Raw genomic sequence first — 118,637 nt, 5'->3', positions numbered from 1 at the left:
ATGTTTTAGTTGCTTTAAGTGGCCTCTTTATTGGATACGCATGTTCATTAATGCAAATAACTAATCAGCCAATCATGTGGCAGCGACGCAGTGCATAAAAGCACTCCGACATGGTCAAGAGATTCAGTTGTTGTTCAGACCAAACATCAGAATGGAGAAGAAATGTGATCTAAGTGACTTTGACTGTGGAATGATTGTTGGTGCCAGCCCGTATCTCAGAAACTGCTGATCTCCTGGGATTTTCAAGCATAACAATATCTAGAGTTTACAGGGAATGGTGAGAAATTACCACCAGGCAGTAGCACTTACATCCACAGTAATGAACTTTTTGAGGGGATAATGATGAAACATGTGAGAAGCGACTAGGTTCTGCTGAAATTTGCCAACCGGCACAACAGGTCCACAGCAGATGTCATCTCATTGGCTCTTCACTCAGTTGTGGAACATCTGGTAGCAAACAGACATCAGAATGCCTTTTATTAACCACAGCTCAGTATTCAATACCATCATCCCCTCAAAATTAATCAATAAGTTTCAAGACCTTGGCGTCAATTGTGCAATTAGACCTTGTGCAATTAGATCCTCAATTTCTTCACTTGCAGACCCCTGACAGTTCGAAATGGCAACAACATCCCCTCCACAATCTCCATCAGCACAAATATACCACAGGGCTGTGTGCTTAGCCCCCTGCTCTATTCGCTTTACGCTTACAACTGTGTGGCTAAGCACAGCTCCAATGCCATATTCGAGTTTGTTGCTGACATCACTGTTGCAGGCCGAATCAAAGGTGGTGATGAAGCAGCACATAGGAGGGAAATAGAAAATCTGGCAGAGTGGTGCCACAACAACAACCTCTTACTCAATGTCAGCAAGACCAAGGAGCTGATTATTGTCTTCAGGAAGAAGAAACCAGAGGTCCATTAGCCAGTCCTCATTGGAGGACCAGAGGTGGAGAGGGTCAGCAACTTTAAATTCCTCAGTGTTATCATTTCAGAGGACCTGTCCTGAGCCCATCACATAAATACAGTTGTGAGGAAAGCATGGCAGTGCCTCTATTTTCTCAGGAGTTTACAAAGATTTGACATGGCATCTAAAACTTTGACAAACTTCTATTGATGTGTGGTGGACAGTATATTGACTGGCTGCATCACGGCCTGGAATGGTAACACCAATGCCTTTGAACAGAAAATTCTACAAAAAGTGGTGGATACACCCAGTCCATCATGGGTAAGGCCCTCCCCACCATTGAGCGCATCTACACAGAACATTGTCACAGGGAAGCAGCATCTATCATCAGGAACCCCCACCACCCAGATCATGCTATCTTTTCAGTGCCACCATCAGGAAGAAGGTATAGCAGCCTTAGGACTCACATCACCATGTTTAGGAACAGTTGTTACCCCTCAACCATCAGACTGTTCAACTTCATTCAGCTTCACCTGCCCCAACACTGAAATGTACCCATGATCTATGAACTCACTTTCTAGGATGTTTCATCTCATGTTCCTAATATTTATTGTTTATTTATTTAGTATTATTATTTCTTTCTTTTTGTACTTGCACAATTTGTTGTCTTTTGCAGACTAGTTGGACGCCCAAGTCGGTGTGGTTTTTGATTGATTCTATTATGGTTATTGCTCAATTGTGGAATTATTGAGTATGCCTGCAAGAAAATGAATCTCAGGGTTTTATATGGTGACATACATGTATTTTGAATATAAATTTTCCTTGAACGTTTGAACTTTGGAAAAACAAAAAAAAAAATCTAGCGAGCAGCAGTTCTGTGGGTGAAAAAGCCCAATTAATGAGAGGTCAGAGGAGAATGGCGAGACTGGTTCAAGCTAACAGGAAGGCTGAAGTAACTCAGGTAACCACGTGTTACAATAATGGTGTGTAGAAGAGCATCTCTGAACACACGAGATAATGAACCTTGCACTGCATGGGCTACAGCAGCAGAAGACCACAGGAACATACAGAAATATACTCAATGGCACCTTTATTAGGTAACTTCTGTACCTAATAAAGTGGCCAGTGAGAGTATACTTTAAACTCTCTCTCCCTCTATGGCTTAGCACAATTTTTTTTCCCTATGAGTTTGAGACATTGGGAAGAACTTTTGAAACCACTTGTCTATTTAACTGGTCTCTGACATTATTAAAATAGAGTTTCAAACTGTTTCTTAATGCAGCATGCATAATGTCTGTGCTGTGAAATTATCACCTGGAGGGAACAGCTAACTGCCAAGAATATCCAGACCACACAGTGTTAGAACTAGACGAAAGATGGGAAATTTTATTTTATTTAAATACCAGGGGATTTCATTTTCTCCGTGACTACTTTTAGCACAATGGTTAAATCATTCCTAATAAATCCTGAGCCTGCACAATTGTAATTTAGACTTTATCCTATGCAAAATAATGAGATAATTACTGCATTAATTTAACTAAAACATATTAACTGAAATGAGTACACAGAGGAAATTAGGTGCTTTGGTGTCATTTGAGGCCCAGCTTTATTTTGTGTCATCAGACTTAATAATGTGTGAGGCCCATGCAGTTAAAGATCCAAGAACAATTATTTGACCAATTACAGTGATTATTCACAATGTTTTGGCCAATTTCCTTTCCTCTGTAATACAATCCCAGCAAGTGCCTGGATTGGAAAGCAACAATGTGGAACATGAGACTTGGACTGGAAGGTTAAACTGTAATGGTTTTCTCTCACTGTTGGGGAAGGTTAAGTGTACATTTAATAGAGCTACTTAAAATTGTGAGTGGCTTTGACAGAATGGATGAGGAGATTTTTTCTTCACTGCTTGGAGGGCACTGATTTACACACCAGTTGCCACTTTATTAGGCAGAGGAGTGAAACCTCGTGTGGCATTCTGCTGCTGTAGCCCATCCACCTCAAGGCTCAATGTGCTGTGTCTTCAGAGATGTTTGTCTGCTCACTGCTGTTGTCGTCATTCTTTTCCATGCCTTGTGGCACATCGGGCAGTGACTTTGCTGCTTTTATCAGGCCAATTTGCTAGCTTAATGCTCAACCCAGCACAAACATGCAAGAAGCCAGTCAGATTTGAACTCGGGACTACTCATCTTAAAGTCCACCTCACTACTAGCCAGCATATCACTGTTGTAACATGTGGCCATTTGAGTTACTGTTGCCTTCCTGTCAGTTTGGCCATTCTCCTCTGATCTCTCTCATTAACAAGGCACTTTTGCCCACAGAACTTCCAATCACTTGATGTGCACCACTCTCTGTAAACTCCAGAGCAGGGGTTCCCAATCTTTTTTATGCTATGGAACCTTGCCACTAACTGAGGGGTCCTTAGACCCCAGACTGGGTACCCTGCTCTAGAGACTACTAATCTGGAAAATCCCAAGAGATCAGCAGTTTCTGAGATACTCAAACCACCCCGTCTGTCACCAACAATCATTCCACATTGAAAGTCAGTTAGACCGCATTTCTTCCCAATTCTGATGTTTGATTTGAACAGCAACTGAACCTTCTGACCATGTCTGCATGCTTTTATGCAATGAGTTGCACCACATGATTGGCTGATTAAATATTTGCATTAATGAGCACAGCTAATTGGCTGTTCTATGTAAAGTACAATTTTAACCCGAGGGCTTTATACCAGAACTTCACTTCCCACGCATTCAATCTCCACTTTACAGTTATGAGCACAGCATTAATAAAAGCGTACCTTGGGTTATGAGCTTCTTTAAGAAACTGTGCTTTCCGTAGCCACTAATACAATGGAGATTACTTTCCTTACAATGGAGATTGTTCACCCTGTGACAGTTTAGAAAGCTTAACATCTCGGGGCTGATGAATTTTAATCAGTCATCATTCAGAGGGTTATGACCACCTCTTTCACCGCTTGGCTTCCCGCAGCCTCGTCCCTCTCCAATCCGGGTTGCAGCAATGCTCCACTCAGCGGAGAAGATCATTGTCTGTCAGCTATCAACATTAAAATATCTTGCTTGTCACCAGAACAAAGAAAAGAGCTGGAAAAATTAATGCTGATTCCACCTGCCTGAACAGTCTCTTATTCACCAATTTAGCATCAGTCCTTCACCACCAGGGCTACACGTCATCTCTGAAGCTTCTTTTCTGGAGTTATACAACTTTTCAACAAAACTCACTCAAGTGTGACACCCTTGCTGTCCCTGCACAACATCCATAAACGGTCTTTTCTGTTCTCCTTGTTCTGTTGATAATTATTGAGTCTGTTCCTATATTCACATTTATTTAAGTTCGATTATTGACGTGAGCATGTGACCATTCTGCTAATTGTTGATTGCTTATTGCATTTTGCACTATTGGCTTGTAAATTGTTGTTTGTTGCAGTATTGCCTGTTATGGTATTGTCTTGTATTTTATAGTTGGCACCGAACCACAATCAATTCTGGTCTGTTTCACATACTGGCAATACAATGATTCTGATTCCGAATCGTTGCATCCAATAAACTGATTTTTTAATTCCTCAGGCAGAATTTGATCCAGGCTTCTCCATCAGCCTGGCGACTACAATTACCCCCAGTGTAGGTATGTGGCAAAAAAAAATCTGTCACAGGGTAGTTGAAAATCCAAAGGGCTGCAGATGCTGGAAATCCGAAATAAAAACAAGAGCTGCAGAAGCATGCAGCAAGTCAGGCAGCATCTGTGGAGCAAGACAAAGAGCTCATCTTTCAACTCCAAGCCTTTCATCCTACTAGTCTCACATAGGGTCTCTCAAAAAATAAAAGTATATTCCAGTTAAAAGCAAAGACATTAAGGGTGGCGAGAGCCAGCTTTGCATAACTAAGGAAATAAAAGAAGGCATCAAACTAAAAGCTGGTGCGTATAAAGTTGCCAAGAGTAATGAGAAACAAAGCAACAAAGAACCACTAAGCAAGCAATAAAGAAAGGGAAGATAGATTATTAAAATAAACTAGCACGAAATATAAAAACAGATAGTAATTAATTATATAAAGCGGAAAGGGGTGGCTAAAGTGAACGCAGGTCCTTTGAAGGACGAGAGGGGGGGAATTGATATTGGGTAACGAGGAAATGGCCAAGGCTTTGAATGACTATTTTGCATCAGTCCATGGTGGAGGACATGTCCAACATGCCAAAGAGAAATATTATGGATGCGATGGGAAGTGAGGATCTCGATATAGTATCTATCACTAAAGAGATAGTGCTGAGCAAACTTATGGGCCTGAAGATAGATAAAAGCCCTGTCCTGATGGAATTCATCCCAGGGTACTGAAAAAAAATAGCATAAGTTATAGTAGAGGCTTTGGTGGTATTTACCAAAATTCTCTAGACACTGGGCAGGTCCCAGCAGAATGGAAGACAGTGAATGTCACACCAGTGTTCAAAAAAGGATGTAGGCAAAAGGCAGGTAACTATAAGCCAGTTAGTTTAACATCTGTAGTTGGGAAAATGCTTGAAGCTATCAGTAAAGAAGAAATAGGAAGGTATCTGGAAGGAAATGGATCCATCAGGCAGATCCTGTTTGAAAAACTTACCGGAGCTCTTTGAGGATATAATGAGCGCAATGGATAGAGGGGAACAGATGAATGTTATTTATTTGGATTTCCAGAAGACATTCGATAAGGTGCCACATAAAAGACTTATCCATAAGATAAGGATGCATAGAGTTGGTGGTGATTATTAGCATGGATAGAGGATTGATTAACCAATAGAAAGCAGAGATTTGGTATCCATGGGTGTTTCTCTGGTTGGCAATCAGTGGTGAGCGGTGTGCCACAGGGGTCGGTGCTGGGCCCACAACTGTTCAAGATATACATTAATGATCTGGAAGAGGAAACTGAGTGTAGTGTATGTAAGTTTGCTGATGACACTAAATTGAGTGGAAAAGCAAATTGTGCAGAAGATTCAGAGAGATGTAGATAGGTTAAGTGAGTGGGCAAGGGTCTGGCAGATAGAATACAATGTTTGTAAAAGTGAGGTCATCCACTTTGGAAGGAAAAATGGAAGAGCAGATTATTATTTAAACAGTAAAAAATTGCGGCATGCTGCTGTGCAGAGGGACTTAGGAGTGCTTGTGCATGAAGCACATAAGTTTGGTTTGCAAGTGCAGCAGGCGATCAAGAAGTCAAACGGAATGTTGGCCTTCTTCGCTAGAGGAATTGAAATTAAGAGCAGGGAGGTTATGCTGCAACTGTATAGGGTACTGGTGAGGCTGCACCTGGAGTACTGTGTGCAGTTCTGGTCTCCTTACTCGAGGAAGGATATACTGGCTTTGGAGGCAGTGCAGAGGAGGTTCACCAGGTTAATTCCAGAGATAATGGAGTTAGACTATGAGGAGAGACTGAGTTGCCTGGGAATGTACTCGCTGGAATTCAGAAGAATAAGAGGAGATGTTATAGAAACATATAAAATTATGAAAGGGAAAGATAAGATAGAGGCAGGAAAGTTGTTTCCGCTGATAGCTGAGATTAGAACTAGGGGACATAGTCTCAAGATTTGGGGGAGTAGATTTGGATGGAGATGAAGAGGAACTGCTTTTCCCAGAGAGTGGTGAATCTGTGGAATTCTCTGTCCAATGAAGCAGACGAGACTACCTCAGTAAATTTAAGACAAAGCTGGTTAGACTTTTGCATTGTTGGGGAATTAAGGATTATGGGAAAAAGGTAGGTAGGTGGAGATGAGTCCATGGCCAGTGCAGCCATAAACTTATTAAATAGCAGAGCAGGCTCAATAGGCCATATAGCCTACTCCTGCTCCTATTTCTTCTGTTCTTATATTCTCTGGCCCACAATGTTAAATGTGCTTCTTGTTCCACAGACATTGATTGTACCTGTCTGAGTGGTAATAAAGTGTGTGTGAGAGAGACCGGGTTATAAAGAGCAGCAGGTGGGAAATGGGACCAATGGATTGTTCTGTTGGAAACTGCAAAGACACAATGGACCAAATACTCTTGTACAACACACACAAAACGCTGGAGGAACTCAGCAGGCCAGGCAGCATCGATGGAAGTGAATAAACGGTTAATGTTTCAGGCCAAGACCTTTCTTCAGGACTGAAAAGAAAGGAGGAAGACTCCAGAATAAAAGGATGGGGTGGGGGAAGGGGAAGGAGGATAGCTAGAAGTTGATAGGTGAAGCCAGGAGGGTGGGAAAGGTAAAGAGCTGGAGATGAAGGAATCTGATAGGAGAGGAGAGTGGACTATGGGAGAAAGGGGAGCAGGAGGGGACATAGGGGGAGGTGATAGGCAGGTGAGAAGTGGTAAAAGCCCCAGAGTAGGGAAAAGAAGAAAACAGGAAAAATTACCAGAAAGAGAAATTGATGTTCATGCCATCATGTTGGAGGCTACCCAGTCAGAATATAAGGTGTTGTTCCTCCAACCTGAGGGTGGCCTCTTCTTGGCACAAGGGGAGGTGATGGACCGACATGTCGGAACAGGAATGGGAATAGGATTTAAAATGTTTAGCCGCTGGGAAGTTCTGCTTCTAGCGGATGAAGAGGAGGTGCTCGACAAGAATAATCTCCTGTGACATAATAAGTCAATTAAATTAATTAAGTCAATTAAGTTATTATAGCTGCTGCCTGACCTGCTGAGTTCATCCAACCTTTTGTGTTTGTTGCTCTGGATTTCCAGCATTTGCAGATTCTTTTGCGTTTAGCATCTCTGAAACCCACAACCACAAACATCTGGAAAGGTAAAGGGCAGCATTGGCACATGAACAAACACATGTTTTCCTCCAAGCTTTTTCCAAATGCAACCTGGAAATATAATGCTTCCTTCATTGTCGGAATCAGTAATTGGAGGTGGTTGTCCGTCGTACCGATGATGACGGTTCGACTTGTGCAGTTCTGTTGTGCGTTCGCAGCTGGCTACTGAGTCCAAGTTGTGAGCGACACAGACATCCACAATAAAGAGGTGAAAACTGTGCTGGATCAGAAGTGGAAACGCTGTTATTCCTTTCCTTCTCTGTCAAGCAGTGATTAGGACTGCTCGGCATCTCGCCCCCAGGTTAGTACTGCGGACGTACTAGTCACTGCCCGCCACAGCAGGAGAGCAATAGCCGTGACTGCGCTTTACTATTGTCACATTTACCAAGACACAGTGGAAAGTTGCAGTTTATCAAACCATCCAGACAGCTCATTCCATATATACATACATCAAAGCAACACCAAAAAGGAAATCAGAATGCAGAATAGAATGAAGACATGGGAGACTGCAGTTACTGGGATCAGGAGCAACAAACAATCTGCTGGAAGAACTGAACGTGTGGAGCTGCATCTGTGGAAGGAAAGAGAATAAAGAGTTATGGGGGAAAGGCATGTGGCTGGGCAGAATTGAACTGAATTGACTTTATTACTTACATCTTTCATATGCATGAGGAGTAAAAATCTTTACGTTATGTCTCCGTCTAAATGTGCAATGTGCAATTTATAGTCATTTATAATAAATAGTATGTACAACAGGACAGTCAATATAACATAGAAATACAATTGTATCAACATGAATTAATCAGTCTGATAACCTGGTGAAAGCAGCTGTCCCAGAGCCTGTTGGTCCTGGCTTTTATGCTGCGGTACTGTTTCCCAGGTGATAGCAGATGGAACAGTTTGTGGCTCGGGTGACTCAGGTCTCCAATGATCCTTCGGGCCCATTTTACTGCAAATGTCCTGAGTAGTGGGAAGTTCACATCTATAGATGTGCTGGGCTGTCCTCACCACTTTCTGCAGAGTCATGCAATTGAGGGAAGTACATCTCTCATACAGTACCAGGCAGTGATGCAACCAGTCAAGATGCTCTCAATTGTGCCCATATAGAAACTTCTTCAACTGTCTGAGGTGAAAGAGATGCTGTTGTGCTTTTTCCACCACACAGCCAGTATGTTCAGACCACATGAGATCCTCAGTGATGTGTATGCAGAGAAACTTAAAGCTGTACACCCTCTGTACCCCAGATCCATTGATGAACTGAGCCCATGGACAGATCAGCCACGATCATACTAAATGATGGAGCAAGCTCAACAGCCCAGGCTCCTGCTCCCATTTCTTTTATTCTTACTTGAATGTCAATGGGTGGCAGGGCCTCGGGCACTGAGCCTGACCCTGTGGTGCAGAAGGGTGGGACAGAGAAGAGGAGAGGTGTCGTTATTGGGGACTCTATAGTCAGGGGAGCAGACAGGAGATCTTGTGGACGTGAGAAGGACACCCGCATGGTTTGTTGCCTCCCGGGTGCCAGGGTCCGGGATGTCTCTGACCGGGTGCACGACATCCTGGTACGAGAGGGAAAGCAACCAGAAGTCATGATACATGTTGGTACCAATGACATAGGCAGGAAGAGGGATGAGGTCCTGAAGTGTGAGTTTTGGGAACGAGACAGAAGGCTGAAGAACAGGACCTGAAGGGTAGTGTTCTCAGGATTGCTGCCAGTGCTACGTGATAGTGATGGTAAGAATCGGAGGAGATGGCAGTTGAATGCGTGGCTGAGGAGTTGGTGCAGGGGGCAGGGTTTTAGATTTTTGGATCTTTGGGATCTCTTCTGGGGAAGGTGGGACCTGTACAGATTTGATGGTTTGCACCTGAACTCGAGGGGGAGCAGTATCCTTGCTGGTAGGTTTGCTAGCATGGTTCGGGAGGGTTTAAACTAATTTGCAAGGGAGATGGGACTCGGAGCGATAGAGCAGTGAAAGAAGTGCATGGAGTAAAGCCAGATCTAACATATAGAGAGGCTTTGAGGAAAGAGAAGCAGAATAAAGGGTATAAAGGTAGTAAGGTAGAAGGGCTAAAGTGTGTGTACTTCAATGCAAGAAGCATCAGGAACAAAGGTGATGAACTGAGAGCTTGGATACATTCTTAGAATTATGATGTAGTGGCCATTACGGAGACTTGGCTGGCACTAGGGCGGGAATGGATTCTCAATATTCCTGGATTTCAGAGCTTTAAAAGGGATAGAGAGGGGGAAAAAAGGGAGGAGGGATGGCATTACTGGTCAGGGATACTATTACAGCTACAGAAAGGGTGGGTAATGTAGCAGGATCCTCTTTTGAGTCAGTAAGGGTGAAAGTCAGGAAGGAAGCAGTTATTCTACTGGGGGTATTCTATAGGCCCCCTGGTGGCAGCAGAAATACGAAGGAACAGATTGGGAGGCAGATTTTGGAAAGGTGCAAAAATAGCAGGGTTGTTATCATGGGTGACTTTAACTTCCCTAATATTGATTGGCACCTGATTAGTTTCAAGGGTTTGGATGGGGCAGAGTTTGTTAAGTGTGTCCAGGATGGATTCCTGTCACAGTATGTTGACAGGCCGACTAGGGGGAATGCCATACTAGATCTAGTATTAGGTAAAGAACCGGGTCAGGTCACAGATCTCTCAGTGGGTGAGCATCTGGGGGACAGTGACCACTGCTCTCTGGCCTTTAGTATTATCATGGAAAATGGTAGAATCAGAGAGGACTGGAAAATTTTTAATTGGGGAAGGGCAAATATTGAGGCTATCAGGCTAGAACTTGCGGGTGTGAATTGGGATGATGTTTTTGCAGGGAAATGTACTATGAACATTTGGTTGATGCTTAAGGATCTCTTGCAGGATGTTAGGGATAAGTTTGTCCCGGTGAGGAAAATAAAGGATGGTAGGGTGAAGGAACCATGGGTGGCAAGTGAGGTGGAAAATCTAGTCAGGTGGAAGAAAGGCAGCATAAATGAGGTTTAGGAAACAAGGATCAGATGGGTCTATTGAGGAATATAGGGTAGCAAGAAAGGAGCTTAAGAAGGGGCTGAGAAGAGCAAGAAGGGGGCATGAGAAGGCCTTGGTGAGTAGAGTACAGGAAAACACCAAGGCATTCTTCAGTTATGTGAAGAACAAAAGGATGACAGGAGTGAATGTAGGACCAATTAGAGATAAAGGTGGGAAGATGTGCCTGGAGGCTGTGGAAGTGAGCGAAGTCCTCAATGAATACTTCTCTTTGGTATTCACCAATAAGAGGGAACTTGATGACGGTGAGGACAATATGAGTGAGGTTGATGTTCTGGAGCATGTTGATATTATGGGAGAGGAGGTGTTGGAGTTGTTAAAATACATTAGAATGGATAAGTCCCCGGGGCCTGATGGAATATTCCCTAGGCTGCTCCATGAGGTGAGAGAAGAGATTGCTGAGCCTCTGGCTAGGATCTTTATGTCCTCGTTGTCCACGGGAATGGTACTGGAGGATTGGAGGGAGGCGAATGTTGTACCCTTGTTCAAAAAAGGTAGTAGGGATAGTCCAGGTAATTATAGACCAGTGAGCCTTACGTCTGTGGTGGGAAAGCTGTTGGAAAAGATTCTTAGAGATAGGATCTATGGGCATTTAGAGAAAAATGGTCTGATCAGGGACAGTCAGCATGGTTTTGTGAAGGGCAGATTGTGTCTAACAAGCCTGATAGAGTTCTTTGAGGAGTTGACCAGGCATATAGATGAGGGTAGTGCAGTGGATGTGATCTACATGGATTTTAGTAAGGCATTTGACAGGATGCTGCCTGGTTTAGAGAGTATGGATTATGATCAGAGATTAAGGGAGCTAGGGCTTTACTCTTTGGAGAGAAGGAGGATGAGAGGAGACATGATAGAGGTGTACAAGATATTAAGAGGAATAGATAGAATACATAGCCAGCACCTCTTCCCCAGGGCACCACTGCTCAATACAATAGGACGTGGCTTTAAGGTAAGGGGAGGGAAGTTCAAGGGGGATATTAGAGGAAGGTTTTTTACTCAGAGAGTGGTTGGTGCGTGGAATGCACTACCTGAGTGAGATACACTAGTGGAGGCAGATACACTAGTGAAGTTTAAGGGTTTGAGGGTCTGCATGACATTGTGGGCCAAAGGGCCTGTAATGTGCTTTACTATTCTATGTTCAACATTTCTGATCAAAATCCTGCATCGACATCAGAATGTAGTGTTATATTTACAGAGAATATGCAGTGCAAGTTGACAAATAAAGCACAGAGCCATGAAGACTTCATCTTCAGTGCATAGGGCCTGATAACTGTCGGATAGACACTGTCCTTGAGCCTGATGGTACACGTTCTCAGGATTTTGTATCTTCTGCCTAATGGGAGAGAGAATGACCGGGGTGTGAGGGGTCCTTGATTACGTAGCCTGCTTTTCCGAGACAATGGGAAGTGTCGATACTTAATAGTGATAGAGTTCCTCTTGTCCTTACCTACCACCCCATCAGACTCTGCAATTTCTACCATCTCCAAAGGGATCCTACTGCTAAACATATCTTTATCTTCCCCCGCCCCTCTCCACTTACCATGAGGATCACTCCCACTGTGATTGCCTTATTGTTTCATCTTTCCCTGTGAATCTCCCTACCTACAGGCGGTCTGGGTGCTACACCTGCTCATACATCTCCTCCCTCATCTCCAGTCAGGGCCCTAAACAGTCCTTCCAGATGAGGCAACATTTCACCTGCCAATCTGCTGCCGTCGTCTATTGTGTCTGGTGCTCCCAGTGTGGCCTCCTCTACACCGGTGAGACCCATCGGAAATTGAGAGACTGCTTCATTGAGCACCCCCACACCATCCACCACAAGCGGGACTTCCAGGTGGCCACACATTTTTATTCCGATTCTCGTTCTTGTTCTGACATGAGCCAAGATGAGGCCACCCTCAGGTTGGAGGACCATTCTGCCTGAGTACCCTCCAACCTGATGTCACGAATATCGATTTCTCCTTCTGGTAAACAAATTCCACACCACCCCCTTTAGTCCTCACTCTGATTTGCACCTGTCTATTATTTACTCCAGGGTCCCCTCCTCCTCCCTTTTCTCCTATAGTCCACTCTCCTCTCCTATCAGATTCCTTCTTCTCCAGCCCTTGACTTGGTTTCACCTATCATCTTCCAGCTATCTTCCTTCCACTCTCCCCCTTCCTTCTCAATCCTGAAGAAGGGTCTTGGCCCGAAACGTCAACTATCTGTTCATTTCCATCCATGCTGTTTGACCTGCTGAGTTCCTCCAGCATTTTGTGCATGTTGCTTTGGATTTCTAGCATCTGCACATTTTCTCATGTTTACAATGGAGGGGAGGCTAATTTTCATGCAGAAATGGGTTTTTCATGTTGTAACTACAACTCTCTGCAGTTTCTAGAGCTTACTAACTCATGACACTGTTGAAGCAACTTCTACAGTGGGTGGAGATGTTGCATCAGGAGAAAATGCTGGTTTTCCCAGCAGCAGACACATCCAAAAAGCGAATAAGAATGAACCATCATTTCCTGTCTGCTTAAAAATATTAAATACTTAGGAAATGTGTAAATACAGACATTTTATTCCCTTTTCCCTTGAGCTAAAATGAGCAATTATAATGTAAGGAAGCCAGGTAAGCTTTATGTGAAAACGTTCCAGCTGAACTAACAAACTAATTAAAATACAATTGTGACTGTTCTTGAGTTCAGTCTTGTAGAATAGGCTGGATCACTGAGAGGAAACTGTAGTCCGTGGAGGTAAAACGCTGACGAAATATTTTGTTCTCACAATGTGGTCAGACAAATAAATAAAATATAAGTTCAAGATAAATATTCGAGGTTCTCAGGTTTCATTCTGAGCTTGTACAACTGTAAAGTCTTATCACATTTGATCTCATCCTTTCATAAAGCTATTCTTGTCATTTTTCCATTACACTTCTTAATTGAGTCCAGGCTTGGGGAAGTGTTCCAGCTGTTAACAGTCTTCAGTGTGAAGGAGCACTCCTGATGTTAATCTTGCCAATCACATCCTTGGGTCTGTTCCCACTTGTCCTGTCCTCATGTATCAGCTCCCCCTCCCTCTCATCTCTTGAGCAACGGATGTATCTTTTACCAGGCTTACCCTGAAGAAACAGCCAACTTTAGGTCATAGAGTCATAGGGCTCAAAAACAGGTCCTTCAGCCACCCCATCCCTGTTGACCTTCTTGCCTATTGATACCAATCCCACTTGCCCTAATTAGGGCATTTGCCATTGACTTGTCTATTAAAGTGTTTGCCTATGTGCCTCATAAACATAGTGATTGTATTTTATTTTGTTTCCATTGGCATGAAAATTGGGTTTGATGTTTGATGTTTTTCTTTGGGCTGGTTGGTTCTACAGTTCTTGTTTTGAAATTGCCTGTGGGGAAGATGAATTTCAGGGTAGTGTGCTGCATACATACTTTGATAAATAAATGTACTTTGAACTTTAAGTGTGCTTTCTGTTTAATCTCGCCAAGTTTATTTTGACTGTTAAGGGTTTACCGTGTATTCTGGTTATTTAAAGGGACTCGCAATTAACACTTCTTGCGGGGCCTTGTGTTTTAGAATGATTCGTCTCATGCTGTCACTCGGTCAAGCCACTGACGCTCTGTTAGAATTCCTATGAATGAACTTTTGTTTCTCTCTCTACATGGGAGTCTGTTGTTCCTCCACACCTGTGTTCAGTCCTCTGTCAGTACACACTGTGACGATTTCTGCCTGTTCATCAATTTGACTCAGTATTTCTTGTTCTATTTCTATGGAATGTCCGTATATATTGATAAAAAAAAAGTGTAAAGAGAGCAAAATAGTGAAGTCGTGTTCACGGGTTCATGGACCTTTCAGAAATTTGATGTTAGATGAGAAGAACCTGTTCTTAAAACATTGGGTTGTTGTATTTTGTTGTTTCTTTTCCTCTCTGCACTTTGAGTGTTTGAAAGTCTTTTTTTATGGATGTATTTGGGTTTCTTTGTTTTGTGGCTGCCTGTAAGGAGAAGAATCTCAAGGATGTACAATATATCTGTACTTTGATAATGAATGTACTTTGAACTTTGAGTCTTCAGGCTCCTGTACCTCCATCCTGATGGTAGAAATGAGAAGATTGCATGCCCTGCATGGCAATTAATCCTGTTTGCCCACATTGGGGCTAAACCATTCCAAACAAGAAACAAAAATTATTCAAGCAAGATACAATGGAGACACAAGGATAAATGAATACCCGCTTCCAGTTAAACAAAAAGAGGAATATTTCAAAACACTGCAGCATTGTTTGTCCCTCAAAGATATGTATATTATTTTATTCAGATGTAGAATCACAATTCTCATTTTTGTAGCACCCAATTACCTTGTCCACTACTTCTAATCACTGTCTACTGTAACAGAGATAATATATAATTATATCTGTGTGTTGACTGAACCTACATGTCTGTGATTCTGCTGCGAGCAGATTATTCATTGCACTGTACCTCGCTATATTTGTGCATGTGACAATAAACTCAACTTGATTTGACTGAGTTCTAGACGTGCACTATTTGCCTGCCATGGAGTCATACAGAACAGGAACAGGCCCTTTGGCCCATCAAGACTTCACCAATTATCAGTCGTGATTCTGTGATGGAGAGTGCACAGTGAATGCACTCCTTGCACATGTGCATTTACACAAGCACACAGATGAACATCCCCTTGTCATTCTGCATTCGTTGTCCAAGGTGTGCACGCTTCCAATGTCTCCCCTCCCCCCAGTATATTCTAATAATGGATCCTAAAGGTTCCGTTTTAGGTGCTTTTCCTGTCATACACAGTGGAATATTCAGTTTGTTTCGTGATGGGAGTGTGTGTGTGTGTGTGTGTACTGCATTTAAGGTAGATGCTTCTGGTTATTTTGTAACATGATATAACTTCATTGTGTGGTGCATTCATGTGTGTTCTTAAGTTAACTTTGTGGGTAATTAAAGGTGGTAGGTCCTGGTGCCTCAAGAGACAAGACTCATCTCTTTCAGTAGGAGAGAGAGAGATCAGGACTGTCAGGTGTTCACACTGAACAAAATAGTATGGAGCTATTATTGTACATTCTGATAGATATTTTTTTTGTAAATATTGGCAGTTTTCTTTCTTGCTATTTTCATAAGTTTGATTTTCGACACACCCAATAAACATCCTTGAACGAAAGTGCTAAGCGACTCCAGTCATTTTTCCCTCTGGGCATAGTAATGATCTAACTCACTCATCCATTTTAGGCCATTTACCATACATTACAGCAGCACAATGAGGCCACTGGAGGAAGTGAATTTGAGATAGCCATTTCTTTTCTTCTTTCTCTCCTTCCTCCTCTCTTTCTTTCCTACACTCCTTCCTTCCATCCATTAATGAGAACTCTGCCTGTGATGGTCATTGGCCATACAAATGCTCCAAGGGCAGGTGTTACCAACATTTTCTGGAGTCATAGAGTTATTGAACACTACAGTACAAAACAGGCCCTTCAGCGCATCTAGGCCATGCTGAATTTTATCCTCCTCAGTCCCATTGACCACCCTGGACTATAGCTGTCCAGGCCCTTCCCTTCCATGCATGTAATCCATACCTCTCCAAACTATTGTAATTGAACTCACATCCACAACTTCTTCCAGAAGCATGTTCCAATAAGATTTACTCTCCTCTTTGTAGTTCAGTCAATATTGTGAGCAGAGAATACATTGAAAGAAGCTCAAGTAATTACTGATTGATGCAGAACATGCCTGGGAAAAGAGAGTTTGGGGCAAGTGCATTTGTATAAGAAGATGCTGCGGGCTGGGGCTGTTTATTTCAGCTGAATATAAAACCATAAGACCATAAGCCATTGGCCCATTGAGTCAACCTACCCTCATAATATTATAAACCAGTCTGGTCAGCTGTACAGCGCATAGTACAAGCGAGCTATTGGGAGATCAGTGGGGTGGATTTGATGGCTGCTGTGTGGCTGCTGGCATCTTAAAAACAATAAGACCATGAAACATACAGTACTGTGCAAAAGTCTTAGGCACATATATATATATAGCTAGGGTGCCTTGACTTTTGCACAGTATTGTATTTATCAACACAGAGCGCACAGCGAGTTGGTAGATCTAGCGGGAGCAAAGGATGTTGGGAATGGTTAGGGTGGAGGCACAAGTGCAGATGCACCCAGCCCTGAGACACCAGTCAAGGTCATTTGAATCCAAACAATTGGTTTATTGATCATTACAGAATGTCTCTCTGGCACTTCCTGCTCCCCCCACTTTTCCTTTCCACTTGTCCCAGCCATGATTCCCCTCTTCTTATCCCTTCCCACTCTCAGTCCACAATAGAGACCCATATCAGAATCAGGTTTATCGTCACTCACATAGGCCATGAAATTTGATTTTTGTGTGGCGGCAGTAGCACAAGGCAGTAAATAAAATTATTAAAGTGCTTTGCAAAAGTCTTACGTACCCTGGTTATATATATGTGCCTCAGACTTTTGCACGGTACTGCAGGAGCAGAATTAGGCCATTCAGCCCATCGAGCCTACTCCACCATTTCATCATGGCTGATTTGAGAGGTCAAGAGTCCTCTCAACCCCCTTCTCCTGCTTTCTTGCCTTAATCTTGGACTCCCTTACTAATCAATAACCTATCAACCTCCGCTTTAAACATACACAATGACCTGGCCTCCACAGCAACCTGTGGCGATGAATTCTACAGATTCACCACTGCAAGCTTCAGGTGCATCAAATTAGAATATCAAACATGAAGGACCTCACTGACAAACTGGTTATAATCTTGAGGAAAGAAAGAATTTCGTCTTCCGTGTGATGAGAAATAGTTTGTTAGACTCAGCTATCTCAGCAGGAAAGCACACATCTTTGGAAGGAAATCTGGGAAACTGCAGATGCTAGAAATCTGAAGTAAAAATCAGAAAATGTTGGAAATACTAGGTAGGTCATGTAGCATCTGTGGAGAGAGAAACAGTTAATGCTTCAGGTCAGGAGTCCTCTGTCAGATCTGGGAATAGAGAGTAAAACAAGTTAGTTTTCAGTAACAGAGAAGATAGGGGAGTGACAGGTAGGACAAGGGTGGTTTAGTGACATCAGCACTGGGCCCTGAAACAGAAGACCTTGAGTTTGAATCCAGCTGGGTCCCAACCTGGGCAGCGGTAGTATCTGCATGGAAGAAAGGCCTGGCAATCTACTTCCGTATCTTGCCACGTAAACCCAAGTACACTGTCCATAGGATTGCCATGACTCAATGGCACTCAACAACAACAAGTAGAACAAAGGACTATTTCTGATAAGTTGAGACCAGCTGGGTTAATGGGGTCAGTTAAAAGTACATTACACTCCTTGTGGTGACAATAGCAAGGCAGTAGGGCACACCCAGTGAGACAATCAGAGGGGTCTAGGGGTCCGAGTTCATAGGACACTCTAAGCTGCTGCGCAGGTTGACTGTATGGTTAAGAAGGTGTACGGTGTATTGGCCTTCATCAACCGTGGGATTGAGTTCAAGAGCTAAGAAGTAATGCTAGAGATCTATAGGACCCTGGTCAGACCCACTTGGAGTACTGTGCTCAGTTCTGGTCACCTCACTACAGAAAGGATGTGGAAAACATAGAAAGGGTGCAGAGGAGATTTACAAGGATGTTCCCTGGATTGGGGAGCATGCCTTATGAGAATAGGTTGAGTGAATTTGGGCTTTTCTCCTTGAAGCGACAGAGGATGAGAAGTGACCTAACAGAGGTGTATAATATGATGAGAGGCATTGATCGTGTAGATAATCAGAGGCTTCTTCCCTTGGGCTAAAATGGCTAGCACAAGTGGACACAGTTTTAAGGTGCTTGGAAGAAGGTACAGAAGAGATGCCAGGGGTAAATTTTTTTACGCAGAGAGTGGTGAGTGTGTGGAATGGGCTGCTGGCGATGGTGGTGGAGGTGGATATGATAGGGTCTTTTAAGGGACTCATGGATAGGTACATCAAGCTTAGAAAAATAGAGGGCTATGGGTAACCTGAGGTAATTTCTAAATTAAGTACATATTCAGAACAGTATTGTGGGCCAAAGGGCCTGTATTGTGCTGTAGGTGTTCTATGTTCTGTGTTCTAAACCAGAACTGGAACGAGCACACTTGGTAATTTTCCTTCAGCTCCTCATTCACTCCCACACAGGGAATGCGTTGAGATGATTACAGTGTCTAATTATTGGCTCATACATCCATAATGCTTGCACATCCCTTAATACAGAAACAGAGAGACTTGGTTCTTGTCAGGTCTCTCCCGCGTTACTTATAGCAGCAAGTCCCATTTCTAAAGGCTGACATGGGCTGTACAGTCGTGTAGCAGTAAGCATGGTACTTTACAGAACCAGCTGTAAGATCGGGGTTCAATTCCTGCCGCTGTCTGTAAGGAGTTTGTACGTTCACCCCATGACTGCATGGGTTTCCTCTGGCTGCTCGGGTTTCCTCTGACATTCCACAAGCTGATAGGTTAGGGTTAGTAAGTTGTGGTCATACTATGTTGTTGCTGGAAGTGTGACGGCACCTACGGACTGCCCCAGCACAATCCCAGGCTATGTTGGTCGTTGACACAAACGACATGTTTCATTGTATGCTGTAATGCTTCGGTGAATATGTGACAAATAAAGCCAATCTTTATGGTATATAAACATGGACTCCAGCCTTCCACTATTCCTGCAATTTTTTTACCCTCAACTGTGGTGATCCTCAATTGACCACAATGGCCAGTGGCTCATCATGAACCAGGGCAGAAGTGTTTCAGATAGTTAAAAGACCATAAGAAATAGGAGCACAATTAGGCTATTTGTCCCCCACTAATTAAGAACCTATCAACCTGCACTTTAAATATACCCAATGACTTGGTCTCCATAGCCATCACCCTCTGGCTAAAGAAATTCCTTCTCATCTTTAGCCAGACAGTAGTTTGTCTGTGGAGGTGCTAGGGTAAGGTAGAAAGGAACTATTTCAGAGTCTCTGTCTCATTAGATGTGATATTTGTTGATTTACAGCAGCCGTACAGTGCCCAAAGTTCCCCACCTCCCAAACCCTCCCCCACCACTTTTACTGGAACCTGGGGCAAAGAGATCCCGGCTCTTCAAGTTCAATGTTGAGGGAGTAGGGTGCTGGAAGTCTGGAACACACTCCCTTAGGAAACAGTTAAGGATGAAGGAATGCAGGGTGGAATGTTGGGCAATAGGAGAAAAGGGACGAGAGGGTGGTAGATTGGAGGTTGCTGGATGGTGCTGGAATTGGAATCGATTTATTATTGTCACATGTACCAAGATACAGTGAAAAGCTGGTCTTGCAAACTATTCATACAGATCAGATCATTACACAGTACATTGAGGTAGAACAAGGCAAAACAATAACAATACAGAATAAAGTGCAAAAGGTACTAAAAGAGTGCACATATACAATAAGGTGCAAGATCATAACGAGACAGATAATCAAGCCGAGAATCTTTCTTACTATACAAGAGGTCCATTCAAGGGTCTGATAATAGTAGGATAGAGGTTGTCCTTGAGCCTGGTTGTATGTAGCTATCAGGCTTTTGTATCTTCGGCCTGATGGGAGAAGAGAGAACGTCCGGTGGTGGGGGTGGGGGGTGGGTCTTTGACTATGCTGGCTGCTTTGCTGAGCAGAGGATAGGAGGTTCGAGGATGGTAGGTAAGCGGAGAATGTGGTGGGGAGATAGGGATGGGGATGAGGGGTGGGGAAAGGGAAGTTGAATGCACAGCGAATAGCATGTTAGCATCAACACTTTACAGTACCAGCGACCCGGGTTCAATTCCTGCCACCGTCTGTGAGGAGTTTGCTCATTTTCCCTGTGACTGCGTGGGTTTCCTCTGGGTGCTCTGGTTTCCTCCCACATTCCAAAGACCCACTAGTTGGTAGGTTAATTGGTCATTGTAAATTGTCCTGTGATTAGGTTAGGATTAAATCGGGAATTGCTGGGCAGCACAGCCCAAAGGGCTGGAAGGGTCTGCTCCACACTGTATCTCTAATAAAAATTAAAAATAAAATCTTTGTTTGCTGTTCTTCAGTTGGCTTGAATCAATAAAGATCCATTCCCCCCATGCAGGGTGTAGGAATGTTGGAGACATGACAACCCCCATTAACAACATTCCAATCCTCCAGCGCTCATTTCCTGATGTTCTCTCTTACTTGACCACAACTACATAAAGGGATGAAGTATTCTGGGACTTTGCTTTTAAGTTGATTTGCCACATTATTGGAAACCTGAAATACAACAGTTCAAAATTACTTAATTGACTTTTAAGTGTTTTGGTATGTCTTGGGAACGTATAGGGGACAATAAAAATGCTTGGCTTTTTCTTTTTATTTAAGAGTATAGAAAATCAGAAGCAGGAATAGACTGATCTTTTACCTCGTGTGTCACTTTGAGTCACAGAGCTATACACTAAACCTTGGCCCAACTCATCCATGCCTGCCGAGTTGTCTACCTGAGCCTCTCCCCTTTGCCTGCATTTGGCCCAGATCCCACCAAAGCTCTCCTATCCATGTACCTGTCCAAGTGACTTTTAAATGTTGTGATTGTACCCATCCATGGCACTTGTTCCACATGGCAGCTCTGTACCCATTGTACCCATCTCTGCCACCTTGTTCCCTATACCCACTACTCAATATTTGAAAGAGTTTCCCCCTCAGGTTTCCCTTAAGCCTTGTCTTTCACACCTTAAATCTATGTCCTCTAGCTTTAGACCCCCTACCCTGTGACTATTCATCTTAGCCATGCCCCTCGTGATTTTATATACCTCTATAAGGTCATCATTCAACCTTCTACATTCCAGGGAGGAAAAAGCCACAGGCTATCCAGTATCTGCTGATAACTCGAGACGGCCAGTCCTGGCAACATCTTTGTGAACCTATTCTGCACCATTTCCAGCTTGATGGCATCCTTCCTGCAACCTGAACTCCCCACAACACTTCAATTATGATTTTACCCACATCTTGCATGTCATAACATGATATCATATCAGCACACACACACACATTGCCAGAGGAACTCAGCAGGTCAGGCAACATCTACAAAAGTGAATAAACACTCGACATTTTGGGCGGAGACTAACTTCAGGACCGTGAAGGAAGGGGGAAGAGTCCAGAATAAAAAGGTGGGGGAGAGGAAGGAGGACAAGCCTAGGAGGTGATAGGTGAAGCCTCAAACATGAGAAAATCTGTAGATGCTGGAAACCCAAAGCAACCCACACAAAATTCTGGAGGAACTCTGCAGGCCAGGCAGCCTCTTTGGAAAAGAGTGAACGGTTGACATTTCCAGCCTTCATCAGATGAAGGGACTTGGCTGGAAACATCGACTGTTTGCTTTTTTCCAAAGAGGCTGCCTGGCCTGCTGAGCTCCTCCAGCATTCGTATGTGTTGTTTAGGTGAAGCCAGGTGTGTGGAAGTTAAGGGCTGAAGAAGAGGCAATCTGATAGGAAAGGCGAGTGGACCTTGGGAGAAAGGGAAGAAGGAAGGAAAAACAATTACCAGAATGAGAAATTAATGTTCACAGCATCAGGTTGGAGGCTACCTAGACAGAATATGAGGTGTTACTCCTCCATCTTGAGGGTGGCCTCATCTTGGCGAAATTGGAGGCCACAGATTGACATATCGGAATGGGAATGGGGAGAGGATTTTAAATGGCTGGCTACCAGGAAATTCCATTTTTTTTGGAGTGGAGTTGCTCGACAAAGCAATGATGCCCTAACTCTTTAACTCAGTGCCCTGACTGACGAAGGCAAGCATGGGAACTGCAGTCTTCACCACTCTGTGTTGCCAATTTCATGGAGCTACCCCTCTCTACCATAGGTCTGTACAGCTCTGTACTCTCTACTAGGCCTCACGGTTCCACAACAATCCTTCAGATTCACTGTGTAAGTTCTTCCCCAGTTTAACTTCACAAAATGCATCACATTGGACTTCTCAACACATACAAACACACTGGATGAACTCAGCAGGTCGGGCAGCATCCGTTGAAAGGAGCAGTCAACGTTTCAGGCCGAGACCCTTTGTCAGGACTTTTCACTTGCCATTCGTCCATCAATTTCCCCATTATCTAAACGTCATTGTAATTTTAGATAACTTTCTTCGCAGTCTACCACATCACCAAATTTGATGTCCTTCACAAACCCACTAACCATGCCAGCTCATTCTAATGACAAACAACAGTGGACCCAGCAGCAACCCTAGTGGCACACCGCTAATCACAGGCTTCCAATCCAAAAAAACAACACTGAACAATTACCCACCAAGCCAATTTTGTATCTATTTATCTAGCTCACTCTGGAACCCATGTGATCTCACCTTCTGGGCCAGCCTACTGTGTGGAACCTTGTCAAAGGCCTTGCTAAACTCCATGTAGACAACATCTACTACCATGTCCTCATCACTCTTCAATAAACTTAATCAAATTCATGAAACTTAATTTTCCACACACAAAACTACACTGATTATCCTTCATCAGTCCTTGCCTTACCAAATGCAAGTAAATCCTATCTCTCAGAATCCCTCCAGTAACTTTCCCACCACTGATGTCAAGCTCATCAGCCTGTCGTTCACTTACTTACCCTTGCAGCTCTTTTTAAGTTTCTTCCCTACCTTCCCATAATATCCTTGGTCAGGCCATGGGGATTTAAGTGCTTTTGGGGATTTATTGCTTTAAGAATACCTGCTTCTCCTCCTTTGTAAAATGGAATGTTTCCAGACATTACCGTTCTCTTCCCTGAATTCCCTAGCTTCAATGACCTCCACATTAAACAAAGATAAGAAATATTTATTTAAGAGCTCACCTGGCTCTGTGGCAGCCACAGTGATCCTTAAGGGACTCTCATCTCTCCTAGAATCACTTTCCTGGCTAACTCCATGTCCTTTGTTTCTAACATCTATCAAATTCTATCCTGACCACCATCACGAAGGAGGTACAAGAGCCTTAGATCCCACACCCCCCGGCTGAAGAATATTTATTAACATTCATCAGGCTCCTGAACCAGCATGGATAACTTCACTTACCTCAACTCTGAACTGATTCCACAACCTATGGACTCATTTTCAGGGACTCTGCAACTTCTGTTATCAGTATTGTTTATTTATTTTTATTATTATGGGTTTTGCTTGTATTTGTATAGTTCACCTTATTTTGCATATTGGTTGCCTGTCAGACTTTGTGTGTAGTTTTTCATTGATTCTATTATATTTCTTTTTTTCTATTGTGAAACCCTGGAAGAAAATGAATCTCAGGGTAGTATATGGTGACACTTACATAATTAGGTAATACATTTACTTTGAACTCTGAACTTTGAATACATGCAGTGACCAAGTCTGCACATCCCTCTCTGGCAGTGAATTTCAGAGATTTACTACCTTTGGGTGAGGAAATTTCTTCTCACTCACTTTCAATGGTTGGACTTTGGAGACTGTGACCCAGCCAGTGTGGCTTTACTTATTGCTTATTGTTAAGTTCATTGTCAAATACACAGACACGCATGGATGGCTCGCAATACAAACCTTTTCACTGTATCTTGGTATAGGTGACAATAATAAACCAATTTATGTCTAAACTGCAATTCCCATAAGAATTTTGTGTGTTGCAACAGGATCATTATTCTTAACTTGAGAGGTATCAAAGGTAGTCTGTTTAATCTCTCCTCAGCTCACAAGCCAACTATTCCAGGAATCAATCTGATGAACCTTCACCATCTCCCACTTTTGTAAGGACATCTTTCCTCAGGTCTGTACACAATATTCCAGATGTGATCTCACCAGGACCCCGTAAAGAACAGTAAGCCATGATGGAGCACTACAGCACAGAAATGGGCCCTTTGGTGCATCTAGTTGTGTAATGAACTGGACCTGTCTTTCAATCACAAGTACAGAATGATCTTTTGTGCTGTCCAGCAATCCCCTAATTTAGTCTAAGCCTAATTGCGGACAATTTACAATGACCAATTTACTTACCAACTGGCATGGCTTTGGACAATGGGAGGAAACCAGAGCACCTGGAGGAAATCCATGCGGTTACAGGGAGAGCGTACAAACTCATTACAAACAGTGGCGGAAATTGAACGCAGGTCGCTTGTAGGGATTTTCATCATCCGGTGTTTCTTTTTATTCTCTCCCTTTCAGATGAGATTCTTTTTAAAATGAATTTCAAACCAACCACAATCAGAAATCATAAATACAAGAGATTCTGCAGATGTAGGAAATCTAGGGCAACACACACAAAATGTTGGAGGAACTCGGGAGGTTAGGCAGCATCTATAGATATGAATAAACAGCCGATATTTTGGGCCAAGACCTTTCTTCAGGACTGGTAAGTCTGCAGATACTGGAAATCCAAGGCAACGCACCCAAAATGCTGCAGGAACTCAGCAGATCAGGCAGCATCTATGGAAATGAATACAGTTGATGTTTTGGGCCGAGTCATGAGGAACACTCTTTATTCATTTTTATAGACACTGCCTGACCTGCTGAGTTCCTCCAGCATTTTGCGTGTGTTGCTATGAAAAGGTATTCTGCTGCCTGACCTGCTGAGTTCCTCCAGCATTTTGTATGTGTTGCTCTCCAATCAGGAATTATTCAAAAATCATGTAATATTTTGACAGCAGTATGAGGGTATACCTCAAAACAACACTTTAAACATCTTGACATTCCCAGGATATGGATTTAATCTCTCCATCCCAAATGAGCACCAGATGTAATGGCCGCAAATCTACAGTCCTGGAATCACACACGAGCCAAGCTGGAGAAGAGCAGCAGATTCCTTTCCCGAAAGGAAGGAAGTCAGCAAACCAAAGATACCGACAGAAAAATGCTAGAAACGTTCTTCTGGTCAGCAGTTTCTTTTCATATGACAATCTAGCAGATGCACAACCATTACTGACACTGCCTTTTGATTCCTGATTTTTTTCCCCAATATTTTATTTAATCATTCAAATTAACCTTCCCAGCTGCCATGGTGGAACTCAGCTCTGAGGTTAATAGCCAGAGCACACCAAACACTGGCCAATAACTGAGCCACTCTACTACTACAGTACCGTACCCCTACATCATTAGTACTCATGGCTTTCTGGAAATACAATCCACCGGCAACACATTTGTTGGCAAGTCGATAAAAATCATCATAATGAGCACAAAAGAACAACAAGGATTAATAAATAGTCTACCGCACTGATCCTTTGCCAACACTTGCAATAAGACATAATAAAATTTAAGGGGATTAACACCACTGATTGAGTTTTCCGTAAATAGTTAGCAAATCTTGACCCTGTGAGATTACAGGATGTGCTCTGATTGGTGGAGAAGGTTTGGAGCCATTATCTTATTGTCAGGCGGCTATTATTTCTTCTCACTGCTTGCGAATGATTTGTCAGCAGTCACAAATCACAAATAAAATGATTTATAGCTTGGCAAAAGAAAAGGTATGAGGCAGGAAGCAGAGGAATTAAACAATAAAAGACAAACACAATCTCGATGTTCTTGTGTTCCTCTTAGGTGCTTTACTCTCCCTCTGGGATTCAGGTCACCGGTCGTTGGGAAACCCTGGTGCCTCATGCTTGTGCTCTTTTGTACAGATGAAAGGCTTTCAACTATCTGATTACAACCACCTTGTGCTGGCTGGGGGAGGGTATCCGGGTGCAGGATAGTGAGGGGTGTTAATAAAGGGAGAGAGACTCTTCATGGATGTGTAGGAGTGAGCACTGGGGGTGGTGAGGGGTGTGTTTACCTGAAGATGGTAAACTCAGTGTCCCTAACACTTGGTATAGCTTACACAGGTATTATACTTCTAGGACATGCATTTAAAGTGGGATAGGGTAATTTCAAAGGAGATGAGCAGGGCAAAGTTTTATCATGAGAGTGGTGGGTGCCTGAAATGCACTGCCAGGTGTGGTGGTGGGTGTCAAATATGATAGGGATATTCAAGAGACTCTTAGGTTCCTGAAATGGAAAGATGTGGATGTTGCGTTTGCAGATGCGATTAGTTTAGTTTAGTTGCGCATTTGATTACTAACTTAATTATTACAGCATAACACTGAGGGCTGTGCTGTTTTGTTATACTGTATGTTCTATGCGCCAGTTGGCGTTTGGCCTCCCCAGCAGTGGAGAAGGCCGAGGTCTGACAGTCCGTGTAGAAAGAGGAAAGGGTTTTGAAATGATGTTAGACTAGGAGCTCAGGATTGCAATTGTAGACAAGAGCACAGATATTCTGCAAAACTGTCATCCAGTCTACACTTGGTCTTTCCAGTACAGAGGGACTTTCAGGACTTTTTGCTGGGCTGTAATTAAGCTGATCTCATACCAGATGGTATGTTGGCTCCCAGGTGCCAGGGTGAAAGATGTTGCAGATCAGGTCCAACGGCATTCTAAAGAGGGAAGGTGAGCAGCCAGAAGTTGTGGTATACATTGGTATCAATGACCTAGGTAGGAAAAGAGAGGTGGTCCTGAAGAGAGAAAAGAAGGGAGTTAGAAGAAAGCCGAAAAGCAGGACCTGCAGGGTAATAATTTCTGGATTGATGCATGGATCAACTATCAGTGTGGGTAAGAATAAGATAATTTGGCAGATGAATACATGGCTGAGGAATTGGGGCAGGGGGTGGGGTACCAGATTTCTAGATCAATGGGATCTCTTCTGGGGAAAGTATGACCTTTACAAAAAGGATAGGTTACACGTGAACCTGTGGGCAGGTTTGAGAAGCTCTCGGAGAGGATTTAAACTAATTTGGTAGGGGGATGGGAACTGGAGTAATAGGGCTGAGGATGGGGTAGTTGGTATACTGTACAAGTGGATGCAGTAGGTAACAAGATTGTAAAGAAGTTTAGACAGATGGTAGTCAGTGGGATTAATTAACATGGGGGCAAAATCAAAAACGGTGATGAATATGGATAGTAGAGTTCCTATGAGATGGCTTTTTCAAGCAGCTTCTGGTTAAGCCCACTAGGGGAAAAGCAATACTGCATTTGGTGTTGTGTAATAAACCAGATTTGACAAGGGAGCTTAAGGTAAAGGAACCCTTCAGAGTCAGTGATCATAATATGATAGAATTCCCCCTGCATTTTGAGAGGGAGAAATTAAAATCAAATGTATCAACTACTCGGACTTCAACTACTGCACAGAGTCTTGCCATCTTCAGAAGTTTTCTGATGACTCTGCCATAGTTGGATGCATCAGCAAGGGAGATGAGGCTGAGTACAGGGCTATGGTGGGAAACTTTGTCACATGGTGCGAGCAGAATCATCTGCAGCTTAATGTGAAAAAGATTAAGGAGCTGGTGGTGGACCTGAGGAGGGCTAAGGCACTGGTGACCACTGTTTCCATCCACGGGGTCAGTGTGGACATGGTGGAGGATTACAAATACCTGGGGATATGAATTGACAATAAACTGGACTGGTCAAAGAACACTGAGGCCATCTACAAGAAGGGTCAGAGGCATCTCTATTTCCTGGTGCTTGGGAAGCTGAAAAGTCAGAAGGTAGATAAGTTACCTGAACTAGATGGACAACACCCCAGTTTTCTGAAAGAGGTGGCTGAAGAGATTGTAAGCCATTAGTAATGAACTTTCAATAATCACCAGATTATGGAATGGCTCCAGCAGACTGGCAAATTGCAAATGTCACTCCACTTTTTAAAAAAGGGAGAGGAAGAAAGGAAATTATAAGCTAGTCAGCCTCACTTCAGTGGTTGGGAAGATAGTGAAGATTGTTCCTAAGGATGAGGTTTCAGGGTATTTGGAGGCACATGCGATGGATTTGTGTAAGTGGGTGGTTGCTGGGCTGTAAGAACTCAATGGGCTATGGGCTTATCTATGACAGAGGTGCCATTGCATTGACTTTAGGTCACTATGGCTCCAGATCTAGTTACTTAACTGTACCTTTCAGAATGAACCTAATGAAGGGTCATAGCCAAAAAGGTCAACTCTTTATTCATCTTCATAGATACTGTCCGCATTTTGTGTGTGTTGAGGATGTACACTCAGTGCTCACTTTAGTAGTTGGCAACTGAGTGTATATTCATGGTCTTATGCTGCCATAGTCCATCCACTGCAAGATTCAACATATTTTGCACTTAGAGATGCTCTTCTGCACACCACTATTGTAATGTGTGTTTGTTTGAGGTACTGTCAACTTCCTGTCAGCTTGAACCAGTCTGACAATTCTCTTCAGACCTCTCTGATTAACAAGGCATTTTTGCACACAGAACTGCTGCTCACTGGATGTTTTCTTTTTTGTTTCTTGCACCATTCCCTGTAAACTCTCGAGACTGTTGTGCATGAAAAATCCCTGGAGATCAGCAGTTTGAGATATTAAAACCACATCATCTGGAACCAACGATCATTCCGCGGTCAAAGTCACTTAGATCAGATTTCTTCCCATTTTGATGTTTGGATTGAACAACAAATGAACCTCTTGACTGTGTCAGCATGCTTTTATACATTGAGATGCTGCCACATGATTGGCTGATTAGATATTTGTGTTCATGAGCAAATGTACAGGTGTACCTAATTAAGTGGCCGCTGGGTGTATATCATTGACCAAGAATAGAATATGTCTGCTTCACATGGTCCCCTGCTATCTCAGCATGGAAACCATGATAACGTGTGCAGTTCTTTTTCTATAACTGTGATGGACCCTTGCTGAGATGCAGGCAGGGACAGGATTACTGGGAATGAGCAACATAGACAAGGTCATTTAGTCTGACTGTGGTACACTCTTGTTTAGGTTCAACATCAAGTCACTTTCCCCATTTAACCCTATCAACAAATCCTTTGCACATTTCTGCTTCACATTTAAGCTTCCTATTATGCTGGGCTGAGACATTTCTATCATACCATCAACGATCACGATCCCTAAAGAGAATCAATAAAGAATGCCCTACTTATTTACTGCCAGTCATGCCGCTGGTGTTTAGAACAGCAGTGAAGGTCCTCCATCTCTGTCTGCCTTGGCTATCTTCTCTATTGTGCCCTGTGTGGTTCAGGGTTCTCATTTTTGCCTCTACACTACAGCAAGTTATCTTTGGTTACCAACATTTCAGGGGTCCAGTGGAATGCTGTCTTGATGATGGAGTTGGCCTCTCTTCTCATCACGTGTCCAATTGATCACCAATGCTTCCTTGTGATGATTGTGGCCATGTCCTCTTAATGACACTGAATGAGTAGGGCATGGTTGGAGATCTTTCTTGGCCAGATACGAAGGATCTTCCAAAGGCTCCAGGCGTGAAATGATGACAGCTTGGTAAGGTTGCTCTCTGTCATAGTCATAGAGCAGTACAGCATAGAAACAAGCCCTTCAGCCCATCTAGCCAATGCCAATGCCAAAACCATTTAAGCTGCCCAAGACCATGTCCCTCCATACCCCTACTATCCACATACCTATCAAAACTTCTCTTAAACATTGACATTGAGCTTACATGCACCACTTATGCTGGCAGGTCATTTCACACTCCCACAACCCTCTGAATGAAGAAATTTCCCCTTATGTTCCCCTTAAACTTCTCACCTTTTGCCCTTAACCTATGACCTCCAGTTGTAGTCCCACCTAACACCAGTGGAAAAAGCCTGTGTGCACTTACCCTATCTATACCTCTAATAATTTTGTATACTTCTATACAATCCTATCTACCTGTGATGATACTTTCATTGGATTATGGACCTGTATTCCCTGATTCCTTTGTTCTACCACACTCCTCAGTGCTCTACTGTGTAAGACCTACCCTGGTTGGTCCTACCGAAGTGCAAACCCTTGCACTGGTCTACACTAAATTCTATCTGCCATTTTTCAGTCCATTTTTCCATCTGATTCAGATCCCTCTGCAAGCCCATGATAGCCTTCCTCATGGTCCACCATACCCCTAATCTTGGTGTCATTGGCAAATTTGCTGATCCAGTTAGCCACATTATCATCCAGATCATTGATATAGATGACAGAGTACAAAGGACCTTGCACCGATCCCTGTGGCACACCACTGGTCACAGGTCTTCAGTCAGAGAGGCAACCCTCTACTACCACTCTCTGGCTTCTCCCACAAAGTCTAATCCAATTTCCTACTTCATCCTGAATGCTGAGTGACTGAACCTTCTTGACCAGCCTCCCATGTGGGACCTTCTCAAATGCCTTACTAAAGTCCATGTAGATATCACTTACTGCCTTGTCTTCATCCACTTTCCCATCATCTGACCTCATTCCAAGCTGTACAAGAATGTGGACTGGACATGGCTCTAGTACAGCTTCACCTTGGTGTAGATGCTGTTCTTGGTCAATCTTCATATGTTGCACATTGATCTGAAGACATATATAGCTTAGCTAAGTCTGCATTGGATGTCGTCCTTGGTCTCACCATCCTGCTGAATGATGCCGTCCAGGTAGGTGAACGTGCCGGTGTCAGGTAAGTGGCGCAGGTACTTGACTTCAGGAGGAGACTCTACAGTGAGGGATATCTTTCTTTGGCTGACTCTGTCCACCTGTCCACCAAAGGTACACAGGCACTGAGATTTCCCTTCCATGTGCTGGTGTGTATGTGATAGTAATGTGAGGCCATCGGAAAGTCAAGGTCGTCCAGAGAAGAGAACAGAGTCTACCGAATGCCTTTCTGTTTATCTTTCATTGTTTGCCTCATTACACAGTTAATCACTAGGTTAAAAAGTATCGCCAACATCACACAGCCTTGCCTGTCTCCTGTCCTGACTTGAAAGTTCAAATTGCAGTCCCCAACTGTGCAGGTAAAATTAGCATAAAAACGCTGGATAAGCTGGACAATTGTGGAAGGGATCCCATATGATCTGGGAATTTGCCAGAGGCTCTCCCTGCGGATGCCCTTTCAAAGTTCACAAAATTTACATACAGTTGTCTCTGCCACTCTGTGTGCTGCTCTATGATGTTACACAGCGTGAAGATCTGATCGACACAGCCTCTGTTCTTCTTGAAGCTGGTTTGCTCCCTCCTCAGGCACCAATTGATGACATTTGGACAATGTCTTTGGTGAGAATCTTGCTGGGCACTGACAAAACTGTGATGTCACACCAGTTGATGCAATCACTTAGCGCTTCTTTCTTGGGATCATAACAATGACTCCCTTTGTCCCATTCCCAGATTATAGTGAACAGTGGCTGCAGGATGGCTGCTACAGCTTCTGGTTCAGCTTTGAACAGTTCGGCATTCAAATTGTCATGTCCTGGAGCTTTGCTATTCTTTAATAGATAGATAGATAATTTAATGATCCCAAAGGAAATTACAGTGTCTCAGTAGCATTACATGTACACTGATATACAAATATTAGAAGAGAAGTAAAAAAGAATTTTAAAAAATTACCTTAAAAATAAGATCAAAAAGATTTATAAATCAAAGATTACAAGGTTTACAAGATTTACAAGTTCACACTGATAACATCGTAATGCAAGAACTACCGTAATATTTTTCAGTAATGGGTGCACATTCACAGCATCCAGATAAGAAATGATAGTAGTATTGCATAGTATTGCACAGGGTGGCTGTGATAGCAGGGCTAAACGGAGCTTAAACAGAGCTCTGGCAAACGGGCAAATAACAGTTGAACAGGAACAGGTATCACTTCCCTGGCTATAGGTTGGCTCATGGCCGAGGGTAAGAATGACCTCATATAGCTATCTTTGGAGCAGCACAGTTGTCTTACTCTATTACTGAAAGTACTCCTCTGTTCTGCCAAGGTGGCACGCAGAGGGTCAGAAACATTGTCCAGAATTTCCAGGATTTTCTGTAGGGTCCTTTGTTCTACCACAGCCTCTAGTGTGTCCAGTCTGAGTCCTATAACAGAGACAGCCTCTATAATCAGTTTCTTGATAGAAGATCGTACTGGCACCAAGAGACTACTAGAACATGTGAAGGTGAGGCCTGCATATGCCAAAGGTCCTAAGCCATCTCAGGCCTTTCTTGTGTACAGCCTCTGTGTTGGTGTTCCACTCAAGACTGTCATCCAGGTGCACACCCAAGTATTTGTAGGGCTTCACCATCAATAGAAACATCAATAGGCTTGGTCTTCCAAAAGTCCAACACCATCTCCTTCGTCTTACTGATGCTGAGCTGCAGATGATGCAGCTTGCACCATTCGACAATGTCCTCTGCCAGGGTATTCACCCTCCCGTCTTCACTTTATACACCCAACTATTGCTGAGTTATCAGAGAATTTCTGCAGATGACCTGACTCAGTGTTGTATCTAAAGACTGAGTTCACCTGCAATGAGGGCTGTATGATACTGAAGGCACTTGATAAATCAAAAACCATGATCCTCACGGTGCTGCCTTGCTTATCCAAATGGGAGCAGGTTCTGTTCAGCAGGTAGATGACAGCATCGTCAACTCCAATGTGCTCCTGGTAGGCAAACTGCTGGGGATCGAGGGCTAATCAGACTAGGGGTCAGAGGTGAGCCAGGACCAACCTCTCTAGGGTCTTCATGATGTGTGAGGTTAGGGCCACTGGACAGTAGTCATTCAGGGCTTTTGGTTGGCTCTTCTTGTGTACTGGGACCACACGTGATATTTTCCACACAGCTAGGACCCTTTCCAGGCTGAGACTCTGAGTGAAAATGTGCTGGAGAACTCCACACAGCTGCTCAGCACACTCCTTCAGGATCATAGTGTACACACCATCCAGTCCTGATGCTTTGTTGTGTCTGAATTTCCCCAGATCCCTTCTCACCTGCTCAGTAGTGATGACTGGGGAGTTGGTGGAAGGTGAGGGCTGGGGGAAGTGAAGATCAGGACAATAGCAGTAGATATGTGGAGGTGATGGTAGTGGGTGCAGTGGAAGGAGGGGTGTAGTCAGTGGTAGCTTGTATTGTTCATCGACGTGTTGAATTGGAGGGGAGGTATTGGTGCTGAGGGGGCATTGAGTGCCTCAGCACCTGGGCTGGTGTGAACAGGAGAGCTATTGTCAAACCTATTCGTTTAACTCATTCATGGCTGCATTCCAAGGCTCTACATCTTGGCCGATTGAAGCCAGTGATATTCTTCATGCCTCTCCTCTTCTCCTGTGTGCTACTCTGCCCAAGCTTGCTCTCCAGCTCTCTCCTATATTCCTCTTTAGCCACCTCGATCTTCTCCTTTTGCTCCCTATGCACATGTTTCATTTCCTTCCTGTCTCCTGATCTAAAGGCTCTCTTTTGCGATTGAGAAGAGCCTACAGATCAAAGCAACAGTCTCTTCTTTCTTGGGTGGATCTGTGTTGATACTGATTCCCTCTGCTGCCTCTTGTGTGTCAGTTCCTTTATTTAATGGTGGTCTAGTCAGTAATTCTCCAAACCATTCTGTCCTTTGTCCTTTCCTTCAATGTCACTATTGTTAGTTGGAGCACAGCACTGGATTACAATCACGTTCACTTGCTTCCCTTTCAGCCTGACTCTCAACAGCAAGCCCTTCTTAATGCCGTTCCTCAAAATGACAGCTACACCATCTTCCCTTTTTTGAGTGTAAAACTGTTTCACCAGTTGCTGCCTTTAGTCTGCCAAACCCAGTCCATCTGCTTTCACTAAGTATACGTAGATTATAACACATTTCTGCAGTTATTTGTCCTAGCTTGCCAGTGTAGGGCATGGTTTGTACATTCCAGAAACTAACTTTGGTCGTGGTCTTGGTGGTGTTCAGGGCTTTCTTCATCATGCCAGTAGCTTCCTGTCAGTTTTCACTATTGTCAGCCATGCAGGTCCTGGGAGGAAACGCAGATGTAGAAGGATTCTTCGTTGCTGTTTCTGTAACAGTTTTGGTTGTTAGCCCTGAGCTAAACCTCTGAACCTGGTGGACCAGTGGACCACTCTTAGTCTTGTGTCTACCCTTTGACCTGTTTCGCATGGGTGACCCTACCAAGAGTCAAAGCAGAAAGACCTGGCTCCAGCCAACGTAGCTCTCCAGGTCATTGAGGCATGCAAGCCTCCAAAACCACAAGATTGTGGTCTTCTTGGAGGAAAAGAATGCCCTGCCGTGCATTATCCTTTGTGTGTGTTTTAGTACAAACTCACATTCTTGGATGGCATGCAGACTGCATGACATTACAGTTGGCTGATTCCTTTTGTTTTTGTTTTCCACTAGAATGAAAGTAAGCTGTTAAACTCTACAGTCAGATGAGTTGGAGTGCTGTTGGAAATCTTTTAGAAGTTAATCCAAACCGATTCAAGAGCTCAAAGCCTTGCAAAAGCATCTTTGTGCTCTTTAGTGATTATTCAGTTCAAAAAATTCTGCACGGTGCTCGGTGACATTAAAAAGAACCCCGATTACATTGAAAAATAGAATTGAAATAGATATAATGGAGTAATATGCTGTGACAGCACATAAATCACTTAGAAAGGGTGTAAATCCTATCAAGTGTTCCGCTCTTCCTGTGTAGCATCAGCCAAACTGAACTTGGGGAATGATGCAGTGCCTTCGGATATCGTTATTTCACTTCTGGGACCTGGGATGAATCCAGAGAGCATGAATGGTGCAAATATCTCCTCAGACAGACGGTCCCGAGGCACCAATTTGAATCAGAATCAGGTTTAATATCACTGACATATATCATGAAATTTGTTGCTTTGCAGCAGCAGTACAGTGCAATACATACAAAAACTATAAATTACAATCAGAAATATACGTATATACTTAAATAAAATTAAATAAGTCACGCAAAAAGAGGGCAGGAATAGTGAAGTAGTGTTTGTGGGTTCATTATCTGTTCAGGAATCTGATGACAAAGGGGAAGAAGCTGTTCCTAAAATGGTGGTGTTTTCCTTCAGGCTCCTGTACCTCCTCTGTGATGGTAGTGATAGAAGAGGGCATGTCCTAGGTGATGGGAGTCTTTAATGATGGACGCTGCCTTTTCGAGGCAATATGAGTAAACCATCTTCTCCGTCTTAAAAGATCTCTGCCTTCATTTGTAGTCAGACTGTGAATGGAGAGGTCAGAAGGCTGCTGTTATGGAATAACAGGATGAGGAATTGGAGGAGTATTGACGAGGGAGGAAATTAGATATATTAGCAAGAAAGGGATTGCAGGTACAATGGAACATGTGGGCTCTGTGCTTTCCTAACACTGAACACGACCAGCTGCAGAGTGTGCAGCTATGGACATAATTCACATGGAGTTCACAACTGTTTTACTCAGGGTTCCTGACAGACCACTCTCTGGAACTTTCTAGAAACAGTGTAGCATCACCAACAGTAATCACAAGATGCAGTTATTAACCGATAAGGTATTGAACAAGGCCCTTCAGCCCACCAAACCCATGCTAACCACCTCCAGCCACCCAGAGTGAGGGGACGAAGCAGTTGTGCTTCACGGGGGGCGGTGTGGTGTGGTGACCAGAATGGAGTCAGAGCTGCCTCCCCTCAGGGTTTTACCAGAAGAAAACCTCTGTTGTGGCCAACTGCAGATCTTTTAGCGGCACTCAATGAACTCGGGCCTCAAGCTGGGTCACTGGCTTTTCAGCAGCCGAAGGTGAGATGTCAGAGCCATTGTACTCTACCGGGGGTGGCATAGCGCAGTTGTTACGAATGAAGATTTAAAATGCACTGAAGGGGTCTGGACTATATATGTATATATTTATCTGGTTGTTTTTTCTTCTAATCTTGTGTTTGTATATGTGAGGACTGAGCTTCACCTAGCAGGCATTGGGTCCAGTCTACAGATGATATCGGTGAGCTGGGCAAGTCTGGACTATATATATACACATGCTTATTCTGCATTGTATTCTTACTGATATTCCATATGGGTTTGTTGACTTGTAAGTGCGTGGAGTGGACATCATGCCATGGTGCAATGAGGGTGGTGGGGGAGAGAGGTGGGCCTCAGGATTCTTGTGTGTACTTACTGTGCTTCTGCTGGTAATATGTCTTTGCACCTTGACCCTGTAGTAACACCGTCCCGTTTGGCTGTATTCATGGGTTGCATTTGGCTATATATGGTTCAATAAAATTGAATTGAATTAAATTGAATACTACACATCCACACTAATCCAATATGAAACATTTTTTAAATTCTCCCTGCTTTCCCATTAACTCACCTACACATGGAGGGTGGGGAGGGGGGGATTGACAGCGGCTAATTAACCTACCAACCCGCATGCCTTTGGAATGTTAGAGGAAAATGGAACAGCCGGGGCCTGTTGGTACGTGCTTTCGAGCTTTTGCATCTTCTGCCCAAAAGAAGAAGGGAAAAGAGGGAATCTCTGGGGTAAGAGGAATCCATGATTATCTTCCCAAGGCAGCAGGAAATGTAGTCAGAGTCAGTGGAAAGGAGGCTTGTTTTCATCATGGACTAGTCTGTGTCACCAACTCTACAGATCCTCACAGTCTGTGTAAACATATACTTTCTGAGTTGAGTCAACCAAGACTGGTCACAGTATTCAAGTGAAACCTCACCACACACCTGAAATTGGACCTTTTTTTATGCTCTTTCAAATCCTCTCATGTTAAAGACTACATAGCATTTGCATTTCTAATTGCTTGTTGTACAGCAGGTCAGCTTTGACCACTCCAATTTTTCTACCAGCACAACAGATCCACAAGCAGATACCATCTTATTGTCTCTTCACTCAACCCTGGACATCAAAGGTAGATATATAAGACATTGGAGCAGAATTAGGTCATTTGGCCCATTGAGTCTGCTCCACCATTTCATTGTGGCTGATCCATTTTTCCTCTTAGCACCAGTCTCCTGCCTTCTTCCTGTATCCCTTCATGCCCTGACTAATCAAAAATCTATCAATCTCTGCCTCTGTAGCTGCCTGTGGCAACAAATTCCACAGTGTCACCATTCTGTGGTTAAAGAACTTCCTTCTCATCTCCATTCTAAAGGGATGTCCCTCTAGTCTGAGGCTATGTCCTCTATTCTGAGGAGAGTCTTAGACTCTCCTACCACAGGAAACATCCTCTTCACATCCACTCTATCAAGGCCTTACACCATTCAGTAGGTTTCAATGAGGTCACCCTTCATTCTTCTGAACTCCAGTGAATACAGGCCCAGAGCTATCAACGCTCTTCAGATGACATGCCTTTCATACCCGGAATCTTTTCCATAAACTTCCTTGGAACCCTCTCTAGAATTGTCAAGATTTTCTGTAGGGTCCTTTGTTCTACCACAGCTTCCAGTGCGTCCAGTTTGACTCCTATAACAGAACCAGCCCTTCTAATCAGTTTATAGAACCTGCTGGCATTACCTGTGTTAATGCCATAGCCCCAGCACACCGCCACATAGAAGACTGCACTGGTGACAATAGACTGGTAGAACATGTAAAAGAGAGGCCTGGATACTCCATAGGCCCTCAATCTCCTCAGGAAGTACAGACTTCTTGTACAGAGCTCCTGTGTTGGTGCTTCACTTGTCATGCAGGTGCACACCAGGTACTTGTAGGTCCTCACCACATCCATGTCCTCACCATCAACAGTAACATCAATAGGCATGGTCTTTCTAAAGTCCTTCATCATCTCCTTTGTCTTACTGATGTTGAGTTGCAGATGATTCAGCTTGCACCATTTGACAAAGTCCTCCACCAGGGCCCTGAATTCAACCTTCCGTCCTCCCTTTATATTTCAACAATTGCTGAGTCATCAGATAATTTCTGCAGCTGCCATGACTCAGTGTTGGATCTGAAGTCTGAGGTTTGCAGTCTAAACAGGAAGGGTGCCAATACAGTTTCCTGTGGGGTCCCAGTGCTGCTAATAGCCATGTCTGACACACAGCTCTGAAGCCGCACAAACTCCGGTCTGCCAGTCAGGTAGTCCATTATCCAAGATACAATGTAAGTGCCAAACTGCAGTGAGTGTAGCTTTTCCCCCCAGCAATGGGGGCTGTATGGTATTGAAGGCATTTAAGAAATCAAAAAACAAAACACATTCAATTTCATACATTAAAACAAAAGGGAGAAGGAAGGAGGGATAACTATATCTAAAGAAGAATGGACAATAATATGGAGATATCAATGGAAGAGTACTAGTTCATAGTAATGGAGGGAGTTTGGGTGGAAAAACCTGATAAGATATTTTATTACACCCTCTCAGAAATCCCATTATGATAGTAACCTCCCTGTTTGCTGGAGAAATTGTGGAAATCAAAATGCAAACTATTACCATATTTTCTTGGATTGCCCCGTTATCAAAGACTATTGGAGTGGGATACACAATGCCCTACAAGACATTTTTAAATGTGAAATAGCCTTAGAAAGTAAGACCATATATTTTGGGTATATACCTCAAGAATAGTTGAAAAGGGATAAATATTTAATGAATATACTGCTGGTGGCAGGTAAAAAGACTCTTACCAGCAAGTGGTTAGCACAGGAGAGCCCAACCTTAAACAGATGGATGGAAACTACAATGGACATTTACAAAATAGAGAGGGTAACAGTATCTGTTAATCATCAATTGGAACAAATTGATTCATACCAGGAAAAATGGTTTAAGTACATAACACCCCATAGGCCTGATTTTATTCTCACAAATCAATGATTATATTGTAAAAAAAAAATCACTCCCTACTTGCACATAGTTTTTCTTTTGTTTGCTCTTTCTTTTCTATAAGTGTATACCTCAGATAAATACTTTGTGGAGATTTGTGCCAAATGTAAATATATGATATATACATACAGTATCTGAAATACACCTTATGGAAATGTTTGTATGATGCTGAATTTCAATAAAAAATAGATTTAAAAAAGAAATCAAAAACCATGATCCTCACGATGCTGCCCTGCTTATCCAAATGGGAGCAGGTTCTGTTCAGCAGGTAGATGACAGCACCGTCAACTCTAATGAGCTCCTGGTAGGCAAACTGCTGAGGATCGAGGGCTGATCAGACCAGGGGCCAGAGGTGAGCCAGGACCAGCCTCTCTAGGATCATGATGTGTGAGGTCAGGGCCACTGGAAGGTAGTCACTCAAGACTTTTGATTGGTCCTTCTTGGGTACTGGGACCACACATGATGTTTTTCCACATAGCTGAGTCCTTTTCCAGGCTGAGACTCAGACTGAAAATGCTGGAGTACTCTACACAGCTACTCAGCACACTCCCTCCAGACCTTGGGGTTCACTCCATTCAGTCCCAATGCTTTGCCATGTCTAAATGTCCCCAGAGCTCTTCTCACCTGCTCACTACTGAAGGTGAGTCCACAATGACTGGGGAGTTGGTGGAAGGTGGGGTCTGGGGGAGGTGAAGATTGGGGTGGTAGCAGTTGGTATGTGGAGGTGTGGATGGTAGGTGAAGGGCAAGGAGGGGATGTAGACAGTGGTAGACTGTGTGTTCATCTACATGTTGAACTAGAAGGGGGAGGAGGGGAGGCATTGGTGCTGAGGGAGCATTGGATGCCCCAGTACCTGGATGGTGTGCTGAGGGGATTGTGAACAGAAGGCCAGTTGTCAAACCTATTGAAGAATTGATTTTACTCATTCATGGCTGCATTCCACGGCTCTACAGCTAGGCTGACTGAAGCCAGTGATGTTCTTCATGCCTCTCCACACTCCTGTGTGCTACTCTGTCCAAGCTTGTTCTCCAGCTCTCTCCTGTATTCCTCTTTATCCACTTTCTCCTTTAGCTCCCTCTTCACATGTTTCAAATCCTCACCATCTCCTGATCTAAAGGCTCTTTTCTGTGGTTGAGAAGAGCGTTTAGATCATCGGTGACCCATGGTTTGTTGTTGGTGAAGCAGCAAACAGTCCTTGATGGTATTACAGTGTTCTCACAGAAGTTGGTGTAGCCAAAGATGCTATCAGTAAGTCTGTTAATGTCCTCCCCATATGGTTCACAAAGCACATTCAAGGCCTCTGGTGACCATTCCTTTACTATCTTGGTGGTAGCCAGCTGTTCCTGCACTTTGGGCTGATACAAGGGCATGAGGTGAACCAGGTTATGATCTGATCTTCCAAGTGGAGGGAGAGCTGTGGAGCCGTATGCATTTTTAACATTTGTGTACAGCAAATCTGATGTTTTATTTTCTCTTCTATGACACTTGTCAAACTGATCAAAGGTGGGTAGAGAGGGAAACATAGTTGAAGTCTACCGATACTGCAATGAACACCTTAGGGTGTTAAGTCTGGAGTCTCAGGATGGTAGTATGTATGACGTCACACACAGCATTGGGACTGCATCAGGAAGGTGGAATGTAGACAATGAGTGATACAGTGTGGCTGAACTCACGCAGCAGATAAAAAAGACACAAACTCACAGCAAGCAACTCGATGTCTGGACTGCAGATTTGTTCTTTCACAGAAATGTGACTGCAATTACTCCATCTATTGTTCACAAGCACAGCAAGCCCACCTCCATTCCTCTTACCCCACTGTAGATCAACTCTGTCTGTTTATATTGTTGAAAACCCATTCACAGTAGTGTTGGAATCCAGGATTTGCTCATGTAACCGTATCTTGGTGAAACACATAACACTGCATTCTCAATATTCATTCTGTGTCCTCATGAGTACTGCTAGCTCCTCCTCCATTTTATTTGCCAATGACCTTATGTTCCCCATAATGATAGACAGGAGATAGGGTGCATATCTCCATCTCTTGTTGCACCTCTTTTTACCCATTCTGCAGCCTCTGTATCTCCTTCTCACCTCGTCCAGGATATTGAGCTTCTGCTGGGCAAACAAAGGCTGCTTCCCAACTGCTAGTATCTGCTCCCTCGTATATACAAGCAGTGTGGTGGTAACTTCACACACTTCCTAATTTGTGAAACACGGAACTTCCACCATGCAGCCTGTGCCTCCCACAGTAGGACTGATGCAAAATACTTATTCAGTTCATCTGCCACTTCCTTGTCCCCATTACTACCTCTCCAGCTTCATTTTCCAGCAGTCCTATATCCACTCTCACTTCTCTTTTACACTTTATGTACCTGAAGAAACTTCCGCTATCCTCTTTAATATCAGCTTACTAATTAGCTAGCTTACTTTTGTATTCCATCTTTACCTTCTTAATGACTTTCTTGTTGTGTTCTGTTGGTTTTTAAAAGCTTCCAAATCCTTTAACTTCCCACTAATTTTTGCTCTGTTCTCTGCCCTTCCTTTGGCTTTTATGTGGGCTTTGACTTCTCTTGTTAGTCACTGTTGTGTCATCTTACCTTTAGAATAATTCTTCCTCTTTTGGATGTACAATGTTGCGGGCATCACCAAGTCATGGCTGAATGAATGAACGTTATAGCTGGGAACTTAACATTCAAAGAATGTTGGTGCATGGCCTAGTGGATAAGGCATCAGTCTAGTGATCTGAAGGTCACTGGTTCGAGCCTCAGTTAAGGCAGCGTGTTGTGTCCTTGAGCAAGACACTTAACAACACATTGCTCTGCGACAACACCGGCAGCCAAGCTGCTTGGGTCCTAGTGCCCTTTCCTTGGACAACATCGGTGGCATGGAGAGGGGAAGGCTTGCAGCTTGGGCATTTGCCAGTCTCCCATACAACCCTGCCTAGGCCTGCGCCCTGGAAACCTTCCAAGGCACAAATCCATGGTATCACGAGACTAACGGATGCCTATATAAATGTTCAAAGATACACATTGCATTGAAAGGACAGGCAGAAAAGCAGAGGGGAAGGTGTTGCTCTGTTGGTCAAAAAAATGAAATCAAGAGGTGAAATGGGGTCAGAATGTGTTGAATCATTGTGGATACAGCTAAGAAACTGCAAGGGTAAAGAGACCCTGATAGGAGCTGTATATAAGCCCCCAAACAGTAGTAAGGATGTGCTCAATAAATCACAACAGGAAGACAGAAAATGTATGCCAAAAGGGCAATGTTACAATAGTCATGGTAGATTTCAATATGCAGGTGCTGGATTCCAGGAGGGGGAGTTTCTCGAGTGCCTATGGGATGGCTTTTTAGAGCAGTGCACGGTTGAGCCCACTAGAGGACCAGCTCTTCTGGATTGTTGTTGTGCAATCTTCCAGAATTGATTAGAAAGCGTAAGATAAAAGAACCCTCAAGAGAAAAGGATCATATTATGATTGAATTCACTCTGAAATTTGAGAAGGAGAAACTCAAGTCAGATGTATCAGTATTACAGTGGAGTAAAAGGAATTACAGAGGCATGAGAGAGGAATTGGCCAGAATTCAATGGAAAAGAACACTGGCAGAGATGATGGCAGAGCAGCATGGCTGGAATTTCTGGAAACAATTCAGAAGGCACAGGAAATATACATCCCAAGGAGGAAGAATTATTCTAAAGATGACACAACTGTGGCTAACAAGAGAAGTCAAAGCCTACATAAAAGCCAAAGGAAGGGCATAGAATAGAGCAAAAATTAATGGGAAGTTAAAGGATTTGAAAGCTTTTAACAACCAACAAAATACAATAAAAAAAATCATTAAGAAGGTAAAGATGGAATACAAAAGTAAGCTAGTTAATTAGTAAGCTGATATTAAAAAGGAAAGCAAAAGTTTCTTCAGGTACATAAAGTGTAAAAGAGAGATGAGAGTGGATATCAGACCCCTGAAAAATGAAGCTAGAAAGGTAGAATTGGGGGACAAATGATAGATAATAGCAACAAAATGACAACAAAGTAAGTATTTTGTATCAGTCTTCACTGTGGAAGACACCAGCAGCATGGTGGAAGTTTCAGGTTTCATGGATTAGAAAGTGTGTGAAGTTACCATTACTGGAGAGAAGGTTCTTGGGAAACTGAAAGTCTGAAGGTTGGTAAGTCACCTGGACCAGATGGTGTACACTCAGGGTTCTAAAGAGGTGGCTGAAGAGATTGTGGAGGCATTAGTAACGATCACTCAAGAATCACTCAGTTCTGGGATGGTTCAGGAAGACAGAAAAATTGTAAACGTCACTCCACTCTTCAAGAAAGGAGAAAAGCAGAAGAAAGGAAACTATATGCCAGTTAGTTTTTACCTGACAAATCAGTTGGAATTCCTGGAAGAAATAACAAGCAGGATAGACTAAGGGGAATTGATTGATGTGGTGTACTTGGATTTTCAGAAGGTCTTTGACAAAGAAGTGGCTGATTGGCAGGCGGCAAAGTGTGGGAATAAAGGGAGCATTTTCTAGATGGCTGCCAATAACTAGTGGTGTTCTATAGGGGTCTACAGGGACCGATTCTTTTTACATTATTTGTCAATGACTTGGATGATAGAATTGATAGCTTTGTTGCAAAGTTTGCAGGCAAAATGAAGATAGGTGGAGGACCAGGTCATTTTGAGGATGCAGAGAAGTTACAGAAGGATCTAGACAGATTAGTGGAATGAGCAAAGAAATGGTAGGTGGAATACAGAGTCAGGAAAGTGTATGGTCATGCATTTTCATAGAAAAAATGAAAGGGCTGACAATTTTCTAAATGGGGAGAAAATACAAAAAAACTGAGATGCAAGGGGACTTGGGAGTTTTTGTGCAGGATTCTCTAAAGGTTAATTTTCAGGTTGAGTCAGTGGCGAAGAAGGCAAATACATTGTTGGCATTCATTTCAAGAGGACTGAAATATATGTAAATGCAAGGACATAATGTTGGAACTTTATAAAGCATTGGTGAGACCTCACTTAAAAAATTGTGAGCAGTTTTGGGCGCCTTATCTTAGAAAGTATGTGTTGAAATTGGAGAGGGTTCAAAGGAGGTTCACTAAAATGATTCCAGGATTGAAAGGCTTGCTATTTGAAGAGCATTTGATGGCTCTGGATCTGTATTCATCAGAATTCAGAAGAATGAGGGATGACCTAATTGAAACCTATCAAACTGCGAAAGGCTTTGATTGAGTAGATGTGGAGAGGTTGTTTCCTCTGGTGGAAGAGTCTAAGACCCAAGAATTAGAGGGGTGTTCCTTTAGAATGGAGATCAGGAGGAATTTCTTTGGCCAGAGAGGCAGTTGTGGAGGCCAATTATGTATATTGAAAGCAGAGGTTGATAGATTCTTGATAGATCAGGGCCTGAAGGGATATGGGGAGAAGGCAGGATATTGGGGCTGAGAGGGAAATTAGATCAGCCATGAAGAAATTACGGAGCAGACAAAGGGCCAAATGGCCTAATTCTGCTCCTATATCTTATGATCTTATTACTTTCCCCTGGGTCCCCTCCTCTTTCCTTTACTCCTAATGTCCATTCTCTTCTCTTATCAGATTCTTTCCTCTCCAGCTCTTAACCTTTCCCACTCACATGGCTTCACATATCACCTTCCAGTTAACCTCCTTCCCCTCCCTCCACATATTTATTCTGTGGCCATGTCGATATTCAAGTCCGAAGTTCAAGGTGCAAAGTACATTTATTATCAAAGCATATATACTATATACATCCTTGAAATTTATCATCTTACAGGTAGCCACAAAAACAAAGAGACTCAATAGAACCCATTACACCATTAAACACCCAATGTGCTTTACAAAATGAACAAATCACGCAAATAATAAAAAGTAAACAAATAACACTCAGAACTAAAGTTCACAAATGTGAGTCCACAGCTACGAAGCTAGACACAGCCGATCCAAGAGCCTGCTCATTACAGGCCACAGCTTCAATTCAGTGCAGAGACGTGATTAAAGTCATGAGTTTGACCCTTTCTTTTAAATTCAAGATTGTTTATTGTCATTTCCAGTACGCAAGTATAAAGGAGAACAAGATAATTGTTACTCTTGATATGATGTAGCCCCAAAAAATACACAATAAGATAAAGTACACAAAATAGATAGAATAAATACATTCAATAGCTAAATACATAGATTGATTGAATGTCCATAAAGTGACGCTAGGCACAGGAGTGTCTGTACATAAGGTGACTGACAGGAAACAATCAAGCAGTGGTGGTTGGGGGCACGGAGGGGTGGGTTAAGTGGATAGAGGTGTTGACCACCCCTACTTCTGAGTTTTTAACTTCTGTTATCACCACAGAAATGTTTAGGGCTCCTGAAATGACTTCCTTGCAATGGTCATTGTTGTGTAAACTTGCTTGCTGTGGTTTAATACTATAATTGCTTCCCTTCCATTGGGACTTTGCTTAACTGCCACTATTCTGTTTTGCTGTGCTCCATCGAGACCTTGGATATATAGGCTACGTAACTTTGCTGGCATCAATTAAAGGGTTTTGCAGTCCTAAACCGATCGGGCTTGAGCTGAGCAGTTACTATGGCAATGAGGCAGTTTCCTATCATTGCTGGCTTTTGCCCAGCTTATGTTCAAGAGATGTAGTCTCATTATTGGAACTCATGCCATTTTCCTGCCATTTTTAATAGACAATAGGCAATAGACAGTAGGTGCAGGAGTAGGCCATTCAGCCCTTCTAGCCAGCACCACCAATCACTGTAATCATGGCTGATCATCCACAATCAGTACCCCGTTCCTGCCCTCTCCCCATATCCCTTGACCCCACTATCTATAAGAGCTCTATCTAACTCTCTCTTGAATGCATCCAGAGACTTGGCCTCCACTGCCTTCTGGGGCAGAGCATTCCACATATCCACCACTCTCTGGGTGAAAAAGTTTTTCCGCATCTCTGTTCTAAATGGCCTACCCCTTATTCTTAAACTGTGGCCTCTAGTTCTGAACTTACCCATCAGCGGGAACATGCTTCCTGCCTCCAGCATGTCCAATCCCTTATTAATCTTGTATGTTTCAATCAGATCCCCTCTCGTCCTTCTAAATTCCAGTGTATACAAGCCCAGTCACTCCAATCTTTCAATATATGACAGTCCCACCATTCCGGAAATTAACCTTGTGAACCTACGCTGCACTCCCTCAATAGCAAGAATGTCCTTCCTCAAATTTGGAGACCAAAACTGCACACAATACTCCAGGTGTGGTCTCACCAGGGCCCTGTACAGCTGCAGAAGGACCTCTTTACTTCTATACTCAATTCCTCTTGTTATAAAAGCCAGCATGCCATTAGCTTTCTTCACTGCCTGCTGTACCTGCATGCTTGCTTTCATTGACTGATGTACAAGAACACCTAGATCTTGTTGTACTTCCCCTTTTCCTAACTTGACTCCATTTAGATAGTAATCTGCCTTCCTGTTCTTGCCACCAAAGTGGATAATCTCACATTTATCCACATTAAACTGCATCTGCCATACATTTGCCCACTCACCCAACCTGTCCAAGTCACCCTGCATTCTCATAACATCCTCCTGACATTTCACACTGCCACCCAGCTTTGTGTGATCAGCAAATTTGCTAATGTTACTTTTAATCCCTTCATCTAAATCATTAATGTATATTGTAAACAGCTGCGGTTCCAGCACCGAACCTTGCGGTACCCCACTGGTCACAGCCTGCCATTCCAAAAGGGACCTGTTAATTGCTACTCTTTGTTTCCTGTCAGCCAGCCAATTTTCAATCCATGTCAGTACTCTGCCCCCAATACCATGTGCCCTAATTTTGCCCACTAATCTCCTATGTGGGATTTTATCAAAAGCTTTCTGGAAGTCCAGGTACACTATATCCACTGGCTCTCCCTTGTCCATTTTCATAGTTACATCCTCTAATTTCTAGATTAAAATCTGCACTGCTAAACCTCCACTGCAACTTTGCATAGTAGAAACTGCTCATCGAGTGACTTGGGACTGGGTGAGTTAATTTATAAGATTACTGTATATATTTCTGCCCATGATCCAAATTCATAATGTCACGGTGAGCTTTTCAGGGCAACTCCTGACCTCATTATAACTTCATAAAATATTTATCTTGCTTTATAGAGAGATACTGCACAGTAACAGGTCCTTCTGTGCACCAGTTACACACATATGGCCAATTAATCTAGCAAGCCATACATCTTTGGAATGTGGGAAGAAATCGGAGTGTGCAGAGAAATTCCACACGGTCATGGAGAGAAACTCCTTACAGTACACAAAATGCACTGCAGATGCTGTGGTCAAATCCCATTTCGTCAAGCACCTCCACTCCGTCTGCCACAACAGACAGGATCTCCAGGTTGCCACCCACTTCCAACTCTGCTTCACATTCTCATTCGGATATGTCCATATACGGCCTCCTCTACTGCCATGATGAGGCCAAACTCAGGTTGGAGAAGCAATACCTCATATACCGTCTGGGTAGTCTCCAGCCCCTTGGTATGAACATCGAATTCTCCAACTCCCGGTAATTCCATCCCTCTCCCTTCCCCCATCCCATTTCACTCTGCCTCCTCTTCCAGCTGCCTATCACCTCTCTCATGATTCTGCCTTCTTCTACTACCCATAGTGCTTTCCCCTTACATTCTTACTTCACCTTTCCTGCCTATCCCCTCCCTGCTTCCCCTCCCCCACCCCTTGATCTTTCCTCTGATTGGTTTTTCACCTGGCACCTTCCCCCCACCTTCTTGCTGGGGCCCCTGCCCCTTGTTCTTCAGTCCTGATGAAGGGTCTTGGCCCGAAACGTTGACTGTTCGTTTCCACGGATGCTGCCCGACCATCTGAGTTCTGCCAGCTTGTTTGTATGTGTTAACTCCTTTGAAGCAGGTAGCTGGCTAACCACAACACTACCCTGCTACCTTTATTAAACTGTTCATGATTTCTGATTCTTCACCCAGACAAGAGTGTATCTATGAAATCCTATACCAAGGAAGGCTGAATTTCTATGAGCAAACTCTGAGTTTTATACACGTGGATACTCCACAGGTTTCTGCCGAACTTCTCCATTATAACAGACAGCCTCATTACTAATTCTCAATGCAAATTACAAGCCAACAGCTTTACAAGAAGGAGATGTTATAAAGATACCTATTGCTGAAGCCTGAAAATCCCTCCAGAGTAGTTGGGTGAAACTCCCCAGTTGTCCCAAGCACCATGAAGTCAAAGTGCACCTTTTGGGATAAAAGTATTCAAAACAGGATATATGAGCCATATGTTCTCATGCAGTCTGAACACTCCCCACAGAAATGAGAACAAAACTAATTGGAAGAACAATGATTTATCCCATAGGATATCATTGCAGTAAAGCCATTACTTCTCAATTAGTCAAGAAAACAAAATGTTAACAGCACTCAGACATCATTAGTCAACAGAGAGAAGGCTTGTAACTGGAGCTTTCATCATCTAATAGCCCACTTTTTCCAGCCCTGCCACTAAACAGAATTTATATTTTCATTTCAGGAACAGCTGCATCCATTGACATATTAAGCTCACAGCCCTTTTTGTCAACATGGTTTTGTCTCAACTAAACCCTGATCAAAAGCAATTTCCTTCGAACAATCTGCTCTCCATTTTGTAACAAAGTACTTCAAAAATGAATATCTGCAAATTTTCCATCAGAAGCACAAGAGAATCTGCAAAGACTGGAAATTCAGCATACCACACACAGAATTCAAAGTTCAAAGTTAATTTATTATCAAAGTACTTATAAGTGACCATATACAACCTGGAGATTCAGCTTCTTGTGGGCATACTCAAAAAATCTATAGAATTACAATACCAGAATCAATAAAAAAACTGCCCAACCTGGGCTTTCAACCAGAGTGCAGAAGACAACAAACTGTGCAAATAGCAAAAGAAGGAATAATAAAAAATAAATAAATAAGCAATAAATATCAAGAACATGAGATGAAGAGTCCTTGAAAGTGAGTCCATTTGTTGGGGGATCATTTCAATGATAGGACAAGAGAAGTTGAGTGAAGTTATCCCCCTTGGCTGAGGGGTAGTAATTGTTCCTGAATCTGGTGGTGTAAGTCCTGAGGCTCCTCTACCTCCTTCCTTATGGCAGCAGGAACACTTCTGGAGGAACTCAGCAGATTCAAGTTCAAGTTCAAGTTTATTGTCATTCAACCGTACACATTTTTACAGCTAAATGAAACAACATTTCTCCAGGACCAAGATGCAAAATTTATACTTAGATGGGGCGGCAGCACAGTAGCTAAGTGGTTAGCACAATGCTTTACAGTACAGGCAACCTGGGTTCAATTCCCACCGCTGCCTGTATGTTCTCCCTGTGCCATATGGATTTCTTCTAGGTGCTCCAGTTTCCTCCCACGTTCCAAAGACATTCCAGTTTGTGGGTTAATTGGTCATTGTAACTTGTCCTGTTATTAGGCCGGGATTAAATTTGGGGATTCCTGGACAGCATGGCTCAAAAGCCTGGAAGGGCCTACTCCATGCTGTATGTCGATAAATATCACATACAGCGCATATATACTGTAATTGATTTACTTATTTATTTTTTTTTCTATTCTTCTATTTTATGTATTGCTTTGAACTGCTGCTGCCAAGTTAACAAATTTCATGACACATGCCGGTGATAATAAACCTGATTCTGATAAAATAATATTAACACAATAACATCAACAGATAATTAGAAAAGTATTGTGTAGATATACAAGTTGACATAAAATGCATAAGTCTGACAGCATCTATGGAAAGGAATAAAGAGTCGACCGAGAGGCAATGTTGCAGCTATATAGGACCCTGGTCAGACTCCACTTGGAGTACTGTGCTCAATTCTGGTTGCCTCACTATAGGAAGGATGTGGAAACCATAGAAAGGGTGCAGAGGAGATTTACAAGAATGTTGCCTGGATTGGGGAGCATGTCTTATGAGAATAGGTTGAGTGAACTTGGCCTTTTCTCCTTGGAGCGATGGAGGATGAGAGGTGACCTGATTGAGGTGTACAAGATAATGAGAGGCATTGACTGTGTGGATAGTCAGAGGCTTTTTCCCAGGGCTGAAATGGCTAGCACGAGAGGGCATAGTTTTTAAGGTGCTTGGAAGTAGGTACAGAGGAGATGTCAGGGGTAAGTTTTTTTTACACAGAATGGTGAGTGCGTGGAATGGGCTGCCGGCGGAGGTGGTGGAGGTGGAAACAATAGGGTCTTTTAAGAGATTCCTGGATAGGTATATGGAGCTTAGAAAAATAGAGGGCTATGGGTAAGCCTAGGTAGTTCTAAGGTAAAGACATGTTCGGCACATTTTTGTGGGCCAAAGGGCCTGTATTGTGCTGTAGATTTTCTATGTTTCCATGCTTTGGCAGGTCAAGCAGCAACAGCAGGGTGAGGGCTTTAGTTTGAGGACTTCATCACAGTAGTGTAGCAGGTAGCATAATACTACTGTAGTGCCAGTCTTATTATTGGAGTTTGATTCCTACAGCTACCTGTCAGGAGTTTGTACATTCTCCCTGTGACGGCATGGGCTTCCGCTGCATGCTCCAGTTTCCTTCCACATTCTAAAGATGTACTGGTTATGGTTTGTGAGTTTTCACCAGAACCATGGCGACACTGTCAGCTGCCCCCGCACAATCCTCAGTCCATGTTGAATCTTCTGAACTCCAAGGGCAGTAAAAGCAGAGTTCTTGGATATTTTAAGGCAGAGATAAACAGATTCTTGAAAGACTTGATATGAGTGAACAGGAATGCAGAGTTGATGACAATGATCAGATCAGTTTGACCTCATTGAATGTCAGAGCCCGTCCATGGAGGTGGGTGACCTATTCCTGCACCGATACACGTGCTCTTGTGTATATATATGCATGTTTATATTCATTCCCAATTCAATCCACTCTTCTATTCCTTCCACAGACTCATGCAATTTCTCTTCTATACAAGTAATATCCAATTCTTTTTTGAAAATTAGGATTCAGTTCGCTTTTACCTCAATCTTGGTACGTACATCAATAATAAACACATTCCAATTGATTTTCTGAGCAGGAAGACAGGGTTGTATGGCCCACACTTGCTTCAATTTTGCACATTCTTTGTAACATTCATTCTAACACTTGAAGCAATTCTATCAAATCCTACCCTACAAGAATAAAGGGGAGATAAAAGAATAAAATTCAGCTGGGGATAGTTATAGCCAAACAGCTAAGATAAAGTAAGATACTGCCACAAGAAGGAAATATCCATCATGAAAGATCATCACCATCTGACCAATATTCAGGAAGGAGGGACAGAAGCCTGAAGTCCTATACCATCAGGTTCAAGAACACCTCTTTCCTTCATCTTACTTTTTTATTGTTAGTCTCTACAAGAAAGACATCAAAACCTTTCAACTAAGATCATAATACATAGGAGTAGAATTATGCCATTAAACCCATTGAATCTGCTCTGCCATTCCATCATGGCTGATTTATTATATGTCTCGATCCCATTCTCCTGCCTTTCTTCCTGTAACTTTTTACACCCTGACTAATCAAAAAACCTATCAATCTCTGCTTTCTTTGTCTCACATTATTACCTCTCCAGGCCATTTTCTAGCAGTCTGATGTTCACCTTCACCTCTTTATATATTTGAAAAAAAATTAGTATCCTCTTTTATATTATTGGCCAGCTTCTCCCACACAATATTTCACCTTTTCTCTCCTTATGGCTTTTTTTTTAGTTGCCCTCTGATGGTTTTTAAAAGCTTCCCAATCCTCTAACTTCCTATTAATTTTTGCTATATTATGTGCCCTCTCTTTTGCTTTTTTGCTGTCTTTGACTTCCCTTGTCAACCACAGTTGCCTCATCCTCCTTTTAGAATACTTCTTCATCTTGGTGAAGTATCTAACATGTCCCTTCCAAACTGCCCCAGAAACTCCAGCCATTACTGTTCTACTGTCATCCTTGCTGATGTCCCTTTTTAATCAGCTTTGGCCAGCTCTTTTCTCATGCCTCTGTTAGAAAACACTACCAAACAATGTAAGTACGAACATGTAGTATAGGATATTACTTTCTAAACAAGAAGATCCCAATCATGACTTCTAGTTGCAACTTTTTTTTAAATTCAGGAGCTAATTTAATGTGTTGCTATGCTGGTTAATTGGCTGTTGTGGAATCTTATTCCTTCATATTCCATCTCAACCAGCAATGGAAGACATTTACAGGTACTTCACATTCAATGTAATTGGACAATTGCACCACATGAGAAGTAAATGTGACAAGAATTAGTCAAGAATTCTTGAAGATTAAGGCCCCAAACCTGGTACTAACCTCATGGTCTGGCAAGCAGTAGTGAATCCTTCCCTCCCAAAAAATGTCAGTGTCTACATTCCTTCCACTCAGGACATCTTCTAGAGAAGCTGCCTCAAGAAGGTGACATCTATGATTAGGAATCCTCACTATTCGAGGCAAGCATCCTTCTTATTACTCAGCAATCCTAATTACATTTAGCTGGCTATGTTGGAAGGACCTTGTCGCATGCCACCATAAAACCTGCAAAACAGGGAGGAGGTGCAGAAGCCTAAAGACCTACACTTAATGATTCATAAATAGCTTCTTCCCCTCTACCATCAGATTTCTGAATGGTCTGTGAAGCCACGAATACCATCTTATTATTCCTTTTTTTAACCACCATTTATTTATTTTGTAATTCATAGTAATTTTTTGTCTCTGTTCTGTACTGGTCCTGAAAAACAACAAATATCATATCATACAGTACCCTGATAATAAATCTGATTCTGATTGTTATCATTGGGAGTCATGCTGTTGGAAAGAGATGCTTCAGCTCAATTCCTCCATGTCAACCAAGATGTCTACCTAGGCCAGTGTTTGGCCCATATTCCTCTAAACCTTTTCCATCCTGTACCTCTTCCCCGTGGAATGTGTGTGTTTTTCCTGAGTGCTCCGGTTGCCTCCCACATCCCAAAGACGTACCAGGTAGGTTAGTCATTGTAAATTGTCCTGTGATTAGGTTTGTGTTAATCTGGTTTGTTGGGAGTTGCTGGGCCAGCATGGCTTGAATGGCCAGAAAGGGCTACTCTGTGCTGTATCACCAAAATACTGCAAAATTAAGAATAAAAATGTACCTGTCCAAATGTCTTTTAAAGCATCAAAATCATAATTATACTTAGCTGGCTATGTTGGAAGGAGCTTTTGCATGCTTACCATAAGATGTGCAAAACAGACACTCCATTCTTTTTGTCACAGGCCCTTCGGGCCCAAAAAGCCTGCGCCACCTAATTACTCCCATGTGACCAATTAACCAACTAACTTGCACACTTTTGGAATGTGGGAGGAAACCGTAAAGCTGAGGAAGTCCATGTCACAATTGATGAGATGCCTGTGGGTGACACACGTCACAGCTCAGACAGTGAAACAAACATTGGAACTGCAGAGTCTGGAGATGTGGGCAATTAATTAAGAGATATAGCTGGAGTGTCTCTTTTACCTACCTTAGGTCTGTGTTCTATTCCAGCCCTGGTATGAATGCTGATGTGTTGGTAATGACAATGGCAACATTAATGCAGAATTAACTTCCCTCTACAAGATAAACCCATTGCACTCAGTTGTGAATCAAAGCCACAGCACAAAGAATAATATTGAAATGTCAGCAGGAAAATGACCTCCCAAAATCCTGGGCTTGGACATTGATTAGCTGGCTGAGCTTGATCTCATGTGTTGGGTTTGGGGTGGTTGGTTGTATATTCTGCTGAAAAATCCCAGTTGGATCAGTTTGACTAGATATTCTAAGGCAGAAGCTATCAACCAGGGAGTGGTGGACAGCTTTGTTTTATACAGTTATACAAAACTTTGAGGGGTATAGGATGAATGCATGGAAGTTTCTCCCCTCAGTTTGGGTAAGACTAGAACTAGAGATCATAGTTTTAGGGTGAAAGGTGAAATACTTAAGGAGAATCTGAGAAGAAATTTCTTCACTCAGATGGAGGTGCTGATGTGAAGTGAGCTGCTGATGGAAGTGGGAAATGCAGGGTCAATTATAACATTTAAGTGAAATTTGGAAAGATACTTTGATGGGAGGTGGTTGGAGGGATATGGTCTAGGTGCAGGTCGATGGGACAAGGTAAGGATCAGATTGACATAGACTAGATGGGCCAAATAGCCTGTTTCTGTGCTGTCGTACCTCATGACTATGCCTCTGTAACTGGGGTAGGAAGTGATGTTCAGGTTCATTACATCTACAAGCAGCAAGACACAACATTGATGGAGACATGGTCAATGCAGCAGTGAAATGTGGCAATACTGTATTTATAAATGAAGACTAGATATGTCAAATAAAAATTACATTCAAAGGCATATATTTTAGGTTTCATGATTGGCTTTATTTTCTGTAAAGCTGAAGATAAATCAATCAGATACATTTATATGAAATCTTGCACTTTCGGGAGTGGTGCTGTCATCGCAGTGTTCTGAAAACACTTTCCAGACTAATTTGCCAATAGTTGAGAAGTGCAAACATGTTTCAGTATTCTTCCACTGTCATCATTGCAGCAAAATCTTTGTACAGGATAACATTTTTATCTGGATCCACAGCAGCTGACAGCATCTCTTCCATCTCCTCCTGTGTAAATGGCTCTCCTTTGAAATGAAAGAATAATCTAATCATTTCTTTCTTTTTCCACTCTAACCATGGAATTGTGATATTCACAGGGATTGCATAAGTAAGCCATCAGTGTGAAGATGAAGGTTCAAAATGTAGAAGCATGTGGTTGTCTGTGCAGGAAACCGTAGATTCATTGGTTCATAGACTTCAGCTCGGGAACAGGCTCTTCAGTCCATTGCAACCATAACAATCGAGATGTCTATCTAAGATAATCCCATTTGCCTGCTTTTGGACCATAGCCTCTAAATCAGCGGGCTGTAATCATCGTGAGAGGTCATTCATTGGTGAGGCTGTGCAAAGTTTACAAAGAGCTCAGGGCCTTTTGAAACATTTCATCTCGCTTCTTTTTACTGGTCCCTGCCAAGTACCTAAAATATCTCAAGCCCTGTTGAAAAGTTCTGAAAGTTCCTGAGCTCTTTTTAAACCTTGCACAGCCTCACCAATGAACAACCTCTCACAGTGAATATAGAATGGTAATCCATGCATGGAGCAAGAACAGATTGGGGAGATCTTAGATTTTTTTTGCACCTGTAGTTACTCAGGAGATGGACACAGTGTCTATAGAAGTGACTCAAAGTGACATCAACTTCATAGACCCTATACAAATTACAGACGAGGAGGTGTTTGCTGTCTTAAGGGAAATTAGAATGGATAAATCTCTTGGTCATGACAAGGTGTTCCCTCAGTCCCTGTTGGAGTTGAGTGCAGGAATTGCTGGGGCCCTAGCAGAGATATTTAAATCATCCTTAGCAAGAGGTGAGGTACCAGAGGATTGGAGAATAGCCAGTGGTGTTCCACTATTTAAGAAAGGCTCTGAAAATAAACCAGGAAATTGCAGACCATGAGCCCGACATCCGTAGTGGGAAAGTTATTGGAAAGTATTCTAAGGGACCAGGTATATGAGCATTGGGATAGATGTAGACAGACATGGTCAGCATGGCTTTGTGCATGGTAGGTCACGTCTAACCAAGCATATATAGTTTTTTTGAGGAAGTTACTAGGAAAATTAATGGAGATAAGGTAGAGGATGTTGAGTCAATGAGCTGAGTGGCCTAATTCTGCTGTTATGTCTTATAGTCTTATCTTTGCTTTGTTTTGTTTTGCTTTGTTTCTGTCCAAATGTTTTTTAAGCCATCATTGTACCCACCTCTAACATTTCCTCTGGCAGCGCTTTCCATTCACTTGCTACCCTGAGTGAAAAAGTTGCCACTCAAGCCTCCTTTAAACCTCTCCTATCATCCTATCATCTTAAACCTATGCCCTTTAGTTTTACAGCAAAAAAAAGAACTACTGGAGGAACTCACTGGGTCAGGCAACATCTATGCAGGCAAAAATAATCAACATTCTGTGTCAAGATCCTGGCTCAACCTGAGTTGATTATCTCTCTGCTTCCATGAACTCTGCTGTTGCTCCAGATTATAATATCTGCAGTCTATTTTATTGCCTTCTATTTTGTTATAGCAGTAATACTAAAGTGGTAGCAGACAGATACCCACTGAATCTGTGAAATCAAATATGAATCAGGAAGCCAAGCCAAGTCCAGCTGGTTACACATCATATTATCTCCATTATTACAAAGCCTTTAGACTCAGAAATATTGCATGATAGTTTAGCAATGAGACTCACAGTCCTGAGATCTGGACCAAAATATTAACATAAGTTAAAAACAACTGCAGATGTTATACATCTGAAACAAAATACAAAATGCTTGAAACACAAACATACGAAGTGGGAGCAGATTTCTCAGCCCCTCAGGTCTGGTCTGATATTCAAGATTTTATGAATTTCATTATAATCACAACTCTGCTTTCCTATGCTGTTCATACTAGCAACTTTTCACTCCATACTTACTGAGTTACTATTTTCTCTGTTTCCACTGCTCTTTGAGGAAGAGACTTCCAAAGATTCACAGACCTCTGAGAAAAAAATTCTTATCTGCTTTCTGCTGGAATTTTTTTTAAAAGGCAAGCCCTCATTCTAGATTTAGCATGTGTCACCAGGCTCAAGGATAGCTTCCATCTCACTGTTATCAGATTCCTGAATGAATCTGTTGTGCAACAAAATGGATGCTTGACCTCACAATCTACCTTGTTCTGATCTTGCACTTTATTGCTTACCTGCACGACACTTTTCTCTGTAACTTTTACACATTATTCTACATTGTGATTGATTTACCTTGTTCTGCCTCTATGCACTGTGTAATGATTTGATCTGTATGAACAATATGCAACACTCTATCTTTCATTGTATCTTGGTACATGTGACAATAATAAACAAATACCAAAGATTTATTCACAAAAAGAAACATTCTCTCTACATTTGTCCTGTCAAGACTCCTTAATCAAATCACCCCTCACTCTTTTAGATACCAATTGATACAACCTACATTGACCCACCTTTTCTTATAAATAAAATCTCACTGATTCCATTGACTAGTCTGGTAAACCTTCTCTGAATTACAGCTGATACATTTAATTCCTTCTTTAAATGAGGGCACTAGATCTGCATACAGTAGATAGCATGGTATACAGTAAGGAGGCACGGGATCCAAGGAGACCTTGCTCTGTGGATCCAGAATTGGCTTGCCCACAGAAGGCAAAGGGTGGTTGTAGATGGTTCACATTCTGCATGGAGGACAGTGAACCATGGTGTCCTGCAGGGATCTGATCTGGAACCTCTCCTCTTTGAAGTTTTTATAAATGACCTGAGTGAGGAAGTAGAAGGGTGGATTAGTAAGTTTGCTACTAACACAAAAGTTGGGGGTGTTGTGGATAGTCTGGAAGTTTGTCAGAGGTTACAGCAGGACATCGACAGGATGCAGAACTGGGCTGAGAAGTGGCAGATGGAGTTTTACTCAGATAAGTGTGAAGTGTTCATTACAGTAGGTAAAATTTGAAGACAAAATGTAGTATTAATGGTAAGACTCTTGGTAGTGTGGAGAATCAGTGAGATCTTGGGATCCATGTCCATAGGACACTCAAAGCTGCTGGGCAGGTTGACAGTGTTGTTAAGAAAGCGTTTGGTGTGATGGCCTTCATTAGCCATGTGATTGAGTTCAAGAGCTGTGAGGTAATGTTGCAGCTATATAGGACCCTGGTCAGACCCCACTTGGATTACTGTGTTCACCTCACTAGAGAAAGGATGTGGATACTATAGACAGAGTGCAGAGGAGATTTACAAAGATGTTGCTTGGATTGGAGCACATTCCTTATGAGAATTGGTTGAGTGAACTTAGCCTTTTCTCCTTGGAACGAGGGAGGTTGAGAGATGACTTGATAGAGATGTTGAGAGGCATTGATCATATGGATAGCCAGATGGTTTTTCCCAGGGCTGAAATGGTTAACATGAGGGGCCACAGTTTTAAGCTGCTTGGAAATGGGTACAAGGGAGATGTCAGAGGTAAGTTTTCCACACAGAGAATGGTGGGTGTGTGGAATGCACTGCCAGCGATGGTGATAGAGGCGGATACAATAGGGTCTTTTAAAAGACTCTTAGAAAGGTACATGGAGTTTAGAAAAATAGAGGGCTATGTGGTAGGGAAATTCTAGACAGTTTCTAGAGTAGGTTACATGGTTAGGGTTGGAGCGTGGTCAAGTGGTTAAGGCGTTGTCTGGTGATCTGAAGGTCACTTGTTCGAGCCTCAGCTAAGGCAGCATGTTGTGTCCTTGAGCAAGGCACTTAACCACACAATACTCTGCATCGACACTGGTGCCAAGCTGTATCGGTCCTTGCCCTTCCATTGGACAACATCAGTGGTGTAGAGAGGGGAGACTTGCAGCATGGGCAACTGCCGGTCTTCCATACAATCCTGCCCAGGCCTATGCCCTGGAAACTTTCCAAGGCGCAAATCTATGGTCTCTCGAAACTAATGGATGTCTATTACATGGTTAGCACAACATTGAGGGCTGAAGGGCCTGTTAGGTGCTGTAGATTTCTTTGTTCTATGTACAGTACGTGGTCTTATAAATGGCCTATATAAATGACAGCAAGGTGGAGATACATCTCTACCAAAGGAGGTGTAAGGCCCTCTTTTCTCCCACCAGCCTGCAGGTCACCTTTAGGCAAGGTGTAGCTCTTGCTTAGCCCTTCTGATCAGGGTCACGTGAAACCACGGGAGCAGGAGGTGGATGGCCATATGAACAGCTGGTGCATATCAGAAATTCTAGTTATGTGACCACTGACACCAGGCAGACAGTCTCTGGAGGAGGTTGATAATGGCTGGAGTCACCCATCTTGTAAAGACACTGGCCAGAAAACAATGGCAAACCACTTCTGTAGAAAAATTTGCCAAGAACAATCATGGTCATGGATGAGACCATGATTACCCTTGTCAATACAACACAGCACATAATGATAGTGATGATATATAGCTGAAGCATAATGAAAGGTTAAGAGGGATAGAGGAATAAAAATGAGATAACATCCATTGTTTATCCAGAGACAGGTAGATATTTGAAAGTTACTGCCTGAAAAGATGCCATGGATGTCCTCATTGTGCTGAAAGAATAATGAGGTATATTGGAAGACAAATGACCTAATACTTTTAAGTGAGTTTGTGTAGATAAGTAGAATGGTTGGCATAGACATAGTGAGCTGAAGGTCCTGTTTCTGTGCTGTACACCCTCTGACTACAAGACCAGCAGCACATGGTGCTGGAAGCTGGGATTAGATTGAAAAGTGTGACATGGCAGTGTAGTGGTTAGCACAATACTTTACAGTACCAGCGACCGGGGCTCGATTCCTGCTGCTGCCTGTAACGAGCTTGTTCATTCTCTTGATGATCACGTGGATTTATTCTGGTGGCTCCAGTTTCCTCCCACAGTCCAAAGGTGAATCAGTTGACAGGTGAATTAGTCATTGTAAACTGCCCCATGATTAGATTAGCATTAAACCAGGGGATTGTTGGCCTGCGTGGCTCAAAAGGCCAGAAGGGCCTATTATGCGCTGTATCTCGATATGCAAAATAAATAAATAACTATTTTTCCCTGCATAGTTGCTGTTGAGGTCTGTCACTGTTGTGTCATCAGAGAGCTTGAAGATTCAGTCTGAACTGAGAACTGAATCTAGCATAAATGTCAACCATCAGTACTGGAGTCAACACGCAGCCCTGGAGTACGCCAGGTGCTCAACCTGATTTATCTGCCATTTTTCCACCCATATCTGTAATGCACTAAGATCAATTTATGGTGTCCAGTTAACCCACCAACCTACACACTTTTGGGATGTTGGAAGAAACCCATGTAGTCTGAGGGAGAGTGTGCAAACTCCACACAGTCAGTACCACAGAGTCTGATCACTGGCACCATGAGGCAGCAGCATTAGAATTAACCATTTTCTGGCGAGAGTGTCCAGCACCAGACAGTCACAGTCACAGAATGAAAAGTCAACCAGAGATGAAGGGATAGTGAAACTCTGAAATCGGTTGAGGCTTAGTAACTGTGTACGTTCAAGACCAAGTGCAATAACTATTTGGTTAATCAGGGAATTAAGGGATTTGGGTCAGTCAAGGAAAATGGCAATGAGGCAAAAAATATAGTGGAGGAGACCTTTGCTTTTCTCTCTTATACTACATACAAATCCTAATTTGTGATAGTGCTATCTGTAATAGCATTGAAATCCATTCAGTTCATAGGTGAACAAGAACAAATGGTCTTACCAGCAGTCCTAGTTCCTGTGAATGAACAGTATGCCTGTTTCAACTGAAGCTATGATATCTGATCCCATAATAAGATCCATTTTATCTACCCACCAGTCTCTGAACTAAAAGTGCCTAATTGCAATTAAACACTTTGCAAATATTATTCCATCATTTATACAAATGTCACAGACCAAACAAATAAAATGTTGACACAGCTTTACTGGACTGAAAGTGAAACCAGCAATCATATGACAGCATTTAGACTACAAGTCCATAAGGCATTGGAGCAGAATGTGGCCATTTGGTCTATCAAACTTGCTCTGTCATTTGATCAAGGCCGATTTAATTTTCCACAATTTGCTTGTAACTTGATGCACTTGTGAATCAAGAACCTATCAGCCTCCACTTTAAAGATATCCAATGACGAGGCCTTCACAGCAATGAATTCCACAGATTCAGCACCTTCTTTCTAAAGAAATTCCTCCTCATTTCTGTTCTAAAGGTTCAAAAGTTAATTTATTATCAAAGTATACAACATGAAAGTCTTCTTCTCCAGGTAGCCATGAAACCAAGGAGAGAAAGAAAGGCAGTCCCCAAATCCCCCCTCCCCACACAAAAAATGAACAAAAATGGAACAGGTATATCAACCCCCAAATTCCTCCTTCCACACAAAAAAACAAACAAAATGGAACAGTCACATCGACCCCCAAATCCCCCTCCTGCACAAAAAATACAAACAAGACAGAACAGACACGTCTCCAAATCCTTCCTCCTGCACAAAAAAAAAGATCAGGTGCAAAACACAGAATATGAAGAAAACTATAAGACTAGAAAAATTCTATAGTCCAAGTCCACATCCAAAACACAGAAAACCTGGGCAACATTCTCCAGGCCCAGCAGCAGACCTTTCCCTTTCCACAGCAGAGCCATTAAAATGTAGGCAGCCAGCGCTCACCCTCAGAACTCACCTCAATGCTTCAATCACCCTCATTGCTTTAACTGGCGAAAAGGAGATGAAGAATGGCTTGCGCCCCGTCCCGCAGCCTTCTCACCAAAAAGTTCCCACATACTGTCTCTGTATGCTGGAATCCTCTCTGAGACTGCAAAGCACTGAAGCATCCAAACAATCTCCAAATTTTCGTATTTGCCTTAATATTTCAATCTCCCTCATCGCTTTAATCAACAAAATGGAATCAAACATCGGCTCACAGCCTGCCCACCATGAAGTCCCACATGCTGCCTCTGCCTCCCAGGATTCTCTCAGAGAAAGTAGAGGGCTGAAACACCCAAACAATCTCCAAACAGCAAATCACAGGCTCCTACATTTCCAGAATCACATCCAAGATAAAAAAACAACCATGAAAGGCATAAAAGAAGTGAAATATATGGTTTCATGATCTACGATTCATGAAGGGACGTCTTTGCATTCTGAGACTGTGACCTCTGGTCAAAGGCTCTCTCACTAGTAGAAAGATCCGCTCCACTCTATCTAGGTTTTTCAATGTTCAGTAGGCTCCAATGAGGTCTCTCCCTATTCTTCTAATCTCCAGCAAGTTACTTTTTTTCTCTAATTGTCACAAAATGTTTCAGCACCAATTAATTTCTCTTGATTGTTCACAGTTATGAAGGCATAGAAATCTTGCTCATAACAAGTTCCCAGAATAGCGTGATGTGTGATTGGTCAGTTTGTCATTTGTGCCATTGGCTGTTGACGTTTCCTTTGGTATCATTAGACCTTTTATATCCACTTGGATGGACTACTCAAGTAATATTTCACATTAGGTATTCCAGACCAGTATTTCTCTGTATCTTATTCTATGTAGTTAAAAACATATAGCACTGTCAAGAGCTTTTCTGTACACTTCCAACTGCAGACATAGTACATTCAGCATGTGCAAACATCTTTTACTTGCTCTGGAAAAGGCTTTTCTGTCATACAGTTTTAACATAAAGGAGCCCTTTGTCAGTAGTACTCGCTGCACTGTAATGATCTGTCAACTTTCAAGTCAATGGATCCTCCATATGTGACCGCAGTTATTCTCTCCTTGTATTACCTTAAAAGTCTTTCCATTTCTTTGGATCCCTCCTGATAAGTTTTCTGTAATTTCTGTTTAACTTTCCATTTGTGTTCAAATCTTAAACTGCATGCGTGTTTCAGGTTTTGATTTGCTCCTAATTGTCATTGATGCATGTCACATTAATGAACAATACCCCCTAATGCATTTACCAAAGAACTTTTTTCTTAAATGTTTGCTTCATAGAGTTGTACCACATAAAAATGGTCTCATCAGTCAATTACATTTATGCAAACCTATTTGCCTACATCAAATCTGCATCCTTCTGTGTCTTCCCTATTTAAGTGTCTGTCTAAACACATTGATTGTATTTGATTCTACCCAACTCCTCTGGCAACAAATGGCAGACATCAAACACTTTTTCTTTGTAAAAAAAATTTCCCTCAAATCCCCTTTGAACCTCCTTCCTCTCACTTTAAATCTGTTGCCTCTTGTATCATGAGAAAACATTCTGGTACCTACTCCATCTATGCCTCTTATAATTTTATGTACTTCTATTAGATCATACCTCAGCTTCCTTCATTCCAGGGAAAATACACCCAGCCTATCAAATCCTGGTGAATATCTCTCTCTGATACAATCACATTAGTGTTGGCGCGTGCCCTAGTGGGCAAGGCATCAGACTAGTTGCCTGAAGGTCACTGGTTCAAGCCTCAGCTGAGGCAGCGTGTTTGTGTCCTTGAGCAAGACACTTAACAACACATAGCTCTGCAACGTCACCGGTGCCAAACAGCTTGGATCCTAGTGCCCTTCCCTTGAACAACATCGGTGGCATGGAGAGGGGAAGGCCTGCAGATTGGGCAACTGCCGGTCTCCCATACAACCCTGCCCAGGCCTGCACCCTGGAAACTCCAGGCACAGATCCATGGTCTCTCGAGACTGCCGGATGCCACCACCACCACAATCACATCCTTCCTATAGTGTGACAACCAAAACTACACAAAATACTCTACTCCAAGTGCAGTCTAACTACTGTTGTAGCATTCATATTCTATGCTCCAAGCCATGAAGGCAAGCATGCCATATGCCTTCTACTTTGCCCTAACTACCCATATTACTACTTTCAGGCCACTGTAGACTTGATCCCAAAAGTTCTTCTATTCATCAGCATTCCTTAGGTGCCCATGCTCCACCCCTATTTGCCTTCCCAGAATGCATTTGTTGGGATGAAGTTCCACTTGCCAGCTCTCTGTTAACTTTCCATTTGTTCTACATCCTGCTGTACCTTTAAGTGACCTTCCTTACAATTTACAACATTGCCAAGTCTACAAATTTACTTATCAGACCTCCTATACTCATATCCAGTCATTAATATATATCACAAACAACAAGGGTCCTAGCACTAATCCCTGCACTCATCACAGATTTCTAATCAGAAAAACATCCATCCTCTTCTACTCTCTGCCTCCTATCAGCAAGGCAACTTTGGATCCAGTTAGCCAGCTTGCCTCAGATCTCATGTGCCTTTACCTTCTGCATGGGCCTACCATGTGGTATATTGTTCAATGCTGTACTAAAGTCTAGAGTGAACATCAATTGCTCTGCCAATCTCAAAAAAGCTCAATCAAATTAGTGAGATAGGATTTTCCTGATCAGACCTTACCTTTCCAAGTGTATATAAATCCTATCTCTTGGGATCTTCTCCAATCACCATCTCACGGGCTTGAGGTTATCTTGCTTATCTCTGCTGGTTTCTTAACTAAAGGGACAACATTAACTACCTGGCAACTCACCTGTGGCTAACAAAGTCACATAAATCTCTGGCAAGGTACCCCCAGCCATCTTCTCCCTTGCTTCTAAAAATTCAGAAATCAGGGGCACAGAGTAATTTGAGTACCCTAGTTTATTTTAAGGTTAACTTATAGATTGAGTCAGTAGTAAGGAAGGCAAATGTAATGTTGGCATTCATTTTGAGAGAACTAAAACATAAAAGCAATCAAGTATTGCTGAAGCCTTTTAAGGCATTGGTTAGATCACACCTGGAATATTGTGAGTAATTTTGAGGCACGCACCTAAGGAAGGATGGTCTGGCCCTGAAGGGGGTCCAGAGGAGGTTCACAAGAAGAACCCCTGAACTGAACGGTTTAATGTATGAGGATAATGTCTCCAGGCTTGTACTTGATGAGAGTTCTGAAGAATGATGGGGCATCTCATTGAAACCAACTGGGTACTGAAAGGACTTGACAGAGTGGATGTAGAGAGAATATTTCATTGGTAGTAGAGTCAGGGAACTGACAATGTACCCTAAGAATAAAGGAATATCCCTTTAAAATTGAGATGAAGAGGAATTTCTTCAGTCAGAGGCCAAAATTGGAAATCTGTGGAATTTGCTGCCAGTGAGAGCTATGGGGGCCAAGTCATTGGATGTATTTTCAACAGAGATTGATAGGTCCATCGGAAAAAGTTTGAAAGAAAAACAGATCAAGCATGATTGATTGAATGATGGAGCAGACTCAATGGGTTGAATGGCCTAATTCTGCTCCTATATATTTGTGGTCTTATTGTCTTCTCAGAGTAACCTGAGATATATCACATCAGATCCTGAGGATTTCTCAACCCTTATATTTCCTATCCTGTTTTGAATACAGTGGACATGCGCACTGTCACACCTGGGTCTGCTATGTAATTTTACACCAGTAGTCATTCTGTACGATGTGAGCTTCAACAGTAAAGGTGAGGACATTGTTCACTGTGCAAACAATCTAACTAATCATCAGGAAAAAAAACATTAAAATGTGCTTCTTACATTCTGCCTGATGGAAGAGGGACTTTTATTTATAAAGGTTGGAGAGAAGATTGAGGGAAAGGGTGATAACAAAAAGCTAAAGTTCTTAAATGGTTGGAGGAAAGGGAGAAGGACAGTAGTACAGAACATTGGTGGAAATACAAGTAAGAGTGCCTGAACCTGCTTCTACTCCATCTCCACAGTATGTGACTGTGAAGTTATAAAATCAGAGAGGGTAGCACACATCAGGTGGTGGAGGAATTCAGGAGGTCAGACAGCACCTTTGCAAGGGAATAAACATTTGACATTTTGGGCTGAGATCCTTCATCAGGACTGGAAAGGAAGCAAGAAGAAGCCAGAATGAAAGTGGGGGGAGGAGAAAGAGTTCAAGCTGGCAGATCAGAGGTAAAACCAGGTAAGGTGTGCAGGGGGGGATGAAGTAAGAAGCTGAGAGATGATAGGTGGAAGAGGTTAAGGGCTGAAGAAGAAAGAATCTAGTAGGAGAGGATAGTGGATGATGGGAGAAAGAGAAGGAGAAGCACTGGAGGGAGGTGAGGAGGAGAGAAAGGGTGAGACAAGAACTAGATTGGGGATGGAAAAGAAAAGAAGGGGAGGGGGAAGAGATTACTGGATTTTGGAAAAATCAATGTTCATGCTGTTAGGTGGAGGCTCCTCTTAGAGTGTTGCTTCTCCAACCTGAGAGTGGCCTCATTGTGGCAGTAGAGGAAGTCAAGGACTGACATGTTGGAATGGGAATGAGGAGTGGAATTAAAATAGTTGCCCACTGGGAAATTCTCCCTTTTGTGGATGGAGTAAAATCAAAAAGGTAAAGATTTGAAGACCGAAACAAAAAAAAATGAGAGTGGTACAAACAAATGCCAACACAGTTACAAAATCCCTTCAAGAGATCTTAAACAGAGATTGTGTGACAAGTATCAATCAAAATATGTTTTAAGTTCTGATGTGCTTTTACTAATCCTACAAAAAGACGTGTTCTTCTTTAAACAACTTCAAGTAATTATACCTCACAAAATAAATATTCTTGTGGAGGGAAGCCAATATGGACATTAGTCAAATTCTAATCATATTCCATTTAGTTGGAGTGGAACATGTTAATTCAAGAGTGTGAGAGTTGATTTTAATCATTGACCACGACCAAGTTACAGATAATCTCTCTAACAACCGGTGAAAAACTATTAATATACTTGATAAATGAACTTTGCTGTACTTCTAAATGACAAGGCACAAATTAATGAGGAAGACAGAGAAGCAATCTCTGTATAAAAACAAGAGATTAAATCATGAACCTTGATTTGCTTAGTTTTAAAAGGATAGCATACTTAAACTAGAACAGTATTTTAAACAGTACACCAGATCTTTAAATTCTAAGTATATTTTGAGACTTGGATTGCATATTGACCTCCAAGAGTACCACAACCTTGTTGTTGTTTGGAGGCTTGTGTGACTCAATGACCCAGAGAGCTAAATTGGCTAGAGTCAGAGCTTTATGCTTTGGTTCTTGATAGGGTCACACATGTCAAACAGGTCAAAAAGTAGAGGTTAGACTAAAACATTCATTTCTCCAGGCTCGGGGGTTCAGCTCAGGGCTAACATCCCTAACTGGTCAACTGTTACAGAAACAGCAATGAAGAATCCTTCTACATCTGTGTGCAAAGGTATACCTGAATCTCTACCTGAGACTTGAATGACCGACAATAGTGAATTACAGGAAGCTACAGTCATGATGCAGAAAGCCAAAGACAGACAGAGAGGGAGGCCTTCATTGCTGCCCTAAACCCCAGCGGTGTAATGGGCAATAAATAATTAACCAAATTTCAAATGCAGCATAGTTGTTTTAACACTTAATAATCATTAAACATGTCCTGATAGGTGCTCAAATAAGAGGAAGAGATTTCTGTCCCATTGCTGATCAACATTTTACAAAAGAACATCAGAATTCTGAGCAGGACTAGGCCATCTGATATTTTCCACCTCCTCTGCCATTCATCCAGATCACTATTTATCTTCTACACAGCTCCATTTTCCTTCACTATCTCTAAAATCCTTTAATATACATAAATCTATTGAACTCAGATTAGAATGCAATCAATGACTGCACCTCTACAATCCTCTGGGAAAGAGAATTACAGTTTCACCATCTTCTTCATCTGAGTTTTAAGTAGTCTACCTCTTATTCTAAAATACTCTGCTATGGGAAACATCTTCCCTGTAATCATACTGTCAAGTGCTATAAGAACTTTGCAAGTCTCAGTGAGGTGACCTCTTACTCTTTTAGACTCCGGAGAACATAAGCTTAGACAAGGCAAGTCTGTCATGCCAAGAACTAGTCTGGTGAGACTTTGCTGCACTCTCTGAGTTGCAAGTATATCCTGTACAAAACACTCCAGGTATTTCACAAAGGATGTATAAAATATATTAACTAATATTCTCCCATAATGAAGACTGACATAGCATTTGATTACCAAATTGCTTGCTGCACTTGTATACTAATTTTAAGTGACGTGTATAAAAAATCCACATCCCTGTTAAGATCAATATTTCCCATTATTTCACCATTTAAAAATTACTCTGCTTTTCTGTTTGTGCTGGTGGATGATATTTTTCAAAATTATATTCTTTCTGCCGTGTCTCACCTACTCAATCAATTTGTCTTTACCTCCATGAACCCCCTCCCCCATCACAATCCCACTTGGATTTATACCATTAACAAATTTGACAGCAAGACAACTGGTTCTCTCAGTCAGACTTCAGACATAGATTATGACAATCCGGGGCCCTGCAGCACCCTGCAACATAACTTCCTGTCTCTTGATCTCAGTTCCTAGACTAAAAAAATGTAAGCACGCCGTACACCTTCTTTACTACCCTATGATACTCTGCAGCCACTTTCAGGGAGCGATGGATTTGGACCCAAAATCTGCTTGTACGTCAACGCTGTTAAGGGTCTTATCATTGCGAGTGAACTTCCCTTTACATTTGATCTCACATTTGGCCAGATTAAATTCCATCTGCCATTTCTGTAAATGATCTATATCTTTCACTTTATCCCCAAGCAATCTATCACACTATCCACTCCACCAATTATTGCGTCGTCTGCAAAAGTGTTAACCTATCCACCCACATTTTCATCCAAGTAATTTAAATACATATACATTGGATTCCAGGTAATTGGGGCAACTGATTAATCAGGGCCAATTTATTTGGACTAACTCTTAAAGAACAAAAACTAATCGAGAAACTAGCTGGGATTCCTTTCACTTATTTGGGACAATGCTGCTTAATTGGGACAGGGGACTGTTGCCGGACAGTGTCAATCACGTGAACGTTGTGCGGCCATTAGGCACTATACTATGCATACAGCAAACAGTTTTTCAATAGCGTTAGTTGAATATATCTGTGTTCAAAAATCAGTGATTTTTGTTACTCATAGTTGGTGATGAATAAACCATAAAACTGCAGTTTTGTACATTCAGGCTTGAAGATGCCATAAATGGATGGGAGCGAAAAAGAAACAATTTCACTATTTCAACAAGTTAGGTACTACAAAGAATTTGAAGGCATCAACAATCATCTTCAATGTTACAATGAAAATGAAGATTTGTAAGAAGCAATCCACCTGTTTCCCATGCTCGTTCGTATTTATGTGCTGTACGTATGTCAAGTTCATAAACTGAGAGGATTGGTTTATAAAATCATAAGGGATATAGATGGTACTGTATTCATATTAATTTATATTTTTATTATACTTACATATGGATCATTGCAGAACACTGCTTGTTACCGACCCCCAGCTCTTCTATAGACGAGCCATTTCATCTTACACTTCTGCATGAGCCTACCATAATGCAACTGTTCTATATGGATTTCAATAAGGTGCTCGACAACATCCATAGCTCTACTTTCTCTAATCATCTTCATCACCTCCTCAAAAAACTCCAACAAGTTCCTGTACCAGGTCAATTTAAACCCTCCCTAGAAACTTTAACAAACTGACCCTCAACAGATGTAACCCATGTGATTTATACAGGTCCCACCTGCCCAAGAAACAGCTTTATGCTGAGGCCACATGAGTGAATCTGCAGATGCTGGAAATAAATAAAAACACAAAATTACTGGCAGAACTCAGCAGGCCAGACAGCATCTATGGGAGGAGGTAGTGACGACGTTTCAGGCCGAAACCCTTCTTCAGGAGTGAAGTAACATGGGATGGCCAAGGGGGTGATAAGAAGTGGGGGGAGGGATAAAGTAGAGAGCTAGGAAGTGATAGGTTGGAGGGAAATGGGCTAGGGGGAAGGTGGAGAATTATGGGAAATAAAAGAGAAAGAAAGGTAGAGCTGGGGGGAGATTATAGTTGGGGGGAGGTGAAAGAGAACCAGACTGAAATAATAGATAGGGATGGGGGTGGGGGGGGGTAGGGGTATCAACGGAGGTCTGTGAGTTGGATGTTCATGCCAACAGGTAGGAGGCTACCCAGGCGGGAGATAAGTTATTGCTCCATCCACCTGAGTGTGGCCTCATCTTGATGGCAGAGGAGGCCATGGACAGACATGTCGGAGTGGGAGTTGACTTTGGACTTGAAGTGTGTGGCCACAGGGAGATCCCGCCACTGCTGGAGGACTGAGCACCGGTGTTCGGCGAAACGGTCTCCCAGTCTGCGGCGGGTCTCCCTAATGTATAAATGGCCACATCGTGAGCACCGGATACAGTATATCACCCCAGTTGATCCCTGCAAACGGAAGAAGTGCTACACCTGCCCCCACACTTCTTCCCTCACCACCATCCCAGGCCCCCGACAGTCCTTTCAGGTGAGGCACCACTTCACCTGCGAGTCAACTGGGGTGATATACTGCATCTAGTGCTCCCAATGTAGCCATTTATACATTGGGGAGACCCGCTGCAGACTGGGAGACCATTTCGCCGAACACCGGCGCTCAGTCCTCCAGCAGTAGCGGGATCTCCCTGTGGCCACACACTTCAGTTCCACAGACCACTCCCACTCTGACATGTCTGTCCATGGCCTCCTCTACCGTCAAGATGAGGCCGCGCGCAGGTCGATGGAGCAATACCTTATCTCCCGCCTGGGTAGCCTCCTACCTGCCGGCATGAACATCCAACTCACAGACCTCCGTTGATACCCCTGCACCCCCCTTACCCCCATCGCTATCTATTATTTCAGTCTGGTTCTCTTTCTCTCTCTTTTTTCCCCCTCACTATAATCTCTCGCCAGCCCTACCTTTCTTTCTCTTTTATTTCCCATAATTCTCCACCTTCCCCCTAGCCCATTTCCCTCCAACCTATCACTTCCCAGCTCTCTACTTTATCCCTCACCCCACTTCTTATCCCCCCTTGACCATCCCATGTTACTTCACTCCTGATGAAGGTTTTCAGCCCGAAACGTCGTCACTACCTCCTCCCATAGATGCTGTCTGGCCTGCTGAGTTCTGCCAGCATTTTGTGTTTTTATTTATGTTGAGGCCCACAGGTTGAGTAGCCTGGGACACTGATAGAATGAACAAAGGTAATTTTGATTGAGTTGTCTCATATCATTAGATTCCTAACACCAAGATATAGTTCAGTTGTTTGGTACATACTTTGTCAAGTATCATTCAGAGACCTAACTGAAAATGAGTGCTAAAGAAAACTTTTATGAGCTTCACAATAAATACCATGTCACTTGAATGGAAAAAGCTACAGTGATGGATACAGCCCAGTACATCACAAGCAAAGCCCTCCCCATCAATGAACATGTTCAAATAGAGCACAGCCACAAGAAAGCAGCAGCTATCATCAAGGTCCCCTACCATCCAGCCTATGCCGTCTTCTCTCTACTACAATCAGCCAGGAGGTACAGAAGCCTTAGATCACACGCCAACAGATTGAGGAACAGCTATTACTCCATAATTATCAGGCTGTCGAACCTTTGTGGATAACTTCAATCACCACAACTCTAAACTGATTCCACAACCTATAGACTTACTTTCAGGGATTCTTTACGACTCATGGTTTCAGTATTTTTTTTATTTACACAGATTGTCCTTTTTTAAACATTTGTCGGTCTTTCAACAGAGGGTGCTGGTTATATGGAATCACCTGTCAGAAGTGGTTAAAGCAGAAACAATTACAACATTTCAAAGGCATTTTGACAGATACTTTAATAGAAAAGGAGTGGTGGGGCACTCCTAATGCAGGCAAATTGGATTGTCAAAGTCAGGTATCATTTGTCTTTTTATGTATAGTTTTTTGTAATTTCTATTTCATTGTTTTTACGTGAATTTCTGCAAGAAAATGAACCCCAACATAGCTCAGACAACATATATGTACGTTGATATTAAATTTACTTTTAAATTTGAAATTGAAAAGGGGAACTCCATGAAAATAACCTCTCCCACTGCCACCTTGGAAAAGCCCATTTTCCACTGAACACCACCACCACATCTATTGCTGGGCCTGAAGGTCAACCTGGCTGCATTATATTGAGGCTGTCTTCATACAGCAGGCAAATATGAGTTCATCCACTATTAAGGATAGAATAAGTATTTTTAAATAGTAAAACAATCTTAAAACCAGCTGAAGTCCATGAACAACAAGTGTTAGTAAGGAATAATGAAAACGGATTTTGGAATACTTGTTTTTGGTATACTTAAATTACCTTCTTGCGTCAAGTATTTTGTAAGTTCCTCTTGAGTAAGATAACCATTGTTATTCTTATCTAACACCTAGAGATGAAATAAGACATTAGAAAGTTCATGGTTAAAATCCAAATATATAACAGGTATAGTACTGTTAAACAATCTTGAGCATGTATATATAGCTAGGTTGCCTAAAACTTTGCACAGCATTTTATTTGTCAATGTGAAGGAGAGAGTGAGTTTGAAAATCTGGTGGGAGCAAAGAATAATGGGAATGGTAAGGGTGGAGTGCTGGGGGAGGGGAGGGATATGAAGCAGGTGCAGACACACCCAGCCATGAGACCAGAAGACCATAAAACATAGGAGCAAAATGAGGCCATTTAGCTCATTGAGTCTGTTCTGCCATTCCATCATAGCTGATCCCAGATCCCACTCAACCTCATACACCTGCTATTTCACCATACCTTTTGATTCCTTAACTGATCAGGAAATGATCAAATTCTGCCTTAAGTATACCCAAGGACCTGGCCTCCACCGCAGACTGTGGCAGAGTATTCCACATATTCACTACTCTCTGGTTAAAAAAAAGTTACTCCTTACCTCTATTCTAAAAGGCAGCCCCTCAATTTTGAGGCTGTGCCTTTAGTTCAGGATACCCCTACCATAGGAAACATCCTCTCCACATCCTCTGTATCTAGCCCCTTCAACATTCAGGAGGGTTTCAATGCTTTCTTCTAATTTCCAGTGAGTACAGGCCCAAAGCTGCCAAACTCTCCTCACAAGTTAATCCCTTCATTCTCGGAATCATCCTCGTGAACCTCATCTGGACTCTCTCCAATGACAACACATCCTTTCTGAGACAATAGACAATAGACAGTAGGTGCAGGAGTGGGCCATTCGGCCCTTCTAGCCAGCACCATCATTCACTGTGATCATGGCTGATCATACACAATCAGTACCCTGTTCCTGCCCTCTCCCCATATCCCTTGACCCCACTATCTATAAGAGCTCTATCTAACGCTCTCTTGAATGCATCCAGAGACTTGGCCTCCACTGCCTTCTGGGGCAGAGCATTCCACATATCCACCACTCTCTGGGTGAAAAATTTTTTCCGCATCTCTGTTCTAAATGGCCTACCCCTTATTCTTAAACTGTGGCCTCTAGTTCTGGACTCACCCATCAGCGGGAACATGCTTCCTGCCTCCAGTGTGTCCAATCCCTTAATAATCTTATATGTTTCAATCAGATCCCCTCTCATCCTAATTTCCAGTGTATACAAGCCCAGTTGCTCCAATCTTTCAACATATGACAGTCCCGCCATTCCGGGAATTAACCTTGTGAACCTACACTACACTCCCTCAATAGCAAGAATGTCCTTCCTCAGATTTGGAGACCAAAACTGCACACAATACTCCAGGTGTGGTCTCACCAGGACCCTGTACAGCTGCAGAAGGACCTCTTTACTCCTATTCTTAATTCCTCTTGTTACAAAAGCCAGCATACTATTAGCTTTCTAATGAGATATGCAGCCCAAAAGCTGTTGACAATACTTCGAGTGCAGTCTGACTAGTGTCTTATAAAGGCTCAGCATTATCTTCTTGCTTTCATATTCTATTCCCCTTGAAATATATCCCAACACTGCATTTGCCTTCTTTTCCACAGACTCAGCCTGTAAATTAATCTTCTGGGAGTCTTGCACGAGGACTCCTAAGTCCATCTGCACCTCTGATGTTTGAACCTTCTCCCCAGTTAGGTAACAGTCCACACTATTGTTCCTTTTATCAGAATGCATTCTCATACATTTCCCAACATTGTATTCCATCTGCTACTTTTTGCCTAGTCTTCTGATCTGTCTAAGTCCTGCCACAATTGTATTGCTTCCTCAGCACTACTTACTCCATCCATCTATCTTCATATCATCTGCAAACTCTGCCACAAAGCCATCAATTCTATTGTCCAAATTATTGACAAACAATGTGAAAAGTAGCGGTCCCAATACTGTCATCTGAGGAACACTACTATTCCCCAGCAGCCAACAGAAAAGGGCCCTTTTATTCCCACTAGCTGCCTGCTACCTGTCAGCCATTATGTTATCCATACCTGTACCTATCCTGTAACACCATAGGATTTTACTTTGTTAAGCAGCCTCACGTGTGACAACTTATCAAATGCCTCCACTGCCTCTCCTTTGTCCACCCTTTCTCAAAGAACTCTAACAGATTTGTCAGACAAGATTTCCATGCTGACTTTGACTTATTTTATCATGAGTCTCCAAGCACCCTGAAACCTCATCCTTAATAATAGACCTTGACACTTTCCCAACCACTGAGGTTAGACTAACTGGCCGAAAATTTCCTTTCTCCCTTCTTAAATAATGGCATGACATTTGCAATCTTCCAGTCCACTGGGACCATATCAGAATCAAGTGATTCTTGAAAGATCATGACCAATGCATCCATTATCTCTTCAGCAACCTCTCTCACGTCCATTTGGTCCAGGTGACTTCCACCTTATTAACTTTGAGTTTGCTGAGCACTTTTTCCTTTGTAATAGCAATGGTACTCACTCCTACTCCCTGACACTCATGGACCTCTGGCACATGCTAGTCTCTTCCACAGTGAAGACTGATACAAAGTACCCAATAAGCTCATCTACCATTTCTTTGTCCCCCATTACTTCCTTGCCAGCATCATTTTCCAGTGGTCCAATGTCAACTCTCATCGCCCTTTTATTCTTTATACAACTTTTAAAAAATTCTGGTGTCTCCTTATATTATTGGCTAGATTGCCCTCATATTTCATCTTTTCCCTCCTTGTAGGTTTTTTAGTTGCCTTTTGTTGGATTTTAAAAGCTTCCCAATCATCCAACTTCCCACTCACTTTTGCTGCCTTATATGTCCTTTCCTTGGCTTTTATGTAATCCTTAACTTCCCTCATCAGCCATATTTGCCTACCCATGCCATTTGAGAACAACTTCTTCTGTGGGACATATCTATCCTGTGCCTTGTGAACTGTTCCCAGAAACATCAGCCATTTCTGCACTGCTGTCATCCCTGCTAGTATCATCCTACAATCCACCTGGGCAAGCTCCTCTCTCATGTTATTCCCTTTATTCCATAGCAATACTGATACATGTGAGTTATACTTCTCCCTCTCAAATTGTAGTATGAATTCAATCTAATTATGATCACTGCCTCCTAAGGGTTCCTTTATGCTAAGCTCCCTAGTAAGATCTGGGTTATTACACAACACCCAATCAAGATAGCTTTTCCCAGAGTAGGCTCAAACACAAGCTGCTCCAAAAACCCATCTCATAGGCATTCAACAAACTCCCTCTCTTGCGATCTGACACCAACCTTATTTTCCCAATCCCCTTGCATACTGAAGTCCCTCATTACAATTGTGTCATTGCCTTTACTATATGCCTTTTCCAGCTCCTTTTGCCATCACTACCACACATCTTGGCTACTATTTGGAGGCCTATATATGATTTGAGGCAAGGTAACTTGATTACTCTAGTGTTTCCTGCTCCCTCCCCTCCCCTTTCCCCTACCGTGATTCCCCTCTCCCTGCCCCCTTCCACTCTCAGTCCACAATAGAGACCCATATCAGAATCAGGTTTATCATCACTCACATGTCATGAAATTTCTCTTTTTTTTGCGGCTGCAACAGTACACTGCTAAACACAAAATTACTACAGTATTGTGCAAAATTCTTAAGCACCATAGCTATATAAATTCGCTTAAGACTTTTGCACAGTACTTACTATAGGTCTCCTTTAGTCACAGCAAGCACGTTATAAGCTTCGTCTTATATTAAATATTTTCTTAGGTATAGACCTTACTGTAAGAAGACTGTGTATCTTACATTTAGAAGTGTGACTATACCACCTGATATCTAATTGATACGATGACATAGCCCGAGAATGTAACTGGGTCTAATCTAAACTGAACACAGCATCTCACAGGCAACCCTATATGTGTCCTTAGTATTTTTGAAGGAAAGCTTGAAACGTGGTAAAACTGTTCAACTGTTTTATTTGACAGTCAGCTAGAGAAATGTACCAAGGAACGGCAGATCCCTCTTTAACTTAGAGAAGGTGAGAAAAAGCACATTTGAAATAATTGCAAGATCTTCCCATTATATTCTTAGCCCTGTCTCTGAGCTGAGAACGATGTTCAATAGCTCAACATGGTCTATACACACACAAGCCTCCACCTACCTTGTTTCATCCAATTATGTCAACTGCTGATGGGTTGGATGGCCTTTATCGACCTGTCAATACATTATGTCACTACCCTGTCCATTCAGTTGGCACACACCCATAAGCATGGCCGAGATGCTGTCTTCCTCCCTGAAGTAGTTCAAAAGCATGCCGTTCACTTAAACCCCTTCCTAACACAGTCAAATAAATATGAAATAACTCCTGCTGTTATCAAGAGGAATGTGATGTCATTAATGCCAGAGGATCTAGATATAACATGCTTTTATTAGAACATAGAACAGTACAGCACAGTACAGGCCCTTCAGCTCCTATGTTGTCCCAACCCTTTAACCTACTCCAAGATCAATCTAATCTTTACCTCTGTATAGCCCCCCATTTTTCTTTCATCCTTGTGCCTACCTAAGAGTTGTTTAAATGTCTCTAATGTGCCACCAGCCCTGGCAGCACATTCCACATACCTACGACTATCTGTGTAAAGGACTTGCCTCTGACATCTCCCTTATATTTTCTTCCCAACACCTGAAAGTTATGCCCCTTTAAAGTAGGCTCTAAGATGTAACATTTCACACATTGGACTGTTGGACTGTGTGGTTTCATTGTTTGTAGTTAATAACTGAGAACATAGAAACAGTACATTACAAAAATAGGCACTTTGGTCCACCTGTTCTGGCCAGCCATGAAGGCAGTGTAATCCTGTCTACCAGCATATAGTTAATATTCCGTATCTGTCTAAATGCCTTGTCAATGTCACTATCACATCTGCTTCTACCACCTCCCTTGACAGCATGTACCAGACACATTCTATGCACAATGTATTACAAAAAACTTTCTCATGGCTCACTCTCCTCTCCTATCAGAATCCTTCTTCTGCAGCCTTTCATCTTTTATCCTTTAGCCACCTATCACCTCCCAGCTTCTCACATGAGTTACCTTCCCCCACCCACCTAACTCCCACCTCACCTGGCATCACTAATCACCTCTAGCTTGTACTCCTTCCCCTGCCACAACCTTCTCATTCTGGATTCTCCCCCTTCCATTCCATCCCGATGAAGGGTTTCAGCCCAATGTTTCATCTCTATGTTCCACTCCATAGATGCTGCCTGGCCTGCTGAGTTCCTCCAGCACCTTGTGGGTGTAATACTCCTTTACTATCAAGTAGTAGCAAATCAAGGCAACTGGGCTTGCTATTTTGTCTAGAAGACATTTCATCACTCATCCAAGGTGCATCTTCAGTTCTGATCCATGCTGGGTAGTTTTCTGGTTTATAAACTCTGTGAGTTGCTTAAAGGTATAGCAATCACATGAGGATTGTTAAGAGTTGTAGAGGTAATGAGAAGGTATACAAACACAAGGGAATCTGCAGATGCTGGAAATTCAAACAACACACACAAAATGCTGGTGGAACGCAGCAGGGCAGGCAGCATCTATAAGAAGTACAGTCGATGTTTTGGGCTGAGACCCTTCGTCAGGACTGAAGGGTTGTACCCCACCAACTCAGTTCAGGGATGGGTTTTCCAGTTTGACAAAGATGGCTGTATATCAGCGAGACAGAACAACCACTTCACACATGGATGGCCCAACATAGGAGGGCTAAAACCTCAGGTCCTGATTCAGCTGTATACCTACACCTAAAAACAAGGGACACTCCTTTGATGATAACAGGTTGCACATTTAGGACAGGGAGGACAGGTGGTTTGAAAGAGGGGTTAAGAAGCCATCTTTGTCAAACTGGAAAAGCCATCCCTGAACAGAGGGATAATCACAGATCTCATCAGAGGAACACCCCTTTGCCTTGTACAGCCAGTCCAATTTAGCAATACACTGTGGATTACATGTGACTTAGGCTTCTGAATTAGTCTACCGTGAGGGACCTTATCAAATGATTTACTAAGACCATGTAGACAACATGCAATCCTTCCAAAAAGAGCAATTTTCCCACTTGCCTCTTTTTAGATTGGTGTAAATCATCTTGTTCCAAAGTACAATGATCAAGAGCAACTTATTCCTCAAACCCTTTCTTATGATCCAATCGGCAGTATATCAAAATATTGTACTGTGGGACGTTAAAATACAACCATACCTGGAATGCTCGTAAAATAACATCCTCTGGCTGGGGTCTGTATCTATAAAGCAAAATAGAAAAATGGCGCATTGAGGAAAATATTGTTTTATATAGCACCTTTCATAATCTCACAATCTACTGAAGCAGTTCTTTGGCAGCCAGGTGCTTTTTGAAGTTCAGTCACATTGTACTGATAAGCAATCATAATTCAGTCTATCAACCACAAAAGCTATGGAAATGAGAAGCCATTAGGTGCTGGGGCAGCTATACAGCACATAAATTGTGATTATAATTGTTTTCTCAATTATCACTTTCAAGGACTCTATAATTCATGTTCTTACTATTATATTTTACTTATTAATGTATTATTATTTGTTTTGTTCTGTATTTGCACAGCTTGTTTTCTTTTGCACATTGGCTGTCAATTTTTGTGTGTGGCTTTTCATTGATTCTATTGTATTTCTTTGTTCTACTGTGAATGTCCATAAGAAAATGAATCTCACTGTAGTATACGGTGATGTATACATAGCTTAATAATAAATTTATTTTGAGCTTCAATAAAAATATGTAAGGAAAGAAATTAAACCCTAACTTCAAAATTTGCAAACAATGCCTAATCAGGAGCAAGGCAAACAATGTATATTTCTTTATGTAGAAATTCAAAAATATTCTTATCAAATGCTATAAACGTGGTAATAGAAATTATTGAAGCAATTCAATTCAAGTAAGTGTGTATTATGGCAGGGGAAGATAATGATTATTTGCTGAATGGGAATGTCCTTGAGATACTGGAACAAAAGCAAGACATCATGTTTGACTGAACAAGTCACAAAATGTTGCAAGGCTGCTGAAAGAAAAATGTACGCTGAACAGTGAGCCTCAAAAGGTAGAAAATATTAATGAACAGTAGTGGTTTTACACTCAGGGGCATTTTTATCAGGTATAGCTGTACACCTGCTCATTAATGCAAATATCTAAATAACCAATCATGTGGCAACAACTCAATGCATAAAAGCATGCAGACATGGTCAAGAGGTTCAGATGTTATTCAGACCAAACTTCAGAACGGGGAAGAAATGTGATCTAAGTCACATGGATTGTGGAATGGTTGTTGGAATCACCAACACCGGCGCCCCCCAGGGGTGTGTCCTCTCTCCACTGCTGTTCCCCCTCTACACCAATGACTGTACCTCCTCCAACCTCTATGTGAAGCTTTTGAAGTTTGCAGACGACACCACCATCATCGGACTCATCCAGAACAGCGATGAGTCTGCATATCGACAGCAGGTGGACCAACTGGCGCTCTGGTGCAGCCGGAACAATCTGGAGCTGAACACGCTCAAGACAAAGGAGATGATAGTGGATTTCAGGAGACATCCCCCCGTTACATCCCCCCTCACAGTCCTCTGAAGCCCTGTGCCCACCGTGGAGAACTTCAGGTTCCTGGGAACCACCATCTCTCAGAATCTGAAGTGGGAGCAGAACATCAGCTCCAACCTGAAGAAGGCCCAGCAGCGGATGTACTTCCTGCGGCTCTTGAGGAAATATGGTCTGCCTCAGGAATTGCTGCTGCAGTTCTATACTGCAGTCATCGAGTCTGTCCTATGCACCTCCATCACTGTGTGGTTTGGAGCTGCCACCAAGCAGGATAGAACCAGACTACAGCGCACAGTGAGGACTGCCGAGTGCATCATTGGAGCCTCCCTGTCCTCTATTGTGGACCTGTACTCTTCCAGGTTGAAGAAGAGGGCGGGGAACATCATAAAGGACTCCTTCCATCCTGCGCATGGACTGTTTGAACTGCTTCCGTCTGGTAGGCGCTTCAGATCCCTCCAGACTAAGACTAATAGGCACTGGAGAAGTTTTTTCCCTACTGCAGTCACTTTGCTGAACAGTTAACTGCCGGTTAACTGTCGGCTAACTATTACTTGGATTGCACTACTTGTATGTATAATCTATATTTTCATTTATATTTATCATTATTATTGTTATGAGCAGAGAGACAACATCTGCCGGAAGTAAATTCCTTGTATGTGCACAGGTACTTGGTGATTAAAGTCTGATTCTGATTCTGATTCTGGTGCCTGACGGGGTGGTTTGAGTATCTCAGAAACTACTGACCTCTGTGGATCTTCACGCACAATAGTGGTACAAAAGGTACTTAATAAAGTGACTACTGAGTGTAGGTTGGCATTTGATACTGATGAGAAATTACTATTGCAGCTCACCTATTTTCCAGGTCAATTATAACCACCACAATGTATGATTTTACATTGTGAAGTCCAGTGCCAGAACAATAAGAAAATACATCAGCTATATATAGGTTTGAATGTTTGATTGGTTTCCACATTAGCTACCTAAACCAAGAACAGCTATCACTGTAATATAGCAAGTAAAGGCTCTGTGCCATGACCAGGACCAATTTGTTAAATTGGTGCCTGTATGTTCATTTCAAATTATGACAGGAACAGTCAGGAAAGTACTACTTAAATCTATTCCCATCGCTGTTAAAACATCTCAGCTATTTTATCCTGCCAATGTTTTTGTATCATTTTTTGCCATTTTAAATCCAATTATTTCAAGAGTTGCAGTTTTTAGTTAGGATTTCTTTATTCTGAATTGCCAGAAACAGAAGCATCCTAAAAGCTCAAATAAGGCCTAGAAGGAAAAATTGCTGCAACAAATGGTAGTAGAAACATTGCATGGGGGGGCGGGGGGTCGAGGAGGCTTCATAAAATGCAGATTGTGTGGGGGGGGGGAATCACTACAGATATGGGAAATAACAGCGTGAAAGCTGGCTGTATTTTAAAAGGGAAATAGTCACTTTCTATGGCATCTGTTAGAGTAAGAACTAGAGCATGTGACAATGAAGGTCACTGTGTATCCAACATTTTGTGCTGCTTTCATCCTGCTGCTGATGACATCAACAGCATCGACAATAGCTCTCCACAGAATGAGGTGATGACAGTTTACTCATTTCCTCCAGAGAAGTGAAGTAATAGGCAAGAGGTGTGATACTTGACAGCAGTATTTGATTTCTGCCATTGCACGGTATCAGAAGGTTCCTGCGCTCCTCAGTACAAACCACCACTTTTCTCAGAAGTAAAGACATCTAATCATTCAAAGTTTAAATTTAACTGTAACGCCATACAGATCTCTGCTTAGTAAATTCTTATGTGATAGCCTTCTATACTTGCTCTGTTTACTCTCCCTCCCAGATCATGGGATAGTGCCTCACCAACGTGTTTGCAGCAGCAAAAACTAATCCAAATTCAAAACAAAACAATTGGCACCAGCTTGTGACTACCACAGGGTTGTTATACTTGCATGGTGCACCCTCAGCTCCAGTGAAATGATTGTTCCAAAGAGTCAATTCCTTTATTCAATCCTTTATTAGCAATTAGCAAACATACAATCTTGAAGCGATATTAAGTGTTCAGCAAAGATATAACTTCCGCCAGTCCCAAGTTGTAAGCTGTCACAAAATAAGCAAGAATATGTAACTCATTCCCTTTGCTTTTACCATGCCCCAATAATGTGACTAGTTACGAAAATAAGCATAATAAACATGCAGCACAGAATACAAAGCAGATAGAGCACAGATACGTGGCTCCTGCACTGCTGACAAGAACCACTCTGGTGTATGTGAGTGCCAATGTTGTATGCCCAATCAGAGCAAAGTTAATGAAACAGACCAACGGCATCTGCAAACAATGACTTTCTATTGTCTTGAATGTAAAAAGAGATAGTTTTCACCAACGGCATGCTGTGATTGTTCAGGATTCAAAATCAGAATCTTATTTATTATTGCTGACATGTCATGAAATTTATTGTTTTGTGGTAGCAGTATATAAAGTACACCAAAGTAGTGCAAAAAGAGAACAAGAATAGTGAGGTTGTGTGCATGGGTTCAAGTTCAGAAACTTAATGGCAGCGGGGAAGAAGTTGTTCCTAAAATGTCGAGCCTGTGTCTTCAGGCTCCTGTGTCTCCACCCCGTCAGGCACCAGAATCAGAATCAGACTTTAATCACCAAGTACCTGTGCACATACAAGGAATTTACTTCCGGCAAATGTTGTCTCTCTGCTCATAACAATAATAATGATAAATATAAATGAAAATATAGATTATGCATACAAGTAGAATGATAATAGTGAGAAGGTATCAAAATCATTGCTATTTTCTCCACAGTTTTGTAATATTTAAAGAAATTTCCGAATACAGAGGTAAAATGGCTCAAAGCATTGGATCAAGCAGAGGAGAAACAGAAAAAAAGCGATAGAAAAATAAGCCTGCAAGTTACTGTTCTCACCAAAGGAATTATCAGTTCGTAAGTTGCATGAAAAGTCATTTGATTGTGTATTTCAGAAACATTTTCCTCTTGTGTTGTACAAATAATTAATTTAGTCTTTTCAAACATTTGTAGTTTGATTAAAGCATATTCTGCATTCAAAATACAATATATATTGCGATCATTGGGGAAAATGCTGCATTAGTAGCAATGATTTCAAAAATAGTTGTTTGCTATTGTCTATATGTCTGCTCAGAGTAAAGAGGAAAAGATAGTGCTTTTCATTTCTCTTTGTTTTCTCAATAGAAGATAGAACAATACAGCACCTTTGGTCTACAATGTTGTGCTGAATGAAATAAACTAGTAATTAAATACCTAAATAAATCCCTTAAAAAATGTCTATCCCCATGTCTACATCCCTCATTTTCAACATATTCATGTCCTTATCTAAGAGGCTCTTAAACGTCTCTATCATATTTGTCTCCACTACTATCCCTGGTAGTGCATTGCAGGCACCTCCACATTGTGTAAAAAAAAAGCTTGCCCCATACATCTCCTTTGAATTTACCTCCCACCCACCTTAAATGCATGCCCTCTAGAATTAAACATTTGGTCTTGGGGAAGAGATACCAGCTGGCTGCTCTAACTAAGGCTTTTATAGGGTACCACAGCATAGAAACAGGCCCTTTGGCCCCTTTAGTCCATACCAACCTGATCTTTGGCCTGGACCTACAACCGTACCATAGCCCTTCAAACCCCTCTCATCCATGTACCTATCCAAATTACTCTTAAATATTACAATTAAACCTGCATCTAACACTAACACTGGCAGCTTGTATCACACTTGCCTGATCCTCTGAGTGAAGGAGAACCCCCTAGATATTTCATCTTTCATCCTAAACATATGAACTCCAGTTCTCAGTCACTTCTTCCTCCCTAATCTGAGGAGGAAAAGCCAGCATGCTTTCACCTAAACTGCAGTATGCCTCTCATAATTTTTGTACCTCTATAAGACCTCGCCTCATTCTCCTGCATTCCAGGGAATATAGTCTTAACCTATTCAAACTTTTCCTATAATTCATGTCCTCATGTCCCAGTAACATTCTTCTAAGCTTATTGATATCTTTTCTGGAGGTAGACGACCAGAAATGCACACAATCCTCCAAATTCAGTCTCACCAACGTCTTGTATAACTTCAACATTACATCCCAACTCCTGTACTCAATGCTCTGATTTGGTGTCAAAAGCTCTCTTTACTACCCTATCTTCCTGTGACGCCACTTTCAAGGAATTATGAATCTGTATTCCTTTGTTCTTCTGCACACCTCAGAGCTCTACCATTCACCGAGTGTATCTTACTGTGGTTTGTCCTCCCAAAATGCAACACCTCCCACTTGCCTCCATTAAATTCTATCTGCCATTTTCAGTCTAATTTCCTAGCTGGTCAAACTTTGATAGCCTTCTTTGCTATACATTATGCTCTAATCTTGATGTTATAGACAATAGACAATAGGTGCAGAAGTAGACCATTCAGCCCCTCGAGTCTGCACCACCATTCTGAGATCATGGCTGATCATTCACTATCAATACCCAGTCCCTGCCCTGTCCCCATATCCCTTGATTCCCCTATCCATCAGATATCTATCTAGCTCCTTCTTGAAAGCATCCAGAGAATTGGCCTCCACCGTCTTCCGAGGCAGTGCATTCCACACCTCCACAACTCTCTGGGAGAAGAAGTTTTTCCTCAACTCTGTTTTAAATAACTGACCTCTTATTCTCAATCCATGCCCTCTAGTACTGGACTCTCCCAACATCTGGAACATATTTCCTGCCTCAATCCTATCAAATCCTTTAATTATCTTAAACGTTTCAATCAGATCCCCTCTCAATCTCCTCAATTCCAGTGTGTACAAGCCCAATCTCTCCAATCTCTCTGCGTAGGACAGCCCTGCCATCCCAGGAATCAACCTAGTGAATCCACGCTGCACTTCCTCAATTGCCAGAATGTCCTTCCTTAAACCTGGAGACCAAAACTGTACACAACATTCCAGGTGTGGTCTCACCAGGGCCCTGTACAAATGCAAAAGGACATCCTTGCTCAAATTTGCAGATCCAGTTTACCACATTATCATCAAAATCTTTAATATATATAAATCAACAACAACAAACCCTGTACCAATCCCTGCAGCACATCACTAGTCACAGACTTTCAGGTAACCATGTACTACCACTCGGTCACTTCTCCTGCTGAGCCAATGCTGAATCCAATTGAATACTTCATCCTGAATACTATGCAACTGTACTTCCTGGACTCGCCTCCCATGTGGGAAGTTGGCAAAGGCCTTCCTAAAGTCCATGTATTCAATGTCCACCACCTTTCCTTCATCAAACTTCTTGCTAACCTCCTCGAAAAACTATAAGATTAGCTAGACATGACCAAACTCGCATAAAGACATGTTAGCTATCCATAATCAGGCCCTGTCTATCCAAATACCTGTCCCTTAGAATGCCTTTCAATAATTTACCCATGACTGACATCAGGCTCACTACCCTCTGATTTATCAGCCCAGCTCAGTGGCCCATAATTCAAAGTTTAATACCTTATAAACTTCTATTAGGTCTCCTCTTAGTCCCCGCTGACAGAGGTTGGGACAAAGGAGTATGGAATATTCTATGCTGTGTCTTGAAATAAGTTGTTATCCTTTGTTATATAAACCTCTAAGTCCACATCTGTTCTAGATGCATTTGAATTGTTTGACATTTCTTCATATATTGATTAAATATAGCTCATGGTAATAAAACAAATCAGTCCGACTGTAGTTTCTATTACTATCAATGGACATTTTTCAATACAAGAACTATCCATTCTGTTCATTAAACCTCTCAATCTTTTCTGAATTCCAATTTCCTATCAGTCACCCTATCTTTCAAATCTCAGCATCATCAATTTTCAAATGGGTTTTCTTGTCCCTTATTCCCCTAATGCTTTTATTTAAGTTACCTCACTGGGCAGAAATGATAGGCATGAAATTCTCAGCAATATCCAAATTTCAAACCAATGCTGAAAGGGACATTAGAATTAGACTATGAAAAATACTGCAGCTGATATACTGATATGAAAAAGCAATCTGTTCACCAAATCCTGAAATTAAACATTGAAATTTTAAATTGCATTTCAAGCTTTATTGTTGCGGTTTAAGATGTCATCTAAATCTTCATAGTAAATTACAACCTCATTAATCTTTGCCAATATGCCAATAAATGGGTCGCTGATATTGGAAGGCTAATGATTATTAAAGAATACATTTATCTGACCACAAATGATGACTAAACATTATGATGACTAATCATAGTGAATAAACATATTCAATAGCTTAGTTAAAGCAGTAAACATGTCAATTCAAATGGATGCACTTATGAGATTTAAAGAGCTTGACTACAATGCAGAGAACATTTTAATTCAAACTGTAGTTTTGAACAAAAGAAATTGTAGATATGTTAATTCAGCCACTGAGGAACGTAACACACAAGTGACTGGGAAATATACCATAAAATGTATTGTCACTACTGTCTCTTCCAATCACTTCAGCCTAAACTAATACATGTGGAAAATAACTTCAGTACACACTCAGTGGACACTTTATTAGGTATGCCTGTACACCTGCTCATTAATGCAAATATATAATCAGTCAATCATATGACAGTAACCTAATGCATACAAGCATGCAAACTTGGTCAAAAGGTTCATTTATTGTTCAGGTCAAACATCAGAATGGGGAAAAAATGAGATCTAACTGACTTTGACTGTGCATTAATTGTTGGTGCCAGTCAGGGCGGTTTGAGTATCTCAGAAATTGCTGATATCCTGGCACATTTTTCATGTACAACAGTCTTTAGAGTTTATGGAGAATGGTGTGCAAAGCCAAAAAAAAAATCCAGTGAGTGGCAGTTCTGCAAGTGAAAATGCCTTGTTAATGAGAGGAGTCGCAGGAGAATAGCCATACAGGTTCAAGCAGACAGGAAGGTGACAGTAACTCAAATTTTTTGGTTGTGGTCCTAAGTTTTTTAGTTGGCACCAGAATGTATAGCAACAGAATGTAAGTAACCACACATTACAACAGTGATGTGCAGAACATAGAAATCTACAGTGTATTACAGGCCCTTTGGCCCACAATGTTGTGCTAACCATGTAACCTACTCTAGAAACTGCCTAGAATTACTCTACTGCATAGCCCTCTATTTTTCTAAACTCCATGTACCTATCTAAGAGTCTCTCAAAAGACCCTATTGTATCGGTCTCCACCACCAGCAGTGCATTCAACGCACCCACCAAACGCTGTGTGAAAAACTTACCCCAACATCCCATCTGTACCTACTTCCAAACACCTTAAAACTATGCCCTCTCATGTTAGTCATTGCAGCCCTGGGGAAAACCCCCTAGCTATCCACATGATCAATGTCTCTCATCATCTTATACACCTCTATCAGGTCACCTCTCATCCTCCGTCACTCCAAGGAGAAAAGGCCAAGTTCATTCAACCTATTCTCATAAAGCACAGTCTCCAATCCAGGTAACATTCTTGTAAATCTCATCTGCACTCTCTCTACAACATCCACATACTTCCTGTAATGAGGTGACCAGAACTGAACACAGTACTTGGATCTTTCCAATTGTAGGGAAATTTAGGACCAGAAGGCACAGCCTCAGAATAGAGGGACATCCATTTAGAACAGAGAAGAGGAGGAATGTCTTCAGCCAAAGTTTGGTGAATCTGTGGAATTCATTGCTACAGATGGCTGTGAAGGCCAGGGCATTGGACATATTCAAAGTGGAGTTTGATAGGTTTTTGATTAGGTTACAGGGAGAAGGCAGAAGAATGGGGTCGAGAGGGAAATGGATCAGCCATTATGAAATGGTGGAGCAACTTAATGGGCTGAATGGCCTAATTCTGCTCCTATGTCTTATGGTCTTATGTTCTCACACAGACAGCATCTGGATAAACCTCCTCTGCACCCCCTCTAAAACTTCCACATCCTGCCTATCCAGGGCTTTATAGAGCTGCAGCATTACATTGTAACTTTCAAACTCAGTCCCCTGAATAATGATAGCTAACATGCTATAAGCCTTACTAACTGCCCTATCAACATGTACATCAACCTGAGGTATCTATGGACCTGGAACTCAAGATCCTTCTGTTCCATCATACTGCTAAAAATAAAGAACAGACTTGCAGCCTTCTCATCTCTAGCACAAACAGACACAAATGTTTTGCAATAATCGTGCTCATATAATCAAGTTGAGCCACACAGAGGAGGACCATACTATCATTACCATATCTATGGTTTTACTTCTTACTTGCACCTCAGGGTCCTATCATGAACGACACCTTTTCACACTATGTGATAAGTTTTCCATGCACTTGGCTATTCTGAATTCTCTTCAAACATCAGATGCAGTGTGATAAATAGTTTTCTTTGAATTATTTTACTTGATAGCCTGCCTACAGAGCTTGATCTAAGACAGGGATTCAATTTGCATCTTATGGTCAGTGATTGTAACCTGATTTCCCCCATTATCTCTGGTTGCACATTCTTCATGGGTAACTCACATAAATCTCCAAATCTGGTAGATTAAACTATATCATCCAAATTCTCATAAAATATTCAGTAGCGATCCCATTTCTAATTTGTGGCACCAACTATCTCGCTAGCATTTTGCATGGGTCCAGGCTAGTATTGCCTTCCACTTTTCATGTACAGCCATATTATCCTATTCTATCAATGCCTCTCATAATTTTATAAACTCTTATCAGGTCTTCTCTCAGTCTATGATGCTCTAGAGTCTAGGTCCCAACCGAGACTCCTCGGGTAATGGTAGGGGTCCATGGCATAAAAAAAAGGTTAGGAACCCATGTTCCAGAAGAAACAATCCAAGTGTGTCCAATCTCCTTAAGGTTAATACACTCCAATACAGGCAGCATCCTGGTAAACACATTCCTAAAGCCTCCACATCCATCCTAGCAACCAGAACTGTACATATACTCCATGTTCAACCTATCCAAAGTTAAACATAGCTGCAACATCACTTCTTTACACTTACACCCTATGCCCTGACCACTGAAGGAAAAAATACTATACACGTTTTTTTTCCCCACCCTGTCTACCTGCCTGGCCACCCCAAGATCCCTCTATATGTCAATGCTGTTAAGAGTCCTGCCTTTAACTGTATACTGTATAACCTCCCAAAAAGCAACCACTTACATTTGTTCAGATGAAACTCGATTTGCCATTTCTCTGCCCATGGCTGTAACTGATCTATATCCTGCTGCATCCTTTGATAATTCTTTACTCTGTCCATAACTCCACCAAACCTTGAGCTATCTGCATACTTACTAACATTTCATCCAATCTACATCTACATTCCTATCTACATTTCATCCAAGTAATTTATATTTATCACAAACCAAAGAGCTCTCAGCATCTTTCCCTGTGCAACACCACTGGTCAAAGACTTCCAAGCAGAACAGTACACTTCCATCATTACCCCTCTATATTCTACAGGCAAACCAATTCCAAATCTAAACGACCAAATCTCCATAATCCCATCCATCTTAATCTTCAGGATCAAATTCTGGATTTACTCATGAGATTATCTCTACCTGTTCCATGTACAGAGCAAATGGCCTGACTCATGTGACCTCTCTTCCTTTCCCAGCTCATGACTGGCACCTGCCACCACTATTGCTGCTTTTTAGAAGATCTGGTTACTGAAGAAGGAGACCATTTGAAAAGTTGAGAGGTTGTTTCTCTTATGTACAAGTATGCAGCCCCCTGAAAGCAGTGACAGGAGCAAACTAGCTGATGAAGAAGGCATTTGGTGTGCTTCCCTTCTTAGACAGGACGTTGAAGACAAGAACTGGGATGCCATATTGCAACTATACAAGATGGTGGTGAGACTAAGAGTATTGTGTGCAGCTCTGGTCACCTGACAATAGGAAAGATGTCATTAAGCTGGGAAAGGATCGAAAAAAATTCACAGGATTTTACCAGAACTGGAGGGCTTGGGTTATAAGCATTGGCTAGGGTTTTTTTCATAGAACATAGGGAGCTATGGAATGACCTTATTGAGGAAAATAAAGTCATTAGACATAGATAATGTGAAACATCACAGTTTTTCCCCAGGGTTTGTTCATTCATTATGTGTCATGCTGTATGGAATGCACTACCTGAGGAAGTGGTAGATTTCAGTAAAATTACAATGTTTAAAAGACTAAAATCCACCAAATATCAATCATCCAAGATCTCTCCTCCTCAGCAACATTAGTGCTGCCAAAACACACTAAACCCTGATCACCAATTTGTAGGGGCAGGCCACACCAACACTGTCAGCATCAATTTCCCCATACAAACTCTCCCTATCTGCAGACATTTCTCTCGCCTGAACCCACCATGCTCCCACCACTGGCCTGATATCCTGACACAGGCACGACACATAAAAGGCCTTGCCTTATATGAGGCTGATTCAATATCACCCAACACGCTGGTCCTGACACACTACTAAACATCCAGACAACAGACACACAACCAATTTCTGCTGCACTAGGGACACCAAGGAAATTTTAGTTGCTGCTTAGCCCACCTACTTCAAAGTTTGGTATGTTGTGCATTCAGAGACACTCTTCTGCACACATGTAATTACTTGAGTTATTGTTGCCTTCCAGTCAGCTTGAACCAGGCTGGTCATTCTCCTCCAACCTCTCGCATTAACAAAGTGTTTTCATTCACAGAACTGCTACTCACTGGATGTTTTTTGTTTGGTTATCAAAACATTCTCTATAAACTCTAGAGACCATTGTGCACTAAAATCCCAATAGATCAACAGTTTCTGAGATATGCAAACCGTCTGGCACCAACAATCATTCCATGATCAGAGTCACTTAGATCACATTTCTTCCCCATTCTGATGTTTGGTCTAAACAACAAATGAACCTCGTGACCATGTCTGCATGCTTTTCTGCACTGTGTTGCTGCCACGTGACTGGCTGATTAGATGTTTGTACTAACAAGTGTAACAGGCATGCATTAACAGGTGTACCTAATAAAGTGGCCACTGAGTGTATTTTCTGCTTTCTGTTGTTGTTTTACAACCTCGGTGTAATTATGTTTGGCACAATCTGTCTGGATACTGAGAGGTCAGGTAAGTGGCCTGAAATATTGACTGTGTTTCTCTCTCCGCAAACACTACCTGTACTGCTGTGTATTCTACTCTTTCTGTCTGTATTCACCTTCTGCAAACTGGACCTGGATTCCCTTGAGTGCTAAGGAAGAGAAGTAATCTAATTACAGTGTTTGAAATTATTATAGGATTTTCTAGCCTACGCAGAGAGAGAAAAATTGGGGGGAAGTCAAGAATAAAGGATGTCAATAGAGTGTACGGTTTAAAAAGGAAACAGTAAATTGTAAAAATGTAGCTATGATTCAGCCATACTGGCTTCTGAATCATACCACCTAGCTAAACCCTTCCCCACAATACCTCTCCAGTGCCAACATGAAATTACAGCCTTATTAATCTCTCACAATCCACTCATATACAATTTAAGAGAGGTAATGACTGCTAAGGGGAACAATACAATCAATTGCCATTGTGCAGTTAATTTTACAAGGAATCCTCTCTTCACTTCTACCATCAATGTATTGCAGACCAGAAGATTAAATATAATTCTTCATGCCGTGTAAAGAGGATGAACAAAGGAATAAAAATGGTGAAGCAAAGCAGATTTTTAACAGTTCAAACCACATACGGAACCATCATTCAATGAGCTTGTATTTTTGGAATCAGAGTGAAAGCTATGAATTTTAGATCTTATTTTGATCGCAGTGGCTTTTTTCTTGATTTAATCAATTTATTTTATTTTATATAAATATATGAATTGACACCATTGTAGCATACTGTTAGGCCCGACGTGATTGCAGCTCAGGCAATCAGAATTCGGAGTTCAGTTATAAGAATATAAAAATTTTCTTAAATTTTTATATTTCTTATACCAAAAATAAAGGAAATGTTGTATGTTCTACCAATGAGTGCATGGGTTTCCTCTGGGTGCTCTGGTTTTCCCCCACAGTCCAAAGACATAACAGTTAGAAGGTTAATTGGTCATTATAAATTGTCTGTGATTAGTGTAAGATTAAATCAATGAGCTGCTGGGTGGTGTGGCTCAGTGGGCTGGAATGGCTTGTTCCAAGCCATATCTCTAAATAAATAAGATAGATATGAAATACTGACTTACTTTGATGTGAAGAAACTTATGATCAGCATCAACTGTCAGGAACATAGCATAAATAGGCCTGATTCATGTATTTAAATGGTCACTTTTATATATTTTTCTGGCAAGAAGATATCATCACCTAATTCTCAGTGCCAGAGGAGATAGTGGAATCAAAAATATTTATAAAGTTTAAGAAGCATTTAGACAGGCAGAATCAGAATCAAAATCAGGTTTAATATCATTAGCATATGTCGTGAAATTTGTGGTTTTGCGGCTGCAATTCATAATAAAAACAATAAATGACAGTAAGTGTATGTATATACCTATATATAAATTTAGTAAATAGTGCAAAGAGAGAGGACAAAAAAAGTGAACTAGTGTTAATGGATTCATTGTCCATTAGGAAACCTGATGGCAGAGGGAAAAAGTTGTTCCTGAAACGATCAAGCTCCTGTACCACCTCCTTGAGAAGGGGGCACATACTGGGTGATAGGGGTTCCTTAACTACGGATGCCAACTTTTAGAGGTATCACATTTTGAAGATCTCCTTGATGCTGGAGCTGGCTCAGTTTGCAACTACCTGTAGCTTTTTCAGATTGTGTGCATTGCCTCCACCCCCACACCAGACAGTGATGCAACCAGTTAGAATGCTCTCCACAGTATATCTGTAGAAATTTGTGAGTGTCTTTGGTAACATACCAAGTCTCCTCAACCTGCTAATGCAATATAGCCGCAGCCATGCTTTCTTTGTAATTGCATCAATATGCTGGGCCCAGGATATATACTCAGAGTGTTGACTCACAGGAACTTGTAACTGCTCAACCTTTCCATTGCTGACCCCTTCATGAGGACTGGTGTACGCTCCTTCAACTTCCCCTTTCTTAGTCTTACTGATGTTGAGTGCAAGGTGACACCACTCAACCAGCTAATCTATCTCACTTCTACATGCCTCCACATCGCCGTCTGAACTTCTGCCAACAATAGTTGTGTTGTCGGCAAATTTATGGATGCCATTTGAGCTGTGCCTCGGTGTAGAGAGTAGAGCAGTGGGCTATGCACCCTTTCTTGAGATGCATCAGTGTTGATTGACAGTGAGGAGGAGATGTTATTTCCAATCTGCACAGACTGTGGTCTCCCAGTGAAGAATCGAAGATCCAGTTGCAGAAGGAGGGACAGGGCCCCAGGTTTTAGAGCTTGCTGATTAGAACTGAGGATATGATTGTGTTGAATGCTGAGGTGTAGTCAATAAACAACAGTCTGATGTAGGTATTACCACTGTCCAAGTGGAGAACCAGTACCATTTCATCAGCTGTAGACCTATTGTGATGAGCAAATTGTAGCAGGTCCAGGTCCTTGCTTAGACAGGAGTTGATTCTAGCCATGGAAATCTTCTCAAAGCACTTTATCACAGTAGATGTGATTACAGTCGTTAGTCTCTGCCTACGTGCTGGGAATAGAAATACATACAGGTGATCACAAAGTGCGAACGTGGGATGGCACATTCTTGATGGTGGTCTAACAGTGTGTTGGTTCCTCGGTTCCATAGGTAGTCTATTGGTGGTAGTTGTTCAGAGACTTCTTCAAGCTGGCCTGTTGAACTCCCCCTGCAGTGACAGGGAAGACATCAGGGTGCACTGTAACACGCCTGCTGATTATGGTGCTCTTAAATAGGCAAGGCACTGAAGGACATGGAACTAATGCAGAAAAATAGGATTAGTGTAGATAGATAAAAATGTGGGCATGAATATGGTAGACTAATAGGGCTGTTACTGTGCTGTGAAACTCTATGACTCTAGTACTTAACTGATAGTTAACTGAATCTAATTCTCCTGTTTAGGTGCTAATACTCATCATTGTGAAGAGATTTCAGTTATGTCTCAATTAAATCCAATAAGCAGATGGTGACAAACTAGGTAATTGTCAATATCTTTGACACACAGGATTACACAGCATTTACAGATTTATCTACCATATCATAAGGGATAAGGTCATTGACAAGGATTTTTTCTCAACCATTGAAGAGCAGCTAGCAATAAAAACATTTTTAAAGAGTCTTGCAACACATACAAAATGCTGGTGGAATGCAGCAGACCAGGCAGCATCTATAGGAAGAAGCACTGTCGACGTTTTGGGCTGAGACCCTTCGTCAGGACATTAAAAAGTCTTGTCATTTTTGTTGTGTATTTAATATATGACTAATATTTGAGTATTGTTTTATTATGCATTCTTTGTTTAAATAATTAATTATGGCTATATGTACGAAATATGTGAATTGCATATGTCATGACGTTACCACGTCATATGTGCGTGCTTTGCTTAAAAAAGAAACAAAACCGGATTCACATTCCCAGCTTTCTTGTTTTCTTTTCAATTAGTTTTTATGCTTTGGAGTTACAAAACACAACAGTGATAATGAGGTATATTTACAATGAACCCAAGACAACTACTTCCCTGTTGAAGCTCAGCGAGACGGTCAAGTTTAAAATAAAAGCACAGCACATTTTTTTTCTTCAGAGCAGCATATTTTCTTCACAAATGGAAAGACAATAGAGTTTTTTTAAAAAACAGAAAACAAAATAATGCATGGGTTCATGAACACTGAGTGCCAGATGACAATAATCGCAAAAAAATGAGAAAAAATTGCTGGCTACATTAGAGAGATTGACATATTTGATTATGTATACTAAATTTATTGAGCAGGACTTTAAAGCTAATAGAGTAGCCATTGAGAAACAAGTGCATTTTGCTGAGTGCATTGGATTTAAAGGCATAGTTTGCTTAGAAATTTCATTTCTCCAACCAAACCAGCAAAAATAAGCTTTATTAATATCGTGAAAGTAATGTAGGAACATTTAAAACTGAAACCATTGTTGACTGCAGAATGTTTTGGGTTTTATAAGCAGAATCAAAAGGAAAGGGAGTCCATTTTTGTGTACGTGGCTAATTTGAAGAGATTCTCCGAGCATTGTCAGTTTGGTATAGGTTTAATGATGCACTGAGAGGTTATTTAGCTTGTGGAATCTTACATAAAAACATTCAAAAATTACTCCTTACTAAAGCACAACTTACATTTAAAAGAGCAGTTGAAGTTGCTGTATCAATGGAAACAGCTTACAGAGATGCAAATAAGTTGCCGTCAAGGATGAAAGTGAACATGTACAAAATTGCAACGTCTAAACAGAAGCATGCCTGGCTGAACTCATTGTTACCATTATGGCAGGTGCTCAAGTACACCTTTCCAAGATCAAGATGCACATCCTAGAAAGAAGAAAATGGAAAAGAAAGAGGGAGTGACATAAGTTCCATGGAAATGAAAGAGGCTAATTTCTTGAGAAATTAAAAAATTCAGAGGTACAAGAAACTAGAAGAAAAAGGAAGGTGAGAAAAAACAAAAAGTTGAAAAGGATTAAAGTAGATCCAAACAGAAAAGCCAAGAAAGGAGAAGAAAGGTGCTCAGAGCAATCAGAACCACTCCCTACAGTCCCAGAGTCAACTCCTACAACCACCCTGGAGGACACCTGAGATTGTTTAACAGCACAAGTCTCATCTGCCAAGCACAGTGATCCCCCTTGTCAGGAAACACGTTGTCCCACAAGAGTAAGAAATCCTCTACAGCAATTAAGTCTGAATGGGAGAATATAAAAATTGTGGATGTTGTACTATCTTATACTGCACATACAGTATATATAAATAGATATATGTGCTCATCTTGTTTAAAGTAAAAATTAAGTTAGACTCGCATTCTCAGTTCCTGCTTTCCATTCAATTAGTTTTTATGTTTTGGAGTTACAAAACATAACAGGTTTTCCTTCACTGTTATCATTTTCCAAGCTCTACGGTATGCTGACACTAATTAATTAGCAATAAGCAAAGTTATGGCTTTTATATGGTTCTCGTTAGTGCATTTACTCCAAGAAAGTACAGCCTACAGCAAACATTTGCTGTTCCCACCACCAGCTGCTCCTCCATGTAAAAATAAACTGAACTGCATCAACAGGCTTTTTAAATCTGTGAAGGATTAAGATGTTTAGTTGAAGTGGGCTAAACATGCAGAGCTGCTCTCACCTATCAGCACTAACCATACTCATATAGTCCCCTGGCTTTCCAAACTCCCCTCTGGAGCCCAACCAAACTAAATGATTGAAAACATGGAATGGGCTCACCAAAGAGAGCATTTGAAGAAAAGGGTTAAACCTTTATGGTAGCATTTCAATCCAAGCCTCTAAAAAAAATAACTAACAGGAAAATCCAATGTGACTAGATCAAATAGTGATTTCATCGCCTCATTTGCAAACTACCCAATAGAACAAATCAAAGTTTTGAATAATTCACAATAATATTAAATCCTTTCTCTTTAGAAATTACAATAACGAGCATAGCATTTCAAAGCCTATGATGGAAAGATTTTGGGGATTATAATTATTTTGGTTTCATGAAGGCATTATTCAGCATGTCCACTAATTGAGGATTTGGCCTTGCCATCATTTAGCATCACTGAACCTAACATAAATTACACAGAAAACACAAATAAAAGCTGTACTTAGAAATCCATTTCCTGCATTTTTTGGGACAGTAAAACAGCATTGCATGGTTCACTTAACCAATTCATCCTTGTGCACTAAATCTTGGTTTTCATTTGTGGTGCTATTGTAACACCACAGGCACATTTTGTCTGACAGTGCACCCATAAGGAAAAAAAAGCAGGCATACTGATTTGTCCCTCCTGCTGAATATTGTGCTTCTGTGGGCACTCTGCCTTGGAACAAACTTGTTATATCATGGACCCCTACCATTAACAGAGGGGTCTGTGGACCCCAGGTTGGGAACTCCTTAAAGGGACTCACTGCATTGTGACACACAACTGTGAAAAGCTATTTATGGTTACATCACTGATGTAAGCACAATCCATGACTGGAAGCACCTAGTAAAATTTCTGGGGCACCGTTCATTGCAGAAGTCATTTAAGTCACATTCCACTCCAGGAGAAATCAATTTTCATACATCTAGCACCCAAAAGAAATGCTTTGTTTGATTGAAATTCTGGGCCGTCATGTATTCAATAGGCTACAAAATGAAAAATCCTTAAGAGTTACTGGGTTTTGGTTATAGTTACAAAGCCTATCAACCTTAGACTGTAAGACATAGGAGTAGAATTAAGCCATTCAGCCCATCAAGTCTGCTTCGTCATTCCATCATGGCTGATCCTGGATCCCATTCAACCCAATACACCTGCCTTCTGACCATATCCTTTGATGTCCTGACCAATCAGGAACAATCAACTTCTGCCTTAAATTTTCTCATGGACTTGGCCTCCACCGCAGTCTGTGGCAGAGGATTCCACAGATTAACTACTCTCTGGCTAAAAAAATTCCTCTTTACATCTGTTCTAAAGGGTCACCCCTCAATTCAGAGGCTGTGCCCTCTAATTCTGGATACCCCCACCACAGGAAACATCCTCTCCACTACCACACCATCTAGCCCTTTCAACATTTGGTAGGGCTCAATGAGAACCCCCTGCATTCTTCTAAATTCCAGTGAGCTGCCAAATACTCCTCCTATGTTATCCCCTTCAGTCCTGGAATCATATTGTGAACCTCCTCTGGACTCTCTCCAACGACAGCACATCAACTCTGAGATGGGGCCTAAACTTGTTGACAATACTCCACGTGTGGCCTGACTAGTGTCTTATAAAGGCTCAGCATTATCTCCTTGCTTTTACATTCTATTCCTCTTGAAATGAATGCCAACATTGCTTTTGCCTTCTTTACCTTTTGGAAGACTCAACCTTCTGGAAGTCATGCACAAGAACTCCTAAGTCCCTCTGCACCTCTGATATTTGAACCTTCTCCCCATCTAGATAACAGTCCGCACTATTATTCTTTTTACCAAAATGCATTATGATACATTTCCCAATGCTGTATTCCATCTGCCACTTTTTGCCCATTCTTCCAATTTGTTTAAGTCCTGCTGCAATCACCTTGCTTCCTCAGCACTACCTACTCCTTGATCTATCTTTGTATCATCTGCAAACTTTAGCACAAACCCATCAATTCCATTATCTAAATCATTAACAAACAATGTGAAAAGCAGTGGTCCCAATATTGACACCCCGAGGAACACCACTAGTCACCTGCAGCCAACCAGAAAAGGCCCCTTTTATTCCCACTCACTGCCTCCTCCCTGTCAGCCATTCCACGATCCATGCCAAAAACTTTTCTGTAATGCCATAGGATTTTATCCTGTTAAGCAACCTCATGTGTAGCAAACGCCTTCTGAAAATCCAAGTAAATGACATCCACAGTCTCTCCATTGTCCACCCTGCTCATTACTTCTTCAAAGAGCTCTAATGGATCTGTCAGGCAAGATTTCCCTTTACAGAAACCATGCTGACTTTGACTTATCATTAGTCTCCAACTACCTCTGAACCTCATCCTTAATGATAGACTTCAACAATTTCCCAATCACTGAGTTTAGGCTAACTGGCCTATAATTTCCTTTCTTTTGCCTTCTTCCCTTCTTATAGAGTGGAGTGACATTTGCAATTTTCCAGTCCTCTGGCACCATGCCAGAATCAAGTGATTCTTGAAAAATCATGACCAATGCATATGTCATCACTTTAGCAATCCCTCTCAGGACACTGGGATATAATCCATCCGGTCCAGCTGACTTATCCACTTAAGACTTTTGAGCTTGCCTAGCACTTTTTCCTTTGTAATAACAATGGCACTCACTCCTGTTCCCTGGCACTCTGCTAGTATTTTCAACAGTGAAGACAGATGCAAAGTACCCATCAAGTTCATCTGCCATTCTTTGTCTCCCATTACTACCTCACCAGCATCATTTTCCAGTGGTCTAATATCAACTCTCACCTCCCTTTTACTCTTTATATAACTGAAAAGACTTCTGGTATCCTGCTTTATATTATTGGCTCATCTGCCCACATATTTAATCTTTTCCCTTCTTATAACCTTTTTAGTTGCCTTTTGTTGGATTTTAAAAGCTTCCCAATCATCCAACTTCCCACTCACTGTACTTCCTCATATGCCCCTTCCTTGGCTTTTATGCAATCCTTAACTTCCTTTGTCAGCCACGGTGGCCGACACCTGCCATTTGAGAACTTCTTCTCTGGGACATACCTCTCCTGTGTCTTGTGAACTATTTCGAGAAACTTCAGCCATCTCTGCTCTGTCGTCATCCCTGCCAGTATCCTCCTCTAATCCACCAGGACAAGCTCCTCTTTCATGCCTCTGTAATTCCCTTTATTCCATTGCAATACTGAAACATTTGACTTGTGCTTCTCCCTCTCAAATTGCAGTATGAATTCAATTATATAATGATCACTGCCTCCTAAGGGATCCTTTATGTTAAGCTCCCTAATAAGATCTGGGTTATTACACAACACCCAGTTTAAGATAGCCTTTCCCTGAATAGGCTAAAGCACTGCTGCTCTAAAAGGCAGGCATTCAACAAATTCCCTTTCTTACAATTTGACACCAATCTGATTTTCCTAATCCTCTTGCATATTAAAGTCCTCCATTACAATTGTGTTATTACCCTTATTACATACCCTTTCCATCTCCTTCTGCAATCTTCACCTCACATCTTGGCTACTATTTTGAGGCCTATATATGATTCCCATAATGGTTTTTTTTTCACCCATGGAATTTCTTAACTCCACCCACAAAGATTCAACATTCTCTGACCCTATATCAATTCTTTCTAAAGATGTAATTCCATCCTTTACAAACAGAGCTATGCATTTGTGCCTGTCTTTTTGATACAAAGTATATCCTTTGATGTTAAGCTCCCACCTATGGCCTTCTTTCAGCCACGACTCAGTGATGCCCACAGCATCATACTGACCACCTTATTCCGAATGCTACATATATTTAAATATAGCAACTTCAGTCCTGCGTTCTTTGGACTTTTGAATTTTGCCTCTTTGCTCTGTCTACATTTGTACCCAATCATTGGCTTGTCCTTCCTTTCATTCAAGTTACACCCTTCATCTTGTAAACCTGCTGGCTCATCCTCAGCTCTGTCACATTCTGGTTCCCATCCCCATGCCATATTAGTTTAAATCACTCCCAACAGCTCTAGTAAATCTGACCACAATTGGTTCCCCCTTGGATTCAAGTGCAACCTGCCCATTTTGTACAGGTCCCACCTGCCTTAGAATAGAAAATCCCAATTGCCCAGAAATCTGAATCCAATTCTGCACCCACACATTTATCTGCTACCTCATTCTATTCCTATCCTTGCTGCTACATGGCACAGGCAGCAATCCTGACATTACTACCCTCGAGGTCACATTTCTCAGCTTCCTTCCTAACTCCTATAGTCTTTTTTCAGGATCTCCTCCCTTTATCTTCCTATGTCATTGGCACTGTTGTTGATACCAATATGCACCATGACTTCTAGCTGCTCACCCTCCCTTTTCAGGATATCGTGGATGTGTCCAGAAATATCTTGGACCCTGACACCTGGGAGGCAAACTACCATCTACATTTCCTTTTTGTGTCCACAGAATCACCTAAATGGCCTCCTGATTATAGAATCCCCTGTTACTACTGCCATCCTCTTCAGTTCACTACTGTTCCAAGCCACAGGGCCAGACTCAGTGCCAGATGCACAGCTACTGTTGCTCGCCCCAGGTAGGTCATCCCCCCCCCCAACAGGACACAAAATGGAGTACTCATTGTTGAGGGGGACAGCCACAAGGGTGCTCTCCACTATCTGATGTTCCCCCTTTCCTCTTCTGACAGTCACCCATTTATCTGTCTCTTTTAACCTTGGGGTGACTACCTCCCTGTAGCTCCTGTCTATCACTTTCCCTAATACGGTCTCAAAGAAGCTGCAACTTGATGCACCTGGCACAGATGTGGCCATCAGGGAGGCTGGGAGTCTCCTGGAAATCCCACATTTGACACCCAGAACAGAACTCTGTAGACATACCCCTCTTCTCTCAAGATTTAAATAAGAAAATAACTTACCTTTCATCTGCCTGTTCTCACCAAAGCCTTGTTGAGCAAAAGCCTTACTACTCTGCCCCTGACTACTCCGACGATAACCGCTCCGCTAGGCGGTACCCCTCTATAGAGACTAGGTTTCGCGTTGAAAATCTTTGTCAGACCTGCGCGGGAATGCTCCTGTTGTGACTGAGCAGTATTCCAATCAACGATTCCCGTTGAAAAACTTGCTGCTTTTTCAAGCTCCTTGTCAGACCTGCGCGGGAGTGCTCCCGTTGCATCTGTGCAGTACCCCAATCAACCTTGCATGGTAATGTGGGATTAACACTATTTATCTCACACTGGTCAAACCTGAAAACTTGCAGATGTTACAAGGTGTTAAAACTTGCAAAACTTACAAGGTGCATATTATTTTTGTTAAGCTCAGTTTTCAACCACAAATTGGAAATGGGCAAAGACCCTTTGAATTAGTTTTCTCCAAAAGTGGATGGATGAAAAGGCTTACTTTTCAATAGCATCTTCTATGGCCTTACTTACTTACATGCTGTCCACACTGACTTACAAAGCCAACATGAACTTAGCATCACACACAAAATGCTGGAGGAACTCGGCCTGAAACTTTTTTCCATAGGTGCTGCCTAACCTGCTGAGTTCCTCCGGCATTTTGTGTTTGTTGCACGAATTTCCAGCATCTGCAGATTTTCTCTTTTGTGATGGCCTTAGCATCTTACTTTTCTATAAGACCTTCCATTATCTCCAAATATACTAAAACTAATTTAATAGTTTTGAAGAGTATTCATGTAGATCAAGTGGAAATCCAGAAACCAATTCGTGCAACCTCCCTCAAAGAACAAAGGAAAAAGCACCCAATAATCTACTTGTGTGGCATTAATTAAAAGTGCCATTACAAAGGACATAACTTCCTTGAACATCTTTACCTTTGTAAAGAAGTGCTTCTACCTGAGAGAGCAAATGAGGACTTGATTTAATTTCCCTTTCAAAGGCCAATTCTTTTCATAATGGTAAACAACAGAGATTCTGCAGATCCTGCAAACTCAGCTGGAAATCCAAAGAGTTCCTTATCCGCGAGGGATTGGTTCTGGGACCCCTCACGGATACCAACATTTGCAGATGCTCAAGTCCCTTATTCAACCTGTCTCACTGCAGTGGACCTTAGGACCTAGCGGAACCCAAGACCTTATTTAAAGTGTCTCAGTGCGGTGGACATCAGGACCCGGCGCCAGAGCTCTGAATCCGCAGTGTTTCTGTTAAAGAAAATAATTATGATTGAAAATAAAGTGGAAATAATAAAGTGATGGGAAAGAGGTGAAATGCCATCGATCACTGGAAAAGCGTTAGGCTACTTTGGTCAACGATCGGAACAATTTTAAAGGATAAAGTGAGAAAAGCTCTGCCCCGATGAAAACTACAATTATTACTAAGCAATGCAGTGGTTTAATTATTGGGTTTTGGGTTTTTGATCCTCCACATCAACCCGGCACGGTGGAGAGCGCGCTTGGAAGTGGTCTGTCACTGGACCGAGCCCGGCACTGGAAACATACGTTCTTAGGTGTTTTATATCAGAATCAGAATCAGACTTTAATCGCCAAGTACCTGTGCACATACAAGGAATTTACGTCCAGCAGATGTTGTCTCTCTGCTCATAACAATAATAACAATAAATATAAATGAAAATATAGATTATAGAAAATATAGAATACATAGAAAGGTAAAATACATACTATTTACTAAGACTAACGTTTGACTAACTTACGCTAAATAATACCGGATGTACCTGTTCCGACTTACTTACTAAGAGAACTTCTGTTTTTTTTTCGATCCCGATCCACGATAACCCACACACATCCTCCCGTACACTTTAAATCATCTCTAGATTACTTATAATACCTAATACAATGTAAATGCTATGTAAAATAGTTGTTATACCACATTGTTTATGGAATAATGACAAGAAAAAAAGTCTGTACATGCTCGAACAACGAGTGCTGGAAGAGCACTTCTGGGTTTTCGCGATTTGCGGTTGGTTGAATTCGTGCATGCAGAATTCACAGATAAGGAGGGTCGACTGCACCTTCAAATAAATTGCCACAGTAATCTGTGTGAGATTTTTCAAACTCCATTTTCAGACCACAGGGAACAATGCAGATCAATTGAGAAAGGTCAATCTCAGCCCTGACAAAACCTTAGAAATACTAATGACATATGTTAATAGTTCAAAGTAAATTTATCATCAAAATGTGTGTGTGTGTATGTATGTATGTGTATATATATAAAAAAGAAAACCATATACAACCCTGAGATTCATTTTTTTGTAGGCGCACTTAATAAATCCAAAAAACATAAAAGAATCAATGAAAGAACACACAATATGGCAGACAACCAGTGGGCAAAAGACAATAAACTGTGCAAATATTAAAAGAAAGCAAAAATGAATAATTAATAACAATATTGTATATAGTTTAATGTCTTTGAATTTTATCCAATTGAAAATAGAACATAGAACATAAAACACTACAGCACAGGAACAGGCCCTTTGGCCCACAATGTGGTGCTCAACCAATTAAATTAGTGATCAAACAGGCAACTAAACTAAGCTTCTTTACCTACACAGTCCATATATAACCATATAACCATATAACAATCACAGCACGGAAACAGGCCATCTTGGCCCTCCTAGTCCGTGCCGAACCCTTAATCTCACCTAGTCCCACCTACCCGCACTCAGCCCATAACCCTCCACTCCTTTCCTGCCCATATACCTGTCCAATTTTACCTTAAATGACACAACTGAACTGGCTTCTACTACTTCTACAGGAAGCTCATTCCACACAGCTATCACTCTTTGAGTAAAGAAATACCCCCTCGTGTTTCCCTTAAACTTCTGCCCCCTAACTCTCAAATCATGTCCTCTAGTTTGAATCTCCCCTACTCTCAATGGAAACAGCCTGTTCACGTCAACTCTATCTATCCCTCTCAAAATTTTAAATACCTCGATCAAATCCCCCCTCAACCTTCTACGCTCCAATGAATAGAGACCTAACTTGTTCAACCTTTCTCTGTAACTTAATTGCTGAAACCCAGGTAACATCCTAGTAAATTGTCTCTGCACTCTCTCTAACTTATTGATATCTTTCCTATAATTCGGTGACCAGAACTGCACACAATATTCCAAATTTGGCCTTACCAATGCCTTGTACAACTTTAGCATTACATCTCAACTTCTGTACTCAATGCTTTGATTTATAAAGGCCAGCGTTCCAAAAGCCCTCTTCACCACCATATCTACATGAGACTCCACTTTCAGGGAACTATGCACAGTTATTCCTAGATCTCTCTGTTCCTCTGCATTCCTCAATGCCCTACCATTTACTCTGTATGTCCTATTTGGATTATTCCTGCCAAAATGTAGAACCTCACACTTCTCAGCATTAAACTCCATCTGCCAACGTTCAGCCCATTCTTCTAACCGGCATAAATCTCCCTGCAAGCTTTGAAAATCCACCTCATTATCCACAACACCTCCTACCTTAGTATCATTGGCATACTTACTAATCCAATTTACCACCCCATCATCCAGATCATTTATGTATATTACAAACAACATTGGGCCCAAAACAGATCCCTGAGGCACCCCGCTAGTCACCGGCCTCCATCCCGATAAACAATTATCCACCACTACTCTCTGGCATCTCCCATCTAGCCACTGTTGAATCCATTTTATTACTCCAGCATTAATACCTAACGACTGAACCTTCTTAACTAACCTTCCATGTGGAACTTTGTCAAAGGCTTTGCTGAAGTCCATATAGACTACATCCACTGCCTTACCCTCGTCAACATTCCTCGTAACTTCTTCAAAAAATTCAATAAGGTTTGTCAAACATGACCTTCCACACACAAATCCATGCTGGCTACTTCTAATCAGATCCCGTCTATCTATCCATTTTCCTGACATTCATATTCCCATCTGAATGCCTCTTCAAAGTCTCTGTTGTATCTGGCTCTACTGCCACCCTGACAGCGTATTCTAGGCACCCACCACTCTCTGTGTAAAAAATATGCTAATCACATCTCCTTTGGAAACATATTCCCGATGTTGGGGGAGTCCAGAACCAGAGGCCACAATTTAAGAATAAGGGGTAGGCCATTTAGAACGGAGTTGAGGAAAAACTTTTTCACCCAGAGAGTTGTGGATCTATGGAATGCTCTGCCTCAGAAGGCAGTGGAGGCCAATTCTCTGGATACTTTCAAGAAAGAGTTAGATCGAGCTCTTAAAGATAACGGAGTCAAGGGATATGGGGAGAAGGCAGGAACGTGGTACTGATTGTTTATGATCAGCCATGATCACATTGAATGGTGGTGCTGGCTTGAGTGGCCAAATGGCCTCCTCCTGCACTTACTGTCTATTGTTTGCAATTTCTCTGGTATTAGACATTTCAACTCTTGATAAAATCTTCTATGGAATGGAGAATGATGGAATAATAAATATTTATATTGGAAAGCAACTTTATAATAACCATTTGCATAAAATGAACTCAGAAAGTACTCTTTTATTAACAAATAATTTTGGAATAGAATGTGAAATTTTGGTGACAAACATTATTACACTCTTTAAATTGGCCATTTAGTATTTTAGTAAATGTCCTTAAATAAGTCATAGAATTGATATAGAACTCACTTTCTTTCCATTAATACCTTAGTCATCATTGGAAGGAACTTATCAAGCTGTATGAAGCCTGTGGGTTCTTCTTCCTCTACCTTTAAACACAATTTGCAAAGGAGATTTATTATGGAAACCAACTCAACTTGCACCAGTATTTAGTTTCCTTTAATCTAGCTTTGCAAAGTAATATAAAAATTAAAACATAAAAAATTACAATTTTAGTATTAAAACATTAATCAAGGCAAAAATGTTACATTATTGTTTTCAAAATAACCTACAATATATTTGCTGTATGTCAAAGTATTCCAATTGTCAAAAAATAATTCTAAATGTCATTTTATTACTAAGTGATCAATAAATTAAACACTGGTTACCAAAAGCCTAGACTAATAGCTTGCATTTATATTAAGTAAGTTTCCATAGCTTGTAGCATCTCCTACTACTGTGTTGTATTAGAATGCCAGTCTTGAGAATGTATTATTTCATATCTGTAAACACAAGCACCTTGGATTATCTAGAAGTAGCCCTATTATTACAAAGCATCAATCTCCAGCATAACTCAAATGAGCATCCTGAAGAATGTTTCTTGCTATATACATGTCTGCATATATCAAGGGTAACATTGCTCCAATGGACAATTTAAATGTCTGTTTTGCATCCTTCCATTTTTCAGCAAGTAGGAAATTGCACTCCATAATAGAATAGCATGTATGTTTTATTTCATGATTTATGCATTTCTTAACTTGAAATATATTCAATATGGTGGAAAATAAGCATTTATTATTTTGTCAGTGCACGCAACTTGTGAACACTAGCTTTGAACTACGATATCTAAAATACCTCCTTGACTACTTATTTTTCTTCCACATATAAAAATAGTAACTGTTTTGGCCAGAATTAAGGTGCTTGTATAAAAGCTAAAACTGTGGAGGGAGAACCTTTCAAAACAGTATAAAAGAGTAAATATCTTATGATAGCATGCTCTCTGATTTTAAAAATATCATAGCTCCATCCACTCCCACCTCCTCATTAAATCAAGCAGTAAAAAGACACCACAGGACTAAAGCAAAAGTCAAAAATATTTCTGCCACAGTGTATCCATTCATTCTTGGCTATTTCTGTGAAAGCTATCAGACTGAGTTAGGGGATTAAAAGTGGCAGACCACAATGTACTTGGCTCCAAAGTGTGTAGGGTGCTGGTATCTCACTTAGAAATGTTTGAGGAATTAACCCAAGCAAGAGGGCACACAAACCTTGGACTTTCAGGTTCCAATACTAAAAAACACAAATTCCATCTTGAGCTAATAAAGAACCCTCAAAATACTTTCCCACTGACTCAACAAGTTAATCCAACAAGTCTCAAAATTATATGGACTACGGACCATATCATTACCCCATTAAATTTGTACTGCGAAAAGGGGCAGTGCAATTGAATAATGCCAATTGGATTTGTAGCATTCAAGGTTTAAGGTACATTTATTATCAAAGTATGTATACTTTATACAACCTTGAGATTTGTCTCCTTACAGGCAGCCACCAAACAAAGAAACCCAATTAAACCAATTTAAAAAAAGATTGTCCAACACCCAAAAAAAAACCAAATCATACAAACAATAAAAGTAAGCAAATAGCAATCAGAACTGAAGTTCATCAAGGTTCTAAGCCTAATTTTATTATCATTCCAGTGTGGACGTTATAGCTGCAATGATGGTAAGGAGTTATTCATCATTGTTCAACTGTGTAACTACGTAGCAGAAACTTCTGGAGAATTCTGCTGCATCAATAAATACTAATGTGAGGAATACCTACTCTTCTACAGGTTAGCAATTTTAGGTGTCGTTCTCATCATAGAAGTCCCAAAAATAGACAGTCCATGTTCAATAAAGCATGATTGAAAAAAAACAAAAATAAAGTATGGCATACTGTTTCTGGATTCTGAATTCTGCAAATTTGGATCAGCCCAAATAAGTGGGTTTTCAGCCTTACTTGTAACTAAATTGGACTTAACGATATCCCACGCTTTGAAATCCATACAAGGCAACTTCAACTGCACATTTTGAAAATCGCACAATTTAAATTTATTGTACCTCTGCTATTATTTCATGAAGTTCTTCTTCACTTGGACAACAGCCCAGAGATCTAATGATTGTACCAATTTCCCTGTGCAAAAAAGAATCAAATTAGCAGTGAATAGATGCAGTGTAAAGTCAACATATAAGCCTTTATCATAGAAATAACTTTCAGTGTATTAAATTAAAAAGTAAAATTGATATCAAAGCCACAACATTTATCAGGTATTTTGTCAATTATCTGGATGTTGTAATAGTTGACAATTTCAAAATAACAAGTGATTTTTTTCAGTACTAATGATATCCGGTGATGTTGCTCACAAAGATGAAAAGTTTCTTGAAATTCATTAAGCCATAGAGTTAGAGATCTGAAATAAAAAAACAGAAACATGACGAAACACTCAGTAGATCCGGCAAAATCTGTGGAAAATGAAATGGTTAACTTTTCAATTAAAGACTCTGAATGTTTCCATTAATCAAGAACAGAAGTCAGAGGTTCAAAGGCAACCAGATATCCCTGTAGTTCTGACCATAACTGATGATGATTACCTGTTCACTGATCTAATTGCCAACCCACCAACAAATTTCCAGGAAACCAAACTTCCAACAAAGGATCTTCAATTTGAAATGTTAACTCTGTATCTGTTCCTGCAGATGCTGCTTGACTTGATGAGTGTTTCCAGCATTTTCTGCATTTGCTGAAAAGAGTCTTGCTTGGTTCAGTCCTCATTATTGGGAAGAAACAGAGGACTAAGGAACAGAACTGTGTAAAGAAGTACAGGAATGAGATCTGCTACAAAAGGAACAGAAAGCTCTAACTAAAATGGCAAATAATAAAAATCTGCAATGGGCTGTTTAATTTCCACAGATGCAGCCTTAACATGTCCAGGATGCAACCAAAATAAATGCTGAGAGAGAAGATGGATGATCATATCTGGATGGGAAGGAATGTAACCTAGAGATGGTGTCTTATGGTAAGATATTAAGAGTCAGGAAAAGGTAGCTTCAGGTCAAGAAGGAATATGGTTAGTGAACTGCAAAGGTATGAAATTAATACCTAGTTTAAATTGCAGCCGGAGAACAGAACTTTATTTGTACTTGTTTCAACCCAAACCTGTCTGTCACTATAACATTTTTGTCCAAAAAATACCATTCCAGGATGACAGTACACACCCAATTAACTCAGCACTTACAAGCATGGAAAAACACTTAGTGAAATGACACACCTTAAATAATGCCTCACCAGAACCACTTCTGACAATATATGGTCAGTACCTGTCAGGTTTGAGCCCAATAGTTAGGTGCTCTATTTTATTTATAATATAGACAGTAAACACACTTAACACACTATTAATTAATTAATTACATTTCCTCTCAATGTTTCAACATTATCTCTGTTTCTTTCTTAAGCAATGCGCCAATGAAGTGTTTGAAAGGCTATTACACAGGACCCAGACCCTCAGTGCCCAACGGCGGCAGGACCACAGACTGTTTTCCTTCCCCGGGCAGCCTTTGTGGTGGCTCCACAGAGCTTCAGTACCAGATGACAGAATTCATCTTGCCTCACACTGCGATGTCCAACAAGTTTCAGGCAGACCAAAATGAGCCTTTCATCAAGGTGATGGCAGAGGTTAAATTCGCATTCATTTATTTCTCATACTTACAGTACATTGAAACATACAGTGAAATTTATCATCTGATTTAACCAAAAACACAACTTAAAGATGTGCTGTAGGCTGCCCGCAAATGTTGCCACGCATTCTGGCTCCAATATAGCATGAACACATACTTCCTAGAATGAGAAAGAACACAAAAAGCAACAACACAACAAGCCCTTTCCTCCTTCACGAATTGTGTTTGTTGCTATAAAATGGGTGTTAGAAAGGGGATATGAAACTGGAGTTGGAAAATAATTTGGAGGCTGAGGGGCCAGCAACACCTAAAGGTGAAACTGGCTGCAAATGAACTTGACAGCAATTTCCCAGAAATAGATGTTGGCAGCAACAATATGGTGTGCACTGACACCTGGTGGTCCGATTGATAACTGCAATCCGCACAGACTCACAATGTAAAACATATTTTGCATCTCCAACATTTGTACCCAGTTGCTGTAATTATTCATGAATCCCCATTGTCAATAACTGATTACATTCAAATATGTTACAGCATATATAGATATTTGTAAGGTAATAAGACTTTAATCTATTTTCTGATCTAGTTTCAGGTTAAGTCTGTCATTGTAAGTCTGAACAACATAAAATTGTCAGTTTCCTCACAGCATGTTCCCCAAACAACAGAGTGATAATTAATGGATAAATGTTGGTCAACAGAAATACCTCCCCATCCTCCTTTGAAGAGGCAAATTTTACATGCATGTAATGAAAGGCTGTGCACTTTGATTTAACAGTTTTCTTGAAGACATCTCCAGCCTTGCACAACTTCCTCACACTCCACTAGAGTCTCAGACTATATTATTTATTCACATATCTGGAACAGGACTTGAACCAACTGCTTCCTAACTGAAAAGCCAAGAATGCCACCTACAGAACAGTGCCAAGGAGATCCAGGATGACGGGAGATCAGGCTGTGATTCAGAGACTTACCACACACACTCCAATTACAGATACTGTACACGCTATTGTGTGCACAGGCGCGCGCGCACACGCGCACACACACACACACACACACACACACACACACACACACACAATCTAGCTCACACTTGCTTCTTAAGTTCCCCATCCCTTTCCTCCTCAGTCCCCTCAAAGTCTCTGCCTCAGTCACTCAGCACTACATTCTGCTAGTTTTGTGCTGCTCAGTGTATTTATTGTTGTCTTTATTATTATCATGCATACTGATCACTCTATGAGCTTCATGCTAGTAAAGAATTGCATTGCATCTTGATGCTTATGACAATAAACATGTGGATTTGAATGTGAATCCCCTCCTCTAGTTATCTCCCAGAACCGCCTTCTTTCTCAGCATCGACTCAACCCCTCCCTCTTAGATTCTTCATCTCACTTTTCCTCTCCAAACCACAGAGACCCCTCTATCACCATGGCTAGCCCTCTGCCCAGATTCTAGCCACTTGCTCTCTCTAAGGGAGGCTACTGTCTAACTGCCCTCATTCTTCTTCCTTTGCATTTAGAACAGTGGTTCTCAACCTTTTTTTTGCCATAGACCGCTATCATTAACTGAGGTGTTCATGGACCCCATGTTGGGAATCCCTGATTTAGAAGAATGAGAGGTAATCACATTGAAACAGTGAATAAATGCAATAGATACAGAAATAAGGGTTCTTCTAACTTGACTGTCTAGAACTAGTCTCAAAATAACATGCCAACCATAGGGTTGAGAAGAAATGTCTTCACTCAGAAGACAGTGAGTCTTTGGAATGTTCTACCTAAAGAGACTGTGGAGACTCAGATACTGAGCATATTCAGGACTGAGAGTGCAAGATTATGGGATATTATGGGAATTAGGGAAATGGGGTTAATGCAGAGAAGTGTCACTGAGGTAAACTATCAGTCATAATCTTATTGAAAGCTGGAGCAAACAGAAGGGGTTGAATAGCCTGTGTTTTTATGTTATATTCCACTGTTACTCCAATTACCTGCAGTCTAATCCACAGCCCCAGAACCTTACTAGTGCATTCTATTTTTAAAAAATGGATAACAACATTGCCACACTAGATCTATTTGTCATCTTTATCATGGTCAATTATTTCCAGTTCTTCCATAACAGCTTCATTAAACAAATCCTGACATTGGGGATCATATTAGGTCACATGACCAAAACTCATGTTTTGTGCACCTTAAAGGAGAAGAGTAAAATCAAAGATCTGGAGAGGAAGCTCCTTATCTCAGGACCCAGACAGCTGAAGGTGTGGCTGCCAATGGTAGAATGATTTAAAATGCCGAAGCCACTCAAGGTCAGGTGTGAAGATCTAGAGCTCTGAAACAGGAAAAGATGAAAAATATTTGGAGGAGTGAGAATGTAGATTTGGGAACAAGGGGGAGGTGTTCCAGTTAATGTTTTTTTTTAAACCAGGATCCATGGCGTGTTCACAGGCAGATAAGGTGATGAAGAAACAAGATTCGATGTAAGCTGGGCTCAGGGTTTCAACTGGCAGATTTTTATCTTTGTGGATGGAATCTGCTTGGAGATAAATCAGGTTCACAGTTTTCATTGCAGTGGGACAGGCAACTAGTGCATAAGAATTTTCCAACCTAAGCACACATTACTTTTGGGTTTTTCTGAGCAATATGAGGAATGCTGGAGTTTCCACTCAATTTGCCTAGTTTATCAATCTTGACTATTCTCACCTTGTAAACATTTATTTATTTATTTATTGAGATACAGCATGGAATAAGCCCTTCCTGCCCTTTGACCCTTACCACTCCGCACCCCCAGTTTAACCCCTTGCCTAATCATGGGGCAATGACCAATTAGCCTACTAACTGGTATGTCTTTGGACTGTGGGATGAAACCAGAATTGGATTTATTTATTTACTTACTTACTTATTTATTGAAATACAGCACGGAATAGGCCCTTCCAGCCCTTTGAGCTGTACCACCCAGCAATCCTTCAATTTAACCCATGCCTAATCACAGGATAATTTACAATGACCAATTAGCCTATCGACCAATACATCTTTGGACTGTGGGGGAAACCCAGAGGAAACTCACGTGATCATGGGGAGAATATACAAACTCCTTACAGTCAGTAGAGGGAATTGAACTCAGGTCACCTGTACCATAAAGCATTGTGCTGCCACTAATGGAGAACCTGGTAAGGCTCTGAAAACTTGTACTAACCAACTGGCAGGAGTTTTCAAGAATATTTTCAACCTCTCACTGCTACAGTCGAAAGTTCCCACCTGCTTCAAAAAGGCAGCAATTATAGTGGTGCTCAAGAAAAGTAGTGTGAGCTGCCTTAATGACTATTGCCCAGTAGCACTCACATCTAGTGACAAAATGCTTTAAGAGATTGGTCACGAGGAGACTGAACTCTTCCCTCAGTGAGGACCTGGACCCCTCGCAATTTGCCTATTGCCACGATAGATCAATAGCAAACACAATCTCAATGGCTCGCTACACAGCTTTAGACCACCTGGACAACACAAACACCTATGTCAGGATGCTGTTCATCGACTATAGCTCAGTATTTAATACCATCATTCCCACAATCCTGATTGAGAAGTTGCAGAACCTGGGCCCCTGTACCTCCTTCTGCAATTGGATCCTTGAATTCCTAACCGGAAGACCACAGTCTGTGCGGATTGATGATAACATCTCCTCCTCGCTGACAATCAACACTGGTGCACCTCAAGGGTGCGTGCTTAGCCCATTGCTCTACTCCCTCTATACCTACGACTGTGTGGCTAGGTATAGCTCAAATACCATCTATAAATTTGCTGATGATACAACCATTGTTGGTAGAATCACAGATGGAAATGAGAGGGCATACAAGAGTGAGATATACCACTAGTTGAGTGGTGTCACAGCAACAACTTTGCATTCAATATCAGTAAGATGAAAGAGCTGATTACAAAGGCATCCGTTAGTCTCAAGAGTCCATGGATTTGCGCCTTGGAAAGTTTCCAGGGTGCAGGCCTGGGCAGGGTTGTATGGAAGACCGGCGGTTGCCCATGCTGCCAGTCTCCCCTCTCCACGCCACCGATGTTGTCCAAGGGAAGGGCAAAGGCCGATACAGCTTGGCACCGGTGTTGGCACAGAGCAATGTGTGGTTAAGTGCCTTGCTCAACACTACATGCTGCCTTAGCTGAGGCTCGAACTAGCGTCCTAACACAAAGACTGGAACACAGATAAATGGGCTGCCACTTCAGTGCAGCACTGAAGGAATGTCACACTGCCAGAGGTGCCAATTTTCACACAGAGAACCTCACTTGTCTTCTCAAAGATATACATAAAAAAATCCTTGTGGGTATAAAAGTATCCCTTGGAGCTATTTTGAAGAAAGCAAGTCAGATATCTGAGGTTCGCTGGCTATATTTAAACCACAAACAGTATCATAAAAACAGCCTGAATATAATTATAAACACAAGAGACTCTGCAGATGGTAAAAATCCAGAGTAACATACACAAAATGCTGGAGGAACTCAGCAGGTCAGGCAGCATCTATGGAGAGGAGTAAAGAGCTGACATTTTGAGCTGAAAGGTTCGTCAGGACTCTTACCTCCAGCATTTTGTGGTTGTCCTATAGTCATTACATTATTTATTCCAGGACCTTGCTGTGAATAAATTGTTGCATTTTCTACATTACATCACTGACTATATCTCAGAGGTATTACTTTGGCCTTCTTCTGTAGGATGTTGCTGTATTGGATCTTGGGTAAGGTTTAACCAACATGGTTTGGGGTTGGAACTCTGCAGTTCAAGCTATACGTGTTTCTGAACACTCCTTTTTTTATTGTTATTTTGTGTGGTTTTGATCAGGCAGCCTGCAGTCAATGAACAAAACAGTGCTAAAATGAACAGAACCAAACTAAACAGAATCTTCCTGGACACTTTTGATGACTCTCTGGTTCGATGTTTCACATTTTGTATGTTTTTCTGCTCCGTTTTGCAGTTTGTGTAATTTGTTCTTTTTTTGAGCATTGGGCTTTTTTGAACGGGTTCCATTCTGTTTCTTTGTTTTGTGGCTGTCTATGAGAAGATGAATCTCAGGGTTGTATACAGCAGACGTACTTTGATAATAAATATACTTAGACTTTGAAGACACACCAAAGTGTGAAAGACACAAGATACATGTTTTTTTTAACTGTTATTCCCCCAAATGTAAATGCATTCTCTAAACCAAAAATTGTCATTATGGAAAGTAGAAAGGACATTGACTAACCTGACATCCACAGTGTTGTTATCCTCATGATCAAAAACAGCAAAAGCATCTTTGACTTTCTTTTGGAGGTCTGCTATTAAAGCTTCTGTAGTAAAATAAAATGGGACTATCAGGCTATCTGGACAAGCTAACGATATGAGATTATAAAAGTAACTTGTCCTGGATGATAAGGTGGTTAAGTGGATCAGCAAATTAGTGGATGACACCAAGATTGAGGGTGTAATGGACAGTGTAGAAAGCCATCAAACCACGCAAACTGATCTGAATGAGCTGGAAGAATGGGCAGGTGGAATTTAATGAAGACAAGTGTGATGTGTTGCGTTGATCAGAATGGCATGGACTGGATGGGCCAAAGGGTCTTTTTTCTGTGCTGAAGTGTTCTTTGATTATATGACTCTGTAACAACAGATTAACGCACCATATCCAAAGCAATGCATAACAATATAAGGAAAAGTATTTGTGCTTTAAATTAGAAAAGTCTTGAAGAACTGATGGATTTTTTCCACAATGAAGAAATATAGATTTAGAAGAACTAGAACTAATATTTTAAAAATATGATTCTATCCAGCTGGATAATTTATTTAAGACTGATGCCAATGGAAAATCTAGGAGGCTCAAGCATAGAGTTTGTACGTATGTTGTTGAAGTTATTCCTTTTCACAGCTAATTATGCTCACCTCCACATGGGCTGGATGGGCACACACAAAGCCTATCCTTCTGCCCCCACTCTTCCTCACAACATCTGTATGTGTAGATTGCATAGCTTCAGTCTACTTAGCCCAATCAGCCGTAGAACAATGACAGTGAATCTGATTACTTTGTAAAGTCGACATGTATTCAGGAGAAAGTAAATTCAGTGACCACTTTATTAGAGACACCTGCACACCTGTTCATTATTGCAAGTATCTAATTGGCAGCAACTCATTGCATAAAAGCATGCAGAGATGATCAGTTGTTGTTTGGGCCAAACATCAGAATGAGGAAGAAATGTGATCTAAGTGACTTTGACCATAGAGTGAGTGTTGATGTCAGATGGGGTGGTTTGAGTCTCTCAGAAACTGTAGATCTCCTGGATTTTTTTACATGCATTCAGTCTCTAGAGCAGGGGATCCCAACCTGTAGATGAAACTGCCCACCTTTTTTTAGGAAGAGCTCCTTGAACATGCAAATTTGTTGGGAACCAGCTCCTCAGTAGCATTCTTCAGCTGGGATCATGCCAAAGGAAACAACCAGTCCAAGAGCAGGCAACCAATGATGTGGTGTTAAGTGGAAAAACTGCATCATTAGGTCTATTTCTTTCGCAACAGATGTTGCTGAATTCAGCATTTTTGTTTTTATTTTAGATTTCAAGCCATCTACTTGTACTGCATGACTGTGTTCTATACAGGCAAACTTGATTTGAATTAAATAATAATTTAAAATAATCAATCATGTGGTTTTGGCATCACTAATTCTTTGCGCAGTTTAGTCTTTCCAGTTACAGTGCAAGAAGAAACAAGCTCATATTTTTCCATGCAATTCTTGCATTTTGTTGTGTGGAATGATGTAGGCCCTGATACAGGGTCTCGACCCAAATCGTCACCTATCCCTGTGCCTCCACATGCTAAATTACATGCTGAGTTCCTCCAGCAGTCCCAAAGGAACAGGTTGATCAGTGCAACAGAAAGTTTAAAAAGTCTGAATCTAATGGGTAGATTAACTCCTCAGACTCTCCAGAAACAGCTCAGCCAGAGTGCAGACATTTAACCAATACTGAACAAACTATCGGAGGTCACGGTGCAAGGTCTCAACCTGAAACGTTGGTAGTTTCTCTCCGCCTACAAATACTGCTCAACTCGTGATTTTTCCCTTGAATGGAGACATAAGAAACTACAGTTCTGAACTATGGAGCAACACACAAAAAGCTGGAGGAACTCCGAAAGTCAGACAACATCTTTGGAGATAAATAGAGAGTCAACGCAGTGCGGATGAAAGCTGTTGACTTGAAACGTCGAGCGTTCTTTTCCCTCCACAGATGCTGCCTAACCTTCTGTGGTCCTCTCGCTTTTTGTGGAGTTCCTCCAGCAGATTGTTGCCTGAGTTGCAGCATCAGTCACCCTTCGAATCTCCTTGATACTAGCTTCAAAATCTCAGTCACTCGGCGCTCGGTTGAAATAAATGCAGCTGCGTGGACGTTTAAAGGTTCAGGAACGAGCCCGGTCTTTCCGTTCAGCTCCTTTGAAACTGTGTGCCTGTGGCGCAGGGCTTTCTGCGCAAGTTCGTTGTCACTATTCGTGGAGTTTAAAGAAACCCTTCGCCATCTAATTACTAAAAAGACAATAAACTGTAGCCCAGGTTTGCGCACAGACTCGGGCGCTGCCTACCTGCTGACTCCCTGTCGTCGACCATGTTGTTTGCGCGGTCACTTGGCAACACAGCCCCATCCCAGAGGCCTCGGCTCCAGGCTTCGTTGTCATGGAGACAAGGGTAGGTGTGCAGACATCGCTGCAACAAATATTCTTCCTTCCATTCCTTCTGTATCAGACAGAACGATCTGAGCTCAAATGATACGAGTTTAGGAGCGCAGGGAGAGAGGGCTCTGCGGAGTTCAGAGCAGTGAGGTTAAATGGTCACGCATATAAAGGAACAGTTAAAAAAAAAATCCATACAGATCATTTCATCACAGCAGTGCAATGAGGTATACAAGGGAAAAGTAATAACAGAATGCAGACTAATACACACACACACACACACATATGCTGGAGGAACTCAGTAGGTCAGGCAGCATCTGTGGAGAGAATTTTAAAAAGTTCAATGTAAATTTATTATCGAAGTTCATATACAGTATGTAGAAGAACATTTCTAATGAGAGGATGAGGAACCGTCACTGACAAGGGAAGTCAAAGACAGCATAAAAGCAAAAGAGAGGGCATATAGCAAAAATTAGTGAGAAATTAGAGGACTGGGAAGTTTTTTAAAACTAACAGGCGACTTAAAAAAAAGCCATAAGGAGTGAAAATCCACAATATGAAGGGAGGCTAGCCAATAATATAAAAGAATATACAAAATCTTTTTTTCAGATATATGAAGACTAAGAGAGAGACAAAAGTAGATCTCAGACTGCTGGAAAATGAAGTTGGACAAGTAGTAATGAAGGACAAAGAAATAGCAGACCAACTATTTAGCATCCGGCTTCACTATGGAAGACACTAGCAGTATCCCAGAAATTCCAGAGTGTCAGGGGACAGAAGTGAGCGTAGTTGCTATTTCTAGGGAAATGGAAGCTTTGGAAGGCATTGGAAGCTGAAAAGTTTGAAAGTAGATAAGTCGCCTAGGCCAGATGGACTATACCTCCTGACGAAGGGTCTCAGCCCGAAACGTCGACAGCGCTTCTCCCTATAGATGCTGCTTGGCCTGCTGTGTTCCACCAGCATTTTGTGTGTGTTGTTGGACTATACCTCAATGTTCTGAAAATGGTAGTTGAAGAGATTGTGGAGACATTAGTAATGATCTTTCAAGAAACACTAGATTCTGGAATGATTCTGGAAGACTGGAAAATTGCAAATGTCACTCCACTCTTTAAGAAAGGAGGTAGGCAGAAAAAAAGGAAATTATAGGCTAGTTAGTCTGACCTCAGTGGTTACAAAGATGGTGGGGTTCGTTATTAAGGAGGAGGTTTCAAGGTACTTGGAAGCAAATGATAAAATAGGTCAAAGTCAGCATGGCTTTCGTAAGGGGAAACAGATTTGCATGGACATAATTTTTGGAAATCTTTGAGAAAATGTCAGGGAGAATAGACAGTCAGTCGATATTGTTTACATGCATTTTCATAAGGCCTTCTTTGTCATGATTGTGCAGACATTCCAACCTCCCAACTTGAGGGGTGTTGTCTTATTTCTTTCTTGTCTGGTGCAGTAGTTACAGTCAGCTCTTCATGGAATACTGTAATCCATTATCGCCATGCACCCAATGAGGAAGACTGACTGTGGTGGGACAGCACTTTATTGGCTGGGGGCTGCCCAGTTTGAGGTGGATGGTAGCTGTCCAGTGAAACACGATGGTCTGTCCCACCGTCGGAAACAACCCCTGTCTCAATGCTCTACACCAATCAAGCATTGACTTATAACCGGTAACTGCTGCTTTCTGTGTTTGTCCGGTGCTATAAAGCGAAGCTGGACTGGCCTCTCCAAGGCAGAGCTGATATGGAGATCCATCTGTTACCTATGCAGTGGGACCCCATGCTGAAGACGGGTCCAGAGGAACGACGGA

The 118,637-nt window shown here is 41.7% G+C and overlaps 1 protein-coding gene across 3 annotated transcripts; it reads right to left on the bottom strand.

Annotated features, from left to right (window-relative positions):
* Nucleotides 1-4,464: 4,464 nt before the first annotated feature.
* Nucleotides 4,465-116,821, bottom strand: efcab2 (EF-hand calcium binding domain 2). Of its 3 annotated transcripts, none has more exons than XM_059985562.1 (7): nt 116,753-116,821; nt 114,390-114,474; nt 107,546-107,618; nt 105,474-105,553; nt 78,269-78,311; nt 71,985-72,051; nt 4,465-8,260 (listed from the first exon to the last, which is right to left on the bottom strand). In XM_059985562.1, the coding sequence occupies exons 1-7, from the start codon at nt 116,775-116,777 to the stop codon at nt 8,211-8,213; spliced, it is 423 nt and encodes a 140-aa protein (XP_059841545.1). In that variant the 5' UTR covers nt 116,778-116,821; the 3' UTR covers nt 4,465-8,210. The 3 variants fall into 3 exon arrangements, with proteins under 3 accessions (XP_059841545.1, XP_059841544.1, XP_059841546.1); XM_059985561.1 differs by lacking the exon at nt 4,465-8,260 and adding an exon at nt 54,566-54,851; XM_059985563.1 differs by lacking the exon at nt 4,465-8,260 and adding an exon at nt 71,449-71,850.
* Nucleotides 116,822-118,637: the final 1,816 nt, after the last annotated feature.

This window comes from Hypanus sabinus, chromosome 12 (assembly GCF_030144855.1).
Source record: "Hypanus sabinus isolate sHypSab1 chromosome 12, sHypSab1.hap1, whole genome shotgun sequence".
NCBI lineage: Eukaryota > Metazoa > Chordata > Chondrichthyes > Myliobatiformes > Dasyatidae > Hypanus > Hypanus sabinus.
The sequence above is the reverse complement of the archived record's forward strand: the minus strand, read 5'-3'. Positions and strand labels throughout refer to the sequence as shown.

Excerpts from the sequence above, each read along its gene's own strand:
- efcab2 (XM_059985561.1), bottom strand. The coding sequence starts at position 116,777 with ATGGTCGACGACAGGGAGTCAGCAG. Across the intron at positions 107,619-114,389 it reads AACAACACTGTGGATGTCAG|GGAAATTGGTACAATCATTA; the intron begins GTTAGTCAATGT and ends TTTTTTGCACAG. Across the intron at positions 105,554-107,545 it reads TTCATGAAATAATAGCAGAG|GTAGAGGAAGAAGAACCCAC; the intron begins GTACAATAAATT and ends TTGTGTTTAAAG.